The following is a 144,179-nucleotide window of genomic DNA, read 5'->3' as shown; positions in this document are numbered from 1 at the left end:
GCACCAGTGCTGATATTATGACTGTCGGATGTGATTTCGCCCATTCTGACTAGCTGTTGTCTATCTGTCAGAAAGCTGGTGATCCATTGACTGACAGAGCTAGGAACAGAGAGCTGGGTCAGTTTGTACTCAAGCAGTGATGGGACGATGGTGTTAAAGGCAGAACTGAAGTCCACAAACAGAATCCTTGCATAGTTCCCTGGTTTGTCCAGATGTTGTAGGGTATAATGCAGTCCCATGTTGACTGCATCATCCACAGACCGGTTTGCTCTATAGGCGAACTGCAGGGGGTCCAGCAGGGGTCCAGTGATGTCCTTCAGATATGCTAGCACCAGTCTTTCGAATGACTTCATGGCCACAGATGTTAAGGCCACAGGTCTATTGTCATTGAGTCCTGTGATCTTTGGCTTCTTCGGGATTGGGATGATAGTAGAGCGCTTAAAGCAGGATGGAACTTTGGGAGGTTCCAGTGATCTATTGAAGATATGTGAGAAAATGTGAGCCAGCTGGTCAGCGCAGGTTCTCAGACAGGCTGGTGAGACACCATCTGGCCCTGGTGCTTTCCTTCTTTTCTGTTTAATGAAGATCTGACGCACATCATCCTCACTGATCTGAAGTGCAGGGGGGGAGAGGAAGATGGCTGGAGGTGTTGATGGCTGTGTAGGGAGATGGTCCGGGCTGTGTTGATGTGGTATTGATGGCCGTGTAGGGAGATGGTCCGGGCTGTGTTGATGTGGTGTTGATGGCTGTGTAGGGAGATGGTCCGGGCGGGTGTGAGGTGTCTGGTCATAGGTGGCAAATCTACAGAAGAACATATTCAGCTCGTTTGCAATATGTTTATTGCTGTCGATATTGGGGGACGGTGTCTTGTAATTAGTGAAACCTTTTAAGCCTCTCCACTCGGATGCAGGGTCGTTAGCTGAAAACTGGTTTTGCAGCTTTTTGGTATAGCTTTTCTTAGCCACACCAATCTCCTTTGTCAATGTGTTCCTGGCCTGATTGTACAAGATCCTGTCACCACTCCTGTAAGCATCCTCTTTGGCCTGATGAAGCTGTCTGAGTTTTGGTGTGAACCATGGTTTATCATTGTTAAATGACAAGTAGGTTCTGGTAGGGATGCATAACTCCTCAAAGAAACTGATGTATGATGTTACAGTCTTTGTGAGCTTGTCCAGATCTGTGGCTGCAGCTTCAAAAACATTCCAGTCAGTGCATTCAAAACAGGCTTGTAAGACCTGCACTGTGTCGTTGGTCCATCTCTTGACAGTCCTTAATACTGGCTTAGTAGTTTTAATTTTTTGCCTGTAAGTTGGTATAAGATGAACCAGGCAGTGATCGGAGAGTCCTAGAGCTGCTCTGGCGACGGAGCGATATGCATCCTTTATTGTGGTGTAGCAATGGTCCAAAATGTTATTGCCTCTGGTGGGGCCTGTAATGTGCTGTTTGAATTTAGGCAGCTCATGTGTGAGTTTTGCCTGATTTAAGTCCCCAAGTATGATAAAAACAAAGTCCGGGTGTTGTTGTTCTGTCTCTGTGATCAGATCAGCCAGCTGTTGCAGCTCAGTACTCACGTGTGCTTGCGGTGGAATGTAAACATAGACGAGAATGAACGAGGAAAGTTCTCTTGGCGAATAAAAAGGCATACAGTTAATGAAAAGCACTTCCACATCAGGACAGCACATCTTCTTTAACACAGTTACATCTGTACACCACCTTCTGTTGATGTAAAAGCATGTCCCACCACCGCGCGTTTTGCCCGTTGACTCCTTATCGCGATCTGCTCTGTACAGCTGAAAGTCCGGTCGGTTTAATGCGCTGTCCGGAATGGCTTCGTTTAGCCAGGTTTCCATGAAACACAGGACAGCAGATTTGTTAAAGTTCTTGTTTTTGCATGTAAGCAGAAGTAGTTCGTCCATTTTGTTTGGAAGAGAGCGGAGATTCGCCAGATGGATGCTGGGCGGCGCCGTTCTGAAGCCTTAGCCTGTCTTAGCCTGACGAGTGCACCGGCTTGCTTCCCACGCTTGCGCGTCTTGTAGCGTTTCCACAGTGCTGCCGCTCCGCCGACAACAATGTTATGCAAAACGCCACAAAAATCAAAATCCAGTTCTTGATTAGTTGGTGTGAGCTGTTCACCAGCTCATCCCTGGTGTAACTGATCATGTTTGATAAACATAAAACAGGACAGACTAACAAAAACAGTGCAAACACTGGAGAGCTCCACACCGAGGCGGCCATCCGCAGCGCCATCTTGATGAGATGATTCCCACCACCTGCAGCTTATGTTAGTCTTTTTAAATTATTCCCGAGGTTTCCGTAATCCTAGACCAGGCCGTATCCTGAGCAGCTGCTGTGGTGGTTATGGAGGAGTGGAGAGCATAAGACTGATCCTTGTAAGACCCCAGTGACAGTCGAGTCCTTGCATTGATCTTGAAGGGACAGCATGTACACCAGCCGGTGACCTCTCCCAACTGCAGCTTCTCCACGATGGACGTCCAGTACTCTCCTGCCTCCGGCACCTAGACTGCAGCTCTGCACAATACGTTTGTCTATAGTAGAAATGGTCATGTCCAACTGAGCCTTGTGTCTTTCAAGGTTTTTTAATTCTTCACTTTCGCCAACTGGTGAAGTTGAACTCTCCGCAGTGATTATTAAACCACACTGAACTGAACTTCAACACTGAAAACTGAACTGACACTGTTTCATTTTACTATAATCTTCTGTGTGAAGCTGCCTTGACACAATCTACATTGTAAAAGCACTATAGAAAAAGATTAATTGAATTGAAAAATACTCTCGAAAAAGTTGCGTTCCCCATCAGGAGGGGAAGTTCAATGCTATGTGGAAAATTTCCACTATGGGGAAATCTATGAAAAATGACACAACGATAGAATCTTACCACGTCTCTAGTGAGAGGTTATGCCAAACTACAGCGTGAGCGCACCTGCATCACTAGAGGTGCAGTCCTTCAACATGTCCCCTCGCTCTTATTTACCTCACTTACCTGAAAAGTTTTATAGGTTTAGATATATTTTTGGGGAATTGTAAAAATACACCTAGATAAGTTTTAAGAATTTAAAATACGACAGTAAGTTGGGAAAGTGTGCTGTCCCGACAGAGGGGCTGCGGAGGCCATCTGCTGCCCAAGTGGGGAGACCTGGTGGCAAAAAGGCATATGGACTAGCCCTGAAAGGGAGTGTACCTATATGAGGGGAAAACATGAGCCCGTCTAAGTGGTGGGACTACATCATAGCTGAGTGAGCATATGGGTTCCCTGTGGGGATTACGCATAGCAGGTACCTATACCCAGAACACAGTGCTGACCAGCAGGCATGCCAACAACATAATGGGACAATATCTGACTCCTCCACTGAGTCAGGTGCTGTGGGTCTCGGAGGAACTTTACAGGGTTCGCCAAGTGGGGAATTCGTATAACAAAGCGGAAAAGCGCTCTTATCTCAGTGTTAGAGAGAAAGGCGCAGCAAACATTTTACAACACCTAACGGAATTTCCTCATGCACCGGTGAGGAAATCGGCTCCACTCGAAGATTAAAAAATCTCGCAAATGTATTGGGTGTCGCCCAGCCCACAGCTCTACAATATTTGTTAGAGAGGCGCCGTGTGCTAACACCCAAGAAGGTGCGTGCTCCCAGTGCTCCAGCTTGAGATACACTGCCAACAGCTCCAGGCAATTAACATGCCAATGGAATTAGTTTTCTACCACAGACCCACAGCTGCATGCCTACAACACACGGCCCCCCAGCAAAACTGGAAGCATCCCTTAAAATGATTGCATGCCTGGACACTTGTTCTTGAGGCACGCAGGCCTGTAGAAATGCAGGGTTCTTCCAGAGGCTGAGGGCGCGGCGACACATAAAGAGTGACAGTCCCCCGGTGCATGCCCGCGTGCCATGCGCGTCTTGGGACCCGATCGTGAAGCCAATGCTAAATCTGTCTTATCTGGAGCACCCGAGCAGCGAAACAGCGGCTGCGGATGCCATATGCTCCAGGAGCCTCTGAATAATATCAGTGGGACCAGAGTTTTTCTGTCGAACTTTCTCAGACAGGTCAGCATCAGCTGGGTGCGTTCTCAGGGAAGGCACGCCGTCATGGTGATGAGTCTAGCTCCAACCCGAGAAAAAAGATGCTCTGCACGGGGCAAGCTTGCTCTTTTCTCGGTTGACCTGAAGCACCCTGTCTCTGTGCGTAATAAAGACAGAGAGAGCCCGAAGGGTAGGACTTGTACTGCCAGCCTCGACCTTTGAACGCAAACAGCAGAAACTGACGGTGGCATGGAAGTATGTAGACATGAAGTGTCCCTCAGGTCTATTGCTGCAAACCAATTCCGAGGACGAATGCACCGGAGGATGTGCTTCTGCTTAAGCATTCTGAACAGCAGCTTTTCAGGGCAGAGGTTCAAAATGCGCAGATCTAGGATTGGTCATAGCCCACCGCTCTTTTTTGGGTACGATGAAGTATGGTCTGTAAAACCTGCTCGTCTTCTCAGCTGGAGAAACCGGCTCAATTACATCCTTCGCCAGGAGGACAGCAATACTCTCTCGCAAAACAGGGGTGGATGCGATGGGCTGGCCCATACTAACCAGGCTGGCAAAGCCCTTGCAAGTGGCATCATTTACATGATCGCTAAGGTACCAGCGGAGGGGCAGCACAGAGTGGGAGGGCTTAACCGGGGAGCGCTGGGGCCAGCGAAATAGCAGAAGGCGATATATTCATTGTCACCTGGCACCCAGGCTCCGGAGGAGGGGCTGGGAGTGTGAAAGAAGGGAAACCGTTCTCTCACACCCTGTGAGCCACTGGCGAAGTGCACAGATCTTGCGAGCTGGAAGGTATAGCGTCCTGGGTGAATTCAACGACAGTGTCACCGAACAGGCAAGCCTGAGGTATGGGTGTTTTAAGAAAGAGACCTTTGTCAACATCTCACATATTAGCCAGCTTTAGCCACAGGTGGAGTTCCTGGACCACTAATGTGACCATCGTCCTACCCAGGCCACACGCAGCTGACTCTGCTGGTGGTACGCAGAGCATAGTCGGTTGCGGTGCGGAGCTCATACCACAAGCCTGGGTTGGAACCACCCTTGTGCAGCTGGGCCAGCGCCTGTGTTGGTAGTGCTAGTTGGTGGCTATAGCATGTAAGACAGAAGCAGCCTGGCCCGTGGCTGTGTGGGCTCTGGCTCCAAGAGAGGCAGATAACCTACATGCCTTGGACGGGAGACAAGGCTGACTCCGCCAGGAAGAGGCACCACACAGACCCGCAATGACACACTCAATCTGGGGAATCGACTCGTACCCCCTGGCTGCTCCACCATCAAGGGTGGTGAGGGCGGAGGTGCACACAGATTGGGCAGAGAAAGGTGCCCTCCAAGACTGGGTGAGCTTACTGTGGACTTCCGGGAAGAGGGAAATGGGAGGCTTAGAAGGTCTTGCCTCTTTTACATCTTCCACATAACACCCATCTAGTCGGTCCGGCCGAGGGGCTGGGGGATAAACCATCTCCAGACCCATGTCCGAGGCAACGCGGGAAAGCACGATTATCATGTCTGCTTCTAGATCTAACGCCGCGCTCACCGGCCCGGAGGGAGGGACATTTGATCCTCTGTGTCATCGAGTGAGAGGGCGACCATCCGAGGACGGAGTGCTTCTCTCAGTCGAAGCTTGGATGGAGCACGTAGAGAAGCGAGAGGTCGGCAAGCCTGAGGGCGGTTGATTTACTCCCACTGTGACCCTTAGATCTGCCCGAGTGCCAACCGTGGACTGGGAGACAACTGGGTTGGGTTGCCCTTTTGCAAGAGCGAGCCACGTTTTTATCTGCGCAACAGACATGCCACAGCAGTGGTGGCATGCCCAGCCCATGAGCACCACATCAACATGCTGGACCCCCAGACATGAAATGCTTTGCTCGTGCCCATCATCTGGGGACAGGAATCCAATGCGTCCAGAAACGCACGGTCGGAGTGGAGGGACCAGAGCCAAAGAATGCCAGGCAAGAGAGAATCCCAGCTCGACCATCTGCCACCGCATATGGCACACTCTGGACCGGGAGAAGCAGCCTGCTTTCTCTCTCTCTGTGAAGATTCACTTGGAGAAAATGCTCAAAGACTCTATCAGAAGCTTAGTGAAAGGCTCTGAAAGCGAAAAGGATGTCTTGGCATTGCACAAGCTGCGTCTTTATGGAACAGCTGATTGTAATAGACGAACCTTGAACCTTTGACCATGATGTTAGTTTTGTCATTGGGCTAATAGATGGACTTTTACAGCTAGTTATGGGGAATAGGGAAGTCCCAGAGTAAAATGAGAAAATATGATACACTGGTGTTTTGGAATATGGAAAAACTGCCTTTACGCTGTTTTCATCTGTTTTTATATATTTGTTTCTTTTTTATTTATACTTGTCTCTTTTATTCCTGTTCATGTAAAGCACTTTGAATTGCCACTGTGTATGAAATGTGCTATATAAATAAACTTGCCTTGCCTTGCCTAGTTAGACCAGGGAGCTGTAAAAGGTTTGGAGCAGATTTTGGTTTGTGATGCGGTGAAAGCACCTAAAACACTTAAAAGTAGTTCACAGAAGGTAATATCTAAGCATTAGTCAGTGCAAGAATGTGCATGGAGAAGTAGTTCACCCAAAAAATAAACCTTTTGCTAAACTTCTTGTAGTTAACTTTCATGTTGTTCCAAACCTGTATCAAAAAAAGTAACTATTTTTCGAGGGAACTAATCATATGAGAGTGAGGACAGGAAACCAATATCAATATGAATATTATATGCATCTAGACACTTAGTTAATAACTGATTTGTGCTTCCTAAAACAAAGTAGGTCATCTTGACATAAACCAATCAAAATGAAGTGCTTTCACTGTAATCAAATTATTTGCTGTATTTACAGCTCTGCTCATAAGTTTACTCCAACTGCAGCCAAGGCAATATGACAGATATATTAACAAAATAAACACAATCGCAAAAACTGGCTTTTCAGCATTATCTTATATAATTAATTTCACATATCAGATGTTTAAATATACTCAAGCCAAAAAGTGAACTTATAATATGACAATTTTCAAATGTTTACATGTCCCTAAATCTTAAAACCATGTGCCATTGGATTAATCTCAACTCTTTCTGTTGTTTATGAAGTGTTGTTTATGTAGTCCTTTGTTTATGTCAAGCTGTTAAATTGCTATTTTAAAAAATAAATACAATTTTAAAATCCTCCATCTTACACCTTTACAACAGTAAATCCTTTTTTTTTAAACGGGACAACTAAGAAACTTATAGACAACTACAAAATGTAAAAACGTTAACTGGTGCTCCAAAGGCAACACAATGTACACAAGAGGACCTCTCCAGTACCCCAACAGAGCACTGCATTGTGCTTAAAAAGCCACGGTTGCCCTAGAATGAGGTCCGCGGTGAACCCCTACAAGACCAGCAAATTGATCTATTCCTCATGAAATAGACACACTCATAGCTGGACTGAATCCACAACATAGTTGATATGATGATGTCTGATGATGGATTGTACATGATAGCTGTTCTTGGAGGACTGGGTCTTATAGTGGAGCTGGCAACAGAGGACGGCGGATATGAAACTGCTGCCTGAACCAGAGTCAAGAAGTGCGACCACTGAAAGAGAGATGTTGGGTGCAGTAAGCGTCACAACAATGGGGGTAGCATAGGGGGAAAGGAGGGGGTAACATTTTCTTGCATAGCTTGAATTGCACTCAACGATGGATATGTTGAACGTATGGGGCATGCAACTCTGAAATGCACCGCTCTTCGACAATATAACAACAGACCCCGATTCAGCCAACAGAGCTGCTCTGTATCTCTCTGCCTTCCTTGGTCTAGGATCATGGGCTCAGGACCTAGGTCTAGAGTGGCTGTGGAAACAGGCTGATGGAGGAGTATAGGCTGGTTGTGAATCTCTCTGCTACAGGCTTCCATATGCGCTGAACACCGAATGGATAACTGGATAAAGTTTTCCAGACCACATGTATATTCCAAGCTGATAACTGCATTCTTAGGCGGGGTTCCAACCTCTTGACGGTAGGGGGGCATAAGCGCACTTTTAACCCAAAGGCTGGCTGCTGTGAGGGTACGAATTTTTAATGAATATTCTTGTACAGACATCGTACCTTGTTTTAGATGATATAACAGCCAAAAACCGCCTTGAAATGTTCGGTAAACTGCTTGATGGATTGTGTTATCAGACCTCTTTGAGCCCATTTGAGCCCAAGTTTTCTGCCCATCGCAGCGCCTTTCCTGAAAGCAGAGAGATTATAAACATGATCTTGGAAGCATCAGTTGGATATAATAGAGGTTGCATTACAAACACAAGTGAACACTGAAGAATAAACCTGTTGCACTCCTCTGCCAGGCCTGAGTAGGGCGCCAGGCAAGTCATGGGATTAGCATTGACCTGCATCAAAGAAGACACTGGAAATGTGGATGTGTTGGATTGTCAGTGGTTTAGGTGCACGAAGCACCCGTTTCAATGAATCCACAAGTGCTTGGAATGGGTCTCCACTGTTCATTTTCGGTGATGGTCTGGCCTTCAGTCACAGAAGGAGGACGTAGATAAGAACTGAGAGAGTAAGTAAACAGTTTATTGGTAATGATGTGATAAACAGATAAAATGTCAACAGGTAAAGTTTTTTATCTTGCAGAAGGAGATCAGTGGAGTCGTAATAGAGTGAACTGGCAACTGATGTATAACTCATAGGAACTGGAATAGAATGACCGTTATTGTCCTTCTCGACGCGACAAGGCCGGACACTGAGTGAGGGAACATGCAGGTATTTATGGGTGACTAGTGATAAACGGGATGGCATGCAGGCATGCTTGGTGATTAGAATTCGGGTGACGGTGATCTTGCTGATTGCAGTGACTAAAGCTGCGGTCACACTGGGCTTTTGTCCCCATAGACATCCATTCATACGCACGCAAATGCATCAGACCGATCATGCGTTAAGTTTCGCAGTTCGCTGTGGTGCAAAGGTCAAGCTTGGTGAACTCTGACCTGCGAAATCGCATCACTTGACTGCGTGAGACCAATCGAGGATCAAAACATGACCTCTCTGGACAGAAATTGAAAACATGGAGCAATCGCTCGCTTTTTTTATGTCTAATCATCTTGTTAATCCCGCCCCTTTTCGCAGCACCGTACGACAGAATTTCGCACACACAAAGCCCAGTGTGACCGCAGTGTAGGGATGGGGTAAATCATGTGATTGAGAATCTGGCCTGGTTGTGACAGCGATTGACAAAAACTAGAATAAATAAATAAACTAAACTTAAAGCATTAGAGATAAGTTAACATAAAATATAATTTATTCATTCATAACTCATTCTGTTTGAGTTCTGCTTAATATTATCAATTACCACAATGGTTTCATTTAGCCAAAGTAACTTTTTAAAAAATTAGTTTAACTAAATTTCATTTAGTAATTTTCACTGTTTTTACAGGTTTTACAGTGCAGTGTACAAGGAAAAACTTGTAGGTTCTGCCTGGGATATCATGTGTTTAATTACAGGTGAGGATAGTAGGAAAAGAAACAAAATTTGTTTAAATGAATTCACATCAGATACAGTTTGTAACAAAATTTTATTTAAGATTTTATAGTCAGGATTTTAGACATGCGGTAGAAAAATGAATACAGACTAAACAGAGGTAAATATGTAAGTTTGACACAAAGTGGTTGAACTAGGTATTGCACTCCTGGTTCAAAAAACATTTTCACTCTACCCCTCCTTTGAGGACTCCACGCAAGCACAAGTTGCCAGATTGATGACATCAACAGGAACGTTCCTGACTATTGAGCCTAAAGGCTGATTTAAACCGTGACTGAATTAATAAAATATGCAGTTTTCCACCAAGGCAACCCAGGGTACTGAAATACAAATGGGTAAACTGGTATTGGGCTGGTTAAAGAGACTCAAGACAGAAGTTTCGGCACGGAACGCACATTTTCAAAGCAGAATATCTCACTTTAGCATTGTTTTTCAGATAAACAAGTGTGTTCACTTAGCATGTGTTTTTTAAATATATGCAAAAATACAATGGTATTTTAATTAGAGGTGTGAACCAACACTGATCTCACGGTTTGGTTGCGATTTATCATGCCATCGATTTTGTTTAATTCGATATCTCGGAGCATCACGAGGCATTGACGTTGCTTTCCATACACAGTTTTATGTTTTCTTCACAGCACAGCAATTCTTGTATTAAAATGTATAAATATATTTATATACTATTTGTAATAAAATAAAATATGTAATTTTGTCATTTAATACAAACAGTCAGATATGTAAACTGTACTTTTAAATACTCAAGTACATGCACAGAACAACATAAGCATTCATACCAAATAAACAAATATAAATATCCCGCTCGCTTTCTGAGTCACGTCTAGTGAGTTCTTTCTTACATTATGATTGGTCTTGTGCTCAACAGAAAGGGGTGTGATTGGCTCTAACGCTCTGGCGCTGTTCACTGATGAGTGAGACTGATAAACAACGGCGGCGATCACAGCTGATCCATTATAGACACGGAGGAGAAAACTCGCTCTGCAGACATGCACTTGTGTCTGTATAAAGAAGTAACGCTGTAATAGCCAAAAGGAGAAGAAAAGTCAGGCCAGCAGGTCAAAGGGCCACAGTGAAAGAGAGAAATGGAGTTTACTTTCATTTTCTCAATCGCAGTAGAATAGGGGCTTCTGCTGTAAGTGTCAGCGAAAGACTGTCCAGCAAACACACACGCAGTAAAAATTGTGCAGAGTTTCTGCGTTTTTAAGTAGTTGGAGTGTTGTAAATACTCACACTCGCCTCCCTCACCATAGTAAGCTATAGCGACATAACGCATATGAGATAAATGATGTCAGTACATAATAACCTGTTATGATTATTGGAGATTGCTTAAGGAATGTGCTGATCAATTAGGATAGATATTTCATGAGATTTTTGTTTTATCCTTTCAATAACAAAAGGTACCTGTACTGTGGAAGCAGTCTACAATTAATCCTGTGCCAAAAAAAAGGCACAGAAGTTGGAGGATTTTAGACATGTGGCACTTACATCTTTAGTTATGAAATGTTTTGAAAAGTTAGTTAGGAGGGAAATTATGCAAAAGACTCACAGTACCCTAAATCCCTTTCATTTTGTGCAGAAATTTAGAAGATTAAATGTAGATAAGTCTCTGATGTGCATGTTTTACAGTTCATGCATTCAGTCACTGTTATGTTTTTTGGTTTAGTTCAAGTGTGAAAAATAAGAGTTGTTTGGAGAGAATTGTGAACCTATGGCTGAGTTATACCATAGACAAGCAACCAAATTGCCTTCAGGTAAACACTTAAAAAACCTAAGTAACTGACTTGGTATCATTTAAAACCTGATTCTGGATTTTTATTAGTAGTATTCTAAATGTACCTATTTTTTGTAAACCATTGTGACAGGATTATTTTGTATAATGACTCTTGGATAAAGGAAATGTAAAACATTGAATAAATAAATATAAAGAATAAAAATAATGACAAATGTAAAACAAGACTGTCCCCTTGTCAGAACACATCAGATATGTACAGAGATGTATAGTAACGAAGTAGAACTATTTCACTACTGTACTTAAGTCCTAAAAGGCAGTATCTGTACTCTACTGGAGTATTGTTTTTTTCTCCTACTCCCACTTTCACTTAAAGGGCACATAGGTTACCCCTTTTTTCATATTTAATATAAGTCTTTTGTGTCCCCAGAATGTGTCTGTAAAGTTTCAGCTCAAAACACGCATCAGATTATTTATTATAGCTGTTTGAAGTGTCTATATTATAGCTGGAAAAAAGGTTTTGCTGTTTTTATGTACTGGCCCTTTAAGGCTAGTCCTCCCCGCTCACCGTTCCCGCGTGCATGTCAGCAATTGCCGCCCTCGGCTGCCTCAGAAAGCAGATCTCACATAACGTGTGTGAGAAATACTATAGTAAGAACTTTAACAATCAGTATTTGATGCATTTTTTTTTGTGGATTTGCAACAATGAGTCACACACAATGTCATTACAAAGTTCACGCACACATACAGCAAGGACACAAACACATAGCACAGACACATACACACACACACACACACACAAACGTAGCGCAGACATACACGCACACACATAGCTCAGACACGCAGACACACACACACAAACACACACACACAGAGAGAGAGAGAGAGACAGCGTGTTAAGGTTTGCACTCGTTTTGCACGCATATGTGACATGACACTGGTAATATCCACTGCTGTATGGATATCTCTTATATTAATGTACAAAATAAGCCTGATTTAACGTCCACAAACTGGGATTGAAGCGTCTTCCTTTATAATTGTTCTGACACACGGCTGTGCTGATTAAGTGAATCTGAAGTGAATCGCTGTAGTTCATTACACACATGCTCTGTTTTAAAACATTTTAAACTTGTGAAACTCACTCTTGATCACATTTGATGATGACTGATGAACCTAGCGAACTGAACACACCTTTTATTCCCAGTTGCTTTGTGCTAGTCCTCTCTTGATGATATGATTATACACGTGACTACTGGACATGTTAATATAAGCAGCTGTCAATCAATATTGGTGGGCGGGGGGACCGCTCTCCTACGTAAAGTTGCGGTCGATCTGAAAACCGCTCCAATTGGTCCACCGTTTTTTATGTTGTTAAATTTGAAAAAAAAAAAAAGGACTGCGTGTGTTTATTTCACCCCAATATGACAGTTTATACATATACTTACACACATTTCTGTCCAAACAGCTTGAAAAGTAGATTTTTCACCATAGGTGCCCTTTAAGTACATATTTTCGATGAGTTTAATACTTTTACTTTTACTACTTTAGATTTTTTATGAGCTGCATCGTTACTAGGGGTGTCAAAATGATCGATATCGGTTCAGTAATAGATCATAACCGGTTATTACACACTGACATCATTTATTTCCAATGCGCAATGTCGCAATACTATGGCGAAGGACGGAGGTGCGAGGGCGAGTGAAGGCGGCACAGCACACGAGCCACTATTTCACTATTATGGAGAAATGTTTTAAGACTCCATCTCTGCCTCTCTCACTTTGGACATTTGACCCGCTGGCCTGTTTGTTAGGTAACTTTTTACTCTCCTCTTGGCTGTTAAAGCGATACTTGTGGATCCAGACACGAGCATGTCTGAGGTGCAAGTTTTCTCCTCTGTGTCTATTATGGATCACCTGTGATAACCGCGTATTATACACAGATAGACTGTAACCGCGGCTGTTCTTCCCGCCATCAGTGAACAGCGCTTTCATTTCTAAAGTCAATAGCAGCCCTTTCTGTTGAGAAGGTGAAGACAATAACCAATCAAAGAGGTGTAAGACCTCGCCTGTCAGCGCTCAAAAAGCAGGCGGGATAATATTTACATTAGTTTATTTGCTATAAATGCTCATGGTGTCTCTGTGCATGAGTTTTGTTTGATACAGTCAGAAAGATTGTTTTTTTTGAGCAGGTCAAATTAAGAGTACAGTTCATATATCTTACTGCTGTATTAAAGGACAAAATTGTGTTACAAATAACCCTTTAACTGTCACACTGTCACGGATTGGCCAGGCTCTTCCACCAACATCACGCACCGAGCACCTTCACCTGAGTATTAACCACGCACAGCTGCACCCAATCACTCCCATTCACTATATAAGTACACACCTCACTTCACTCATTGTCCGGTCTCGTTCCTACGAAGCGGACTCTGAGTGAACCACTTCCTAGGTTTCACTCCCCTACGATTTCAGCAATTATACTTAACTTTACTCTGTTTCCTTCTAGTCTGTCCAGTACTCCCGGTGTCCTGTCAGCGTTGTGTGTCTCGTCAGTCTGTCTTCCCCGCAAGTCCTCTGGTGTGTGCATTCGGTCATCCTTCAGTGTTTGTCATCCCACCTGACAAAGAGGATCATCAGTTCCACTAAACTCCGTTCATCGCTCCATCAATATTCATTGATACTCTACTGTTGGAATAAACATTGTTTATACTCACTCCCCTTGTTTGTCCGTCTGCTTCCGTAACAGAAGACCGGACCTTCAACTACCAACAGCATGAGCACTCACGATCCCCTTCAGGAGTTGGTGGATTCATTGAAGAGAGTGCTACTACCATCTGCTCCACTTCCCGAAGCACCACCAGCACCGAGCACTTCTTCACCGTCCACCCACTCATCCAGTCCCATGGCTCGACCAGCGCCCTACTCTGGCGGGGCGGAGGAGTGCAATGGATTTCTCCTACAATGTTCTCTGGTATTCACTATGCAACCCGAGTTATACCCTACAGATCGGTCCAAAATCGCATTCATCATCTCCCTTCTCTCTGGGTCGGCTCTTCGGTGGGCTGAAACCATCTGGCAACAGTCTGGGCCGGGTAACAAATTCCATTCAGTCATTCACCCAATATTTCAGGAGGTTTTTGGTCGCGCGGATGCCGAAAGTAGCAGCTGGAGAACAGTTATACCATCTCAAACAGGGAGCCATGTCCACTCAGGATTATGCTCTCAGGTTCCGAACTCTGGCTGCTGCTAGCGGGTGGAATGAGCGATCTCTCCTCACAACCTACCGGCTCGGACTAGAGCCCAGCCTCCGGTTACAGCTGGCCGCCCTCGACGACACGATGGGATTGGAGAAGTTCATCCAACACTCTCTGCGCTGTTCCGATCGTCTGAGGGTCTACCAGCATGATCCTCCACCGGTATCACAAGCACTCCTCCGTTCGCCAGAGCCAGCCGTCCCTCCAGAACCAGAGCCCATGATCATAGAATCTGGTAGACTCACAATCACCGAGCGACAGAGGAGGCTGACCCGGGGTCTGTGCATGTACTGTGGTGCCAAAGGACATGTCAGGCTGGACTGTCCCATCCGTCCAACACGCTCTGTGGTGAGTTTGTTCAGTTCTCCCATTGAAAAAATGCATCCTCTCACCACTAATGTCCAGTTAACTACCCCTTCTGTCTCAGTTTCAGTCACAGCCCTCATCGACTCCGGGTCAGCAGGAAATTTCATCTCGCACGTCCTCTGTCGCCGACTACAGCTTAACACCGAAGCCTCGACGCACGTCTACCAGATTCAGCCCATAACCAACGATATCCATTCTCAGGCACGTATCCATCGAAAATGTGAACCCGTCAATCTCCAAGTAGGACTGCTCCACAAAGAGGAGATTCAATTTCTGGTTCTGGAGGGTGCATCGATGGATATCATCTTAGGGCGCCCGTGGCTGGTGAAGCACGATCCCATCCTCTCTTGGGGCACAGGAGAGATTAAGAGATGGGGAGAAGAATGCAGATCCAGCTTGTTTCCCGATCTACCCTTACAAATTCAAAGACCCCTTACCGTCTACGGTCACGTCTGTCGAAAGTCCTGTCGAGAAATATCCATTCAGATCCCGAAGATCTACTCCTCATACGAGGATGTATTTTGCCCCAAGAGAGCTTCCCAGCTACCTCCACATCGGCCATGGGACTGCGCCATAGACCTGCTTCCAGACGCTCCTATGCCCAGAGGTAGGATCTACCCGTTGTCCCTTCCGGAGACCAAGGCAATGGAGGAGTACATCCATGAGGCTCTGAGTCAGGGGTATATCCGTCCATCCACGTCACCTGCTGCCTCAAGTTTCTTCTTCGTGGCTAAGAAGGATGGAGGGCTGCGGCCATGTATCGATTACAGAACCCTAAATCAAGGTACAGTCAAGTTCCGGTATCCCCTTCCTCTCGTCCCTGCGGCCCTGGAACAACTCAGATCCGCCAAAATTTTCACCAAGTTGGACCTCCGCAGCGCCTATAACCTGGTGAGAATACGTGAGGGGGACGAGTGGAAGACTGGGTTTGTGACCCCTACTGGACACTACGAGTACCTGGTCATGCCCTATGGTCTGGTTAACGCCCCCTCCGTATTCCAAAACTTCATCCACGAAGTTCTCCGGGAGTTCCTTCATCTCTTCGTCATTGTATACATAGATGATATCCTGATTTACTCCCGGAGTGAGGCCGAACATCGCCACCACGTTGCGGAGGTCCTGAAACCCTCAGGAAACACCGCCTGTACCTCAAGGCTGAAAAATGCTCCTTCCATTCACCATCTGTTCAGTTCTTGGGGTACATCATCGATCAAAGAGGGGTCCGTATGGACGAGGGGAAGGTCACTTCCGTCATCTCCTGGCCCGAACCAAAGACCATAAAGGAACTCCAACGTTTCCTAGGATTTGCTAATTTCTACCGACGTTTCATCCAGAATTACAGTCTCATCACCGCTCCGCTCACCAACCTGTTGAAAAATAAACCCAAAGCACTACCCTGGCCTCCCGAAGCCGCCGCAGCCTTCCAAAACCTAAAAGAATCCTTCACTCAAGCCCCACTGCTGACTCATCCTGATCCTGACTTGCCGTTTGTGGTCGAAGTGGATGCATCGACCACCGGAGTGGGAGCCATCCTGTCCCAGTACCACGGTACTCCTTCATTACTCCATCCATGTGCCTATTTCTCCCGGAAGCTCAGCCCGGCGGAAAGGAACTATGACATCGGAAATCGAGAACTTCTGGCCATCAAGCTCGCCCTGGAGGAGTGGCGACACTGGTTGGAGGGGGCCAAACATTCGTTCCAGGTGATCACAGATCATAAAAATCTCCAATACCTAAAAGATGCTAAAAGACTCTGTCCTCGTCAAGCCCGTTGGTCATTGTTCTTCTCCAGATTTCAGTTCTCTATCTCATATCGACCAGGTTCAAAGAACATCAGAGCAGACGCACTTTCCAGAATTCACGACCAGCATGAAATTATTGAGACACCGGCCAAGATCCTTCCCGATCAGATCACTATCTGTCCCATCCAATGGTCCGCTCCTACAGTAAACGCCACTCCAGAATCCAGAACTCCGCCGGGCTGTCCCCCCCAATCGACGCTTCATCCCTGAAAACCAACGGGTAGATCTCATTCATTCCAGCCATACATCTCTGGGCACAGGACATCCTGGGGCCAACAACACCCTCTCGCTGCTATCCCAACGCTTTTGGTGGCCGAACATGGCGAGGGATGTGAGAAGATACGTCCAAGGCTGCAGAGAATGCGCTATGGCGAAGAGTCCTCGCCATCTACCTGCTGGTAAACTCCATCCCTTGCCCATCCCAAACCGCCCCTGGTCACACCTAGGAGTTGACTTCATGACAGACCTCCCATTGTCTGAAGGTAACACCTGCATTCTAGTCATCATAGATCGATTCTCTAAATTCTGTCGTTTGATTCCTTTGAAAGGTATACCCACAGCCCTAGAGACCGCCGAAAACCTGTTCAACCAGTCTTTCGAAATTTTGGGTTACCAGAAGATATAGTCTCGGATCGAGGACCCCAATTCATCTCCAGACTATGGAGAGCATTCTTCAGACTCCTAGGTGTGACCGTAAGCCTCTCGTCTGGCTATCCCCCCCAAACCAACGGCCAGACAGAGAGGAAAATTCAGGAAGTGGGCGGTTCCTCCGGACCTTCTGTCACGGTCACCAAAACTCCTGGAGCCAGTTTCTGGGCTGGGCGGAATACACCCCAGAATTCCCTGCGGCAACCTACCACCGGACTCACGCCATTCCAGTGCATCCTAGGGTTCCAACCTCCACTCTTCCCCTGGGATGGCGCACCATCTGATGTCCCCGCAGTGGATTACTGGTTCCGGGGAGAGCGAGAGAGTCTGGGACGATGCTCATCACCATCTCCAGAGGGCAGTACGCAGAACAAAGGAGGTATCTGATAAGAGGAGGATTCCAGGCCCCCATCTATACTCCAGGACAAAAGGTCTGGCTCTCCACCAGAGATATCCGGTTGCGACTGCCCCTCCCGAAAATTAAGTCCCAGATTTGTTGGTCCCTTCACCATTCTGGAACAGGTCAACCCCGTCACATACAAATTACAGTTACCACCACAGTACAGAATCCACCCCACATTCCACGTGTCCCTTCTAAAACCCTTTTCACGATCCTCTGATTCCCTCCACAGAGCCTGGCCATGAAGAGGAACCTCCTCCCCCCCTGATGTTAGAAGAAGGGGCCATCTACCAAGTCAAGGACATCCTACCGGTCCCGGCGGTCGTGGTGGTCAGCTTGAATACCTCGTCGACTGGGAAGGATACGGTCCAGAAGAGAGGTCATGGGTCTCCAGATCCGATATACTAGATCCCGCACTTATGGAAGAGTTCCACTCCAATCACCCAGAATTTCCAGCACCTCGAGGACGAGGTAGACCACCACGACGTCGGAGGTTCAGGCCCTCAGGAGCGGGCCCTGGGGAGGGGGGTAATGTCACGGATTGGCCAGGCTCTTCCACCAACATCACGCACCGAGCACCTTCACCTGAGTATTAACCACGCACAGCTGCACCCAATCACTCCCATTCACTATATAAGCACACACCTCACTTCACTCATTGTCCGGTCTCGTTCCTACGAAGCGGACTCTGAGTGAACCACTTCCTAGGTTTCACTCCCCTACGATTTCAGCAATTATACTTAACTTTACTCTGTTTCCTTCTAGTCTGTCCAGTACTCCCGGTGTCCTGTCAGCGTTGTGTGTCTCGTCAGTCTGTCTTCCCCGCAAGTCCTCTGGTGTGTGCATTCGGTCATCCTTCAGTGTTTGTCATCCCACCTGACAAAGAGGATCATCAGTTCCACTAAACTCCGTTCATCGCTCCATCAATATTCATTGATACTCTACTGTTGGAATAAACATTGTTTATACTCACTCCCCTTGTTTGTCCGTCTGCTTCCGTAACACACACCAAGAAAAATCCAATAGAATTTTTTTATTGCATTTCTTAACTCCTAATGTCCCTAGTTAACACAATCAATGCATTTTTTCCCAACACATCCCATAATTTCTAAAATATCAGCCTCTACCAAATGGTTGAGATGTTGGTTTATGGTAAAGTAGGAAAATGAATAAATATACTATAAAAAAAAAAAAAAAAATATGAAGTGTAAGACCAATCTAATTAAAAACATAATCAAAATGAAACATTTTGAATACTAAATCATAGCCGTAAGCCATAAAATATTTCAGATTTTCATTTAACACAATAATATACATGTTTTCTTGTTTTTTACAATAAAATCATAATCAAGTGAATTAGTGCAACAGGATTTAGTTTGCTTGTTAAAGTTTAGTTTCACGAGTGCTTCCAGAAGATGGAACTCCTGTTTATTGTGGTATTAACCAATCAATCAAACTTCAAAAACTCCCAAAGTGTGAGTGTGTGTTTGTGTATGTGTGTGTATGCGTGTGTGTGTGTGTGTGTGTGTGTGTGTAAGAGAGAGTGAGAGTGTATGAGTGTGTAAAAGTGTATTTATATGTGTGTGCATGTGCCCATGTATATGTATGACAACATCGGTATTACACAGATATTACGAGGAGATGGTGAATTATGTGGACATTATGTATGACATTCAATCATACTAAAAATCTTTTTATTTTCAGAATATAAAACTACACATAATTTCCTGTAAGGGTTGGGTTTAGAGATAGGATTTGGGGTTAGAGCAATCGAAAGTACAGTTTGTACAGTATAAAAACAATTGTAACCTATGTTATGTCCCCACAATTCACAAAAATGTGTGTGTGTGTGTGTGTATGTGTGTGCGTGCGTGCGTGTATGTGTGAGAGAGAGAGGGAGAGAGAGAGAGTATGTATGTGAGTAAACATGCTGAATTATCTCATCAGTGAAGGGATTTTCTGGTAAAAGGGCCTGACGATGTCTTTTGTACCATAGAAACTACTGACATCCATCAAATATCTACAAACAACAAACAAACAAACAATCAAATATCAATTCCTTACAATTGTGCTAATGCTGGTACACAAGTATTTGCCATTTAAGAGGTAATCATCTTTGAAAGTTGTGATTTCCACACATAAGCTCTAAAAATTCATCATATTTACTCCAAAAATATCCTAAAAGTGTCGAAAAATATATATACTTAAGAAATTTTGCAACTGAATCGATAGCATGATAATCATAACCGAACCAAACCGTGAGACCAGTGTAAATTCACACCCTACTCATTACAATATAGACATTTTACTTGGCTGCTGCATGGAGGGGCGCCATAGCGACCAGCTCTTCCGGCAGAATGTTAGAACTTCCGTTTACAGCGTTACAACCGGTAATTTGCACTCCGAAAATGGGTTTCAATAGCGTTTTGAGGGATTATGGAGTGTTTTTTGTGACACAACTTGAAAGGTGTGTGTTAAAGCTGTTATAATCTGTCAGATCTGTGGTTCAAGCGCGAGAGAAAAACAGCATTGTAGCATGTTTCTTTTTGTTGGAAAACTACATGCTTAAAAAGAAGACTTCATCGGTTTGTTAAAGGAAGGATCAGCAAAGACTGTCAGAACATGGATCAGTTGCATCATGAATCAGTTTCTACACCCCATTTATGCAAACTAATGTGTTTAGTTGTGTTTTGTTACTTGTAACCGCGTGTACTGTATCAGGTTAACTCTTTATTTCTCATATCAAGTGTAAAACCACGTTGAAAACGCGACGCGTGCCGCTTTGTTTACGGATCGCCAGCTATTCCTACACACATGCAACGGTCAAGTTTCAAAATATTTCAGCTCAGGTTCAAGGGAGGTGTCTAAATTGCACCCAGCAAGCTGAACTGGCGCTCTAGTCTAGGTGAACGGTGAGGGTAATGTGTGTGTGTGTGTGTGTGTGTGTTGCGCAGGGCCGGTTCAGCAAGCTGAACTGCCGCTCTAGGTTAAGTACGATCACGCCGCCCTCAACCCAAAAGTGAAAACGAAAGTGACCCGTTAGCAAGATATAACTGAGGACACGGGTGGTGAGGGAGGTGTCGCGGACGTCTCCCTCTCTATTGGTGTTGTGTCTTCTAAGGGGAGGAGGAGGTGTTTGTATGTGTGTGTGTGTGTCTGGTGTGAAAGAGCAGGTAGACTGTGACGGGCTCCTCGCCAGTTCTTGGAGTTTTTGCTCAATAAAAATAGTTTGTCGTCTGTTTTTTAAGTCCATCATCTGTATTTACATTCACCCACTGGCAGCCAAAATCCACACCTTACACTATAAAGCGTGTATGCACTGTGACTACTTTTATATTGTTGATTAGCTGCTGGGCATTTCACTCTGTCTCGTGCTGAAGGCTGTCAGTTTCGACCAATCACAACAGGCTGTCATCGGTCCAATCAGTGCAGATTAGCTTCGCGCTGAGGACGGGTTCGCTGAACGATTCATATGGGAGTCGCTGGGATAATTAGGTAAAAATAAATGCAGATTATAAGACCATGAAAGTGTTTTTGACCTTGCATGCATAATAGAACTGTTGTTGGAGACCCTTAAAACCTAATATGACCCTATTTCATGTATAATATGGGCTCTTTAATAACTACATTACACAATACTTGTACTTTTACTTTCAGTACTTGAGAAGTAAATTTTGAAATAAACTACTTGCAATTCTTAAGTACATAAATGTTGAATACTTTAGTACTTCCACTTAAGTATGGTGCTTAAAGAGCACTTCTACTTCTACTCAAGTCACTTTTTGATAGAGTACTTGTACCTTTACTTAAGTCTGGGTATCTAGCACTTTATACATCTCTGGGTATGTAGGTGTGATACAAATGCATAAATGAGAAAAGATGCAAGTGGTTTCTTAGTTTGTGTTGTTAGAAAAGGCAGCACATTTTTTGATGTATTTGCTTTGTGAGGTTTTGCAACATGTAATGTTGTCAAATTGATAAGGATCTTTCTTAATTTGCTGGAGTTTTTTTATTGCATGTAATTGCATGTGTTTTTTTAAATGCAGCACGTTAAGCTCGCTTGGCCACTATTCTCTCACTTATGACTTTGTTTATATTCTTCATTTTTTAAAAGATGATATTAATATTACTAATTACTCTCAAATTTTTCTTTAAGTCCTAAGAATGTGTTTGCTAGACAATATCCTTTTTTAAGAAAAAAGCGTCTGTTACTAAATTGAAAATGTTGCTTTTAGAGCAGTATTTTTTTATTATGTTTTATTATTGTAACCAAGGAAGTGACACTGACAACAGGGGTGTGGATCCAATGCAGGTTTAATAGCAAGGTCAGGAAAGCAGTGGTTAATACAGGGGCAAACAGATGTATAAGGGCAATCCAGTCATAGTCAAAATAACAGGCAGATGGTCACAAGGCAGGCAGCAAACAGGATTAAACAAATAAACAAGGCGAGGATCAAAAACGCGGAAAAACAAGACAAAGGAAACTGCATTGTAGTGTCAATAAAACAGTAGACAATACTCGGCGACTAAACTAAGTGTGTGTGCTGCTTAAACAGTGTGTAATCAGTCCTTGACAATCCTCCGGTGGTGTGTGTGCAATCAGTCAGGATAAGGAACGTGTGTGAGCCGAGTGCATGTATGGAGTTGTAATTCATGAAGGGCGGTTTGTAGTCCGTACGTGATTGTGCATGTTTTCAACAATCTATTGTGTTTTAGATCGCTGGTGATCGTGACAGTTATATTGACTGTTGTTGTTATGTTGTTAAAAGAGATAGTAAATAGGATAGGCAGCAATTGCTCCTGGCACTTTTAGAATAGGTCAATGGCAATCAGCTTTGGACTGTTTCTGACTGGTTGACTGTGCGATTTGGTACTTCTCTCTCACGTCCGTCGTCTTTGGTGATCAGTGGTATTTCTAGTGTGTTCTCTGCTGGAAACCCAGCCCTTCTTTCCATCAAAGAGACGTATGCCTTCATACCAACCTTGAGGGGGTAATACAAAATTTAAATCCAATTTAGTGTTAAAGACTTGAGCCCACAATATTTAAGTGATTGCTTTTTGTACCTTCATTGGTTTTGCGCAGCACATTGATGACCTCAGATACCTCCAAGCTAAGCTCATCTGCCTGTTTAGCTACATACCGATTGACAACTGTACTTGAGGACAATCTGATTGATACAACGCAGCACACATACACACAATGTTAATTATAAAGCATGATGTCTGTAAAAGCAGGCTCTTATTCAGCTTTTATTCAGAAGGCATATTGTAGAACTTTATAGGCACAGTCAAGTCATATCTCAGTTTTTATTTTGGAAGATATTTCCTGATTATTAATCTACAACAATAGTGTTACAATTACAAGCTCACCCAATCTTCATAAATCTTCTCCTCCCAAAGGTTTCATTAATTGATGGGAAAGCAGCAATCCACCTATGCATGTCTGACCTGGGAAAATGTGTATTAAAAGAAATCAATTAAAATTGATTGTATTTTAAATAATATATAATGATGTCATATTACAGACATAGCTGACATTTCAATTATTGGTATGAATAAAACCCACTGCACTACATGCATCTTACTCTGTATTAGCCTTGAGCAAGTGTTCACAGGTGCTACCCCGATGGTTTTCCAGGAGAGGTCAAACAGAAACAATGATCCATGTGTGGACCAAGACTGTTTACTGTGGACTGTACTTGAACCAGAGACCTATGAGCATAATCGATCACCATAAAGCGGTCTGGGACAACCACTGAGAGATCGAGGCACAAAAGTCCACAACATGAGGCCAGAGATATAAATATCTCTTACAATAAGTTAGGAAAGTTTTGTTTGTTAATATGGGCTGTTTATATTTTTAAGGATAAATCTTCTAACCTTTTCCTAGTGTGAGAATGAGAAGGTCATTAAAAAGAACATGTATACAGGGGAACATTTGTTTCGTATACTGAAGAGAGACCCCTCTTTTACTCAGTTCTTGTAGTTCTCCGTGTTTTTCTAGGCAACGTGTTTTAGAGACAATTGGAATGACCTGTAGAAATATAATAAAAAAAAACAGATATAACATGTTTGAAAGTGCTGCAATTTGACAAAAATAGATATTTTGTTTGCAAATTAAATAATACATGTCTCCCTCATACGCTGTAACATTGTATAAAATAAAAAGATTAGTCTGTGATATCATGTTGTAAAACTCCTTGGTGGAATCTTTTTGTCATTTTCACTAATGCAAGACTAAATTTACAGACCTTAACTTTGTCAAACTCCAGTTTGTTTGAGGTGTTTATCAGCTCCTCCATCTGTTTCATCTGTCCCACCTGCTGGTTTGCCTGTGTGATAAGCTACAAACAAAAATGCTGACAATGAGAGACATAATCAGATTTAAACATGTTTCTTAAGGGCAGTGGCGGCTGGTCAATAGAGGGCGCTGGGGCACCGCCCCCCTTCAAGTTAGCCCCCTTTAATATGTTAATATTTATTATCACAAATATTACCAAAATAAATTAATTTAATGATAACATTCTACAGTTTGTCATACTAACATTTATTGAAAATAAAAATAAAAATGTATGAATAATATTTTTTCATATGTGTGCGGGGCGCCGGACTAATGAGTGTCTATGTAGGTACACGAACTTTTGCAATGCATGTGATATGACAATAAGCTCTAACCTGGCCTGTTTTAAATTGTCCTTGGGGTGCAGCATACTGCGCCCCGAACCCACCCATTTTTGTTGTTTAGAACGAATCATATTTGTTTTTATATGATTGGCCTTATGTGATTGGACAATTCTCACTTGAACCTTTCACTTAGTAGCAGCTCCTTAGTTAACTGACGACTATCAATCAAAGTGGAAGCAAGTGCAATTTCTCGAGATGAAGGAAAATTACATTGTGTCTTTGCAAAGATATCCGTTTACAAGAGGTTTGGATGAAGAAAAAAAAGAATCAGGGAGCTTGGACCACATCGACCTTCCTTGCAAATTCATCAGCAGTCAAGTGATCGCGGGCGCGTGTACACTCTGGGCTTTTTTAGCACTTGTTATGACAAAGGGAGTTGGCTGGCAGCCGTGGCAGGTGTGATGTAAGTCATGCCTTTTACTGTTTTTTTTGTTTCTGTTTCAAAGTCCTGGCACCGAAATGTTGTAGACACATGTTTATTTTCCTCATTTAAAGTACAAAACATGTTTACAGATTGATATTTTTCTGATCTTATAACTATGTGGTCAGTAGTTTTAGAAAATATAAACAGATGTTCCAATATAATGTTAATATAAACTTTTTATGTGAATTTATGTTTTGAGTTTTTATTGCAAATGTCACATCCATAACGCTGGAAATGCTCAATAATACTTTGAGGAGTAATAATATTGTAGTCACCAAAAACATTTTGCCACAGATGGTAAATGAAACAATACAGTTTAATTTGTTGCAAGCACACTGGCTTGTTTAGATGATACAATGACCAGATCTCTTTTCAAATCTCTTTCAGATCTCTTTTCAGATCTCTTTTCAAGTCTTTACGTGTCTCATTTTAGAAGCATTATATAAAAATAGTTGATAGGAATTTTGAAGCTAATTGTTGTTGATTTATAAGCTGGGAATATTGGGCTGTATAAAACCATGATAAATGTAAATGCATTTTTATGACGAGGTGATCTTTTTAAACATATCCAGTCTTTAAACTATTATCTTAAAGATTTATTATTCTTCTGTTCCCGCTTGTGGGGGTTGACATGTTTACTAAGAATGAACGTGTTTATGAAGTTTTGAGAAAGTATGAATTTAAACACTACAACTGGTCTGCCTTTATAACTCAACCTGGTCATTTTAAATGTAGCAGTTGAAATAGACACTGTCATAATTACATCATTTTTGTGTTTATCCTTTAGGTCTGTGATACCATACTGACTCGTTTGTGCCACATTGCTGCAGGCAGACAGGTTTGAGCAGTATACAGTAGCATTTCCAGAAGATGCACATAGCAGGACTCTGAAAGCCTATCCAGTGCTCGATGGAAGTAAGCTAAAGACAGAGCTTAGTCTCATCTACTTCAAGGATGAGTTCAGAGCCTATTGTGGTGCTTTGGACCTACTCCAGCTGTTTATGGAGAACAATCTTGAGGAAGTCTTTTCAGAGACTGTAACTCTCCTAAAGATTCTTGTAACTATGCCTATGACCACAGCAGAAGCTGAGAGGTGCTTCTCAACCTCAAAAAGAATAAAACTTCTCTGAGAAACAGCATGACCCAAGTGAGACTGAATGCATTGGCCATGCTGTCAATAGAGAAGAGACTGGTTACTGAGATCACTGTCAGGGTTCTGCCACTCTGGTCTTGTTAATTCTTGTTTTGTGGCAGAGTCCAGACACTAGCTCTGTTTTGTCCTGTCCTGTTAGTGCTCGGCTCGAGTTTTCTTGGGTCGAGTACTTGTTTTGTCATTGTCTGGGTGCGCGTCGTTATAGGTGCACGCGGACCGTGCACACTCCCGCTTGATGCGGTCGCGCGGGGTCTCGCATCCGCGCTCTTGTACTCGTGTTTGTGTTGTTTCGTCAGCATTGCACTGTTTCATTCTCACCGTCTCCATCTAGTTGGTTTCAGTTTTGGTTGGCGCTAAGATGAAACTGCGCGTTGCATTTATGTGAGCGCACGGTAGGGTTTTCACTTATTGTGTGCTCGGGTCTTGCGTCTGTTGTCAAAGCATGTGGCTCTGTGTTGTCATTCGCGTGTGCTTTTGCTGTGTGCTTCAGTGTTGTGTTTTGTCTTGTCATAAGAACACACGGTTAATGAGTTCTCTCATTGACCTGCATTTCTAGTCTTGTTTTAGGTGGGCCCTGCTTGGTGTTGTCTCTTTGTGTCAGGTGCTCTCCCATCTATCATCCAGTCCCACCCTCCTTGTTAACCCATTATTAGTTAATTATGTTCATCTGTTTGTGTATTAATTTACCCCTGCTTATATTCTCCTCATGTTAGCTGTCCTGTGCTAGTTCGTCGTTGATATTTCCCTGTCTTGTTTGTGTGCCTAGCCTACCTTGTCCACCAACCCAGTCAAGTTTGTTTTTTGCCTTATTATTCATGTTTTCCCCCCTCGGGGTAGTTTGTTTTGCTGTTTTTGCCTTTTTATTTTTGTATTATTATAATAAATATTACTTTACCCCGCTCTTGGGTCCTCGCCCCTTTTTCCCCTCATCGAACCGTGACAATCACTGACTTCAACCAAAAGGTTGAGAAATTTGCAAGCCAGAAAGAAAAGACAGCAAAATGTATTTTCAAGTAGTGCTACTGGCCAGTGATTGGGCAACATGTTTATTGATTATCTTGTCTTGATTAGTTCATTACTGATAATAAACCCAAACTGAACCAAAATTCACTGTTTTGTGATGCATTTATTGTATGCTTTAGTCATATTTTTGTTTTTTGATACATCACCTGATAAATGGCTTTTACACTTGCGTTACCAACAGTGAGATTTTTTTTTTCCCCCACATTTTTTTAGCACCAACCACCTCTGCTTAAGGTGCTTCTCAGTATCCTTCCTTATTCCCTAGCTCCTCCATTCTCCGACACAGAAACCATTTAAGCTCAGCCATCTTGTAGGATATCTCAATCCTCCAATTGCATCATAAGGAAGTGAGAATCAATGAGAGAGGGGGATTCTTGAAGAGACATAAGTGAGGATACACAGGTTGATCTGTGGCGTAAGTGTTTCGGTGACTAAATGTGCCGCATGTGTAAATTTTCCTCCTTCACATCTGCACAAATAATCACTACAGTTAAAAAAAATCAAATACACAATAAGGTATATATTAAGTATAAAGTTATTGGAAATGTGGTTTGTTTAGGTTCCTTTCATGTGGATGTAATACTTTTTCAATGCAAATAAAAAGCAGTTAATAATGGAGTAATTCATTATTAATATTCAGTAAAATAATACAGACAAACGTGGTAATTTGTGGAGGTTGAAACTATCACAATGTAAATGGTTATCTGTATATTTAATTATTTAAAAATGAGTCTTTTACAGTATTTATTAAAAGAAGTGAAGTGACACTAAAGGAAACCAGAATATATTATTTCACTTGATTTAAATTCCTTGCATCCTTCACTCGAATCCTGAAAGGGTGGAGCTAAGATGCAAGGAAAGAAACCAAGGTGAGGTAACGAGGATGCACAAATAAGAACTAAGAAGCACCCTTGGTGTCTCATTTAATAAGCTATACTTTAAATTCACACATTGTAAAGATATTTTTAATATAATTAAAACAAATATGGATACAAAAAAACACCTTTTAACCTTGTAAGAGTGAAAGAATCGAAAGTACTATGGCCGAGAGAGCTTAACGCGCTGCAATTTAAGAAAGCACATGCAATTACAAAAAACACCTGCAAATTAAGAAGCGATCTTCACCAATTTGACAGCACACGTTGCAAATTCTCACAACACAAACAATTTAAGAAACACACAGCAATTGGTCACAACACAAACATTAATAAAAACAAACAGCAACGAGTCCACACAGTCATAAAATTCATTCATTGTTTTTCTCTTGGATTAGTCCCTTATTTATCAAGGGTCGCCACAGTGGAATGAACCACCGACTAGTCCAGCATATGTTTACGCAGCGGATACCCTTCCAGCCGCAACCCATTCACACACTCACACACCTTGGCCATTTTAGTAAATTAAATTCCCCTATAGTGCATGTGTTTGGACTGTGGGGGAAACAGGAGCCCCCAGAGGAAACCCACGTCAACACCGGAAGAACATGCAACTCTACACAGAAACACTCCTGGCCCCAGTCGGGACTCGAACCAGTGACCTTCTTGCTGTGAGGCAACAATACTAAGCACTGAGCCATGGTGCCACCTAAGTTAAAAAAAATTTTTTTTAAACAAAATTAATAAAATGATAACAACAATAATGAATAAAATAAAATTTAATTAACAATTAAACTGTTAAATTAATATTTAAAACTTTTGATACATTTTTACAAAATGCCTTTTTGCATTTTTTTGTTAGCTTGCTTCAAATTAAAATGAAAATAGGAGAATATATTTAGAACTTTTATTATTTTACAAGACTGACACATTTGACATTATTCTCAAGCCACTTTCTCACATTTCTTCTGTTTAAATTACGCTTACAATACCGAGGCAAAAATTTATTTTAATTAACATTAATTCCAGAGAACTCTGTTATCAGCCCCAGTGAATGAAACCATATGCATGCCAACTGACCCAGATCTGCACAGAACAAAAAGGTTCAGCAAAGAGAGACCATTCGTCTTTCCTCTTGTCTTAACAGGGAATTAACAGTCAGAAGAAATTTGTTCCAAATAAACAAAGAGTGAATAAATAGCGGGGGCGATTGGCTGCGAAATAAACCCAGCGGGAATGAGACTGAAAAAAACAGTCCAGTGCAGATTTCTAGTGCTGATGATCTGGGTCCGCCTGGTATGGATAGCCTAAAGCAGGGGTTCTTAATGTCTATATAAAGGTCCAAATCTGAATTTTATTAAGGTCAAAGGTATGAAACAATTGATATTACATAACTTGTTTTTAATAAACATCCATAAGATGTATCACAGGCAGCACAGTGGATAGCACAATCGCCTCACAGCAAGAAGGTCACTGATTCGAGCTGGCTGTGGCAAAATAAACACATACTTATCTGTTCATTCAACTTTGAACTGTCTATTCTCTTCATCAAGTTTTCTTTTCCGTGAGGCCGACATCTTCATCCATTCAAATGATCGCTTTGCTGCAGTGTGTTAAAGCAGGCGTGCGCGTGCGATTATCCAGCTTGATCATGATTAGGCCCGGCCCAAACCAATTTGAATTCTGGTGAATTCCACTGCTAGTGTACATATACTCATACGAAACTTATTAGCTTTGACTTAGACATTCTTTTATTTAAATAAAGCAATTGTACATTCAAAATACTTAGAAAGAAATTTTTGCAACTGTGGGACACATCGATAAAATACGCAGCGCTCATGCATTGTGAAACCTGCATAATGGCCTTTCATGTTGAAATGTCAGCACAGTGAGTTTTGCAAGTGGACAAAACAAAAATTAAAACAATATGAGGATGATCTTATTTTATCTAAACATGCTATGAAGCAGAAAGGAGGGATGAGTCAGGGAGGTAAGATTAGGCCTAAAACAGTTCATGATTCAGGTCTAAAAAGACAACAGATAATTATCATTCATTCATTCATTTTCTTTTCGACTTAGTCCCTTTGTTTAATCAGGGGCTGATTGAATGAACCGCCAACTTATCCAACATACCTGGCAATAAAGCTCTTTCTGATTCTAAAGCTCTTTCTGATTCATATTTTACACAGCGGATGTCTTTCCAGCTGCAACCCCATACTGGGAAACAGCCATACACACTCATACACTGCGGACAATTTAATTAATCAATTCCCCTATAGCGCATGTCTTTGGAAATCGGAGCTCCCAGAAGAAACCCACGCCAACACAGGGACAACATGCAATCTCCACATAGAAACACCAACTGACCCAGCCGTGGCTCGAACCAGTGACTTTCTTGCTGTGAGGCGACTTTGCTACCCTGCAGCCCACAGATAATTCTATAAAACATTTTTTTTGTATCTTATGGAATTGTCAAATTAAATTAATATTCTTGCAAAAGACTTCTTAAATGAACTTAGTACTGTATATCACTCCAGCTGTGTCTTTGTGTTCCAGTTACATTTAGGACAAATTTCTGTTATATATTTAGAATATTAATTGTATAATAATAATAATAATTTTATTTATTTAAAATAAATATAAATATTTTAATATATTTTATAAAAAAATATTATAAACAAATAGAGGGTGGGGGGCTTTTGAGGATAGGTCATGGTCCTGGTCCTCAGTTCAAAAGACAGTGATGACATCAGAGTAAAACTATGCATAGTTCTGAATAATTTCTAAATGAAACTATGAGATGATTAATTATGATATACTCATATTCTTGCACTCTGTCATTGACTACATATAAATAGACTATTTTCAAATCTGAAATTTGTCATTATCAGATTCTCTCTTGCATAATCAAAATGTAGGGCAGATATACTGCCACTCACAATCAGTAAATGGTTATTCTTACACAGTAGACTCACATTATGGACACAATATTCAAAATATTACCTGAATATTGATATGTACACAAACCTTATTCTATCTTTAAAAAGATTATAATATTGCTTGAATTTGTGGACTTAGTCCAGTGATGATCCATTCTGAATATTGACTGGATTTAAATATAACTACATTAAATCCATTTGTGCTTATTTTGACTTAATAAGCTACTACAAGCAAGATCATTATTTTTCACATTTTTGCTATTACATCATTTAATTACTGTAATTGTACACTCTCTTTATACTTTCCTACCACATAAAAATCAGGGTTTTAAATTTGGTCTTTAGAAGCTGATCTGGGATGAGTTTATTATAAGGAACGCGTCCGTCAGACAGCAAGCAGGCTACACTGATTCAGAAGTTGTGACGATCGACACACAGCTTTAACGAAAAGAAAGTGAATGCAGAAATTTTTATATACATATTAACGTGCTTTCAAGCCAAAATAAAGCAAAAAAAATCTCTTAAACAGCTCTTGCAGTTCTATCACTTTTGAGATTGGCTGTGCTGACGGTACTTTCACTTTGCATAGAAAGATTAAACATAAGGGGAAGTATTGGAAAATGAAACGGGATGATAGCGGGATGTCATTACAGGAAAACTTTGACTATTGTGAAGTCTGGATTTGAGAAGCGCTGACCTAAATCTATCAATGAAAGCAACTTTCTCCGGCTCAGAGCCAAAGCGCAAAACTTTGAATCTGGCAGTTATTTGCGGATATATTGACACCAATATAAACAGCAAAACAATATCTGCAGTATGTATGAACATCGTCCCTATGATATGAATATACAATTCAAGTAAATAAGCTCTTACCTTTCTTTGTTTTCTTTCAACTCGTCGGTAGAAGACAAATTATGGCTGATTTTGAAGACATTATTGTCCTATATCTAGCCACGCATTGTGTGATATGGCTATTTCTGGTTTGTGTTTAAGGTAAAGACCAGCTGGCAATTTTTATAGTTTCATACTGTTTTTTATTAATTTTTAATCTGTTTATTTGTGTGGTGAATTATGTGGACTCGACTGAACTCGTGATATTTTCAGAGTCCAAAATGTCCAAGTCCGAGTAAAAGTTTATTCAAGTCCGTGACAAGTCCGAGTCCAATCAAAACTGGACTCGAGTCCGAGTCCAAGTTCCAGTACTCCAACACTAGCATTAGATGCTGAATACATTTTAAAGCTGTGAAATAAATTAAATACACTTTAGTTAGTTAGTAGCTTTTATTGTCATTAATAAAATGGTTAATTAATAAAATAATAAATGACGCATAAATGGTCTGTGAACGTTGCGTTCATTAGATTTTTGATTTCAAACTAAATTTTTTTAATGAGGAAACAGCCGTTTTTTGTTTTTTTAATTTGCCTAATAAGGCAACCAAATTTGAGCTCGTGAACTCGCTCTCAAAATAATAGTCCTCTTGTCCTTTGCGGATCAGCACCCAGGTATTTAATTATTATTTTAACTAAAATTATAACTAAACTAAATTAGCAGCATTATTAGACATTTATTATTACAATTTATCATTAAAATAACATTATAGTTCGCCACCAGAACTTGCTGCTATGCACAAAAGATTTCTGAGCAGCACCTGGTTTGCATTATAATATTATTATTATTATTTACTTACCTTTTTTATTGTTTCGTTTGTTTATTTTTATAGTTAGCATGGCCAGAATCATATATATATGAGTGAATTTGATTAATGTTAGCTCCACATCTAACTATCAGGCACCTGTAGAATTTATGCGTTCGAGTTAAATATATACAAATAAAATGGACCGGGTGCGTTTTAAAATGAATGACTGTGAATGAAAAACTGGTGAGCCGTCTGACAAAAAAGTGTCCTTCTGAATCTTTCTCTTATGTCGAAGACACTACTGACTATGCTTACATGGACATCTGTAATCTAGTTATTGCCTTAATAGACAGTAATATAATTAAGGCGTTTACATGAAGCAGACGGAGGCGGATGTCCCTGGTGGACAGCCACACCCTGTGTTGTGTTGTGGTGGTTATGGCACAGACCGAGCAACCCTGGACAAACTAGATGACGTCCCTGGTCATATTGGGCCACCAATACATTTGTTAATGGAGCGAGAGGGTTCACCTGCTGCCTGGGTGTCCTGAGCCGAGGGAGGTGTGCGCACTATCTAGGAGAGCGATACGGCATCTGGTGGGTACATAAATGCGGCCAGGAGGAAGTTCAGGGGGGTGCTGGTTCCTCAACAGTAGCCACTCGAATCTCCTCTTTAGACTGCCATAGGATAGGGGCAAGGAAGACAGAGGAAGGTCGAAAAGGTTCAGGGGTATCTGTAGTGGGTTCTGGTAAGTACATCTGGGAGAGGGTGTTAGCTTTAACGTTCTTATGGCCAGGTTGGTAGGTTATATGAAAGTTGAATCAGGCAAAAAACAGGGTCCAGCGAACTTGGTGAGCATTCAGATGTTTGGCGTTGTGGAGGTACTGAAGTTTCTTGTGATCAGTTATGACAGTAAAGGGATGTTGAGTTCCTTTAAGCCAGTGACACCATTCCTCTAGGGCCAGCTTGATGGCCAGAAGCTCATGGTCTCTGATGCCGTAGTTTTGCTCGGCTGGTGATTGTTTCTGTAAATAGTACGCACACAAATGGAGAGTTCAGGATTCACCAGACCACTGAAAAAGGATGGCTTCAACTCTGGCATCAGCCACGTTGACTTCGAGGAAGGGCTGCGTGTGATCTAGATGACGGAGGACAGGAGCGGTAGTAAACACAGTCTTGAGGTTTTCAAAGGCCCGGTGTACTTCGGGTGTCCATGTGAGCGAACGCCGTTCACCTTTCAAAAGGGTGGTTAATAGAGCTGAAAGAATACTATAATTTTTGATAAAGCGTTGATAAAAGTTGGCGAATCCCTGAAACTTTTTCAACTCCTTCAGGGTTTTGGGTTTGTCCCACTGCGAGACAGCGTCCACTTTACCCTTCTCCATGCTGACCCACTCAGCGGAGATTACGTACCCGAGGAAAGAGATCGAAGGTTGGTGGAATTCACATTTTTCGCCTCTGAGACGTTGGAGGACTTTCTGGACATGGGATTGATGTTCAGCTAGATCACTGGACTAGATTAGAATGTCATTAAATATACACTAACAAAATGATGGAGGAAGTCTCTGAAGATCTCATTCATAAAACTTTGGAATATAGAAGGACTGTTAGCAAGGCCTGGTACTCATAGTGCCCGGAGGGAGTGATGAAAGCAGTTTTCCACTCGCCCCTTCCCGGATACGGATCAGATTGTATGCGCTTCAGAGGTCAAGCTTGGAGAAGACGCGGGCCTCACGGAGCTCTTCCAATCCAGCTGGAACCAGGAGCAAAGAGTAGGCGAACTTTACTGTGGCTGCGTTTAAGACCCTGTAATCTATACAGGGCCTCAGTCCTCCATCCTTCTTGGAGACAATGAAGAAGCTGGACGTGGCAGGGGAGGTAGATGGTCTGATGAACCCTTGACTAAGTGCCTCGTTGATATACTCTTCCATCGCCTCGTGACTAGGATGGGATAGGGGATATATTCTTCGATGCGGTAGTTTGGCGTTAGGCAGCAGGTCGATACTACAGTCCCAGGGTCGATGTGGGGGTAGCTGGGTGGCTCATTACTTGCAGAAAACACTGAGGTAGGGGTGTAGATGGATGGAATGAAGATGGGGATGAGCGAGGAGAGTTTATATGGTGGTGGAGTGAACAGAAAGGGGTTGTCGTAGCGGAGTGTGAACAGCAGGGAGAGTGATGTGACCATTTGTGGTACAGCTTGAGCTCCATCCACGGATTTCTCCTGTGCTCCAGTTTATATCGGGTTGATGTTCTGCGAGCCACAGCCTGCCCAGAATCACATCAACGTTGGCTCGGGGGAGAATGAGTAAGGTGAGTTTGTCACGATGATGATATGGGGATTAAAAGATGACTTCTCTAGTGCGCCGGGAGATTGCCATCGCCCAATGGTGAATCCTAGATGGTTGTAATCTTGTACAGGGTTTCATTACACACTGTAGGAATATGATGTTGGGCGATGAGGTTAGAAGGGAGGAAGTTTCCAGCCACTCCGGAGTCCACCAAGACATGTATGGGTATAATACGAGATTTAATGATTAACTGAGCTTGCATGAGTGGTATATGGGACACAGATAGAGTGAGAGTGACTTTATTCACCATTGGGCGAGGTGGACGAACTGGGCAGGCCGAGATGAGGTGGTTGGATTCACCGCAGTAAAGGCACATATGGTTGTGGATGCATCATAGTCAATCGGAGGACTCAAGACGGTAAGCATCCATGATCATCGGATCTTCCGGGTGTGGTGGTGGTGATGGAGAAGGGACAGGCAGAGAGGTGCTGTGACACACTGATGGCTTTTTTTGAGAAAAGTCTCTAGGTTGGCATTGTCATCATAGATTACCATACATTTACGAATCTGTAGTTTTAAATCGTTCCGGTAAGCGGCGAGAAGGGCCACCTGATTCCAGACGCTGCTAGCCGCGAGTGCCCAGAACTGCAGTGTGAACTTGTGAATCTTAGAGTTACTTTGTTTTAGGTTTATCAGTTCGTCATGCACAGATAGCGGTGTGAGTGGTACAGCGAACACCTCTTTAAAGTGATTCAGGAAAGGTAGGTAGCCATCACAGGACTGCTTGAATTCCAGAGCGCATCTGCCCACTGTAAAGCTTGTCCTGTAAGAAGGCAGTCGAAAGCAATTTGGAAATCTCATTGGGAAACTGGTTAGCATTAGCCTCTATGTAGAGGGCACATTGCAGCAGAAAGCCATTGCAGGTAGTAGGATCGACTGAGTAGCTCATGGGGCGAGCTAAAAGCATGCTGGTGATGACCACTGGAGTTGTAGCAGCGTTCATGGGAGCGGAAGGCAGTGTTTGACACATGAAATGTACCATTCCAGCGAACGGGTCTGATGAGCTTCTGGTTAACGCTGAGCTAGCTTCCATAGCTGCGTTTGTTTATCTTCTGGGCTGGAATCCTATCACAGTCACACAAGGAAGACAAGGGTGATTTATCACTTTTCATAAATTTTTTCAAAACAATGTGGAAAGTGCAGTAGGATACTCAGGCAGGTGATATTCTTGGTTGGGGAGCAGACGTGTAACCAGTTCACAGTGTAAACAAGGATCTTCATGCAATCACCAGAGTATAAAGTCACTTCCCTGAATCATTGCTTGTGCATCCACAGGTTTAGAAGAAACATCCTTTGGAGAAGGGAAACATCCACGGAAGCAAGCCAGGAAGAAGGTAAGATGAACCATCTGACATCGATTCCAGCCACTGATTGACTGGAATCGAGGAGGCTTCATATGGAACTTGATTATTGGTGAGTCTGATCAAAATTCAGGCGAGAGTGCTCGGGCGTGATGAGAGGTGGATGGTGAATGAGAGCAATGATTGAAGGTGAGGGAACGAGCTGGTGAGGGAGAATGGTGATTGGTGCAGCAGGAATAAGCCGGGGATGTGACAAAAAAAATATATATATATAAATAAAAAAAAAAAAAAAAAAAAAAAATATATATATATATATATATATATATATATATATATATATATATATATATATATATATATATATATATATATATATATATATATATATATATATATATATATATATATATATATATATATAGCTATTAGCCTATTGTTATTATTATTTTTATTTATTTTATATTTTATTGCCACACCAAAGTAGTCCTATCTTATAATATATAGATTATATCATATATTTTTTTTATTATTTTGTTGTTGTTGTTGTTGTTGATGTTATTATTACTAAGCATTATTACAGCTAGGCTACATTATCAAATTATTATTTCATTTTCTATTACTTGATTAATTTGATCAGGATATATATACAATAGGATTGGTGGTTCATTTCAGGGCCGAACCAAAAGAAGTTTAAGTGCAATAGGCCTATACAATAAGGCAAGCCGCAATGCCTATTTCTCATGCATTCTCTCTCACACAACAAGCCTTCCTTTGGAGACTTTCTAAAACACTGGATTAATGTCGAGTACACTGTAAAAAAATATCCGTAATTTAACAGTTTTCCATATTTCATGATTCATGTTTTTATTATGCATGCTTTTGAATCGCATTATGAGATCTCAATCTTTCTTCTGACAACTTGTTCCAGTAAGTTGAAAAAAGTGAGTTTAATAAACATTTTTAATAGTTTAAAAGTGATATATTGTCTGGGTTGGTGTTGTATATTATGCTGCAAAAACCTTATAATAAGCTGCCAGTATTTTCTGTTATTTTACAGATTCATTCATCTATAGCCTATATTATTTCTTATACATTATATTATTTCAAATGACTAAAATGTCAATAAAAAGTTACTTTGTTTAACTGTAGAATTGAATTTTCAACATCAAAAGTCAACAGAGCAGAGATTAAGGTCCCATAATGCAATTCACAACCGCAAATAAACGGAAAACCCAAATCCGGAAACTGTTAATTAACAGATACTTTTTACAGTGTAGCCTGTTGCCAGGAAGTTATAAGAGTGCAATACACAGGCTTGGTCCTATAGTCGGTTTTACAAGGTCTTTTAATATAAATAATTTTTTATTTTTTTTTGCAAATCCAAGCAGCAGCTGCAGGAGTGACAAGAATGATGCGAAATGACCGGTGTCAGATCCAACAGCGCAAGAGAACGACGATGTTTAATTTCTTAGTTTAAAATAAAAGTTGGTCTATATTATGTCAATTTCCACAAAATCCCTTGATCGATTTTCATTTAAATTAACGATCAATTATAGGTTAGGCTGATCATTTATTTGTCTAGTTTTACTAGGACTGTTAAACACTCCCTCGACTGAACTCGCCACAAGTGAGAAATGAAAGCACATCAGACAAAAAGGCAGATGCTCAAGACATAAACTGTAAAATAATGACTTTAAAATGTAAATATGTGACAGATGTTTGTGATCATAGGCCTATAATTAAATCCCTATTTTCCATGAAGCGAAATTCATCCACCAGCACAGTTGTATATAGCAGACCGGCACAAACAAAAATATAGACTTGATATAGGCTTTTCTTGTTAGAAAGATTATCTTTTTGGAAAAAAAAATTGTTTAGTATAATTTGTATAATTAAGATATCCTATTTTTTTTATTTGGTCAGTTAACTTCAAAACAAGAATAGCATTTGAGGTGAAGTGCTTCAAAACTAGGTCCACTATAGCCTATAGGCCTGGCTTCAGTGCCAAAACACCAAATGCTTTGTTAAATAAAATAATATAAATACAATTGAAATGAAATATTCACAGTTTCAGAGTAGCCTATTTTAAACTGTATTCACTATTATTGTCAAAATCATCCATTGTGCCAGTCAGTTTCAATTTAATTCCTTTAATCAAGTGATTTGAATAAGCCAGGCCTTACAAACTCTTTGCAGCACTGAACGTAAGTTTGAAGGATGAAAGAAATCATAGTTATATTTTTTAATTAAAAAGAAAAAAAAAACAATTATACAGTGATATACAAAAACCATAGACTGTAAAATATATGGATGTAGCATGCGTGACGTCACCCATAGGTTTCTGAAGAGCGCAAAAGAAGCTACAAGTAGGCGCGGCCAACCGTCGCCATTTTGTTCGCGCGTCATCGCACCCACGGCGGGATACCAAACAAGGGCAAAGAGGCGGAGAGTGGGCGGAGCTACAGACACCTGCTGGCACTTTGCTTAGACCTGGCAGACAGACTTTACTTTGGGAGAAACGCTTAATACTTTATTACCTGCGACTCGTTTGTGTTCTGACCACATGTGCTTGGCTGTACACTATATCAATAAAGTGTTTAGACTTTCAAAAACACTGTAATAATACATTGAGCCACTAAACATTGCTCTTATGACGTTTTTCTACAGGAAGAAAACGCGAATTACTTCCAAACACTTCAGATATAGTCTGTGTTAGTAAATGCAGGACTATTGATGAACTCCAGCATAACACTGTATGATAACGCTTCAGATGACTGTTCTAGAGCCTACAGCTAATCAATCTGTCACATTCTGGAGTGCTTTACAGCTCTAAAGAACATTATAAATGATAAATGATCTTAAATAAAACACACACATTTATAGAGATGGTATACAAGTATATAACTTTACTCACATGGGAAACGGAGGCCACGTGAACGGTTTGTGAGTACAATTAAGTGCACACAGCATCCCATATCATCTGATAATTGTAAGAAATAAGTCCAAAAGGCAGCTGACTGTGTAAAGCCACATAAAACAACACAAAAATACGATGAATATGCCGAGATCAGTGGCTAATCTGCCGGATTCAGCTGAGGTGAAGTGACGGCGACCAGCGAGACCTAGCTGTCACTCAAGTGGCCACGCCCTTAATTATGCAAACTTAATATAACCTAATATAAAGGAAATGGATGAGTTATAAAAAAATTCACCCCCCTCACAGTTGTCATGGAGGGTAATAATAGCTATATGAACCAAAATCGTTCTTTGTACCAGGCTGTAAACACCTTTTTTTCTGTTGTAAAGTTGGCCATTCTAACAATGGGCTAAATTGCAACTTGCTCTATTATGGAGCCAGGACTAGCGGAATTTTGATGAATTGCAGTTTTAGTTACTTCCGGAGGTTGCCGCTTGACAAAAACATATGCCATAGTGTACATACAAAACAATTAAAAATCTTATAATCCTATAAGTCGTCTTTGCTTTTTTAATTAACAATGTTCTCCAAAATTGAGAAAGTAGATGAAGTTTACATAACCAATGATTGGTCTTATCCACCCAACCCACCCGATTAAATAAAATTTTTTTACTTTATTAGTGCTTCCCAAATACTCCCATGTAGGCTATGTTACTCTAGCGCATTCACTAAGTAAACTGCTGAGCTTTACAGTAAATTTATTCTTAATGTAGCGCAAATAATATATATTTTTAAATTGTTGTTTTGAAATAGATTTTTTTTTATTGAAAAAAGCCAGAGAGAATAGTAAAAATATATTTGTACTATTTAATTTTGTAATGTCCAAATAAAACACGAAAACAGTGTTCGGAAATCAGCCATATGGCCAAGTGAAGTGTGTCATTAATATTTGGCTTAAATTTAAGTTTATATGTGTATTTATATATATTCATTCATTTTCTTTTTCGGCTTAGTCCCTTTATTAATCTGGGGTCGCCACAGCGGAATGAACCGTCAACTTATCCAGCCTATGTTTTACGCAGCGGATGCCCTTCCAGCCACAACCCATCTCTGGGAAACATCCATACACACTCATTCACACTCATACACTACGGACAATTTAGCCTACCCAATTCACCTGTACCGCATGTCTTTGGACTGTGGGGGAAACCAGAGCACCCGGAGGAAACCCACGCGAACGCAGGGAGAACATGCAAACTCCACACAGAAACGTCAACTGACCTAGCCGAGGCTTGAACCAGCGACCTTCTTGCTGTGAGGAGACAGCACTACCCACTGCGCCACTGCATCTGTGTAACGATACATGTATTCGTATTGAACCGTTCAGTACGAGACTTTTGGTTCAGTACACATTACAAATCGAATGATTCAGACATCCCAAATGACATGCTGCCTTCCCCGCCCACCTCCCAACAGTACTCCAGTCAGGCACACGCTGTACAAGCTCACAAAATGGCTAGTAACGTTAATGAAATCCTCCTATAGACCTTTTTCTTGGCAGCTTCATGGAGGGCGCCATAGCGACCAGCGTCTTCAGGTAGAATGTTTAGAACTTGCTGGCTGATTTGCTGTTCATTCTAATCACGAGCCGTTTACTGTATGTTTCATTTAGTGTATTGTATTTACCACGGTTTGTGTTTTTCTGTCATTTCAAAATGTCAATTTATTTCACTTTGTGACATTAAAATAGTGTGTCAGTGGGACAGTACATTAGGCTACGTGTGTGTGTGTCAAACATTTTTGGTGAATTACATTTGTTTGGGTTGGTTATATATTTGAAAGAAAGAGAAACTGTTGACTTTAGCGATGACGAGGCTTCATTTAAACAGCAGAAGATGCCGTTTGACGACGAGAATAAAATGCCTCACAGCAGTTGTTTTCCATCCTATTAGATCACATTTATTACCTATTATCACCTATTAGACATGGCGCTGATCGACAACAGTTTTAGTTCAAAGATGATAAAAGCAGGTAAAACAGATTAAAACTATCGTTTCAAAGCTGTCCAAATGTGTTTATACACATAGGTTGCCGACTGTAAGTCGCAGAGCATAATATGTAAGAAAAAGATCTATAACCAACAGCGGGTCTGGTGTTTGGGAGCACTTTGGTTTCCCTGTAAGTTGAGGTTGATGGCAAGAGAGTGGTGGAAAAAAACAATGACATCTGCTATGACAGTAAGGTTTTTTAGCGGTAATATTTGAGCATGACAACTCATTTACACTGACATCATGGAATCAGTAACTGGAATTAGACGAAAACTGGAAACACGCGCACTACATGCGACTATCCCCACAGCATTCAGATAGGCAATGCCTACAGATTCGAACAGGGCAAAACAAATCACAGAGGCGATCGGCGACCTTAATCTGTAGTGGAAATTTCAGGTTTTAAGAAAATGTTAAATGTAATAGAGCCCTGTTACATTATCCCTTCATAAACCCATTTCAATCAGATAATTCCTGCTTTCAGATCCACTAAAATGGCAGGTGATAGTCAAATCAAGCAGATCTGTGCTGTCTGAAGAAAATGTGCACACTCATCTTTCTGAAAATAAAAAAATTACTTAAAAAAATGGATTGAAACTGAGTTCCATATCAAAAACTAAATTGTTCTTTTCTTTTTATTTGTTTAACTACTACAATATTACATTTATTTTTTTATAAGCAGCTTTTTGGTTTTGAGTATAAAGAAGGATTTGTTTAATTTGCTGCCAACCAGAAACCCTAGAAGTATAGCTCTATCACTGTTTAAAGTAAAATAAATATAAAAAAATCATACTTTTATTATGTTAGTTTTAATACATAAAAAAATTTAAAACAGAGAAATCTAGCATTTTTCTTTTCTTGCTGTATTGAAAACATACCGAACCATGACACCACTGTGTTGTATTAAACCGAACCGTGATTTTTTGTGAACCGTTACACCCCTAATATATATATATATATATATATATATATATATATATATATATATATACATATAGAGAGAGAGAGAGAGAGAGAGAGAGAGAGGCAAAAACTACAGAATAAAGGTACTTTGATATAACCTTGGAAACAATCATGCAAACTAGGGGCTGCTCAGAAATGGCTTTTTCTTTTGCTCAGCATCAGGTGCACAGCCGCAATAAGTTTGGCAGTGAACTATGATGTTATTTTAATGACATATGTCTAATTACACTGCTAATTTACATTTTTATTTAATTTATGCATACACAATGAATGTGTCAGGCATATGTTCTAGTGTGTGTGGTTCAAATGATAGAATAGGTCAATTTGGTTGATCCACAGAGGACTAGAGGAGAATTATTTTCAGAGCGAAGTCACATGCTCAGATTTGGTTGCCCAATCAGAGAAAAATGGTAGTTTCAGCACCACCTACATGCGTATAATGAATTTTAAAGTCATTTATCCGTTTTCCTACCCTAAACCAAAAAAAAAAAAACGAAAACGAAAAATGTCCGTTTCCTTTTTTTTTTTTACGTTTCGTTTAAAATCAAATATTGGATGAACGCAACAAACACAGACCATAAATAAATGAAATTTTGTTACACATATAAAATTGTATAAAATGGGATTTAAAAAATTAATTATGGAAATAAAAAATATTTGCACTCTTAAGATCAAGATAAGGTCAAATCTGAGCATATGCTAACTTCATAAGAGCCCTCATTGTTCTGCTCTGAATGTTACCGGGGCGTTGCGAGACATAAAGCTCTACTGGGCCATGCCCATTCTGATGGCTAATAACTAAGGCTGCATTTACACTGCACTGATCAAGTGACTCAATTCCGATTTTTCTAATGCATTTATGCATGTTAACAAGAGTGAGAGAGTGCAATGTCCGCCATGTAACCAATATAAACTAATATAAATCTAGTGCATATCACGTGCATAAATCACACCATGGACATTACATTAACATGCCTAAAGGTTTAAAAGAAGCCTATATATCAAAAGAAGATGGCCAAATGAGAACCTTTCTGTCATAAACTATAGTAAAACAGCTTGTCAAAAGCTGCGAACAGATTACATATAGGAAAAGAGAAAAGAGCACTCTTTAATTATCAGCTGTCAGTTAGCACCCGCTCTTTTTTTCCTGGTCATTGCGCCTTTGCCATGTGCTGTGTAAATGCAGGCGATTGGATACGAGTCACTTTTAAAAGATGATGTAAGCAGGTCATCAAAAAAATTGGATAGTCACAAAATCGGAATTGACCATCAAGATCTGCAGTGTAAATGCGGCCTTAGTTTATTAACTCTTACCTCCCTGACTCATCTCTACTTTATGCTTCATAAAAATAAAAAACAGGAAAAAATCTGGAGCCATGCTTAGTCAAAATAAGATCATCATATTATTATTTACACTTTAGTTTTGTCGCCTTGCAAAACTTGCTATGTGCTATGCCGGTTTTACAATATAGGAGCGGTATGAGAGCAAAGCATATTTTTCTGGCCTGCATGTTTACCAGATTCACACCTGGAGCTAGAAGTGCTTGTGTATGTTTTTTTTCGCGTATGCGTCAGTTTGTTTCAGATTAAACTACACTGCTTTCACCAGTGATAGTTTGGTTGTACATAGAGAATAACCTTTTTTATTCTGGGATTATTACTCTTAATTAATACACTTGCATATAAAGTAAATTGTAACCCAAAGCTTTTACTGGTGCACAGCCAATTTTTACTGGGGCACATGTTCAACTTCATTTCCATGTTAATCAAACCACTCTGTCACCATTCTTGCTGTGTGTATTAGTGTATTATCATCCTGATACACAGCACCGCCTTCAGGGTACAATGATTTATCTATTGGCTGCAAATGGTCATTCAGATTGGTTCAGTAGTCCTTGGCAGTGATGCGCTCATCTAGCACAAGTATTGGGCCTAGGGAATGCCATGATGATATTGCAAATGATATTGCAGCCCAAAAATCACTGATCCACCCCAGTCGTCCACTCTAGGCATGCAACAGTCTGAGAGGCACACTTCTTTGGGACTTCTCCACATTGTAACTCTCCCGGATTTTGGAAAGACAGTGAAGGTGGACTCATCAGAGAAAAATTTATATTTAAAGGATAAAAAACCCTCAAGTACCTTTTTTGAGATTTTAACAGATTTGTGTTTGTTAAGCATCAATTAAGACAATAATAGCACCTGTCAGCTATAATTGTGGGGAAAACTGGATAATTATGAGCTTTTGTCAGCTAATTTCAGCTTCCGGGTTTAAAATAATTTTAGGGGCTGGATGAAAATCTGTGACATACCGCAAATCTACTAGTGAAGTAATGACGCGTCAGTTTCTCATTATTATTCATAGCTGAGTTTTCTTATCCTATGAGAAGACCATCCTTCTTAATTATTTAAGACTGCACGTGCCTTCCGAAGGCAAGACAGACCTGCCAAGCTGTGAGACAATATGATGATGATTGGGTGAGACCACATCCACGGACTCCACATACAGATATGGCTACTGAGAACGTGCGAGCATTTTAAAGAGAAATCGCACACCTCCGCAGTAAAGAGCGTGAATCCACAACATGGTCTAACACAAGAAATACATGGCCAGCGGGAGGCAGTTATATAACATGGTGAGCATACTGAACTGATACGGTATACTGAGCACGTGAGCTACCTGTAAACGGTGTGAAAACGGCATTCTTTAGGTAGCTGTGTGTGTTATCTTATACTATATAGTTTAACTGTTTAAAATGCCGATTTTGGAGTGTCTATTTCGGCGAAGTGCAAATAGCGCAACTCTTTGGAATAAGCTAGCCGAGTGCTTCTCGCCATCTGCCCAGTTTGATCAACAGAGACAAGAAAAGCAAAGAGCACTACTGACAACAGAGTAAGTAGCGTAGCTCGTAAATCGCATGACAACGCGATTTGAGGCCTTTGATCATGAACTCGGTTCGCATCTGGTGAACATGTTTTTTATTTTTTCCCACTACATAACAGATTGGACATACATTTATTTTTAATAGAAAGGAAATATTTTTGTTGAAAATTTAAAATAAAGTATATAAAATGAGATATAAAGTCACAAGAATGAAGTGACCAAATAACAGCCTCAAAAACAAAGACGTCTTTAAAATTACACTTTATTACAATATATATTGAATATAAATATATTATATTAATTATATAATATATATTATATAATATTACATTACATGTAAAAATTAAAGGAAAAATTCTGGACCTTTTGGCCATGAGGGGTAGTTCCTTCGAAGCCCTACGAATCTGCCATTATATATCTTTGAAAACAGGTGATAGGTTAAGGCAAAGGGGTCATAAGAGCATGAGAGAGGACTTGGGGATGCATTGAGAACCATCTGTGTCAGAAAGGCATGAAATGTATACAACACATGTTGAAACTGTCATGTATATTTGAAAAGACACATACTGTATGGGAGAGAAGAGTCCAGTTTAGATGTTTGAAACATAGATACTAGTCATGATTACTGAATGTGAACTGTATGTGGAAAAACGGTGATTATAGTAGATCTGTACATTATAAGGGCCAACAAGAAGAGGGGTCTTTAAATAGGGGTCGTGAAGGAGTAGGAGCTGGGAGAGGCCTGTTGAACCAGTAAACAGCTGTGAAAACACAAAGGTGGGAGGAAGCAAGGATAAAGGGGATAGCAAATTTGAGGGACATTGGATTGGTCCTGGAGTGAGACTAGAGATGGGTCTGCTCCAGGCTGTCTCTGCTTTTTTGGGAAATATTCCAATAAAGTATATTCTTCTGATATTCATAACCCCAGTCTGAGCTTGATTCATTAAGAGAAAAGCCAGAAACCACAACAGCTCATAAACAAAAACGAAGTTAAATGAATGAGGAGGCATGTGGAAAAAACAAAATCTAAATGAAGTCATTTTAGCATGCCGCAACCCATGCCAAAGTCAAATTTATGCATATAAATTATATGTTCCCAACAACAAAATTGTGACTAGTGAAAATGGCGAGTTGCTTGTAATGGTGGAAAACTACTAACCACATTGGCTGGTGATCAAAAAAGGTAATGTCAAGCCCTGGTAATATGTATTTAGGAGTCATGGCTTAAACCAAATCTGCAGTTTAATATAACTGGTTATACTTCTGTCAGGAGAGACAGGAAGGCAACACAAGGTGGAGGACTAGTAACATTTATAGAAGAAGGAGTAACATAAAGAATACTTTCAGATGTAACAGAATTGGAATGGGTTGGTATAATATGATATATTATAAAGAAGGATCTTTGGTGAGGCATAATATATATAATCCATGTAATAAAATTTCAAAAGAAATGCAAATCAGAGATCTATCTCCATAAAAAATGGTTGTATGAAAAAGCAGACTGGGAATCCTTTAATAATCATTGTGAGAGGAATGTAGATATGGTACTGTAAATGAGAAAACGGTAGATTTTTTTTATGAATCATTAACTAGAATTAAATAGAATAAAACAGAAGGAGAAAATTATGAAAAATACAGAAGAGATTTGTTAGAAAGAAATTCAGAAGTAATGAACAAGAAAAGCGATAGTGACTGCTATCTAGATTTGGAGTTTTCAGCTAAAGCAATTTAAATTGCTTTACAAAATTTTGTTAATACAACACCAGGACAAGATAACTTCAGCTATATATTGTTAAAGCATCAGATTAATAACAGTAATACTCAGGTTATATATTAAAATATGGAGGGAGGGAATAATTCCAAAAGCATGGAAACAGGCAATAGTTATACCAACAGTTAAACCTTGTAAAGATCCACAATTACCATGTAGTTATCGTCCAATAGCATTAACATCAAATTTGTGTAAATTAATGGAAAAAAATGCTAGTAAAACGATTGTCTTATGAATTAGAAAAAAAGGGAACATATATATACAGCAAGTATCAATGTGTGTTTAGGAATGGAAGATCAACTATGGATGCTCTAATAAAAGTAAGTAATTAGGGCCAGACAGAATCTGTGGACGTTTTTTGCTATTTCTGCGGAGAATTTTGCTAAAAATCTGTGGATTTCTGCTGAATTACTTTGGGAGTGTCATAACTAAAACCTTAATATATGAAATAAAAAATAATATCTTTTTAACTTTTATTAAAAAAAAATTTTAACACACAAATGGCCAGAGCAGCCACCTGAATCCCACGAATGGCCAGAGCCGCCACCTGTGTCCCACGAATTGCCTGAACCCTTATCTGAGTCCCATGGATGGCTACCAGAGCTGTGTGACTTCTCAGTGTCTCCTGAATCAAAGCCTCCTGACCCACTGGGGTTAACTGAACTGCCAGTGCCCCTTGAACCTGAGCCTCCAGACCTACTGCGGTCTAAACTACTATCTAAACTGCCAGTGTACCCTGAACCTAGGGCTCCTGACCCACTGGGGTTATCTGAACTGCCAGTACTTCCTGAATTCGAACCTCTTGACTAGGTGTGTCAAAATTAATTGTTTCTTTAATGCACCACGATGCAGACACGGACGATTCGGTAGCAGCTCAGTAATAGATCATAACCGTTTATTATGTAGTGACGTCATTTATCTCATATGCGCTATGTCACAGGTAGCTTACTATGGCGAGGGAGTCGAGCGCGAGTAATTAAAACACTGTAATTACATAAAAACACAGAAACTTTCCACAATTCACTGTGTGTGTGTTTGCTGGACAGTCTTTCACTGACATACAGCATGCAGAAGCTGTCTCACTGCGATTGAGAAAATGAAAGTAAACTTCATTTCTCTCTCTCTCACTGTGGCCCGTTTGACCTAATAGCATGACATTTTCTCTCCTCTCAGCTGTTATAGCGATACTTGTTGATCCAGACACGAGTGCATGTCTGCAGAGCAAGTTTTCTCCTCCGTGTCTATCATGGATCAACTGTGATTGCCGCTACCGTTTATCAGTGTCACTCATCGGTGAATAGCGTTAGAGCCAATTGCAGCCCTTTCTCTTGAGCCCGTGACCAATTATAGGCTCATAAAGCAAGCAGGATATTTATATTTGTTTATTTGCTGTAAATGCTCATGTTGTTCTATGCATGTACTTGGGTATTTAAAGATACAGTTCTGACTGTTTGTAATAAAGGACAAAATTGTATTACAAATAATATATAAATATAAACATATTTATACATTTTTCTTGTGCTGTGAAGTAAAATATAATTGTGTATGTAAAGCATCGTCAATGCACTATTATGCACCGAGATATCGAATTGAAACAAATCAATGGCATGATAATCATAACCGAACCATGAGACCAGTGTAGGTTCACAACTCCTGACCCACTGGGGTTATCTGACCTGTCAATACCTGCAGAACCAAAGCTCCATGCTCCAGGCCCTTTGCAGCTTTATGCTGTAGGCCCTCCTCAGCTCCATGCTCCAGGCCCTCCGCAGCTCCACGCTCCAGGCCCTCTGCAGCTCCACACTCTAGGCTCTTCGCAGCTACACACTCCAGGCCCTCGGCAGCTACACGCTCCAGGCCCTCTGCAACTCCATGCTCTAGGTCCTCCGCAGCTCTACGCTCTAAGCACACCTCCGCTGCATAGTCCTGGCATTCCGTCCCTCCGCTCCACCTCCCTCCTGGCCTGTATTTCAAGCGTCTGGAAGTCGCACTTAGAGGGGGGCTCTGTCACAATCACCAGCGATCTAGTCTATACAGATCGCTGGAGAACTACAAATCTCCCACCAAAAGAACTACAAATTCTGTCATGCAGCACACACTCACACCTGTTTCTGTTTCACCATTTTTTTTTTTTTTTTTTTATCATTCAGTCTACCTGCAGCACATATGTAGCTGTTCATTCACATAGATGCCGGCAAAAGCTTAAAAGTTTGCTCTGGCTGTTCTGCCGACAATGCCTTTATGGCATCACCAGTGAGGGTGTTAAAATTCACTACGTTGATGGGCCATAAATGGACCATTGCAGCATATTAGCAAATTACTTACATGCCCACATAAAAACATGCTTTCTAGTGGGAAAAAAAGTTGCACATTCATTTAATTTAATTCATTTATTTCAGGGGATCTCAACCTCACAGTACTAGTTAGTTACTTTTGAAAATAAATCAGATTTTCATTATGGCCCTTTTAAATATACAATTATTTAAATGGTTTAATTGCTTAAATCAGTATGGTCAATTTTTTACTTTCATGAAAATTAATCTTTTTCAATAGCACTGGCAAAACGACCACATACTTTTAAGGGCATAAGACACTTTTTTTTCCATTTTTAAACAATACTTTCAAGCTTTGAAAGGTTTAATTAAAGTGTATGATGCAAAGATTTAAATTTGGCGTTTTATTTACAAATTTCACACAATTTATCTTATTTGCTCATTGTTGTCTATACAATATTTTATTTTACGCTTAATCTTAAACTGAAATAATTTCACAAAAAAGACAACTACACTGTCAGTAATAAAATAATAAAACAAATGACAAATTTAAAATATGACAACACTACATTTCTCAAAGCAGTGTTTTAAGAGCCTTGTTGTTGCTTTTTTTTTTTTTTTTTTTGATAAATATAACAACAGATTGTTTGACCTGTAATGCCAGTACAATTTAGGGATGCTTAAGACAGATCAGGATACAGCTATTGTGTATAAATCACACAAATACCTCATCCAGAAACATTTCTAGCATAATTCTTTTATCGTAAAGCAATAAAAAAGTTCCACCTTTGCTAAAAGTTCTGGCAAGCTAAGTGTCACTTTACAATACAGCCAAATAAGTCCGTTAGCATTGTCATTGGTCATGCATCAATCTAATTCTAAATACTTGATAGTTTTTGACTAAATTTAGTCAAGGAGCAAAGATAAATAATTTCTACTTCTAAGAGATCACGATTGTATACAGTCTGAGCACACGCGATAATGAGAGGCAGGCCCAGATTAAGAATTCAGAGGCCCCTGGGCACAATGTCTTGTAGGCCCCCTACCAGGCCGCACCTTTATAGTTGAATTAAAAAAATAAGATTAATATAATATTTTTTAAATAAAATTAATCTATAATGTATTGCCCACATTTTTATATATTTCTATTCTACAAAGATTTAACTTATTTTTAAAGCATTTAAAGCACACTTTGAAAAAAAAATACTAATAAAACGAGTGAAAGTTTATGGATTTTAATTTACTTGTTCAAGTTCAATGAAGCAGTACTAAAAATATTTATTAAAGGGTATTTTTAATGTATAACTTCTACAAACGTATATGCATATGCATATGATTTGGATATAACACCTCTCCAATCCAACACCTCTCCAATATCAAAATCTGATATGTAGTAGGGGAAAAAAGAAAAACGTGTCTATTAGACGCTGGATTCGAAACCGGTTCATAATCGATCACGTCAAAACATGTTGCCAAGCACTTTACGAGCTACACCACTGTCACACAGAGGCGTCCTTAGGGTAGGTGTGAAACAAGACAAAATAAATGATGGCTCAGCCGACATAGCACTGTGGTGCAAAGGTGCGTTTATTTACAGTGCAAATGTATCCAATCCAAAAATCCCAAAAATAGAGTAGACAAAAATAAATATATATATATATATATATATATATATATATATATATATATATATATATATATATATATATACAAAAATAAACAAACAAAACAAAATATGAAGACAATAAAGTAACAAAATAATTCTATACAAAATATTCGCTATCCAGACTCAAAACTTTCCAACCAACCATTCGCCACTACTCACACCTCAAATCTCCTACAACTCCCACATAAAACATATTCTTCCCTGGGTGCCCGACCACTCTGCGCCTGCGCAGCGCACCACTGTGCATAAAATGCTGCGCATGACCTTTTTGGCCCCTTTTGTCTCCCGTAGACGCTATTGCGCAACCAGGAAGACAAACGCAAGGAGACAAACAAACACAAACAAACACACAGGTAAGACAAATGTATGCAATGTTGTGTATGGCGTGTCAGATTATGTAAGGATTAATATTATTATTAGTATATGATGCCAGAGTGCACACAGTAGATCGGCTGATGGAGTTGAAGGTAGGTTATGTGTGTGTGTGTGTGTGTGAATACATGGGTGCGCAGCTCTGCCGCAGGCCAGTGACAAACTCCACCTTGTTTCAAAGTCCACCTTGTCATCGTCTTCTACTTTGGGTGTCTCCCCCTTGCAGGCCAATATACCTTCCTTCATTTCAGGTCCTTGCTCCCGCCATTCCTTCAAAAGATTGATGTGGTAGGTTTGATTTTTCTTCCCCTTGTTTGGATGAAACACCTCATATGTAACAGGACCCTTCTTCCTAGTGATCTCATAGGGACCCTGCCACTTCGCCAATAGCTTGTTTTGGGAGGATGGTAATGGTAACAGCACTTTCTGTCCTGGTTGGTATTCTCTTCGTCGAGACAATTTGTTGTACCACAGCTTCTGGTTCTTCTGGGCTTCCTCCAGATTTTCCTGAGCTGGCTCTCGGTACTTCTCATGTCGGTATCGCATCTGTAACACAAACTTTACAATGTTAGTTTCTCCTTCGGCTGTAGTGCTTGAGGCTTCTCAACTCCTCTTCACCAGATCCAGGGGACCTTGCACCTGCCATCCGTACAGGAGTTCAAAAGGCGAAAAGCCTGTGGACGCCTGTGGTACTCCGCGGTATGCATATAGCAGGAATGGAAGCCACTTGTCCCAGTCTTTGCCGTTGTCGCTTACAAATTTCCTCAACATCCTTTTGAGGGTTTGAATAAATCTCTCTACCAATCCATCGATTTGTGGATGGTAGGGACTTGTGTGGATGGAATGGATGCCCAGCTGTTTGTGTAGTAACTGCATCAGTCTTGATGTGAAATTAGTGCCCTGATCAGTGATGATCTCTTGCGGGAATCCAACTCTGGAAAACAGTTGTGTTAATGCAGTGATTACCTTAGCAGTTGTGATGCTGTGTAGAGGGAATGCTTCCGGGTATCGTGTAGCATAATCACAGATGACTAATATATACTGGTTGCCTGTACTGCTTCTTTTCAGCGGCCCAACAATGTCCATGACGATCCGGTTGAATGGAGTTTCTATGACAGGTAATGGATGCAATGAAGCTCGCGCTGACCTGCGAACAGAGCTGGTTTTCTGGCAAACAATACATGTGGAGCAATATGTGTGTACATCAGTATACATGGAAGGCCAATAGAATCGTGTACTGATGCGTTGGTAGGTTTTCTGGTGTGGTAAATGTCCAGACCATGGAATGTACATGGAACTATATTCTTTGAATAAAACTATTGAGCTATAAAGGGAAAAAACGCAGAAGAAATTTGCCATTATATTAATTTTAGCACAGCTGCCAGTCATTTTCACATTAGTTTTTCAGTTATTATTATTATTATTATTATTATTATTAAGCTATACAATTGACAAAACGCAGAACCCTTAAAAAAATTTGCTTTCATTTTGACATAGCTAAAGCACACGTTTAAAGTTATGTAAAAAAAACATCCCATTCTACAGTTAGGACACTTAAAAATGCCTTTAGCGTTTGAAGATGATCGACCTGCGAAATTATGTTTACAGTGTTATAAAAGAAAAAGGTAGGCTATTTAGTGCGTGTGGATTTACCGTAGACAGGCTTTCTGTTTGGCTAATGCCTAAAAATGTAACTAAGTAACACATTAATTTTAGCAACTATTTTAAAATGGCATTTAAAATTTAAATTCATTTTTTTAATTTAATTTAACATTTAAATATAATTTAATTTAATTTAAAACATTTATTTTTTCCTCGCTGATTTTGGTTGGGTAATAAAGCGTGATGACTCAGATATGATCTAGTTTAGCTTGCATGTGTGGGCATATTTTTACCTAAAACTTGAAACATTTATAATATTTAAAATAAAACGGAAAGAAATAAGGAGACTAACATAATTTAAACCACTTATTTGGTGCTTAAACCACCTTCAGAAAGTTTTGCCAGCTGTGGTAGAGCGCAACGGAGGCTCCACTGGAATGTAGCAGATGTGTTAAAACTTGGTATTATTTATTAATATGTTATTAATGTGTTTTTGTGTTCCTCGTCTTGTACGTCGCCGTGTTATTGTGCGTCAACGTCACGTTTATCTGTCCTTAAGCGCGCATATAGTCGAACATTTCTGCTCGACATCGGTAGAAACAAACTTCACAAGTTAAACTCCGCGGACACTGATGAGCTGCAAGATCTCGGCTTGCTCCGGATGCCTACCCATCCTCCGACCCCCACCTCACCACCTCGCCCACAATGGAGGCGCTTCAAGCGGCGCGAGAGGAAGCAGAAGAGGGGTAAGCGCGGGGGTATCCGAACAAGGCTAGCGGCTAACCCCCACAAACCCGCTATCCCCTCCATCATTCTAGCGAACGTACGCTCGCTAGACAACAAACTGGACTACATCCGTCTACTTCGTTCATCACATAGGACTGTAAAGGACTGTTGTGCTTTTGTGTTTACGGAAACTGCACATTTGTGAGCAGCAGACAGCCCACCCCGATGCTTTTCTCATCGTGGCAGGGGACTTAAACCACGCAGACCTAAAGAGTGTGTTTACAAAAATACAACAAGACTTTCCAACACGGGGCAATAACACACTGGACTTTGTTTACACCACACAGAGAGGAGCTTACAAAGCCTTCCCCCTCCCCCACCTTGGTGGACCATTTAATTGTCATGCTAATGCCTGCTTACAGACCGATCGTTAAAGTCACCAAACCGGTTTGCAAGGAGATACAAGTGTGGCCAGAAGGTTCTTCAGAGGCTTTACAAGACTGCTTCAATACCACAGACTGGGATATGTTCAAACAGGCTGCCACTCAAAAGAGCAAGAGCACCAGCCCCAATCATGTACACCTTCTACAGAGGCACTATTGAGAGCATCCTGACCAGCTGCATCACTGTGTGGTTTGGAACCTGCAATGCATCCTGCAGGAAAACACTTCAACGCATAGTGAGAACAGCTGAGAAGATCGTTGGTGTCTCTCTTCCCTCCCTTCAGGACATTTACAGCACACGTCTTACCCGTAAAGCCCTCTGCATAACAGCAGATGCCACCCACCCAATGCACAACTTCTTCAGTCTGCTGCCATCACACACACACACACACACACACACACACACACACACACACACACACACACACACACACACACACATATTAATTTATATATATTTGGTTGACAATAAATAAATAAAAGAAATAATTAATGAATGAATTCTACAGTCTGCTTGTGCCTCTATGTTTGTTAGTTACTGGAGACATCCAGTAAGACACAGTCAAATATTCAGTCCAAATGCACTGGAGAGACCTGAAACATGTTAATTTTTCCTTATTGGCTATATGACATTTAGATGTTGCATATTATTCTGTGGTCTTAAGGAAAGTGTTAAGTATTTCAGCACATAAGAGCAAATATAGCTTATAGCCCATTTCGTTGCGCTTGGCAGCTTTTCACTAATAAAGCTCTTCATGTAAATTTAATTTTTCAATTTTAGCACGTCATATAAAAACATCGCCCTTGCGCCCTCATTTATGATATCCTGCCGCCGGGCCTGCTATAGCGAAACTTTATTGTTTGAGAAGAAACAAAAACGGAAACTGTGCATGAAAACCTGGCTGGGAAGACGGCGATAACATGAATTTTCTGTTCTTCAACGAGAAAAAAAATCGCAGACACGACACAATGACGGCGTTAATTATACAACGCAGTGTTTACGATCATATTAACAACTAACATTAATATCAATAACTCCTCTGGCTTTAGACTTTACCTTTTAGAGCTTGTTCTTGTCGGCGCAATATAAGTTTATTGCATGTATAGCTACGAATCAGATTATGAAGAATGATTAAGAGCATGCTTTTCCTTTATTTCATCCTTTCCGTAAGGTGTTTTATTTATTTATTTATTTATTTATTTATTTATTTATTTATAATTTTTTAAATAATGATGACAATATTCACTGTCTAAGCATTCCTCGGTATACTACCAACAAATTACGCCCCTGTACCCAAGTAGCCTATCTAAGTTAATTTACATTTCATGTAAAAAATAAGAAATCAAAAAAGACCAAAGTATTATGCTAAATATCCGTACAAACGAACATGTTTGTTGTTTAACTTTTGTTGATAAAACAACACAATACAGCCTATAATAATGTAGGCTAGTTAAATAGAAATAACTTTAACTGCTTGAAACAGTAAACGTTACATTTTAGAAACTTCACAAATACTAATCAATAATAATATAAATAGTAACGAAGAACAAAAATATTAGCCTAGGCTTGTAACAACATAAGTCAGATGTTGAAAAAAAAACTGCGTCTCTCCGCCTTTTGTTTTCTATTCATATTTTAAATTCTTTGCCAGAAAAACTAACATGTTGACTTTGTTCGGTTTAAGCGGAGACTTATTTGAGATTACAATGTTTCCAGCAGCACTGAGACGGTGTGCCTGTAGCGCATGCAGATACTTTTTCGCAACCGTGGCAAAGAGGGTATCTTGCTCCGCCGCCTGCATTTCTTGGAAACCAGCTCTACATCGCGGAGCGGCGCGTTCTCAACTACCAAATATGCTGCTCCATTTCTCATCAACGTCTACTATTTATCAGTTTCTCTTTTGTATTTGGCCATTTTTGAAAAGGCCTCTCTGCCATACCTGGCTGGACTAGCTGGGCATTTGCGTTCAGTAGATGACACCGGAGCTGGCTCCGCATTTCATGGGCTGGGTGACATGACCGCAGCTCTGGAGGTTCGACGTGTTTGTCATTTTAACACTTATTTTTCTAAACAAGCCCAACAAATAGCTTCATCCTAATTATTGATTCGCCTTTCTCGTTCGCCACGAATCCAAAATGATTCCAGATTGGCGATGTAATAAGTTTTCCAGCGAGGTTCATGGCTGAACTTGAACTTGCTGTATCACGTCTAAGTTAACGTTATATTCATAAATGTATAGGCTACTTGGCAACAAAACAGAAAACGTGTGTTCTAGAGTGATTGTCATCACGGTGACCGTCACAGCCCTTACATATGACATTGTATACATGTTTTATAAGCTATAAAATGAAAGCCTCAGTTTGGTGCGGAGTTATCATTATACAAAAATCAAGAAAATCTTTGGATTTGTTTGATTCGTAGATTGTAGGCTATTTTAAAAGCTGATATTATATAAGAACTATTAATAACTGTAATTTTCAAAAAAATAAAATAAAAAATCATCAACAGCCTGCTTTTTTAAGTTTATAAAGTGGCTCAAGACAGCTTCTTTGGCAAAATGCGTCTGTAGAAACGTGTGTTTGCATGTGTTACCATCCAAAGAGTTAACAAATATTTGTTGTACATTTAGGGGCCGATCGCAAAGCGCACGCCTTTACGTTCCAAAAACACCGCGCTGCCTTTTATGGTTGACAAAAAAAAGAAGCCCTGCACTCTTTTGTATGTCACTAGAAAACGACTGAATCAGCTGGTGTGCGTGAGTCGAGTTGCTGTCGATGTTATAATTGTAATTTTAATAATATTGTGATATTTAAGATCTATAAATACAACTCTGGATAACTTGAAACAGTGACCACAAGTACTCTCCTCCATCTTTAAAAGTTTTCCATACTCACATTGACAACCCAAAGCCCGCTGTCACCAACAGAAGTAACACGCTTTTCCGCTCGAGCACACAGCACACAACGGCAAAACTTGAAGCCGCTGAGCGAGCATAAGCAGAGCGTAAAACACTGGCTGCAGTCAGTAAACCATTTAACAGATGCCCCGTATGCAGCCAAACTTGTATAAAGCATATTTTAATCGTTTAACTGATACCATTCATCGGTTACAAACGCGCCCTTTCGGTTATTGCTTAATCGGTTATTTTGAGCATCCCCAACTAAACCGCATGTGCAAGCCCTGGTAAGATCATGTTTATTACTAAGAAAACTAAATCAAAATTATATTTTAATTGAACACATCTGATCACATAAGGTACGCACAGAAAAGTCTGTTTAGTGTTGTGGAAAGGCAAAGCTGAATATCTGTGGTTAAACTGCCACCCAGCGGTCAAAAGCTGCTGGCGCACCAAGTACCGCTGTCGCCGCGGTATGAATGGCGCCAAAAGGAACACATTGAAGTAGTAACATCTGTAGATGTAATATGAGTGATCTGCAACATGTAGGCACAACAAGACATTTGACACCATCAGACAACAAATATAGTACATAATTTTTTATCACATATTTCTCTACCTCCAGCGTCTCAATTTGTTTTTCCCCCTCACACACTTTGGCAAACAAATGTTTCAATGTTACATCTTCAGCTTGTAACTGTGCAATATTTTTCCATGGGATGTCCCATTCAGTCACCATCAACCCTTCAGTTGACACATTAACAATGGGTGAACCCAATTGTTTCTCTACACGGCGCTGTCGCCTCAACATTCTAGGTTTGCCCCCCTCCCCTTGGATCAAACTGTCATCCATGTTAGGTAAGGGTTCTAAACCCGCTTTGATTTGTGAACGTGTTACCACAGGACAGGACATTTCAGCAGTCACATTGTTATAATCCCCAGCATGATTCAGCAGTTCTTTCAACACAGGTAGGTCCCATCCCAAAACCATACCCACAGGTATTGCATCCACCACCCCCATTTCAGCTACTATCTCTCTTTAGTTACGTTGTCTCTGTCCATCAAACGATGATGGGCGTGAATCGCTCAACTAGTTAATTCCAACGAGGTGCGCTATTTGCACTTAGCCTGTATAGACACCAAAATCTGCAAACCTGGGCCTGTGCCCATAATGCCCACTGGTTAATCCCGTCCTGATAAGAGGACTTGCAGTTCAATTGAAAAAGCCTTTTTAAGAGCTCGCATATCCAGTTTTTGCTGATAATGTACATGACTATTGAAAAGAAAGCACTCTCAACATTTGCAGAAATGAATAATTATGCAATACATACATTCCTGCGCTGACATTCATACTCTATTACACAAGGCTTCAGAAAAGTGACAGGTCAGAGGTGAGTAAATTCGCCGTCTGGGAAGAGAGCGAAAAGTGTGCGCAGATCGTCGAAATGGCAGGAAGTATGTCCGTGGTTTAATTGCTCTTGCTAATAACATAGACATCGCTATAGTGAAAACATCCGAAAAGCATTATTCCAACAAAAAATTAGTTTTTAAGTTATTTTCTGCCACTGTAACACAGAAAGGCCTTTGTCCCGCCCCTTATGTTTCACGCAAAACTAGACAAGGTCGACTGTGATTGGTCACTTTTCATGTCAGTCAAATCACCGCTTTCGAATCCCGGTATATTTTATATACTACATAAAAAATGTTAAAATATATTATATATTTTTGATGAAATAATGACTGTTTTGGTCTATTTTAGCAGCGAAAATAGATCAGATGAATCCGAACAAAGATCACAAATTTGCTTATTAATTTTTTCAATTTTTTTTTACTCCCATCCTGAAGCCTACCTACCCCCTCCCCCTATAGTAAGCATGCAATTTCTGCTTTTTTCTTTAAAAATATATAAAATTAATGCACATCAGTAACTCACCAGTAACTTTTTTTATTTTATGTCCCTGTGAGCAAACAGGGACACATTGTAAATAATTGGAAATTTGACTACTGCAGTAATCAAAACCTTGGGAACAACTGTGGTCAGAACCAAAGTTCACAAGGCTGTGTTTTCTAGAACTCTCAAGCAGTGGACTTCTACATTCTGCTGAACCGTATCACAGCTCATTACAATAATAATAATAATAATAATAATAATAATAATAATAATAACAATAATAATAATAATAATAATAATAACAATAATTATAATAATAGAAATAACAATAATAATAATAATAAAACTCTAATAATATTGAATATAATAAATTATATTAATAATAATAGAGTAGACTACTGTGTGATTGTGCAGTGTCCAACTATATTTTTTTTATTAATCTAATCTAATAAATTAACCTTAACTGAAAAACTAATGTCAAAATTTTATTTAATAAAATTATAAATTCATTTAACGGCAAATCTCTTTTGGGTCTTTTCCCCTTAGAGGTCAAAAGAGTTGTATTTAAAGAATTAGTTAACCAAAACATAAAATTACTAGCCTTCATGTCATCCACCAATTGAGTTCACCCCTGTGTCAGTTTAGAGTGTGCTGACATCGTGTGCACCTTATCATGCAGATTTATTGGAAATGGTGTGCTATGACTTTTATAAGGGGTCGGGGTTATAAGCCCCCCAAAAGTCCTGTTGACTTAACATTGAGTCGAACTTTGTCTCATTGTGTGAATTTCATAGAAATGTGGGATTTACGACATCTGGAGAGGTTAGTAGTCTAAGGGTGCACTTACACTATGTTATCCGAACCGTGCCCAGGTGAGTTTCCCGGTTCGTTTGACAAGTGTGAGTTCTCTGAATTGGGTCCAGGAGCGGTTCAGTTAGCTGACCCTGGCCCGGTTGGAAAAGGTTGGACTTTGGCACGGTACGCTTGCAGTGTAAGTGCAAAGCGTGCCTGAGCCCAAAACTGAAGGTGCTTAAGAGACTGTTTCATATGGATTTAATAAATTAAATTTTAAAATAACGCGAACTGTCGTACTTTATTAAAGATGCAAACTTCTCGCTGCAGCATGACTTTTATGATATTTTATGAGCGTCAAAAGTTGTGGAACTGTACACCAAAACATTTGATTATGTGTAACTGCATCCCAAACGACTAAAATGAAATAACTAAAGAAATCTCCACTGTGCTAAGCGAGAGTGCTTCTCTTACTGTTGAACTGAACAGTTGCATCATTGACGACAAAAGCGTGCTCAGGCTCGGAAGGTAAAGAAAGTGTGAGTGCAGGCTGAGAAGGGAGGGGGGACAACTGTGCTTCAGTACAGTTCAAGGTAACTGTGCCTAGTTAGAGTACACCCTAAGTAAGAATCTACCCCAGAAGAGGTTAGTGTCATGTATGTTAAGTGCTAATATTGTGAAGTGCAGTAGGGGGAGTTACTGAGTTACTAGAGAAGTTGTTCTGATAATCAGAAGAGTAAAGTAGTTGAAGAAACATATAACATGTGTGAGTCTCTTTATCTTCACATGACATGGTGTCAAAAGCTGTTAAATTAGAACAGCGTGAACCCTGCCTTAGCAAATAGGAAAAAAAATGGCAAAGTTTAACCCCCCGGAGCGATTTCCTTTCGAAAAACCATCGGAATGGCCAGAATGGAAGCAGCGGTTTTGCCGTTTCAGAACCGCAACAAAACTAAACAAAGATGATGGTCCCGTTCAGGTCAGTTCTCTTGTCTACGCTATGGGAAGCGAGGCGGAAAAAATACTGGCTTCTTTCAGTTTTGAAAGTGAGGAGGATAGAGACAAATATGATGTAGTACTAGCCAAGTTTGAGGAGTATTTTATCCCAAAAAGGAATATTATACATGAGCGGGCATGTTTTTATCAGAGAAACCAACAATCGGGGGAGAAAGCGGAGACGTATATTCGCTCGCTTTACGAACTTGCCGCAAATTGTGAGTTCGGTGACAGAAGAGATGAGCACATTCGCGACCGATTAGTAGTAGGGATTAGAGACAAAAGTCTTTCCCAGAAGTTACAACTGATGTCTACGTTGACGCTAACAGAGGCAATACAACATGTAAGACAGTCAGAAGACATCGCAATGCAAGTGGATCTACAATCGCGTGAAATGCGGAGTGAGCTTATTCAACAAGTCACATACGGAATACCCAGAGGGAGGGGGAGACACACTCACACACACAGAGCGAGAGGTGCAGCAGCACAGAGCAGCACAGACAACTACAGAAACACACGGAGCTGCAGTAGATGTGGTAAGAGACCACATATAAAAGACGAAATTTGCCCTGCAACAAAAAGTACATGCAACAAATGTAACAAAAAAGGACAATGGCAGAGGGTGTGTAAAACAAAAGCAGTAAGAGAAATAACTGAAGAAATGGAGAGCTCGTTGTTTCTGGGGGCTGTTAATGAAGACACAAATGAGGAAAATTGGACAGTTGAAATAAAAATCGGTCAGACAGTTAGTGTTGTACTCCTCAGGCACTACAATGTCCCTAAATCTGCCATAAACTAAACATTGCCCACTGAAATACATTCATCCTATTTACTACAATTTCTGTTTTCATCCTATTGCCGTCCAATGAGAGAGGATGCTGGAGCAATCTGGCTGCCGCTTCTCCACCAGATTCTATGGATTATGCAAACTTTTTGGCGTTTATTTTTTTAAGTGTGGCTAGTATGTGACTATGCTATTTTTTACTTTATTTTATCTTGGTTTTTATCGGAGCACACGGCAATACCTGCTTTAGTCACCTGGATTTTATCATGATCACCTACTCTGCAATGGAACTTTACCAGAATTAACATACCTTGCTTCCTGCTACTGATGTGTTGAGCACGCTGCACTCGCTACAACTCTTGCGCTGCCCAAAATATTTCCACCGGGGCTCTCGACGGAATTTACAGGTATGCCCTTCTGGTCCTATCAACACGATTTGGTCTCTTAGGCATGTGGATCGCCATCGATCTCCATCTCAGGGCTGTCCTCCAAATCTTGCTCATCTTCAAAAGTCCTCAGCTTGAAATGGAGTTCACCTTACACCAGTCAGGTTTGCTCATTTGAATGCTCGTTCTATTAACAACAAAGCTGCTTCCATCTGTGATCTTATTGTGGACAATAAACTTGACTTTTTTCTACCTCTGTGAAACGTCGTATCAGAAAAATGACTTCCTTAACTTAAAAATGTGTGCCCTGCCTCGCTACACATATTTAGAGCAGCCACGCTCCTCAAGGAGAGGTAGTGGCTTGGATGTTATTTTTAGATCTTATTTGGCCGTATCAGAAGTTGCACTGCCTTCCTTTCCATCCTTTAAATTTTTTGCATTTAAATTGACTGGTCTATCTTCAGTCCTGATTTTAAACTTTTACGGTCCTGTTTCTGGTTTTTCCACTTTTAATACCGTTGTATTCTTGATCGCTTTCCAACTACTGTCTTGAAGAACTATCTGTTTCTCTTCCCCACACTGAAAAGCCTAATGTTGTCTTTACTTAAATAATTAAGTAAAGTTGACTAAACATAACTTAAAATTTAGCATTTTGGTCCTATCACTTAAAAATTAGCTAACTTATTAAAGTTAATTTAACTTATGTACCATGAAAATGCATAAACTTAAAATTTCAAGTGTAGTGAGCTCAAAATCATAATCAATCCTTTGAAAAAATAGGTAATTTTCACAAATGTAGTCTTCACTGCAAAATTCTAATATGTGCAACTTTTTAAGTACAAAGTCTTTTTTAAATCAGAAAACAAATGGCTTCAGGTATAATTATTCATCATAATGTGAATAAATGGCTACTTATTTTTTGTTTAAAATTTATTTAAACATTTTTATAGTGGTCAGACACCTGAAATGTATAATAGGTGAGTAGGTGAATGAAGAAGAGATTCAGTTGTGGTAGAGGGAAGCATGTGCTGCGTCCCAATTCGCATACTTATACTACACCCTAAAAGTATGTACTTTTTTGTAAAGGAAAAGTACACACTTTTGAGTGTGTAACAGAAGAGTATGCAAGCTTTTGGGGCATAGTACTTCCTCATTAACAGATTGTTGTGTTGCTTAGCTACGAGCCCTGTCAATCATCCACACATCATCCATATTTCTTTCATATTTAATTCCCTACCTTATTGGAGAAGCAGCAGTAGCAGGGTAATCTCCCATTCCCGAGTCTTTCATGCAGAGAAATCTCCTCAGGTGTTTGGATAATTCTGCATTCAGACATTAATGTCCAAACACGTCTTTATATATATTTCTGAGTCCACCTTGGGTCTACGTTGGCTCTGCCAAGCAGACACATTTGGTTACAAAACTCATCCAAGGGAGCCACAAATACCCACAATGAGGTTCATCTACCAAGTCTTAGCCAGTCAGTATGACCCACTAGGGTACATAATCCCCTACACAACACGAGCTAAAGTATTGGTTCAAAGGCTATGGGATAAAAAACATGGGTGGGATGATCCATTGCTGCCAACAGAACTTGTGCAAGCCTGGAAAGAATGGGAGAAGGAACAGCAGCACCTGAACAACATTGCCATACCACGGTGCTACACCAGCACAGAGTTAGATTCTGAGTCCTGCTTAAGAGACATCCACATATTCTGTGATGCTTCAAATCATGCATATTGTTCAGTAGCATATTTGAGAACACAGAGTCTTCAAGGCCAAGTGGAGGTTGCATTTGTCACAGCCAGATCACGAGTGGCACCAAAACGACAGCTATCTGTACCCAGGCTGGAACTTTGTTCAGCACTTAGTGGAGCTCAACTTGCAAAAGTTCTAGAAAGGGAACTGACACTGAACATTCGCAAGGTTAATTTATGGAGTGACTCAAAGACAGTCTTGTCCTGGATCCAGTCTGATTCGTGCAGATATAAAGTGTTTGTGGGTACACGAATCGCAGAGATCCAGGAGCTGACTGAACCCCAGGCATGGCATTACGTGAAGTCTGAAAACAATCCAGCAGATGATATAACCCACGGAAAAAACCCTTCAGCAGCTCTCAGTTCCCAGTCAGTGGCAGCAGGGACCTCAATTTCTGTGGCAAGACTCAAGTACCTGGCCTCAAGATACAAAGAAATCAGTCCTGGACATTACTGATGAGGAGAGAAAGGTAACCTTTTGTAGCCTGACCACGATAGACTACTCCGATATAATGCAAGAATTCTCGCAGTACCACAGCTTTGATCAGTTGGTGGAACATGAAGCACAAGAGCAGTTAAAGCAAACTAATCCAACCCGAGAAGCATGTGCCCAAGACTATGCAGCTGCTGAGAATTCAGTCATGAAGCGGGCACAAGCCATGTGCTTTCCAGCTGAACTTAATGCATTAAAGTGTAACAAACCCTTAAATTCAAACAGTAGTTTAATAGCCCTAGCCCCTGAGCTTGACCAGTCTACTGGACTTATAAGAGTCGGTGGTCGTCTGAGACATAGTGAACTGCTTAAGCCAGATACAGTCCACCCAATTGTACTTGACCCCAAACACCCGCTCAGTCAACTTCTGATTCAGTATTATGATGAAAAACTCCATCATCCTGGCCCAGAAAGAGTGTTTGCAGAGCTGCGTAGAAAATACTGGATTATTAGTGGTAGAGAAGCTGTACGACGACACCAACATCAATGCCAGGAATGCAAAAAATGGCGTGAAAAGCCCAAAGTACCACAAATGGCTGATCTACCATCAGCTAGACTTCATCTCTTCCGCCCAGCCTTTTATTCAACTGGTGTTGACTGTTTTGGGCCCTTCACAATTAAAATAGGGCGTCGCAATGAAAAGCGATGGGGTGTCATATTCAAATGTATGACTACTAGAGCAGTCTACATTGACTTACTCAGCAAAATGGATGCAGATTCTTTCCTTATGGGCCTTCGTAGATTCATTTCACGCAGAGGAACTCCACATGAACTCTATTCTGACCAGGGAACAAATTTCAAAGGAGGAGAAAGCGAAATATCTGAAGCATTTGACGCACTGTTACCTACCTTGCAAGGTCAGCTTTCCAAACAGAAAATTCAATTCAAATTTAATCCCCCAGGAGCCCCTCACTTTGGTGGACTGTGGGAGAGAGAAATCCGATCTGTGAAGTCTGCTCTCCATGTCACACTTGGAGTCCAGCACGTAACTGAGGAAGTGCTGAGTACTGAACTTGCAGAGATTGAGGGGATATTAAACTCCAAACCCCTGGGCTATGTATCATCGGATGTGGCAGATGTGGATCCCATCACTCCAAACAGTCTTATACTGGGGCGGCCAGACCCTAGTTTTGCCCCAGGTTGTATACCCTGAGTCTGAACTACTTAGCAGAAAATGCTGGAGACACAGCCAGGTATTAGCAGACCACTTTTGGGCCCACTTCATAAAGAGGTACTTGCCTGAACTGCAAACCCGCAGTAAATGGAGGAGTGAGAGTGGGAATGATCTAAAGACTGGGACAATAGTGATGATAGTGGACCACCAATTGCCTCGTGCCTTGTGGCCAGTGGGAAAGGTCTCAGCCACAGTGCCAGAAGCGGATGGAAAAATACGAACTGCGGAGGTTCAGGTTCAAGGTCGGAAATACATTCGACCAGTCAGTAAGCTGATTTGTTTACCACCACTACCTGATGATGAGGACAATGACTTCTAAACCTTTTCTAGTTTAAAATTTACTACGCAAATTGGGGCGGCTGTTGAAAAGGTTTAGGGATTAATAGTAGTTTAGGATTAATTGACAGCTATACCTTAGTCCCGCCCCCAGAGACTGACGCAACTTGCAGTTTCGCTTTAGCGCTACGGAGGACTCGTGAGAGGGCCCGTGAGAGGTATTCTAGTCGCCAGATGTCTCACGGCCAAGCTTATAAGTGTGCGTAACTTTTAAAGTAAGTTTACTTCCAAGTTCCAACATAAATGTTCATGAACCTGCCATGCTTGCATTGTTGTTTAGAGTTTGCACTCGCCAGTCGGACATGTCATATGTCACATTGCACGTGCATTGAGCTAATGCTAGCAAAGGAATGTTTATCATTCGTGCACGAGGCGCCGACGCACGTTGTATTAACGAGTTGTTGATAACTAAGTATCAAATATGTTTGAATGTTATACCATATATACAGTATCTGCATTGTGTAGTGCTATTTAAACAATGTCAGTGAAATTTGCAGTTATTGTGGGCTGAAGCCACATGCTTTATTGGGTGCAGTAATTATGTAAACATTTATTTAGCAACATATTCTGTTCTAATATTTCATCTGTAATTTGATGTTCATTTATCATGTCATTGTAAACTGATTATTTATATCCTTTGTGTTTATTGTAGAAACCACACACACATATGTGCATATTTAAATTAACCAATTAAATACCTCTGACTGGACTCCTGGATTATGTGCATTCTTACCGATGCCCCGTAATGATCCCAATTAAGTCTGAACTAGTGAATACAGTTCAAACCCTATCAAACAAATACATTTATAGAGATGGTATACAAGTATATAACTTTACTCACATGGGAAACGAGGCCACATGAATGGTTTGTGAGCACAATTTAGTGCACACAGCATCCCATATCATCTGATAATTGTAAGAAATAAGTCCAAAAGGCAGCAGACTGTGTAAAGCCACATAAAACAAAACAAAAATACGATGAATATGCCGAGATCAGTGGCTAATCTGCTGGATTCAGCTGAGGTGAAGTGATGGCGACCAGCGAGACCTAGCTGTTACTCAAGTGGCCACGCCCTTAATTATGCAAACTTACTATAACCCAATATAAAGGAAATGGATGAGTTATAAAAAAAATTCCCCCCCCCTCACAGTTGTCATGGAGGGTAATAATAGCTATATGACCCAAAATCGTTCTTTGTACCAGGCTGTAAACACCTTTTTTCTGCTGTAATGTTGGCCATTCTAACAGTGGGCTCAATTAAAATTTGCTCTATTATGGAGCCAGGACTAGCGGAATTTTGATGAATTGCAGTTTCAGCTACTTCCGTATTGGCTTCCCGAGGGAGAGCGGGAGGTTGCCGCTTGGTTAAGACAAATAAAACCCAAATTATAATTAATTTATTTTTACTACATGATATTTAATTATTTAAATAATAGTTTAAAAAAGTTATCTTGAAGAGTGAAAATTAAAATATTATATTTTAACGGAAAGAAAAGTGTAATGTTTGGCCAAATAGCGGGCGCTTAGTATGACGTCACTCAGACGAGACGCATAGCAAGAGAGACAGAGAGAGGAGACACTTTGCTGATCACAGGTGTCACAAAGGAGATTAAAAGTGCGATGATTGATGACTTTCAAGCGGATGACTGTGGATTGTGAACACTGGTAGAATTCCATGCAGTTAGCATTTCTGTGTTGAGATCACCCGGTCAAGTTTTTATTTTGGAGTTAAAATTGCTGTGATCCTGCGATGGCGAGCCACCCAGACCTGTAGGCAGAAACCAAGTGAGATTCTGCTCTACATCACTGTGATATGTGCCTTAATTGCTGTTACCAGCGGAGTACATCAATTGTGGGGTATTTCTCATCATTTACCCCACCACTGAGTTGTTAACTCAACTGCTATGCCTTATTGAACATTAAATCACAGAGAGTTGCACTACTACACCACCAAAAGACTGTACATTTGTGGGATTCATCGTTCGAACTTCAAGGATCTTCCGTTACACACACACACACGTTCACTTATGGACTGAGAACTGTATAAACACGTAGGACCATTGTGAGCTTTCTACATTGTTTCTACAAGTGTTAGTTTATTTCTTTTTTGTTTTACATCCCGATTGTTGCAACTATTGTTTTGTTTTTTTGGGTACCAAAATTTAACTAAATAAGAATACAAATTTAAACTTCCAAAGAGGAATATAAATATAGGAAAACAGAATTTAAATACATAGTAGTTTACAAATATAGAATTTAATTAGTTAATAGTTTACAAATAGAATTTAAATACTTAATAGTATAAAAATAGAATTTAAATACATTGTAGTTAACACTAAATTTATATACATAAGTTAAAATCGAATATAAATATTATTATACATATAAAACTATTAGTACAGTGAATAGATACAATTTAAATAGATAAATTAAAACTACAAAAAAATTCTAAAAGGGGAACAAAGAGAAAAAGCCTTTTCTTGTTTTGTTTATACAATTTATCTATTTATTTGGTTGTTTTTACATTTCATGTTTCATTTATTTAAAACTTTTTGAAAGTAAAAACTTTCCGTTGGTTAAAAGTCATTCTCCTGGTCTGCCTGGTTCTTGTGTTGATGTGTTTGCTTCATTTTGCTCTCCCGTAGCGAACCTGGTGATCTGGCCTGTTGTTGTGTATTTTACTATTTAAACTAATACACAGAGAAATATTGTATCCATTGCACCCTGAGTGGGTATCGGCTACATATGTCTCCTATATATTTTTATTTAATGGGGAAACTAGCTTTCCATACCACACAGATCAAATGTGGATCATCATGTCCAAACCCGGCTAACTTCCGAAAAGGGCGAGTAACCAATAGCGTTAGAGATAACAAGTAAACCAAGTCCCGCCCCAGGACTGACAAAAATTCAAAAAGTTTCGGGGAAGCAGAGAGAAGAATCAGCGAGCGAGCGGAGAGAAATGATCACGCGTGCTGTAGGCATGACCTCGAGTGCACAGATGATGTGCATGCGCGAGGCCTGTTTCCTCACGGTGGATCAGTTCGACGCGCACGTGAGCTGTAGTTTCCTCGCGTGTAGGCCTGTAATCTGCTTGCGGTTCACTTTTCCTCGTATGTAAACATCACTGCTGCGCTCGATTAATTTTGGCATTGATTAATACTCTATAACCCATTACCTAATTACTCTAGACCAGTTGTCTCAAACTTAGTTTACTTGGGTGAGGCTGGGCCGCATCAGGTTTTCCACAAGAAATTAATTATATTATTATTTTTAATTTGTTTATTTATTTTTTTTTTTATTTTTTGGAAAAAAAAACTAACAAAAATTAAGAGATTTGAGAAGATTTGGATTTTTAAACACAAAATAGGATGAAAAAATAAACAAATTAAAAAATTAATAAGAAAATAAATAATTAGATTTACTGTTATCCTCTGTGCTGTTGTTACAGGAAAAAGAAGCAACACTGTGGTCCGGGTTATAGGGAACTCTTATTACAGATGGACAGGTGTCGATGTGTGACCGCAGACGGCTACATTAGGCTGCATTGAGTTCCTTACTTTTCTTTTATTCCGTCGCGTACACATTACTTTGATTTCTTTTCTGCTCACTGCACGTGAAACAATAACCACCAACCAATGAGAGTGATTGTAAACACAAGAAAGATGATTAGTTGAAAATATTGTTCAGGACCAATAGTTAAACTTGAATTTTGCTAGCGCATGACTACCGTCATGCGTGCGCACGCACACAATCCACACAGCATTCTCTGCACTCATTTTTTCTCTCTCTCTCATACACACACAATGCATGCTTTCACTGTGCACAAGGTAATGCCTAATCAATTAAAATAAATACCATAAAGAAAAATACAAATATCTGACATTTCCCAGAACAGGATCTGGCAAGATCCTGCTGAAATTAAGCACTGATTTCTATACACTTATACATTTATAATGTCCCGCTGGGCAGCAACGTAAAAACTTTTTTTTAAGTGTTGAAGCGCGCTGGGATGAATGTCAGCGTGTGCCCAATAGAAACGAGGCAGCCAGCAGGCACGAAGGAAAACACTCCATGGCAACGCTGCTGCAACTTTCACACACTAAGATGAAAAATGTTTCTCTGCCTGAGTCAAGGCCAGCCGATGTCCTGCCCCAGAGAGCCATATACCCCACCGTGATTGGTGGGCTCGTTCAGCTCCGCACAGCACTGTAAAGTGCTACACATATCAAACTCGCTGGCCGCACTAACATTAAACTTTTAAATTAAGATGGGGGCCACAAACTATCGTCTCGGGCTGTGAGTTTGAGACCCCTGCTCTAGACTGTTAACACTCTTTAGCAATGTTTTTAATGTATGATTTATGGTTATCTTATTGTTATATTTTACTATTTATTGTTTTTACTGTTTTATTGTTTTTTGCAGTGCTTACAGTCATACAGGCATGTGGGTGGGCTCATTTGACTCAGGCAACCAATAAGTATCTCAATATTGTAATGAAGCACTCAAGCCATGCTTCCAAAACCATTTAACACTCCTAAAAACTGATCCCATAAACTGCCATTTTAATAGGCCTAGATGTTTATCTTTGCACAGGAGTCTCATAAAGACATGTAGTCATGTAGAAGTAGGGGTGGGCTCATTTGACTCACACAACCAATAAGAGTCTCAATATGGTAATGAAGCTCTCAAGTCTTGCCCCCAAAACCGTTTATCACTCCTATTAACTGATTTCATAGACTGCCATTAAAATAGGCCCAGATGCATAGTTTTGCATATGAGTCTCATAAAGATATGAGAGTGGGCTTATTTGACTCAGGCAACCAATCAACATTTCAAAATAATAATGAAGCTCTCAAGCCATGCCCCAAAACCATTTAAACACCCCTCATAACTGATTCCATAGACTGCCATTGCAATAGGCCTAGTTGCATATCTTTCCATAGCAGTGTCATACAGACATGGGGGTGAGCTCATTTGAATCAGGCAACCAATAACCATCTCAATATGATAATGAAGCTCTTAAGACACGCCCTAATCATTTAAACATCCTTACTAACTAATTCCATAGACTGCCATTATAATAGACCTTGATGCGTATCTTTTGCATAGCAGTGCCATGCAGACATGGGAGTGGGCTCATTTGAATCAGGCAACCAATATGCATCTCAATATGATAATGAAGATGAAATTTTAAGAATGTGGTCAATGCTTAGAGTATGGATGGAAATTATGCTTAAAAAAGTTGCAGACAAATAGCATGAATATATATTCGGAAGCAAGTCAACAATGATTGAAAATAGTTCACTGTGCAATGCTAAGACCAGGAACATATAATGGCAGTATAGTGTACAATTTGGCATCAGCATCTTTACTTAAGAAATGAAATTGAATAATAATTTCAGTTCTTCAAAACAGGATGAGGAGTGTTCAGATCATAATCAGTCTCAGTGCTGTAGGTGGAAATGCAGAGGAACTTTAGAAATAAAAAACACCTAAAGATGGTGTACTGGTGTTTTTAAGAGGGTAAACAGACTTTTCCAGTTAAAGAAATGAAGCTTTTAGAGCTAGTTCTAGGAAGACCTAATGTCACATCACTCATCACGATCAGTTCCAACCAATAGCTATGAGACACAAGGAATATATAAGCAGTTTATTGATTTGCTTGCTTGCTCTATCATCCTCCCAACCACATTGCAAACAATATATATAAGTTGAATTTAAGCAAACAAATAAGGTTGAACATTACTAAATGTAATTTGTTTGTTCAAATTCAGCCCATATAAATTGTTTACAACCACTTACCTTAAAAAAATGTAGTAAATCCAATGAATATTTTTTTGCAGTGTACAATGCTTTATTGGCTGTTTCAAATGCTGGTAGTGAATCTGAAAGTGCACTGTATAGTTAATAAAGATGAAGGATGTATCTTCAAGATCTTTTGTTTGAGTCTATATTTAATTTGCATCCATATAATTGTATTTTGAATTAGATTCACTTTTTCCTAAAGTAAAATATATTGTGTGAGATACAATGATGTGACATGATGTGACATCATCTATTCAGAAATTGAAAGATGCTTAATTTGACAGTAAATAAGTTGTGTATCACATAAAATCAAGATGATTGAACACTAGATAAGTCACTTGGCAAAATCTTTTCATTCAATGTCGCATGCTGGTTGAATGATCTTCCCATTCCCACTCGGACTGCGGATGCACTACTATCCTTCAAACGACAACTAAAAACCCATCTCTTCCAAGAACACCTGAACCCCAGTGATTAAAACCAAAACCACCTTATAGAAGCACTTTCTCTCTCTCACTCTCTAAAAAAAAATCCTACTTTAGCACTAAATTCTCTGAGCACAAACAAGTTACTTTGTATAACTAGCACTTCTTGTGTGTATAGCCTCGTCTTGTTAAATCAATGTTGTAAGTCCCTTTGGACACAAGCGTCTGCTAAATGTAAATGTAATTTTTTCATTTTACCTTAGACACTGAGGTCAGGGCCTTGGAAGCTGTCTCCTCCTCTTTCGTGCCTTTTGCAGTCCGCTTTTGGATACTCTACAAAAGGCTGAAATTAATCCAAGAACTACTATCTAATTATAATTTGGTAAAAATTAGAAGAACAAGTTTTGTTTTGTTTTTTAAGAAAAATTGTGTCTCACCTGTATGAGGATTTTGATGCGTGTGATTCGCTGGAAGGGCAAAAGCATGAAGGATGTGAAAGGCAAACGTTTACAGAGTGAAGATAATTCCAGGCGTCTCATCACAACTGCAAAATCTGTATTACTCTCCCTGCCACCACAGACACATACAGAACAATGCATTAAATAATAATTATTATTATTAAAAAAACTTTTGGATCATGGTGCTCCAAAAGCAAGATTGTTCTTAAAATGTGTTTTATACATTCATAAGCTTTTATTACAGTTACAATTAAATAAGAGGTCTGAATGGTTCACATTGCAAGCTTTATTTTCTGAGTGTAATGTATAAATGTCTCACATCAATGTGCTGTAGGTCTTCTCTTGGTACTGCTGATTTCGGACATAATCAATGTAGACTGAGAAATGATTTTCTGAGTGTTCATAGATTATGTCAGACACATCAGATATCACCACACTCTCATCCACTCTCTTCAGAAGATCCCTTATAAACCTGAGGAGAATAGATATGTTCAGTCATTACCTTGGAGTTCCTGACATAGGGCTCACTCGACCAACACCACTATTAGGACAAATACTTTTTGTAACAGGGTATATGCAGGAATCCTAAAGTTAATTTCAATACCTTTTTAAGACATTTTAAAGACGTTCTCAGAATATTTTAAGCAGTTGCTAAAAAACAGTTAAATAAATCAATGTAGCACAACTGTGCAACAGAACTTAGATAAGCTCGGAAGAAACAAATCTTCAAAGAATAAATTACATGGTTGTTTTCAGCGACAGGTTTCAGCCACTGTTTAAACTTGTCTTTCTCCAACCAGGAGTATGCAAACTTGCATTATCCCATTTGTCTACCCTGTCTGTTTTACTCTATGGCAGGGCTATTAAATTAGTTTGTCATGGGGGCCAGTTCATGAAAAGCATCCCAAATGAGGGGCCGGAGTGATATGACTTGCAATATGAGTGATGACACAACAGCATATTAGAGCCCAGATGTTGTATTTTTGTTTCTTTAGTCACCCACATAGTACCCACATTGTTAATATATTGTATTTTGAAATTACGGCCCAATCCCAATTCTACCCCTTAGCCCTTCCCCTTACCCCTACCCCTCGTTTTGCACATTCCCGTGAAGGGGTAGTGGTGTCCCAATTCTCTTTAGATTGAAGGCGTAAGGCTAAGGGGAAGGGGTGAATACCCCTTCAAACAATGATTTTTCAGGACCACACTCGAAACCAAGGGGTAAGAACATTTCCTAGAATACACCAGCCACAATGGCAGATAGTTACACCCGGAAGTAAGGAGATCCACAAATTAGTATTTTTTGTCATTATTTCGAATTTTTACAACAAACAAACACATATTGCATACGTGTTTTACTGTCATGCTTAAAAAAAAAATGCTAAAATAAAAAATGCTAAATTTCGCGATCTATAATCCATAATCATAAATCCTGTACAGCAGTCCCACAACATTCTGACACTCGATGACACTGGAATACCCTGTCAGAAAAGTCTAGTGGCTGGGAATAGGCTTTTTAAAGTGTCTGCTATAATGTTAATGTTGTTTTTGATGTGTTTACATATATGAAAATGACCACTGTGTTAAATGCACCGTAATACGATCTTATTGTCATACTAGATCATTATGATAATATAATATATGCCTTCAATGATTTCCTGAAGTTAAATACAAAAAAATAAAGCAGCTGGATTACTACAGCAGTCGCGATCGTCTGATCTCATATGAAGCAAGAGATTGCGATGACATGATGACGTGTGCAGATGCTGTAGTACTGTAGCCCTTCCCCTTCACACTCAGTTTTAAGGGCCAAGGGGTAGGGGGAAGTGGTAGGGGTGCAAAATAAATTTGGGATAGGGCCCACATAATATCAGTGCATTGTTGAATGAGGCTTTTTTTTTTTTTACAAATATTCAAATGTTGTATTTCAAAGCACAACAAAAGCAGTGCATTGCTTAAGTAGGCTTCTTCTACACTGTAAAAAATGCCAGGTTCCACACAATTCATTCATGTTGTCCCAACACAAGTTGATTAAGTTAACTTAACACTTTAACAAATTTATGTGAATTGAACATAAACAAATTAAGTTGTCCCAATGAAATCCCAAGAATTGTGTTGATTCAGATAATTTTAAATAAGTAGTTTGAACAAGCCAAATAAATTTGTTTTTTGAGTGTACATTCAAACACATTCATATGTTATGTTTTGAACTGCAAAACAATTATGGCTGCAACATTTATAGATTTTGGGTGTGTGATTATAGTCTGAATAATAATTAAGGTTTCACATTTATCACGTCTAATGTAAATTTAAGCTTTATGGTAGGTAAGTAATTAAATGAGCTGTTATTATCTGCGTTCACACATACATAATCATTTTAATAATTTGTAATAATTCCTCCAACATATCTTTTGTTTTCATTGCACTGAAAGCCACGCACAACTCACGTCTGAAAGGCACGAGCGCATCGCTACGCGGAAAAGATGCGATATGTGAATAGCCCGCTGCTATAGTTAATCCAGTTTCCTTGCGTATTAGCCTTGGTGTAGCTATAAGCTCAGAACTTTAAATTAGCGCACAGATAGCAAAACTTTGTTTAGTTGCAGTAGTTTTAGTCCGTGCAACAGAAATAGAAAGGCTTTTAAGTATTCAAATGTTTTCGGCTGCTCGTGCCATTAGCTTAATGTCAGGTGACTCACGCTCTCGTGCTGTTTTGATCAGACACACATCACTTCATAACTATAGCGGTCACCCGCTATATAGCTATATAGCGGGCACCCGGCCCTGACCAATCGAGGAAAATAAATATATTTTGGAGTCAAACACTTTGGACAACGCTTATATACAATTTAAGACTTCGTAAAAACGGGATTAAAACTTTTTAATACCTTTTAACGACCTTAATTTTCTCATCATTTATTTATTAACTTTCAATACTTTTTAAGACCCCGCGGACACCCTGTATAAAATCTGATGAGACATCTCTATAGTGGTAAAACATAAAATATAATACAATTTTTAAGATAATATTTTTGTTACTATAAAAAGTTATTAATTATAACATTAAAAGGGCAGCTAAAAACTATTTCTTCTATGGGCACATGACTAAACCTTTAAAAAATGAAATTACTTCTCACCCCTTCCTATTCCCCCCCAACCCTTCTAATTCTAATTCTAAAAATATAATTCTAACAACATAAGAATGTCTGGAAGAGGTACCATTAATGCATCATGGATGTTCATGTGACATTCGTGAAATATTATGGGTATATCAGATATTCAGTCTGTAAGTTTTGTGAATTCATACAAATCATTAGGCTGTGAGGAGATATTGAGTTGGGTATTATTTACAGCATATAGTAGTAGCATATACAATGTGAAAAGTAAGGGATTAAGAACTGAGCCTTGTGGTACCCCAAACCTTTTTGATGAAGCCAGGACAGGAGATACCAGTGATTATAATGCACTCGCTGGTGCATTGAGATGTCAGCGGAAGATGACAGCTACTGTTTGAGAGATAATGCAAAAAGCTCTAGTGACCTACTACTACTGACCTACTCCTGTTCTTGTCACATGCATTTCCTGCCACATGATTAGTCTCTCTCTCTCTCTCTCTTTCTCTCTCTCTCTCTCTCTCTCTCTCTCTCTCTCTCTCTCTCAGCAACGAGGGCTTTACATGTCATAAATGTAGAGAAATGGTCAGACTTACAGAGTAGATCTCAGAGTTAGAGACACACATCCAAACTTTAACTGAGGATAGTAAGAGTGCTAGGTCTCTAGACAAGGTTTGGATGTGACTAGCCTAGCATGCCATGCACATTGTTTGGCTCCGGTTGTTGCGTCTTCGCAGAGAGACGGCTGGGTTACTGTGAGAGCATCTAGAAATGGTAGAAAACATTGTATGTCCGTTCCAACATCAAACAGGTTTAGACCCTCAGTGATATACCCACTGAGAAACCTAATGAAAGAGCCCTAGTAACTGGCGACTCCATAGTATGGAACATGCAAATAGGGACGCCAGCCACCATAGTCAAATGTCTGCCGGGAGCCACATCATGTCAAATTTAAAAGTGCTGGCTAAATCTAAACGCAAGTTCATTAAGATCATTATCTACCTCTTTGTTAATGATGTTTGGCTGCGTCATTCGGAGATCACTAAAAGTAATGTTAAAGAGGTGTGTGATCTTGCAAAGACGATGTCAGACACCGTAATATGTCCACTGCCCGCTTTTGTGGTGATGAGTTTTACAGCCGACTCTCATCACTCAATGGCTGAATGTCAAAGTGGTGCTTAGTGAATAACATAGGACTAGAAGACAACTGGCCAAGTTTTTTGGGTAGACCTGACCTGTGGAAGAGAGATGGTCTTCATCCCACCCGGGCATGGGGCAGCTCTCCTCTCTGGTAATCTGGCATATGGTCTTAGTGTTGTGGTAACCAATCAACAGTCTACTAGCCTCCACAGTTTACCTTACTTAGATAATCTGCAGCACATAGAGCCACCTAGATATAATAGCATAGAGCTGTGTCTGTTCCCAGGGCCTCCTCAACAGCATAATCATACCTTAGACATAATATTATCACATGGTATTGATATTGATAATGTTGAAGTTGTGCAGCAGAGAGATGGCATTTCAGATGACTCTTGTTTATTGTACATTGATAGGTCTACAAAATCAACTTCTATTTATAAATATGGTAGAACAATCACCGCTAGCACTAAAGATCACTTGTCAGTAACCTACATGCTCTTTCTAATTTCCATAGCATTCCAGGCAGCATAGAAGTGCTTGACACTGAAAAAAACTATTGATGCTCTCCTTTCTAGCACTTTAGACATAGTTGCTCCGTTACACCTAAAAAAGATTGAGAAAAAAAATCTGACGTCATGGCACAATAAGCACAAAAGTTGACAATAGACGAAATCAAAACTAGAGGTTTTTCGTCTGACCTGGAAAGAAACTATACTTAACTTTAGAAAAGCTTTAAAGTCTGCCAGATCTGCTTATTTTTAAGCACCATCAATTTGCCTCCTACAGCATCATCCCAATTAGAGCACTGTAGCCCATTAATAATTAAACTTAAAACTTTTGCAGTAGTAGGTGAGGAAGAACTGTTTAAACTGATAAATTCATCCAAATCAACAATGCCTATGCTAGATCCTATTCTGACCAAATTATTAAAATAATTGTCTTCAGAAGTTTCTGAACCTGTTCTTAACATTTTGAATCCATCCCTACTTTTAGGATATGTTCCTAAAACTAGCTGTCTTTAAGCCTCTTATTACAAAACCACAGCTTTATCCCAGAGAATTAGTAAATTATACACCCATTTTAAACCTGCATTTTCTATCAAAGTGTAGGAACTCAGCCATATTCTAAGCGGAGTTAAACCCAGCAGTCATGGAAGCCTCATTGCGCCCCCCTTCGTCTCCTTCTTAATTAAGTATCGCCCAGAGCTTAATTCCAATATACACTCTCCTTACACCTTTATAAGACAAAGGACGGGTTGTAACCATGGGTTAATAAGTAATGGCCCATTGGGAAAATCTGGCCATTTGGCCCCTCACATGACTACATTAATTAACTTGCACCCAAAAGAAGAAAGACACATGTGTGTCTCTTCAGGCGCGTGATCCTCCTCCTCCCCTCTTGCTGTCGCAGGGAGAGAACATCCTATTGTTTCGGTACAAAAAGCCTGCACGATTTTTGGACATTTCACGTTTAAAAGTGTGTTTGCTTTAATGTTTTATTGCTAATAGTTGTGTATGTTTTACTACGTATGTAAGCAAGTATATTCACTATAAGGGTGCATGTAAATGAAACGTAGCGTGTGTAACGCATGTAATTAACTGTATTTGATAAAGGCCGTGATGTTTGATGTCAAACTAAAGCTATAAGGCTTAAGAGAACATTGGTTTAAATTATAAAACTGTATCTGCAAATAGTAGTTACTTACAGAGCTTTATTGAGTTTTGATAACAGTAAGTGAAGTTTTATTCCACGGGTCTCCCCCTCCCTGTCGGAGACAACAAGGAAAAAGAGGGAGGGTAGTCTCGCGCAGTAGCCACAGAGTGGGCTGGTCTAAACTCTGGCCACTATAAAACTTCAACGAGGTGAAAGTTCAACGGCTTTCGCTGGCTTCACGAGGGGTTTCTACGCACAAACTTTACGTTGCACGCTTCCTGTCTTTTCAACACGCCTGCCAGACATCACTCTTGGAAAAACTAAACGTGTAAAGCCTGCGTCTGTCTGCCGTTACATCACGACGGCAACGAGAACCCGTTCACAGGAGCTCAAGCTGCTGCTGTGTACGTTCGCGACTCGCATGAACTCAGTCTGACCCTGTTCTGCTCGTATAACCGATTTCCTGTGAACACTCGGACGCAGCCCCATCCAGCAGTAGGGTCTGTCATTCAACTTCTCAGAACTCTTACTTCCTAAGTCTCGTAATTCTGCCGGAGCAGGGACTGGAGGAATTCCCATTCAACAAACTTCCCGCGTGCTGACGTCAAACTTCGTCTCCGAGACAGGGAGTCCCACGCTCCAGGAGACGAAGAAAAACGCTCTCCAACAAAGGACATCCCAGCCACGTCAATGTGCTGCAACCAATCAGCTTTGCCAGTGTTTCCCTCAACCAGCTGACGAGTGTAAATGGTCATCAAAACACAAGTACCACAAACAACTTTCACTCCTTGGTGAAGCTGGTTTTAAATTTAAGCAGTAAACCTTAGTCAGATTCTCTGCTTGGTGGTTTTCTCAGGTTGCAATGCTAAGAACTTAGCAAGTGCGAGACGTTTGAGACTCTTTGTTGTTCATCCTCAGTCATTCACTCATTCCAGAATTGCATGTGTGTGTATCTGTATGTTTGTCTGTGTTACGTAGTGTACTGTGTGTGTAGCTTAATAAACTTGTGTTTCATTTTAAGATCCTTGTCGGAGTTGTATGTGTTTCAAAGTTACTGCCTCAGCTATATGGTCTTGCTACCTCGCTTGTTTAAATACTGAAATCCTGTTTTATATTATTATTGTTGGCCACGTAATAATATAACATAGATTTACTAAAGCTAAAATCACGCTGCTTACTTCTATTAGGGTGGACCAATAGATGACGTAAGTGTACGTGTTAACCTGTTTCTGACTGTGAGTCAGTCATTTGAATCTTCTGATTCGAACCCCAGAGAATTAATTTGAATTAATTCAAATTTATGAGCTAATTCTTAGAGTACCGGACATATTACATGGTCCAGGCACTACTAAAGATACTAGAAAAAGTCATATCTATTCAACTATCTTCCTTCAGTACTTGGTCCCTTACTTTTCACACTATATATGCTACTGCTAGGCGTTATCTTCAAAAAATATGGGGTTAGCCACTGTTATGCTGATGATGCACAATTTTATATCTCCTCTCAACCTGGTAATTTGTATGAATTTACAAAAATAACGGGTTGTATAGCTTATATAAAAAAATGGATGACTAATAACTTCTTATTACTAAATTCAGATAAAACTGAGGTCTTGCTTATTGGACCCAAAAACCTCAACACAGAAACCTAGAACACTGTCTAACCCTTGATTGATTCTCAGTTCAGTCCTCATCTTCAGTCAATAATTTGGGGGTGATTTTGATAGCAACCTGTCATTTGAAGGCCAGATTTTAAGCATCTGTAAAGCTGCATTATTTCATCTTAAAAATGTTGCCATACTTCGAGATATGCAATGAATGACTAATGCGAAAAAGCTTATTCATGCTTTCCTGACCTCTCGGTTAGACTTATGTAATGCGTTACTAGGCAGTTGCCCTCTTGCCCTAATTAACAAACTTCAGCTAGTTTAAATTTCGGCCGCTAGAGTGCTATACTGCTCCTTTAACAGACATTTAACTGACTATAAGAAATTCAATTAAATTCAATTCACCTTTATTTGTATAGCGCTTATACAATGTAGATTGTGTCAAAGCAGCTTCACATAAAAGGTCATAGTAAATAGGAACAGTGTAGTTCAGTTTGTAGTGTTTAAGTTCACTTCAGTTTAGCACAGTTCAGTGTGGTTTAATAATCACTACTGAGAGTTCAAATACTGAAGAGCAAATCCAACGATGCGCAGCTCTATAGATCCTGAACCATGCAAGCTAGTGGCGACAGCGTAGAGGGAAAAAAACTTCACTAAATAGCGAAAGTGAAGAAAAAAAACCTTGAGAGAAACCAGGCTCAGTTGGGCACGACCATTTTAATTTCTCCGCTGGCCAAACGTCTTGTGCAAAGCTGCAGTCTCAGTGGCGGAGGCTGGAAGCTGGCCTCAGCGAAGACTCGTCTGTCTCTGGAGCGTCACAGGAATCAGTCTCATGTTCTCCACTCCTCCATGACCACCACAGTAGCTGCTCAGGATACGGCCTGGTCCAGGATATGGAAACCTTGGGATCATCTCGTCGTCATCGTTAAAACTTTGCAGGTACATGTCAATTTACACTAACCATAATCCTAACCCCAACCTAACAGTCTACTTAATCTATTGACAATTAGTTGGCATGTAGATGCAATGTAACTTAAATTCAACGAGCAGACCATCAAAATAAAATGTGACCAAGAAATATAATCATATTACTCCCGTTCTTTCATCATTACATTGGCTCCTAATTAAATATCGTATAAATTTAAAAATATTATTGACTACCTACAAAGTCCTGAACGACTTAGCTCCCCAGTATTTGAGGGAACTCCTGGTGTATTATAGCCCCTCACGTTCACTGCGCTCAATTAATTCTGAACAATTGATTATTTCCAGAATATCAAAATCAACTGTAGGCGGTAGATCTTTCTCATGTCTGGCACCAAACCTCTGGAACAGCCTTTCTAGCACAGTTCGAGAAGCAGACATACTCAGTTAGTTTAATCTAGTTTAAACTAGATTAAAGACACATCTCTTTGCATTAGCATACACATAAAACACAAAATGCTTTTGAAATCCAAATCCTCTAAATGATTGTTAGTCTGCATTATTTATGGCAACCGGAGCTGGAAACACTTCCTAAAAGACATTATAATTTGAACCTTATTGCTCTTTTGTAAGACTGTTTTTATTATTTCTGAGGTTTCCATAATCCTGGACCAGGTCATATCCTGAGCAGCTGCTGTAGTGGTCATGGAGGAGTGGGGAGCATGAGACTGATTCCTGTAAGATCCCAGTGAGACGAGTCTTTCACATTGATCCTGAAGGGCCAGTCTGTACAACGGCCAGTGACCTCTTCCACCTGCAGCTTCTCCACGATGGATGTCCAGCATTCTTTAGCCTCCGGCGCCTAGACTGCAGCTCTGCACAAAAAGTTTGGCTAGAGGAGAAATGGTTGTGACCAACTGAGCCTGGTTTCTCTCAAGGTTTTTTCCTTCACTTTCGTCAATTGGTGAAGTTTGATCCTCGCCACTGGCTTGCATGGTTTGGGTCTTGTGGGGCTGCACATTGATGGATTTGCACTTCAGTGTTTGGACTGTCAGCGTGGTGCTTATCAAAAATCCAAGCCTAAATTTGGTGGCTTTTATTTCTAAATTTGTAGAGTAATCATTTTGCAAGACCTGTAAGGGTATTCTGCACAGGTAAAGTTTTATAGCAATTTAAAGTCCTTTGTTTTCTTTGTAACTCACTTACAACTTTTGATCACCTGATGGAGAGGGTACTGAAGGGCATTCTATGAAATCCATGTCTAATGTTTCGTCTGGCAAATGGAAAATCATTCCATTCTGCAACCTTGGCCTTGAGAATGTCGCTGAAGAGAATCGGGTCAGCAGGAATAAAGTTACATCCTGAGAAGTGTTGGTTTTTGAGCAGAGAAGTGACATTATAAGGTCCTTTAATTGGTAATTGGTGGTGAGGGAACAAGCACATAAGTTGCCCATGGATGTGATGAAGTAGCTGCTTACTTTAACAAGCAAGGCTGGGAAAAGATATTGTGTTACACTAAAAGATGTCCTTCTTCACGCATTTCAGGTATTGTTTTTGTAATCAGTATTTCACTCTACAGTCCAGCCATGCTTTATCACAGTAGCTAATGACTTTAAGGAGTGAGTTTGTGTCAGTGACAGGGGAGAGCAGATTAATTTCATCTTTATTTCTACAGTGCTTTTTACAGTGTAGATTGTGTCAAAAAATCATAAAAAGCCACGACAATATTTTAGATAGTAAATTGTGCTCCCTGTGGATATGCAAGAAGCATTGTGTGGCATGGTAGGGCCCGGTCCCTTTGGAGTGATGAAAACTCTTCATTGTTTACAGTGGACTTCTACTGTGGACAGATGGGGCATGATGTGAAACATATCTGCCAGCGTCACAATCTGCGTACAGCCCAAATGGACAAACATTTGATTTTGGACACACATCTGCCACTGGTCCTAACAGTCTGAATATGCTAAATAGGTCTAGGACCATTTGGATTCTATTGATGCACATGACATTTGATGAGTGTAGGGATTTAGCAAAAGAGAGTTTATAACCTGTGTGCCAAGGGATGTCACTTCAGGGTTGATGAGCTAGTTTGAGTTTAGAGTCCAGTTAGGAATACAGGGAGAAAGCCCAAGATAGACAGCCACTGGGTGGGGCCAATAACAATACTGGAGAAGCTGGGGTATACACAGAGTTGGGCAAGTTACTTCCAAAATGTAATATGTTATATATTACTAGTTACTGTCATTTTATTGTAATTAATTACATTAAATTACATTATTGTTAGTTACATTTGTCTCTGAAATGTAATGTTACACTACTTTTCTACTACTTTTAGGTTACTTTCACCAAAAAAAAAAAAAAAAAAAACAGAAATATGACCACAATTCCAAAAATTTTGTGTTTAATTGTAATAAAATATTTGTTCCCACAAGAAGTCTGACAATATTACATATTTTGTTTTAAATATTAAAATAAAATAAAACATAAAAGGTTAAAATGTTATAATCTAAAATCATTATACTGAACCTTTTTCAGCAGGAGATACACTTTTAATTTGTTTTTATGTCACTAGAAAGCAGGCGCCATGTTAAAAGAAATATTTTACCCGAGTTCTTACTCACTGTTTTTTGTCTTTCAAATGTTTTCAAACTAAATGGCAGAATTGTCAGTTTTAGGTGATCTATCCCTTGAGGCTGTCATGTCAACGATACACAATGCACAATACGGCATATTCATCAATAAAATTACCATTTCTAAGGAACATTATCAGACTTTATTTCAGGTTTATTTTTCTGTAATTTGTGTAGATTTAACAATCATTCATGACTGGATTCGCAAAGTAGTAGATTGCAGTGCACATGTGTGTCTAACAAACAGAAACATATTTTGTTACATGAATAATTATGATGAAAAACAGATTGGATACACTTTTATACTTAATATTCTAACTGTTTCACATACTGATTATTTATTTTTTCAGTGACAGCAAATGGCATATTATTTCTATAAGAGTACAGATATGGCTTAGTCTGTTTAATAATAACTATATAATGTTGGCTTACATATTATTGCAGGGTTGGATGGATTTTGCTAATAAGCTTTCTAAAATCCGACAATACATTAAACTCCAGCAAAAGTACATTTATCCACAGATTGTTTTTCTCTGGTGTGTGTAGTGTGAATGTCTCGCGCTGTTGTTACATTCTTGAAAATAACATTATTTAGTGCATGTTTTAAAATGTTTGGCAACCTGGGTTACTGAGACTGCAGCAAGTAATATTGCCTCAAAAATAATTAGTAGTGAATTATACTGAGTTACTGCAAAAAAGTAATATACTACAGAAATCACATTATTGTTTATGAATATGTAACCTTATATTAAATTCATTATTTTTATTTATATTTTGTTAATTAATATTTAAATGTAAAAATGTTATTAAATCTACTTAGAAAGATGTGTTAGTTGAGAAGGTTATTTTTGGGCTCTGGCTCCTTTAATGGGGCCAACAAGAGAGTGATGGGAAAAAGGGAAATGGAAAAAAGTTGCAATGCTGTTGTAATGCTGTTGTCGATGCTCCAGATTAAAGGAAAAAGAAATGAATGATCAGTAAACCATATTTATTATTTATGATACCCACGTTGAAGAGGCTGTTGTGTAAACAGCAAAAAATAAGGGTTACAAATACACATTAGCGGTTATTAGGGTTATGGTTCAGTATGGGTACAGAACAACAGGAGTAAGCAACAAATCTCCAGCACTTTTTTTTTTCTTTTGATCAGGCAGTGTTTTTTGCAAGCAGCTACAAAAACTGAAGAGCTTCTTGTAATGCAAAAGTACAAAATGAATAATGAAAATATAAAACTTTATATTTAAAAAAACTGTATTAAACTTTCAAAGATTAAGCTCAGCCCTTTCCTAAAACAATAGTAAAACAATGCTAGCAGTGTGTCTATCATAACAGAGGGTACAGGGACAATAACTTATCAGTATTATGTGTGTGTAGAGAAGGCACTTACTCACAGACTGACTTACATGCTCACAAGATGAGAGAGTATACTGTGTGGGTGTGTATGTATATATATATATATATATATATATATATAAGAATTTGCAGTAATGCTATCTTGATGGTCTATTTGAGTATTAGTAGACTGTCTACTTAATATCTCTTAATACTGCTCCTTCAACAGACATTTAATTGACTATAAGAAACTTAGCAAGTACATGTCAATTTACACTAACCCTACCTACACTAACCCTACCAACCTAAAAGTCTACTTATCATCTAATGAGAATTAGTTGGCATGTAGATGCAATGTAACTTACATTCAACAAACGGACCATCAAAATAAAATGTGACCAAATTTCCATTTGAACTGACATCAGAGTAAAAAGGTGAAAAGTGAAGTTTCCATGTATTTCATCTATAATCCTAATGCATTTATCTTTTAATCTACTCACCTCTCGCTAACTTCATAGACCTGCAGGAGGTTGGAGAACAGGACTTTCCTATCATGAATGACCAGAGTTTCATTGAGTTCCCGTGACCCTAGGAAATGATCCTTTAGAACCCGCAGGGAGCGCAGGTAGGAGGCTTCAGAGGTGAGCACTTCAAACATGCTCTAAAAACAAATTTAAAGATTAAATGTATGTAATAACTAAAGTTGAACTTTGCAACAAAAATGTGAAGTTACTTCTTGTAAGGGAAAACTTCTCTCACTTCTTGTCTCTGTTTTTCAGTGCGAGTGAGCTTGTGCAACATTCCACTTTCCTTCACCACTGGTAAGTCCTGCCAGAGTGTAATTTCTTCAGGACCTCTTTTTGATTGGGTGCCAACCACTGCCAGGCTTCCAGGACCTCCAAGGCCCAGGGTTTCACTAACACTTCTCCTGTTGCAATCAGGACTATCAGTTTGGATCTGACTGGCTTCTTTCGAGAGCTTAGCCTGGTAGATTTGATATAGAGGTTCTGGGGATAACAAAATGTATTTGAGAATGTTTGGTCATTTATTAAACCTAATGTACATTAAACATAAGCATCAGGAGTGTAACGATCTTCAAACCACAATTTGTTATTTCTGACTAATCTGCTCTATCAAATTTTTGTCATTTATAAATTTTAGTTTACCCAGATCAGCTGACAGCACTAAACAGAAACATGTAAAGATGGTGTATAATATATATAAGTTAAAAAAAAATGTTGAAGGCAAGTTAATAAAATTATTAAGTTTAATTATTGCTATTATTAACTCAAAAGTTAATCAATCAAATCATTGTTCAGTTTTGGCTATTGTTCAGTATTGATATTGACAATGTACCCACTAATGCAGAAGGATGAGACAGGGAAAGATGTTGATGAGGCTTTTGCAAGCAGAACTTTGCACAAAGCTGAAAAGCCATACTCAACACCCGAGAAGGAGTGTTTGGGAGTGATTTGGGCTTTGGAACATTTTAGACCTTACATTGAAGGCCTTCACATAACCGTTTATACAGACCACAACAGCCTTTGGTGGTTGATGAATCGTTCAAATCCATCTGGACAACTGGCGAGATTACAGATGAGATTACAGATGTTCTTTCATGCAACGCACTGCAACATAGTGCTGGGCCCATTGACATTCTTCCGAAGCACACAGTGATAGGAGGTTTGGATCTACGCAGTCTCTCCTCAGTCATGATAACTGACAAAGAGCAATTGAAAATATTACAAAGAGATATCCCAGTGATCAGTAATCTCATTCAAAAAGTTGAAGGAGGTGGCTCAGATGAGGAACATGTTGTTAAAAACAGTATGCTCTTTTTTTATGATCCCAAAGTATCCTGCAGGTTGCATCCTTTGAAGCAGCTTTTGTTTGTCCTGACGGTTCTTCGGTCCACTGTGCTCAAATACTATCATTACCATCCTATTGCTGGCCATCTCTGGAACAAAAACTCTTTCCAGGCTAAAGCAGGGGTACTTTTGATGAAAAAAATGGCAACGGATACAAAACAATACGGCTTTTCATGTCCCGTGTGCCAATTAACCAGATTACTGATGTCCATGTAAACAGTCAGTGACTACATTTACATGGACATCAGTAATAAAATTATTTGCCTTAATCTGAAAAAGACAGTAATAGGATTAAGGTGTTTACATGAGTTGCTTTTTGAATGTTTCTTTCAAAATACCGTTTTACATGTTATAGCACATAGATAGATTAACGTCATTGCGTCACCATGCTATCCACGTTTTCTCTGGGGTTTCATGTAATTTCAGGTGTTTCATTTTTAATTTTTCAATTTAACTGCAGTTTGGCACTTTCACCTTCATTCAGGAACATTTTATTCATGCCCTTGTGACAAATATTGCATGCAAGTATGAACAGCTGGAATTTTAATGGGATTTGATACCGTGCGCCATATGTGAAAAAAACTGTCTGTGGTCCTACTTACTCGATAGGTGCAGAAAGTAGTGTCAAACAGCTATCTGTATAGCCCTATGCTGTCGCAAAATGTGGCAAAAAATCCTACACCACAGTAATAGTTTGATTACATGAGTTTTACATGTCTGTACTGCACTTCAATAATGCTAAAATAGGCATACCCCACATCTTAATTTGATTTCTGTTTAGTTCGATTATGACTTTAGCCTGATTAAGGTAATCAAAAATCGCTGTTTACATGGTAGACTCTTAATCAGAGTATTGTTTTAATTGTATTAAAATTGGATTATAGGTGTCCATGTAAACATACTCAATGAGTGTTGTGTTTTGCATTTGCGAAACGTATTTCTTGAATATGTATTTTTATTTATTGCACGTGAATTGTTTTTATTAATATATATAAATATTTTGTGCACATAAATTGGTTTTTATGCATGTGAATTTGGCTATGCATGTGTATATCATGTCTTTTGCGTGAATTAATTTAGAGACTTATCAGACTCCATATTATGGGTGTTTCCCAGTGCTAGGTTGCAGGTGGAAGGGCATCCACCACATAAAACAGGTGTCAAACTGATTTCCTATAAGGCCACAGATCTGCACAGATTAGTTCCAACCCTAAGTAAATACAGCTCATCAAACTGATTGCTTTAGGCTTGTTGGATACCTACACATAGGTGTGTTGAAGCAGGGCTGGAACTAAACTCTGCAGGGCTGCAGAACATATGTAAAACATATGCCAGAGTAATTGGCAGTTAATTTCTTGTGGCGACCCCTGATAAATCAGGGACTAAGCCGAAGGATTGTGAGTGAATGACTTTTCTGTACCACTGCAATTTGGAATATGGTTTTTGGGTACATTATGATTAGGATTAAGTTAGAATTAAAATGATTGCTGCTTAACATTTTAAAATCCATAATCGCTGCAAGAAAGATCAGATAAAATGTGTTTTGTTCACATTGTTTAATGTGCATTTTGAAATGGAAATGCCTATATATAGCTAGTTTATATTTCAAGAAAGTTTATACATTCGTTTGAGATGGTTTTGACTTTGTGGTGCAAAAGAGATAATGGTATTACAAATAATGTTAGCTCGAACGGTGTCTGCTAAATAAATTCTGACATAGAAAACATGAAACCAATATGACTAATTGATTGTTTCCATAGACGGAGGGTGAACAAACTCCAGTGTAAGGCTAATATATGCGCTGTCCTTTAATGTCCTTTAATCCTTGACCAGCAAATCAAATAGTCCACTGGCCAGCACTTTTGGTTTCGTTTTCAGAGCAGCTGCTAACTCCAGTAATAAACAGCGCTCATTAGTGCAACGTGCGGGGTTGGACAGTTTCATTTTTGTGGGGTGGGGGACTTTAAATTTGATTGACAAACTTACAATAGCTAAAGTGTTTCGTTAATCATCAACATTAAATTGCATTCATATTGCACCTTACACCCGTTACATGTTTTAAATGCATTTTTTTTCTTTGCTGCTATCTTCATGGTCTCTGGCCAGGGGGAGGCTAGGCTGCTAACTCCAGTAATAAACAGCGCTCATCAGTGCAACGTACAGGGTTGGACAGTTTTATTTTTGTGGGGTGGAGGACTTTAAATTTGATTGACAAACTTACAATAGCTAAAGTGTTGCGTTAATCATTAACATTAAATTACATTCATATTAAGCCTTACACCCGTTCCATGTTTTCAATGCATTTTTTTTTCTTTGCTGCTATCTTCGTGGTCTCTGGCCAGGGGGAGGCTAAGCCTTCCCCAGCCTTACACACGCTCCGCCTATGATTGTTTCCACAAATGCTGTCTTTCTTTTACAATAGCCTACCACTGTTAGCCACTCAAAAAACTAGATAAAACACACATATTTTCACAAACACTGAAAAGATAATGGTGAAATTAGAATGGAAACCCTAGCTTTAGACAAGTAGGCATTTTAATAAATCCCAACAGCAGCCGCTTTATATATATATATATACATACAGTTGAAATCAGAATTTTAGCCCCCCTGAATTATTAGCCCTCCTGTTCATTTTTTTCCCCAATTTCTTTTTAAAGGAGAGATTTTTTTCAAGACATTTCCAATCATAATAGTTTTAATAACTCGTTTCTAATAACTGATTTATTTTATCTTTGCCATGATGACAGTAAATAATATTTTAATAGATATTTTTCAAGACACTTCTATACAGCTTATAGTGACAAGCTTAACTAGGCTAATTAGGTTAACTAGGCAGGTTAGGGTAATTAGGCAAGTTATTGTATAACGATGGTTTGTTTTGACAGTTGAAAAAAAATAGCTTAATGCATGAAAATCATCAAATTCGCTTAAAAATTAGAAACTGCTTTATTCTAGCCATATAAGACTTTGCCAAGAAGAAAAAATATTATCAGACATACGGTGAAAATCTCCTTGCTCTGTTAAACATCATTTGGGAAATATCTAAAAAAGAAAAAATTAATTCAAAGGGGGGCTAATAATTCTGACTTTAACTGTATATACACACCTCTGACATATATAATATTGCATGCTTGGTTAAGAAAGTCACCGCTCACCACTGAAAGAATCTCACCATAGTCACTGTTTGGCTCCCAGTCACTGGAGATCCTCCGTGGGCTTCCTGTATTGTCAGACAGCCTGTATGAAAGCCACAATTATTACACCTGATATCACATTCCTAGATTTAACAGATTGTAATGGCCTGAGTGTTTGCCCCTTTAACAATACTGTTCAGAGTTTCCCCTGCAATCTATTGCACTTTCTTTCTTAGTAAAGAAAAAAAAACACACACACAGACTTTCTGCAAGTGATGTGTGACAAGTATGTCTTCTAAAGCAATAGGTCACAAGGTAAGATTTTATTTTTAAGACAAAAAAAGTGAATTTTTGATAAAAAATTATTTTATTTTTTATTAAACTTTTTGGCCAGAAGTCAGAACAGATAGCAAACGCAAATGACCTTGATGTAGTAACCAGCAGTATGGATGCCATCTTTACTAGCACTTTAAATACTGTGGCACCCATCAAACTAAAAAAGACTAGAGAGAATAAAACTACACCATGGTATAATAGTCATACCCGCGCTCTCAAAACAGCAACCCGTGCCCTGGAACGTAAATGGAAAAAAACTAATTTAGAAGTCTTTAGAATTGCATACAAAGACAGTATGTCCAGCTATAGGAGGGCTTTAAATCTGCCAGGGCTGAGCACCTCCGCAAACTGATAGAAAATAATCAAAACAATCCTAGATTCTTATTTAACACCATCGCTAAATTAACAAATAATCGGTCATCTTTGAAACAAAACGTTCCACCGCAAATTAGTAGTGATGACTTCATGAATTTTTTCAGTGATAAAATAGAAGGCTTTAGACAGAAAATAGGAGATATTAAACTTTCTGCACCGCCTTATACTTCAGATCCAGTAAACACGCCTCTGAATCTAAATAACCTACAGTGCTTTAAAATCATAGAACAGGAAGAGCTAGACAAAATTATAAATAGCTCTAAATCAGCTACGTGTATATTGGACCCAATTCCAACAAAGTTACTGAAAGAATTGCTACCTGTTATAGGAGAACCTCTTCTTAACATTATCAACTCTTCTTTATCTTTAGGCCATGTTCCAAATCCCTACAAGTTAGCTGTTATTAAACCTATTATTAAGAAACCACAACTGGAACCCAGCAACTTAGCTAATTATAGGCCTATTTCAAACCTTCCATTTATATCTAAAATACTAGAAAAAGTTGTTTCTGCTCAATTATGCTCCTTTCTGCAGACCAACAATGTTTTTGAAGTGTTTCAGTCAGGTTTCAGAGCTCATCACAGTACAGAAACTGCATTAGTGAAAATAACCAACGATTTACTCTTAGCTGCTGACCAAGGGTGCATCTCGCTATTAGTTCTACTCGATCTTAGTGCGGCATTTGACACCATTGACCATGGTATCCTTATTAATCGCTTAAAGTCTACAGGTGTCCAAGGACAGGCCCTACAATGGTTTAAGTCATACTTATCTGACCGTTACCAGTTTGTAAATATAAATGGACAGCCTTCACAAATCAGCCCAGTAAAATACGGGGTGCCTCAAGGATCAGTTTTAGGCCCTTTACTGTTTACAATATACATGCTACCCCTGGGAGACATTATTAGAAGACATGGGATCAGCTTTCACTGCTATGCAGATGATACTCAATTATATATTTCAACTAAACCTGACGAGACGTCTAATCTGTCCAAGCTAACTGAGTGTATTAAAGATGTTAAAGACTGGATGACCAACAATTATCTTCTCTTAAACTCAGACAAAACAGAATTATTACTTATTGGGCCTAAATCCTGTACACAGCAGATCTCACAACTCGATCTACAATTAGAGGGATACAAAGTTAGCGTTAGTTCTACTATAAAAGATCTGGGTGTCATATTAGACAGCAATTTAACTTTTAAAAATCATATTTCCCATGTCACAAAAACTGCTTTCTTTCATCTGAGAAATATAGCTAAGTTACGAAGTATGCTATCCATCTCAGATGCAGAAAAGCTAGTCCATGCTTTTATGACTTCTAGGCTGGACTACTGTAATGCTCTGTTTGCTGGCTGCCCAGCATCCTCTATTAACAAACTTCAATTAGTACAAAATGCAGCTGCCAGAGTTCTAACCAGGTCTAGAAAATTTGATCACATCACCCCAATGTTATCCTCCTTACACTGGCTGCCTGTTAAGTTTCGTATTGAATTTAAAATATTGCTTCTTACATATAAAGCTCTAAATAATCTAGCTCCTGCTTATCTAACCAATCTTCTGTCTCGCTACAATCCAACTCGCTCTTTAAGATCTCAAAACTCAGGACTTCTGGTAGTACCTAGAATAGCAAAGTCGAGTAAAGGAGGTCGAGCCTTCTCATTTATAGCTCCTAAACTCTGGAATAGCCTTCCTGATAACGTCCGAGGCTCAGACACACTCTCCCAATTCAAAACTAGATTAAAGACCTATCTGTTCAGTAAAGCATACACTTAGTGCACCACTTAGGGGGCTTCCACACAGGTTATGCATCTTGCTGATATACACTGTGAACATCAGCTACGCTAATTACTTTCTTTATTCTCCATTTCCACCTGGGGATACTCTTCCCGAGGCCCTCAGACTATGCAGAGTCACTGATTCGATCCAAGACCAACGACGAGATGATCCCAAGGTTTCCATATCCTGGACCAGGCCGAATCCTGAGCAGCTACTGCGATGGTCATGGAAGAGTGGAGAACATGAGACTGTTTCCTATGACGCTCCAGAGACAGACGAGTCTTCGCTGAGGCCAGCTTCCAGCCTCCGCCACTGAGACTGCAGCTCTGCACAAGACGTTTGGCCAGCGGAGAAATTAAAATGGTCGTGCCCAACTGAGCCTGGTTTCTCTCAAGGTTTTTTTTCTTCACTTCCGCCTTTAGTGAAGTTTTTTTTCCCTCTCCGCTGTCGCCACTGGCTTGCATGGTTCAGGATCTGTAGAGCTGCGCATCGTTGGATTTGCTCTTCAATATTTGGACTCTCAGTAGTGATTATTAAACCACACTGAACTGAGCTAAACTGAACTGAACTTAAACACTACAAACTTAACTACACTGTTCCTATTTACTGTGACCTTTTATGTGAAGCTGCTTTGACACAATCTACATTGTATAAGCGCTATACAAATAAAGGTGAATTGAATTGAATTGAGATAGGCAGTATATGTATTGAAAATGTGTATTAAATTACTTTTGAGTATTTTGTAATTAGTATTTTCCTGGACCACAATAAAAGTAATCAGATGTATTTTAATTAAATACTTTGAAAAAGTGTATATTGTATTTAAAATACTTTTTCAAACACATATTTTTGTTCTCAACACAAGAACTTGGATTACTAAGCTTAATAGGACTACAAAATATAGTTTTCGCTAGATGTAAGTAGATTAAGTTGAGACGTTGAATCAGATCTGGGGGAAAAGGACATGATACCCTATATTTGTTGAAAACATACTGCATTGGGTAATTTGCTTTATGTTATGAAATGGAAGAATATAGCAACCTGTGCTGCTCTAAAACATGAGAACATCTCTATTTTTCATAGTTGTCGGCAAAAGAGCTTAAGGTATCCTCTTGCTTGTTTTTGACACAATAAACTCAAAGAAACTAAAAGTATCAATAATCGTCAAATGCACAACTGCAAAGCGATACATCATGCCAGTTTCAGGAGAGTAGCACCAAGCATCTCAGACTGGATGTTGTACCGGAGATTATATGAAGTTTAGGGTTAGTGTTTGAATGAATTAGGTATCTAGTGGCATGGCAAGTTAAATGATACACTTAAACTTCTGGTTTTGGTCTGCTGGACTGAAGCTACTGTACTGAAACTGCTGTACATATAGCACTGTGATTTTGCATTTGGGCATATCTTGCTCTGGCAGGGATGCATTATTCAATAAGCGATCAGTCCGTTATTCTGTTCTTTTCAACCATACTACAATAAATACAGTTAATTATGTTTCAGGTGAACATAAACAGTTAGGAAGTTAGAACAGTAAAGAGCATAAAGAAAAAACTAATTTGCAGATGTTTGATACACATATGATAAATATAAGCAAGGAAAGCCATGAAAATAATTTTGTATTGCTCATTTTTCATTTACAAAAAAAAAAAAAAAAAAAAAATCACAAAAAATTCTGCCTTTCATAGAAACAAAATTAATTAAAATTAGTAAGAAAACAAATTAATAAGTCAATGTTTTTCTCCAATACTGTACATGTTGGTCAAAACAGTGGCACAATTTTATTCAGTAATTTTTCAACTTACATTTGCACAGAATTCAGCTCCAAATCTTCTCATATGTTACCTGATGAAGTTGGAAGACTCCTGATAAGTGTTTACATTTTTTCTTACAGAATCTTAGATTTTATGGTTTCTCAGTCAATGTTGGTGCTCTTTCCTCTTCATTTCACCTACTTATTTTCAATAAGTTAGGGTATGGGGATGATCATGACAGAACCATACTTTTGTGACACATAGTGATGCATTTTTGTGTAGATTTTTATAATATTTGTTTTGAATCATTGTCATTACGGAAGATCCAGCCATGGCCCTTTGCAAGGCCCCTAGTATTTGCTGTAAATATTAATAGCATGATAGAATAGAATGATTTGATAGCATGACAGAATCTTCCATGCTGTGCTTTTTTAGAGCCCCTATTATGCATTATAAAAGGTCACATTTTTGGTTTGATGGGGTCTCCAACAACAGCCTGATGTGCATGCAAGGTCAAAAAAACATTTTTGTTGTGTAATGCTGCATTCAAAACAGACGGAGATGAAGCAGCAAACGCGAGTGATTTACATGTAAAATCAATTCAAATATGCGAACAGACATCCTGGGCGCAATATGCACGAATTAGGCAGCGTGCATTATGCAATACGTGCAAATGAAGACGAGCTGAGCATTTTGCATGTTTAATGTGCTAATCAGGAGCTTTCTCTTGTAGGGGCGTGATTATAACATAGCGCCTGTTGTTGGTGTCCTGGGGGAAATTCTCCTGCCGACACCTAACAACTCTTCATCAAACTGGGTTAGGCTCAAAAGCTCTAAAGCACCGCTGAAAGCTTCCATCAACCAGGTATAGTTTCTGCAGGAGTTTATGAACTCACAGAGCTGTGTGCACCTCTGATTGGATCTAGTACACTCAGACATGGCTCCAAACAAATCAACGCTGTTTATCAGCCATTCTAAAGCACATAAACACAGCTATTCTCTCAATAAAATCCATGTTAGCCATTTAGCAATGAAGCTAGAGTTACTGAATCCGTGTCTATTATGAAGTGAATTTGTTGTGTAAATTAAACGGATTTGATGCGAGAATGAAGCGCATCTGGTGTGAACACAGCATTATAAAATGCATTTATTTTTTACCAATTGATCCCAACAACTCTAATGATTTGTTCTGCGATTATTTTTTCCAAACACCTCCTTTGCGTGCTGCTAATCTGTGGTAAATGGTCCAATGACCCAGTCTGTTGTGACTGGTCAACTGTGTTCAGCGTGAGGTAGAAAGAAATGACCAACAAGCAGCCAACCATGGTGCAGAGTACATTATATGTGTGAGCCCAATGCAGGAATGCATTTAAGTAAGTGCAGTTAAACACCATCATATTGCTCTATTCTTAACTGGTAATCGTATTAACTATATAACCGCACAGTGGTATTAATAGATGCAACTATTTTAAAAATTACTGTTAAAATCTTTATAAGAACAGCTGATTGTGGCCATAGCAACGGCAATTGCTAGGGGATCTCAAGAAACGCATTTGAATTGGTAAAGGAAGCGGCACACATTGTGTTTTCCATAAAGATTCGATATGTGAATAGCCCCATAAAGATCTAACCAGAGAAATACAGTACAAGCTCTGTGGAGTAATTACAAGTTACAACACACAATTAAAGGTATATTTTGCAAGATAAATAGAAGGAGTCCATTTTTTGAGACTAATAATTTTAAACATGGTGCACTTTCAAACTCAAACCTCAGTTGGATGTTTTCATTCACTTAGAGCTGTCACACACTGCATGAAAGTTAATTAAAAAAAACTTAAGGGCTGTTTAACTATCTACCTACTGTAAAGAAAATAAAGAAAATTCTAGAAAACATTACAGATTGAGCAGTACCCTTAACTGCCGACACATGCGATACACTTTTATTCATTTGTGCAATAAAGCCATCGAGTCTGTTTTCTTTTTCTTTCTTTTTGTCTGACCATACAGTATAACAATATTGTTTGAAGATATAGTATGAAAATGGGACTAAATATTGTGGTGAAGTTAAATTATTTTATTCTTTTTCTTTCTTTCTTTCTTTCTTTCTTTCTTTCTTTCTTTCTTTCTTTCTTTCTTTCTTTCTTTCTCTTGTGTCTTTGTTTGTTTAAGGATTTCTGACCCCAAAACTCATATATGGAAACTCTTTACGGCAGATCTATAACTAACCCTAATTTGGCTGTATCTTATTTATATCAGTGGTCTAATGGTGGAAAATGACTTTTCAGTTTATCTACTTTGTTGAAGAATAATGTTTTGTGTTCCTCGCACATACTCCTGTGAAGTAGAAATCCATTGATAGACTTTTGTGTTTGGACTCACCCTTGTGTGCCATAGATTGTGAAAATATATTAAACTATTCCATATGAAATATGGTATTTCACTCGTAAGAATTTTTAGAGGTGCTGAAAATTTTGGCCAGAGTGTATTGGAGAAATGGTGTATTTATTTTGATATAATATGGTTTGTGATTTGTAATGGAATAATTTTTTGTGCATTTTTGTTCATATCTGGCAGTGAAAAAAAAAAACATTTCAGGTATTTATTTAAACTCTAAACATAGTTCTAGATCTAGTTGAAGTAGATAAAGATGAATATATTAAAAACAAAGAAAGAACTGGGATAGGGAGTCATAAGACCAAAGATACATGACAATAAACAACACAATTATCATATTTCAGTAACAGGTAGTCAATTTCTGTGTCACTTCCCATTTGGAACAATCCCTAACAATTGTGCATTAACAAAACAGCAACTATCAATACAATTTCATAATGAATTATCACACAATCTCAAAAAACATTTAGTGCTTTGCTTACAAAAAATTTAAAATGCTGTACAAGCAATAAATAAATAAATTATACAGTCAACTACATCCAACTGCAGGAAAAAATATACTTTGTAAAACTCTATGAAAAATTACAGCATAATCACTCAAGTTTTTAAAAACAACTCATTGACATTGTATACTTACTCTTCTTTGTCTACGGACTCCCAACCTTCTGCATTTTCATAACTCTCAGCTGGAAAACAAATATGAACTTTTCAGAAAACTAGACAAATGTCTAATTTACTCTTAATAAAGTATCTCAAAGCAGATATTTGCTCTGATTTTGGGAAGTATTATTTCCATATGTTCTCAGATGAACATTGGTGTTGGCTAAAATGTTATGCTTAGCAAAAAAAAAAATGTTTGTTGAATATTAAATTTATGAACAAACTTTCGAATGAAATGGATTTCTGTGCTGCACTTCAGTAAAAGGCAATATTTGTGAATTTTTCTTTGCTCACCTGTTGAACTCGGCAATCTTCTGGTCTTACAGGGGCTGATGTTTCTAATTGGTAGATAGCCTCCTCTAAGAGAGATCACACAGGCCAGTGATGGCTGAGAAGACCATTTTTCTGTTTTTTGTTTGCTTGTGGGGTGCAGAGGAGGCCGAGGAAGAGGTCGAGGGGGCACAGCTGGTGTGGTAAGTATATTGTCTTTTGATGGCAAAATATCTAAGTATACATTGGCGTCGGTGTGCTGAAGCTGTGCATATTGTTTGATATTTTGATACTTGGAGGACTGATAAGTCCTTGGAGGTAGAGGGGGTTTTGTGTGGTTTTGAACTGGCTCATCAGCATATAAAAATCTCTTTGATGCAAATTTTTGAGGGCTGTGGTGATATAGAAAGCTTTGGCAATTTATGCATGGCGGTAATGCTTGGGGTTTTGAATGGTGAGAGGTTTCATTCTCCAGCTTTCCAACTTCATTATTGGTTAGATGTAAAACACCCTCCTTTTTTTGAAGTTCAGTTTTCTGTCTTCCACTGTTTTGATGTCTATTACTCTTTTCACTAACTGTATCCAGGTAATTGTTCTCTTCCTGTAGAGGTACCCAGACCAGTTTCATACCAGGCCTTTGAAGGTGGCAAACGCAATGGCAGTGTTTCTCTTCTGACATAGTAGGTGGTGCTGTTGAGTCTTGATATTTTTCTGAGTTACCACTTACAGAGTTATTCACTTCACTGCCATCAGGAGCTAAGGGAAAGAATAGTGGCGTGCTTTATTAATTTTATGTCACAAGTCCAGACAAAACCTGCACTTTTTTCCACATTTTTTACTTATCTTTATGTTAGTAAAATAGTAATAGTAAAGTGTAATAAACAGAACTAAGAACTATACTCATTTTTATTCAGAATATGATCAAGTTAACAAAAATAATAATTGAGCATAACAGTAGATGTGTGACATTTGGGAATAACTGGTCAAATTTAACCAAAATGTATCTTGCATTTGAAAGATATTCATGCTCCTACCAGCCAGTAATGCTGTGAACAAAACATATTTATCATTTTGCAAATTTAGCTGCATTTTTACTGTTTTTTTAACTGATTTACAAACTAATAGATATGTGGTCTTTTTTATTTATTTTGGTTTAATATGTTTCAAAATATTTCAATGCCTATTTCAACAATTAGAATAATAAATAAATTATGATTACTCTAAACCTACAGCATGTATTATAAATTAATAACAGCTCTTTCATTTTGGGGAGGTCACAATAGCTGGGAACCAGCATCAGCTTTTCAGTTGTTTCATATGTTTAGACATATGCACTATAAAGCATAATCATGTTTGATACAGATTTCAGAAATTTCACTATACCTGAACGACCTGCATCCACTGCCAGTTGATGATTTATTTCATCTGCCATCAGTTTTTCCTCTAATTCTCTAAGTTCACTTTTCGTAACTGAGGATAAATCCAATGCCATGTCATCTGTTGAAGTAGGACATGGCACTCTAGCTTCAACTCCCAAATGCTTTTCATCTTGGCTTATATCTTTAGAATATCTTCTGTCTTTCCTCGTGTAGTTTAATGCCATTTGATTGTCCATTCCTGGTTCAAAGTTATGCAAAGCCTGAGCCACTCTGCTAGAAGAAGCAAATAGGCTTGTCTTGTGTAAAGTTTTAAGGTTTGGTTTTGGTGGGAGGATGGGTTTCTGTGGAATTTCAGGTTTTCCACTGGATATTTTATGAATTGACTTATCCATCATTTGTTGCTCTAAAAAAAGATTCACACATGCAGAAACACACTTATACACTTATTTTAAAATGCGTAATGCAACAACTATTGCAACAGAATGAAACAAAAGACAAAAAGAAGTTTATTTACCTTTTACTGAGCATTCAGGGTTGCCAAACTGTGAAATCCTACGCTGTGACCAAACCTATTCTGAATGCTGTTAATAATGTCACTTATAGTGGTTACTTCTCTTTTTAGATTTTGTCCTCTGGTCTTTCTCATGGCTAAGACGGAAGTAGATGACCATACCAAATGCACTGTTGTTCCTTACATAAAGTGATTTATTAGATGCGGGGCATAGGTTCCATTCAATTCTACATAATCATGTATTGATTTATATGTTAAATAGTATATAGTTTATAATTGTTTAGATTTGAAAAGGTAGTTCCTACTTTTTTGCTTACGTAAAGTACCCATAAAAAGTATTTGCTTCAGCTTTTAAGAACTGAAAACTCCCAGTTCAACATTTTAGTAAAGCAGCTCATCCCAGACTGACCATAAAGACCAAAAAGAGAAGACTCTATTTTCCTACATAAAAATATTTTATTGTTATTGACAAGATTATAAGATGATTTCTAACAACCAAATGTATCATAAACTCCAAAAATGCTATGTGTTTACAAACAGTGAACAGATGACCTTTGTAAATATCTTAAAAAATATATATTTAACTACACAAGTAAACAAGGATCTCACTTCCTCTATGACATCTAAGCTGATGTGTTAGTTTTCAGTTCCTTTATTTTAAATGTACTTGGTTTAATTCCTGTTTAAATAGCTATCAACCTCCACAACCAAACTTTATCTCATGTAACTTTTAATATATAAACATGTATTACAGTATCAGTAATGTTGCCTTACATACTATATAAAAATATAGAATTTTACAGAATGTTAAAATACCTGTGTGATTTGCTTACTGCTTAGTAATAGATTTAAGAAGCTCAAACAAGTGTTTCAAAACATACATATGGAGACCTTCTGAGTTAGATAATTGTTCTCTGTTACACATACTTTACATGAATATGTAATTCATTGCTTTGTTGTTCATCATGAATTATTTCCTGTGCACACATCACTTTCTTGTATGCTTTGTGTTTTGCTCCTTTCTTCTTTACAGTAGCACACATCCCCCTCCTTTCGCTTCCACAAAGTTGGGATCTAGATCATTCGGGAGTTTTCCATTTTGTCCCCAGATGTTAAGTTCTCCGAACACACCTGTCTCAATCATCTCCTCCTGCCATGGAATTGGTACATTCCCAGTTGCAAACTCACTGTAGAATTCGTCATCTTTGTTGTCAATCACTACACCTTTCACAGTGCTGAATGCACCCACATCATCAATGTCCTTGGCATATACCATTTTGGGATCAGGGACAAAAGGTGGAGGAAGCATACCTATGTAAAAAATAAGAAAAAAATATTTTTTAAGATGCCAATAATTTCTTCAAACTGTTAAATGTGTTTGATTTCAAGTGTTCTGAGACATTCGTTTAAGTCTAGAAAGGTACTAAAAACATCCTCAAAACAGCTCATGTGACTTCAGTGCTCACAATCAGAATAGTTTCAAAAAGTACACATATAGTAGAAACAAAAGGATACTTGTATCTTGATAATATGTAATCTGCTTTGAGGCTGTTTTTGCTACCTTTCTGGTCTGAAACATTGTTCCCCTTCACAAGGGAACTTCTACGTGTGTCTGTATAAACAGACTTTGGGAGTGCTTTAGACGACCAATCACTTCTGAAGATAAGAAAACGCGCCAATGAAACGCCAATTGAATTGGCGGAGCTTAGCTCCACAGCTGAAACTGATGAGCCAATTAGGGCTATATCAGTCGGCTGCTGGAGCTAGCTCATCAGAATTGTTGCTTCAGACCCGATCTGAGACTGATGAACCCTTCTGCTGAGCTGACTTCCAACGCTGAAGGAAGCATTCGAGCTGGGTTTCCCGTCCCCTTGGCATTTCGCTGGTGATCTAAAAGAGCAGTTTCTACAAAGTGCAGAATTCCCTAAGAGAGCACATGGTCATGTAGCGCGTCTTTTTAAAGATGTCGTTTTGACCGTGCGTTTCTGCATGCGGTGGTTTCCTTGCCCCGGATGACAGGCACGAGTACTGCGTCACATGCTTGGGGGTCCAACATGTTGATGCGGTGTTCGCGGACAGTTCTTGCCCGCATTGCGATGGCTTGACTGTTGCACAACTGAGGTCGCGGCGAGCTCTTTTATTAGGGCAAGTCACCCCTGCTGCTCCCTGCCAAGCGGTTAGCACTTGGGCAGGCATGAGGGTTACAGTGGGGGCTATTCCGTCGCCTTCGGGCCTGCGGACCCCTCGCCCCTCATCAGTGCGCTCTGTCTTTGCTTCGAGTGCGAGCGCTGGTTTAGCTACAAAGTTGAACTCTAGCTTGGCTCTATAAGGTTCATTCTGTGAGCCAATCAGCATTTTTAATGCACGCACGAGGACCATTCAGGATCAGCTTTCTTTGTCATTTCACCGGACTGCTCCATTGACAGCAGGAAACGACAGAAAGACAAAATCACACAAAATCAGAATCGACTAAATAATGCCACACCACACAAAATTGAGAAGTGTACAAATTTGATGATTTAGAAGCATTTCTTGACATTGAGATTCATTTATTCATTTATTTTCTTTTTGACTTAGTCCCTTTATTAATCTGGGGTTGCCACAGCGGAATAAACCGCCAACTTATCCGGCATATGTTTTATGCAGCGGACACCCTTCCAGCTGCAACCCATCACTGGGAAACACCCATACATACTTAATCACACACATACACTACGGCCAATTTTAGCTTATCCAATTCACCTGTACCACATGTCTTTGGACTTGTGGGGGAAACCAGAGCACCCGGAGAAAACCCACACGAACATGGGGAGAACATGAAAACTCCATATAGTAATGCCAACTGACCCAGCCAAGGCTCGAACAAGTGACCTTCTTGCTGTGAGGTTATCGTGCTACCCACTGCATCGCCGACATTGAGATGAAATATTAAATTTTACATTATTAAAAAAGAAATGAATATTTTAAAATGTATATATTAAATGTGAAAAATAATTATTTGTTTACATATAGTCAGTGAAACACTTTTCAGTGTTTATTAAACTTATTTGGTCATCGTCTGTTTCTTTTAAAATCTTTAAATTTAATATTAAGCCTTGAAGGGCAAATACTTTTTTTATTTTTGGTGGGCATATAATTCAATAAATATAATTCAATAATTCATATAACGCATAACATTTAAGAAATATTAACATATTAATTAGATAAAATTAACATCTGCACTGAAAAAAAATATTTAGCAATAATTTGAAAAGAAAACATATTCATCCTAAAACATGAAATAAATGTTACAGAAAGCAAAAATGTAACTTTTTCAAGCATCAACAAATTGTTACAACACCAACTTATATATATTTTTATTGTATTTCTTTATAAGTAATGCTTCAATGAACGATCTGCCAGATAGAACCTTATTATTCCAAGTGGAAAATTACTTTTCAGAATTAGAAAGTTCTATCTGTATTTACCGTGGTTATTTTACTCCAATTTGCAAGATGTAAGAGAACTTTGATAATTCACATTTAGAGAACCCTAAGGGTCTCTGTCATGTTAATGTATGAAAAAGAACTGTTACACACATGTTGTTTGGTATATAGAATGCAAAAACTTTAAAGCTCAATATCTCAAAATCATTTAGAATGCAGATAGAACCTTATAATTCTAAGGTGAAGAAATAACATGGTACTTTTTCCGAAGTGGTTTGCAATGCATTTTCTTCCCTGACTATAACTCTGATGAGCCATACCAGCTTCTAATCTCCCCCAGTTGAGTTCTTTGAAGAAAGACTGATTCTTCAGCTCAGCACACTCATTGTTTTTGAAGCCAAGTCTCTTCTCTGGATCTTTCTCCATGAGTCCTTCACAGAGGTCTTTGAGCTCCTGACTGAAAGTTGGGGGGTATGAGACAGGGTCATTCAGAATGCGGCGAGTCACTTCATTGTTGTCCACCTTTGAAACAGCAAACAAGCAGAGGTAAAGATGAGTAAGTTTGCCTTAAATTGCTCTTATTTAAAATGATTTACCTTTGTCAATACAATACAATACAATATCAGTGTGAAGACCCCTTAACAGAAAGCTAAAGTATTTGCCTTAATATGCAAACCTGCTCTCCGCGACACCTGAACGGTCCCTTGGCAGCAACCATCTCATACAGTGTGACCCCAAGCGTGAAGTAGTCTACAGTGTAGTCGTACTCTTTCTTCTGTAGAAGTTCTGGAGCCATGAAACCTAATAAGACATACAGCATGTTCTGCTTATTTTTATGCACGTCAAACTTTGCTTATCACTTTATACAATACAGACTATATTAAAGCAGCTTTAAATAAGCAGTCAAAATAATAGAATTAATTATTAGTGTCCGTGAAAATTCTAAGTAAATAGCATTTTGCAATACAGGCAAATAAATAAATAACACAATAACAACTAACAAATAACAAATAAATGATGAATACATTTTGCTTTGTTTTTCACTTGATTATTTTTCAAGAACATGAATAATGAGTGGTTTGTATGAAAAGTGTTTTAATTAACAGCTCAAACGAAACAGCTAATTTAATCCTAATATAAATGATTTATTTGCACAAGGTACAGAAAGTGTGAAATAAGATTTCAAACGAGTGAAAAAATGACTAGTAATATGCAGGTTCTTAGACCTAAACAAATATTATGAATTATTAATTAAATTAATCCTAAATGTTTCCTATGTAACAAGTCAGATTGTTTGAGTTTTGTTTGGGGTTTTTGCTGTTCTTTTTCTTTTCTATAGTATAGGCTACCAGCTCAAGATGCACCTATTCTTAATTGGGTGACTGGGTATTTTGAAATCTGCCCTTGCATAAACCCAGGTAGCTTTTTGTTGGGATTGCTCCATTTATTATTTAGGGACTGATCTCTGGTGGTGCAGAGGCCCTATAGGAATTGCTCCTTTTATTATTATTACTATTATTATTATTGTTATTATGAAACTGTTTTTCTGATATTTTAAATATTGTTTGCATGCAACAGGTGAATCTTTGAAATTTTTTACTTGTATTTTGAGGCACCTAAATTGCTCAGAATGTCACGAAATTACACACACACACACCCCGAGGCAAAAGATCATACATGGGTGGGGTTGGGGGGGGGGGGGGCGCTCTAGCACCACCCTTTGTCTAAAATATTGGGGTAATTTCAACTACAGTAACTAGTCACAAAACTCATGTAAACTTGTAATTCCCACCAAATAATGTCAGCATGATACAAAAACATTTGGTATTTCAAAATTGTCAAAATATTTGAGAGGGGTCCAGATGCAGACTTGTTGCAGTTGCAATCAGAGTTGCATCCAATGCTTTTTAATGCACTCACCTAACCCCAACCCTAACCCTACCCTTCACAGTGACGTCGCTACCTCCATTGAGTGAATTATTCATCTTTGAAATATGCAATCTCAGTTTGCATCATCAGAGCTGCATCCAGATATCTAGAGATATTTTGGATATCTTGAAAGGTTTCACCCATAGTATGGGATTAAAAAAAGAGGAAAGATTACAGAGTAAGGTTGCGATACTTAGGTTCTCTACAAGATGGGGTCATAGGATAAGAAATCTTTTCAAAAATCAGTGTTAAAACAGTTGTCCTGATTTGTGTTTTTTTATTGTACTATAGTAATACATCATAGTATAGTACAGTATTTAAAAATGGTTTAATCATATTTCTATTCATCAAAGTTTAATGTATCACAGCTTCCACAAAAAAATAAAAAAATACATCATTTAAAAACTAACCATTAATAATGATTGAAACTAAAAACAGAGCATCATAATACAGAAGCAAATTATAATATTAAAGTTATTTTTAAAGGATTATGGAAAAGATAAGACTGGATTCATGATGCTGAAAATTTAAATTTTAAATAGTTTAAATAGTTTAATATTGTTATTCAAATTTGTAGTATTATCACATTTATTTGTTTATAATATAGTCATGTCAGTCATGTTATAATATATTCATTATCTTAAATTACCAAATTATTTTGGATATATTCAAACTAATTTTATGAGAACAACTTTTTTTTAGATTAAGTACCTCAGACAAACACAGAGCAATCAGATACTGTAGTGCATTTTGTAGTGCAATTGTGTCCATAAATAAAACTTGTATCAAAGCTACAGTTTGTCAGTGGTGGATCCTCAGAGCATGGTTGAATGATTTTTTGCTAAGCAACGACACACTCTATGTGAGTGCAAGCCCAAAAGCATGTTTAAATTGGTTGAAAAGTGGTGCAACTTTCATTTTCCATGCAATTTTAGAAAGTAAGGCCTTTGTTTCACACAGAATTTATTTTCACATCTTTCTTGAACTACTCAAAATGTATCTTGTGACCGCTCATTTACAGCACAAGGCAAATCAATGCTGCTTGCATTTTTCAATACCGAACCTTTTCAATACTGTGGACTTTTCAATACTTTTCAATACTTTCCAAAGTGTGGACTTTGGGGGTTTTGGGGGTAAAGAAAGAGGCAAAATAGCTTGTAAACTTTGCTCTGCCTCTTTTCCTGCTTTGTGCTTTCCTGCTCTGCTCCTCTCCTGATCTGAAGTCTATCTTCTCTGGCTCTACTGCTCTCAGGCTTTTTTTGAGGCCTACTTACTCTCTTTGGCTCTCCCTTCCACTGTCTCTCCTTCTACATCTCGTAACTTTATTTTTACATTTAAAGCTGGTTACAATTATTATCATATGTTTTCATCATTTCATATTTTATCATTTTAGACAGTTATTTGTAATTAATTTAGTTGTAACCATAGAAAGTTATTGTCATTAAATCATTTCATTATTAAGTATTTGTGAATTACTGTTGATTTAACATCAACACTTAATTGCTCCATATTGCAATACAATACAATCACATAATAGCAATGCTCTCCCACATTTTTAGCTATTAATGCTGCCCTTATTTCCGTTTTTGGTATAAGATTGCAGAAGGATGGTTTGACTAGAATGTACAGTTTTTTTATCATCATACTGATTACTTTTTAGTCATTCGGCAAAACTACAGTTCGAACCGCTGTGGTTAAAACCCATTCTTAAAATACTATTAAATTATTCCTTAGAATACTATACTATATGATGTGCTATACTATAGAATATTATAACAAATAGCATCTTAAATAATTTGATAAAGTTCATTTGCATGCAAACATTTAATTTAGCACAGTTGCAAAGTGCTGAAACAGTTTGAAAAAACACCTGTAAAGTGCTTGAAAAGTCCTTAAATTTGACTTTGGAAAAGATATAAGAACCCTGCACATCACAACGTGTAGTTACATTTTTTGAGAGGTGCGCATCAGCCACGGCAAGGGGCATGCCACTGCTCGAAGGCTGCACCAGACCATACGCATGCACTCGACACAATAAAACATTTTTAGATGCACATTGTGCTAATACTTTAAAAAAACACTCACAAAGAACCAAGAAAACCCTACCAATTACAACTTCCCTATATTAGCAATGCTCTGGTGTTTGTTGGTCCGATGCCGATTTGACATGCTGAATTAGTCCAACACAATCCAACATGAATGCGACAAGGGGCAACATGTGGAACACACTAAACTAATTAGCCAGACCGGCCCTTAGAGTATAAGAACTGAAAGTTTTCTGACCTGGAGTCCCTGCATATCCCTGTGTTTTGTCTTTTCCTGGTGGTAATTCAACAGCCAAACCCAGATCAGACAGACGCACATGTCCTAAAGCAAAGGAAAAAAAAAACATTCCGTAAGGATAGAGTAAGATATGAGAAATTATCAGTTAGTAAATTTGCATCACTGTGTTTCTCACCTGCATCATCCAGGAGTACATTCTCTGGCTTGAGGTCTCTATACACAATCCTGTGCTGGTGCAAATGCTCAAGCCCACAAATTATCTGAGCTGTGTAATAACAAGCTCTAATTTCATTAAAGCCTGGATTCTTCTCATCCACATTATACATATGGAATCTATAGCACAGAGAAAGAGTAAATGGTGGAGTTAAAGAATTTGGACAAACATAAGTAGCGAGCATTAGTACATCTGTAAAATTGTGTTTTTATATATAAAAATACATTACAACATCTCAATATATACTCTCCATGTTAATCACAGGATAGTGAATTCAAGACTAGATTGTTATAATGCATACTGGTGTTTCTTCTTGTTGTTTTTGATTTAATCAATTCTCTCTTTCATTCATTCAAAGGTGCATACCCTTTCCTTCTGTCATGAAGTGTGAAGAGAATGGATCTTGTTTCTTACAAAATTGCTATTTATGGTTTAATAACTGTCAATCCTAATAAATTTCATAATTTCATTGATTAATGTGTCCAAAAATCGGATCGTCATCACCCTGGTCTTTGACCATTGTTCAATCCACAGTACTCCTCCAGCAGGTGTGCTGAGCCCAGCCGGGTACTGTAGGAAATAAACTAGTCACCAAGTATTTGTGAGCCCCAACCCTAGGCTTGGTTCAAAGGTGAGGCCCTGATTGCACCATTCCAGGCAACATCACAGACCTTAATTTTCTTGTACTCATAAGGGGTTTCTGAACCGATCTTAGGTTTGTTTACACTAATACGTTTTAGTTTTAAAATGCATAAATTTTGCTACGGTTACGTCTTTGGCCCACACTACCTCGAAGTATTCGAGCTCCAAAAACATCGTTTTGGTAATGCTGAAGAGACAGTTTTCATTTTAAAATGCTGCTGCTCCGTGTCAGTGTGGATGGGGGAAAACTGAGACGTCTGAAAACAAAGTTGTGGCTGTTAACATTCGCAAACATCTCATTGGGTTTTTTTCTTAATATTAAGTACACAAAGTCTTGCATCCTTTCCTTGTAAGTTCAGACTTCGCAAGTTTGATATTGGCAACACTGATATTTTGTCCATCTTTTATATATGATGCTACTTATATGATGTTAAATTTATATAAGCATGTGACTTAATGTGAATTATTTAATTCCTAAGACTTTTTATTATTCTTTAAGATATTCTTTTTTTTTTTACCAGATTCTGATATAACAGACATACCAGTTTCTGAAGTTTTTGACACATCTGTGTAAATTTGAAGAATAAAACACCTTTTCTACAATTTTTTTTTTTTTTTACAAATGATTTTAAATTAATTTGATTGCTTATTTACTTATTTTCTCATCTAACGTCAATTCAACTTCTGGTTATTCTATTAACCAATGTGCTATCTGTGGTCTCATAATTATAGGTGCAAACTGCTTTAAAGTGTCATGAACCCCCTTTCAGTAGGGTATTTTACAGATTTGGAAAAAGCTAGGCAAGGGGGTGTTTTTAGTTCTGTTGAGGTGGGCGTATCAAGTGTAGTAAAAGGAAAGGAATTGCATAAAAATTTAAGTTTTATTTAAAGACAGCTAATTTGCCCACATGCAGTGCAAGCACACACACACACACACAAACAAACCATAAGAGCAATGGTGTGCTGCCTCTCAGAATCCCCTGGATCACACAGTGATCGAACGCATGACAGTGCAGATCCACTGCTTTAAATAATAAACACATTAACTAAACCAAAAAAACTGTCAAAAAATGGTACGACGCACCCTCAGAGCTTTGTCACCCAAGAGGAACTCAGAATAGAGCCACTGCGCCTACACATTGCGAGAAGCCAGTTGAAGTAGCTTTTTTTTTCTAGATTGCTTTTGAAAACACTATCGGTTGGGTTTAGGGAAGGGGCTGGATGGGTCAGTTGGTCTGTCTGATTGGCTGCAATGCATATTGTGGCCCCTGGTTGATTTATGCAAGAAGAGAACATGCAAATGGCAAAGGTTACAGGTTACTCTGATAGTGTTCAGCTCTTTTGCATTGTAGTTCTGGCATAACCCATTTTCCTCTTCACAATACCCCATACATTTTTTAATGGGATTAAGGCCAGTCGAGTGTGCTGGTGAAATATGGCCCGTTTCTACTGAGTGGTATGGTACTGTATAGTTCGGTACGCTTTTACGGCTGTTTCCACTGTCAAAAGGTACCAAAAAGTGAACCGTACCATACAACTTTTTGGGTACCCTTTCGGTAGGGTGCCTAGCACAACAAAAGGGTACCAAAAGTTGGAGCCAGACACGCAGCTGAACGCTATTGGTTTACAGAGATAAATCACTAGCTCATTGTCATGATTACCAGCGATCTCTAACCACCAGAGGTCGCTCGTAAGCACTCACTTTCACATGGACTACATCTTATAGACTACATATTCAGCCATGCCACACACACACACCTGCTCCAAGTCTCCACTGATTGGACTCCCACAGCTGATGCTGCTTCTGGACTGATTTCCACACTACTTAAGCAGCACACGCAGTCATTCACATTGCCGAGTCTTGTTTTCTGTATAGTGACAATTCAACGCGGTTTTCCTTGTTTTGTTTTCCCGTGTTTTGACCTCGCCTTGTTTATCCAGTTCTCCATGTCTGCCGCCTGCCTTCCGACCTCTCGCCTGTTATAGTGACTACGATTCTGGATTGCCTTTATACATCTGTTTGTACCTGTGTTGACCTTTGCTTACCTGACTACCGAATAAACCTGCACTTGGATCCTAACTTCAGTTGTCTCTGTCACTCCCTGTGTTACACTCATGCACAAGCTAGGAGAATGAAACAAAGAAAACCCTATTTTTAAATAAAGAGCCGAGCTATTACACCATAATAATATATACATATAATAACGAGCCATGGTTGACCTGAGCTTAAACAAACCTTGTCATTGTCTTGATAAACAGATATTTACAGATAACATCTATATTTGAAAATAACAAACTTCTTGAGCTGATGATAATAACAACATGCATGTGATTATTGAAGTGCTTCTGAAATCTGATCCTTTCAGAATCCGACAACGTGAGAGTAAATTGAGTAGCCAGAAAAAACAAAGGAGCAAATGATTGTTTCAGCAACCTAAAACATGAACAACCTGCCATGTTTAACTATTATCATCACCTTTTGGACTATTATGAACTGGGAATGATGGATTTACTTTCTAACAAGAGGTCACATGTGCTGGTGAAGATTAAATATACAGATAAAAGGTTTGCATTGACTGTGGGTTATATGTTGCATGTTGTTTTTGAACCCAAATATGGACTAAATGTATGTTGTGTGTAGTTTTTCTGTAATTGGTAACACCCGAGACTGTTCGCCCAATCATTGATCTGCAGTTATAATCAAATATTTATACACAGGTATTTGTGTGTATAAAGCATCTGTTTTGTGAGAAGTGCTTCTTATATGATACATTATATGTACAACTTTACTTTGACATTTCCTTGACATCAACTGAAACTTTCCCCTTTACCATTGGTACCCTTTTGGCAGTGGAAATACAAACATGATAAAGGTAACCCGTACTGACCCATAGTCCTGTTGGAAAATGAAATCTGCATCTCCATAAAGCTGGTCAGTAGCAGTGCTCTAAGATGTCCTAGTATAGAGCTGCATTGACCTAACCATTACTGACTGTGGAAACTTTTCTCTGGACCTCAAGCAACATAGATTGTGTGCCTCTCCTCTCTTCCTTTAAACTCAGGGACCCTGATTTCCAAAAGAAAAGCAAAGTTTACTTTCATCATAGACCATAACTTTAGACCACATCCGCAGCAGTCTAGTCTTTAACCCAGGCCAGACGCTTCTGACGCTGTCTGTTGTTCAAGAGTGACTTGCCACAAGAAATGCGACACCTGAAACCCATGTCTTGCGTACATCTCTGTGTAGTGGTTCTTGACTGACTCCACTAACGCCAGCTGCAGTACACTCTTTATAAATCTCTCCTATATTTTTAAATGTCTTTTGTTTCACAATTCTCTAATAGGTGTGATTACCCCTATTGCTTGTACACTTTTCTACCACATCTTTTCTTTCCCTTTGCCTCTATTAATATGCTTGGACAAAGATCTATGTGAACAGCCAGCCTCTTTTGTAATGACCTATTGTGTCTTTCCCGCTTTGTACAAGGTTTCAACGGTCATCTTTGGAATCAGCCGTCTTTCCCATGATTGTGTAGCCTACGGAACTAGACTGACAGACAATTAAAAGGCCTTTGCAGGTGTTTTGAGTTAATTGGCCAATTTGATTGTGGCACCAGGTGTCTTGATTACTAAACCTTTTCACATATTCAAATTTTCTAAGGTAATGAATTTAATGTTTTCATTTGTTGTCATCAAAATCATCAATATTAAAAGAAATAAACACTTGATATTAAATCGCAATGAGATTTCTCATCAAGGTAAAACTTTTTCTTGTGAGTTGTAATGTTATGATGAAGCGTGAGGGTGAAATTAGCATGAAAGATTAGAGGCAGGATTGGATTTGAACCACACACCAAGTGCTTTGCACACACCTGGGAACCCAGGCTGCCTCTGTGTTGCACGTCACTCATTTGTTTGTGACATAACCGTTTTTTTTTTTTTCGTCCAACAGAGGCTCCAACTGCATCCACACACATTAACCACGCTTCATAACCATGCGATAGAATAGCACTTTTGATATGCTGAAAGTCACACACACACACACACACACACACACTGTTAACTCCTCGAGACTCATCAAATCATCATCACAAAACACGCATTTATGCTGTCTGTGAAAAAACATAAGTTCTCTTTTCATTCAGCAAATTATATTAAATTACATTAAAACAACTCTCTCCTATCAGTCCTTACTTCATGTCGCATCCAGTACCTAAATGTTGCTGAATGAAAGAGAAACTGCTGAAAAATTAGCTAGTTTCCAGTCAAACCAGTCAGTAGAGTTTATAGCTAAATATTTTGCGGTGTTTGCAGGAAAATAGAAATAAAATACCATTCATTTCAATAAAAAAAACCCTAAATTGTTTTTCAGTTTGTGATTTTTTTTTTCAGTTGCATAAAAATGTATTTTCCATTCATATATTAGCAAATATTTTGCTAATATTTAAAATAATATATCAAAGACAAGGGGTGGCGCAGTGGGTAGCACAATCGCCTCTTTGCAAGAAGGTCGCTGGTTCAAGCACCGGCTGGGTCAGTTGGCGTTTCTGTGTGGAGTTTGCATGTTCTCCCCGTATTTGCGGGGGTTTCTTCCAGGTGCTCCGTAGGGCTGGGCTATACTGCAAATTTTGTTATCGATCCGATACCAATTAAATACAGGGCCAGTATCGCCGATATCGAGACGGATACTGATGCTTTTACTTTAAAAAGCAGGCACTTAAACCTAAATGTACTTTTCTGTAGGGAAGAACAGTGTGTGATCATTTATGAGTTGAATGGTCTCAAAGCAGCTATAATCAAATGTATTTGTTAAAACCTAGGACAAATTTTAAACACTTTTAAGCCAAATAAAAACATTTGTATTATTGTAATGATTTGGATTTGCAAACACAAACTTATTACTAGAGACCGATGAATTTAACTTTAACTTTCTTCAGTCTGGGGTTTTTGTTCAGAAACAATAATATAATTATAACAAAACCATTTCTCTTTAAGCACTTCTTCAATGTCTTTAAACAAATAAATATAAAACAAATATGCATTTCAAATACATTTTTAATAAACAAAGACCACAAAATTATTACTAGCTTACAAATGTTTTAAAACTTTTTTCAGTTTTTGTTCACTGTTTTGTTCAAAATAACAAAATAAAGTGTTCTGCTTTCATTAGACACTAAACATTGCTTTATTCTTAAACAAAGTGCAAACAGTTGCTTGTATATAATGAGGGATATTCTGACATTTTCATATTTTTAGTTTATGGTGTACAGTGGTGGCCAGAATTGTTAAAACACCTGTTTTATCACCAGCTAAAAAAAATTTAAGTGTTTTTAAATGTTTTTTTTTATTATTATTTCCTACTAACACACTACCTAAAAGCTACCTTTCTTGCCATTTTGGCCACCACTGTATATTTTTAAATTCCAAAATAATTCATATAAATATCAGGTATATATGCTGACTATATAGGCTTTATTTAATCAGCCTGATAATGAAAGTAACAAGTTCAACTATGATCAAGTCGTTTTTTGTTTTTTTGTTTTTTTTGTTTTTTTTCAAATTGACATTCACTAATACTGAATGTCCAATACAACTCAAATATTAACTTCACCACTGTAGCTAGCTACCTTGATATTCATTGCCTCTCCGAAACAATTCGGCCAGTGACCTCTGTCTCAGGGCTAGCACTGCTGGGGCTCTGTCTGGATGATTTGCCTCCTCTTCTCTCCTGTTTTATGCAGCTTGGCATTTTCTTTTTTCTGTTGTTTTCTTGTGTTTGTGTAGACTTGTAGTGTTGCCACAGTATCGAAAAGACTTTCTACAAGCATCGCAGTTTGCAATATTTTCGTTTACTGCAGTAAAATAACTCCAAATAGCGCTCCTTTTTTTTCCGTCATCTCAGAACAGCCAAAAGTGCTTGCTCTTTGGCGCTGCTGAGTCACGCGATGAAAGGACAACTAATAACAGCAGAGCAAGAAGGAGCAACTGTGCATATGAGATATAAAAGGAGCGGGCTGTTTAGAGGCGTGTCCGCTCTTTTAGGAAACAGGGGCAATTTACCTTAGCGTAAATTAGATGAAATTTAAATAAAAGTATCGATCTCGGGAGGCTACTATCGATTCGATATCAATACCAACGTTGGTATCGATACTATCCATATTAGGATCGATCCGCCCCCCCAACTATCCCCCACCCCGCCTTATGCTACGGTTTACCCCACAGTCAAAAGACATGTGATACAGCTGAATTGGGTAAGCTAAATTGTCCGTAGTGTATGTGTGTGAATAAGTGTGTGGATGTTTCCCAGTAATAGGTTGCAGTTGGAAGGACATCCGCTGCGTAAAACATTTGCTGGATAAGTTGGGGGTTCATTCCACTGTGGGAATCCCAGATTAATAAAGGGACTAAGCCAAAAAGAAAATGAATGAATGAATACACAAAGATAGGGAGGTGGAGAAAGACAGTGAAATCCTAAACAGCAGCTGAAATCTCTCAATAGTTATTCAGCAACCCACTGCCCTTTGTCATTTTAATTTAGTATTTGCTGCTTCAGTCCAACATCTACATTACCAGAATGATGAAAATGAAACCAGGGTGGACATTTCAGCAAGGCAATGACCCAAAACACATTCAAGGAAACTCTCAAATGGTGTCAGAGAAAGAAAATGAAGCTGTAGAATGGCCCAGCCTATCACCTGACTTGAATCCTATAGAGAATACATTCATTTTCCATATTAGAGGTCTTTAACGGTCAGAATCTTTAAGTTGCCATCACCATACATTTCAATAGTTCAGTATTTTCTCCTTGTGTCATTATGCATAAGCTAGAGTCACCACAGCCGCACGGTGTCGGTAAATGCGCGTGTAGGTACGTGTGTGTACTGAAAACTTTGTAACGGCATTTCTGTGACTCATTGTTTCAGAAAAGCATGAATTAACTCCGCCAAAATTACAAAAAAATTAAACTTTTTTGGTGTTTTTTTATTGATGATCTTTATTTCAGCTTCACCTGTGTCTGTTTCTGTCACTGATGGCACTGCTTTTGTCACATTTATGGCACAGACTACAAAAACAGCTACACTGTCCTCAGACTCTAAAATGGTTATATTCTGCATTGTATAATAAATAATCTGATGGGTATTTTGAACTGAAACTTTATGGGCACATTCTGGAGACATTAAAGACTTATCTTTCATCTTGTATAAGGGGAAAATAGGAGCCCTTTAGGAAAGTGTTCAATTGGCATGCTGTCAGCAGGAAGGTCCTCCTGAGCTGTTGCCCAGGAATTCTCTGCAGACCAAGTGTAACCACACCAGACCAGGATCTCCACATTCAGCATCTTAACCGACAAGATCCTCTTAGACCAGCCACCTGAACAGCTACTGCTACAATCGTTTTGTGTAACCACTGAATTTCTGCACAAACAGCTCAGGGACCTGACTGCAGTTTGTAGTCCCTTGTGTGGGAATTAAATTCAAATTGGAGAGATGTTGACAAAGTTTTTTACTGTACAGGGCAGATGGCAAATGGCATGTATGATGTGTTGGTGAGGGGTTTGCTGTTGTCAATGATGTGAATCGGGTGGGCCATGATGTCAGTGCTATTATGGTATGGGTAGGCGTGTGTTATGGACAATGTACACAGCTGCATGTTATTGATAGCGTTTTGAATGGATTCATCCACAAACATCACCACATGTTCATAATGCATGATCCCATGTTGCAAGGATCTGTCCACAATTCCTGAAAGCTGAAAACATCCCAGTTATTGCATGGCCAGCATTATCTCTGGACATGAACATATTTCGTATGTTCTGGATTGTCACACATGATAGACAGAGTGTTCCAGTTCCTGCCAGTATCTAAAAACTTTTATAATGTATATAATATATGTGTTTATATGTATGTAATGTAAAGATGTCTAAAACTCTCCATAATATCAGACCCGGCAGTACAATGGTGCAGTGGGTAGCACAATCGCCTCACAGCAAAAGGGTCGCTGCTTCGAGCCCTGGCTGGGTCAGTTGGCATTTCAGAGTGGAGTTTGCATGTTCTCCCCGTGTTCGCGTGGGTTTCCTCTGGGTGCTCTGGTTTCCCCCACAAGTCCAAAAACATGTAGTATAGGTGAATTGGGTGAGCTAAATTGTCTGTAGTGTATGTGTGAATGAGTGTGTATGGATGTTTCCCAGTGATGGGTTGCAGCTGGAAGGGCATCAACTGTGTAAGACATATGCTGGAAGTTTTCAATATGGTGTATCCTGTGGATTTATATTCATGTTTGGTATCATTTTAAATGTCTTTGTGTGATTGCAATTTCCCTTGTATCTGTTGATCTGGGTTTGGGCTTTGATAAGATCTCTGCCAGATGTTCCAGTTCAGCAAAAATGGTCTTCATATCAACTCATGACCAGACAAGGGTCTTTGTGAAGCTTTTATTGTATTGAATTTGTGATCATTTGTTGTAATTTGAAGGTTTAAGGGAAAGGTGCAAAAGTGTCTGATGGATCCAGTAGCCAGAATACCCCGTTGCAGCGTGTGAGTCTCTGAGCTCTGCATCAAGACTTATTTGCTGCGACATACTTCTACATGGTAAGGTATTAGGTATCTTTAACTCTTAGATTTTGCTTTGAGTAATTTATGTTGAGCATTTCTGAATTGGTTCATTTTGTTTAATTATGTAAATTAGCATGGGAAATCTTTACCTGACAAATAAAATGTCATATTTGGTATATTTTATGTTCTACTAAAATCATTTATATCTAGTAAATTGTTTAGGCTGATGTTTCTCCAACCTACAACCAGGATTGCTCATGCATTCAGGCTCAATGGATGGAGCATAGGCACATCATTAGAGACCTGTTGATTTCTAACAATCACTGACTTAGTGTGATATAATATAGTGGCTAAATCAAAAAAATTTTTATGCATTTCTTCGAATTTCTTTATGTATGAGCAAGCATGGGCCTAATGTTACTTGAAGGAAATTAGTTTACAGTTATATCTTCTATCTAAGAACCAGAACTGGCTAGGTTTTGTTAATAAGCTGATGTAACTGGCCAGCATACTGACTCTAAGACAGATTAAATGAAAAGAAAAGAAATGAAACAGAGATGTTTAAAATATAGTCAAATATCTAAAAATCATTTCTCAATTATGAATGTGATCAGTTCCTTATCAGGAACACATTTGAAATTTAATGATCACCTGAAATTGGAGTCAGATTAAATTTGGAGCTGGAAACAAATTAAAATAAATTCTGACAAATAAAATATTTTTTCAGATGTGCTAGAAAAGGCTTACATGCATTTAACCTTTACCCATGTTGTTAGTTTTGACATTGGGCTAATAGATGGACCATTACATAAATACAGATATTTCACACAAGCACACAGAATGCTGTAAGACATGACCAGCAGGTGGCAGTTCCCCTTCGGATGGGGAACTCCAATGCTATGTGGAAACTTCCACTATGGGGATTTCGTCAGAATCCAATCATCTGAAAGAGTATAAAAACGGGCCAATGAAATGCCAATGAGTTGGCAGCGTCAGCGTGCACAGCTGGCGTCAATGACAATCAGTCATGCTATAAAGACGCAGCCAGTGCCATGCTCGACATCCTTTCGATTTCAGAGCCTTTCAAGAAGCTTCTGAGAGAGTCTTTGAGGGTATCTCCAACCTGTGTCTACAGAGAGAGATCGAGAAGCAGCTTCTCCTGGTCCAGAGCGCGTATAACCAGTGGCAGATGGTCGAGCTGGGTATTTCTACCTTGCCTGGCGTCCTTTGGGTCCGGTCCTCCAAGAGCGGTTTGTATATAGGAAAAAAGCTTTCCTAAAAGAGCAACACGGTCGTGCAGCGCGTCTTTTTCAAGACGTCACTCCGACCGTGCGTTTCTGGATGCGGTGGTTTCCTATCCCCGGATGATGGGCACGAGCACAGCGTTTCATGTCTGGGGGTCCAGCATGTTAATGCGGTGCTCGCGGGCAGTGCATGCCATCACTGATGTCATGTCTGTTGCGCAGTTAAGATCGCGGCTCGCTCTTGCAAAAGAGCCACCCACCCCAGTTGTCCCCCGCACTGCGGTTGGCACTCGGGCAGATCTGAGGGTTTCAGTGAGAGTAAATCTGCCGCCCCCGGGCCGCAGACCTCTCGCTCCTCCACGCGCTCCATCCAAGCTTCAGGTGAGAAGAAGCGCTCCGTCCTTGGATGGTCGCTCTCACCTGATGACACCGGGGGTCAGATGTCCATCGCTGCATCGGAGGATGGGCTGTCATTGTCTGATAAGGGATGCGAGCCCGCTCGCTTCCTCCCTCCGGGGTGGAGAGCGCGGCGTTAGCATCTAAAAAGCAGACGTGATGGCCGTGCTTTCTCGGGCTGCTTCGGCCGTGGGTCTGGTGATGGTTTATCCCCCAGCCCCGCGGCTGGACCGACTAGATGGGTGTATGTGGAGGATATAAGGAGGCAAGACCTTCAAAGCCTCCCGTCCCCTTCTTCCCGGAAGTGCACAGTAAACTCACGCTGTCCTGAGGGCACTTTTTTCTGCCCGATCTGCGTGCGCTTCCATCCTCACCATCCTTGGAGGTTGGGCTGTCAAGGTCTGACGAGGATTCGAACCCGCTCGCTCCCTCCGGGACTTTGAGCGCGGCGTCGAATCCAGAAGCAGACTCTGCGGCTGTGCTTCCCCAGGCTGCTTCGAGGGCCGATTAGAGGGGTGTGATGTGGAGGATGAAGGCGAGACCTTCTAAGCCTCCCCAGGCGCTGGCCCGGCTGCGCGAGGATGGTTCTGACCCAGGATTGAGCATGCGCTCCGCACTGCAACCGACTATGCTCTTACAAAAAAAAAAAAAAAAAAGTCGGCTGTGTGTGCCCTGGGAAGGACGATGATCACATCCGTGATCCAGGAATGCCACCTCAGGCTAAACCTGGTGATGTGCGTGACGTTGACAAAGTTCGCTTTCTTAACTCACCCATATCCCAGGCTGGCCTGTTCGGCGACACTGGCAGTGAATTCGCCCAGGAATTCACGCCGGTAATAGAGCAGTCGGAGGCGATGGGCGAGGTCTCTATCGGCGGGATTGTATGACCGCTCCCCCCCCGCCGAGCCATCCACATCCGCTGCTTTTTCGCCGAGGACGCCCGCCCGCAGCTTTGCTTCGCCGCCCCGCCTGCGCCTCCGGCCACACGGCTGCGCCGAGCATCGCGCAGGCAACCAGCGTCCCCCGCCCAGGGCGCCGCTAAGTTCGGTAAAACGGACCGCGAAGCGTCCCTGAGGCGGGCCATCTGGGGAGGAGGGAATTTGCTCTTTTCCCGCTGGAGGGCGGGGCACGTTATTTAAGGGCGTAAAAAAAAAAAAAAAAAAAAAAAGGCCATCAAAATCCTCAGTGAAAGAGCACTTTTCCCCTCCTCCGGATGTGACAGCCCGAACACTGCCAGTCTGGGACGCTATGCCTTCCAGCTCGCAGGATCGGTGCATTTCGCCAATGGCTCATGGAGCGCGAGAGAACGGTCTCCTTTCTCTCCACTCCCAGCCCCTCTCCTGGAGTTTGAGTGCGAGACGAGAACCTCTCCTCTCCTGCTCTCCTGTGGGACCCCAGCGCTCCCCGGATGAGCCCACTCACTCCACGCTGCCCCGCCGCTGGCACGTCAGCGATCGTGCGGGTGGGACTATTTGCGGGGGCTCTGCCTGCCTGGTTAGCGCGGGCCAGCCCATCGCAATGGCTCATCCATACGACCAGACTCGGCTATGCGATTCAGTTCGTGAAACGGCCTCCCAGGTTCACGGGCGACCAGGGTCAGTCCTGCGTCCGCCCCTGTCTTGCGAGAGGAGATTGCTGTCCTCCTGGCGAAGGATGCAATCGAGCCGGCCCTCCAGCCGAGATGGAGCGCGGGTTTTACAACCCGCACTTCATCGTGCCCAAAAAAAAAAAAAAAAGCGGTGGGCTATGGCCAATCCTATATCTGCACATTTTAAACCGCTGCCTCCATTTAACCATTTTAAAACTGGCTGCGCTCCGGAATGCTTACGCAGATGCGCATCACGCGATGCGTTCGTCCTCAGGATTGGTTTGCAGCAATAGATCTGAAGGACGCGTATTTTCATATCTCCACACTTCCACGCCACCGGCAGTTTCTGCGGTTTGCGTTTGAAGGTCGAGCGTGGCAATACAAGGTCCTCCCCTTCGGGCTCTCTCTGTCTCCGCGAGCTTGGTGAAAACTCGGGCCCCTTCGGCTCGCCGGCATCCGCACGCTCAATTATTTCGATGACTAGCTGATTTTTAGCCCACTCTCGGGAGCAATTGATTATGCACAGAGACAAGGTGCTCCGGCACCTCCGCCCGTTGGGGTTTCAGGTCAACCGAGAAAAGAGCAAGCTCACCCCCGTGCAGAGCATCTCCTTTTTCGGGTTGGAGCAGGACTCGATCACTATGGAGGCGCGCCTCTCACGAGAGCGCGCCGAGGTAATGCTGAACTGTCTGAGAGAGTTCGACAGGAAAAAAAGTGGTCCCCCTGAAATTATTTCAGAGGCTCCTGGGGCATATGGCATCCGCAGCCGCGGCCACGCCGCTCGGATTGCTCCATATGAGACCACTACAGCATTGGCTTCACGATCGGGTCCCCAGACGCGCATGGCACGCGGGCACACACCGAGTGACTGTCACTGCGCTGTGTCACCGCACCCGCACCCCCTGGAAAGGACCCCTCCTTCCTACGGGCCAGTGTGCCCCTAGGTCAGGCGTCCAGGCAGGCTGTCGTTTCGGCAGATGCCTCCAGTATGGGGTGGGGGGGCCGTGTGTAGCGGGCATGCTGCTGCGGACCTGTGGAGGGGAACCCAGCTGCATTGCCATATCAACTGCCTAGAGCTGTTGGCAGTGTTTCTCGCTCTGCGCCGCTTTTTACCGGTGCTGAGGGGGCAACACGTGCTGGTCAGGACGGACAGCACGGCCGCGGTAGCGTATTCCATCCGGATGGGGGGTATACGCTCCCGCTGCATGTCTCAGCTCGCTCGCCGTCTGCTCCTCTGGAGTCATACGCGGCTGAAGTGGCTGCTTGCTATTCACACCCCGGATGGGCTCAACCGTGCGGCCAACAGGCTCTCACGGCAGCTCCTTCCCCGGGAGAATGGCGACTCCACCCCGAGTCATGCGTAAGTATGCACTCCCCCCAGTGAGCCTACTCGCGCAGTTTCTGTGCAAGGTCAGGGAGGACGAGGGGCAGGTCTTGCTAGTTGCGCCCCTGGCCCAACCGGACCTGGATATCAGAACTCTCCCTCCTCGCGACGCCCCCCCCTGGCGAGTCCCTTTGAGAGAGGACCTACTCTCTCAGGGACAGGGCACCATCTGGCACCCTCGCTTAGTTCTGTGGAACCTCCACGTGGGGTCCATAAGACGCGATGAGGAAGACTTAGGTAACCTACCGGTGGCGGTGGTTAATACCATCACTCAGGCTAGTGCACCCTCTACGAGGCATGCCTACGCCCTGGAGTGGAGTCTATTCACTGAGTGGTGCGCTTCTCGCCGAGAAGACCCCCGATCTTGCCAGATCAGTGTTGTGCTTTCTTTCCTTCAGGACAGGTGGAGCGAAGGCTGTCGCGCTCCACACTGAGGGTTTACGTGGCCACCATCTCTGCTCATCATGATGCGTGGATGGCGGCACCGTGGGGAGGCATAACCTCATCATCCAGCTCCTCAGAGGTGCTAGGCGGATGTTTCCACCCCGCCCCCCTCTCATACCCTCTTGAGATCTCGCGGTAGTGCTACGAGCCTACGTGGGGATCCCTTCGAACCACTCGACTCAGTATCCTTGAGATTTCTGTCCTTGAAGACAGCTCTGCTGGTCGTGTTGGCATCGGTTAAGAGGGTTAGGTACCTGGAGGCATCGTGCCTAGAACTCGTGCCCCCGGCTATGTGCCCAAGGTTCCTACCACGCCATTTAAGAATCAGGTAGTAAGCCTGCAAGCGCTGCCCGCGGAGGAGGCAGACCCAGCCCTTTCATTGTTGCGTCCTGTTCGCGCTTTGCGAATATATGTGGACCACACTCAGAGCCTTAGATCCTCTGACCAGCTCTTTGTCCATTACAGTGGTCGGCAGATGGGAAGTGCCGTATCTAAACAGAGGTTGGCCCACTGGATAGTGGATGCCATCTCCCTCGCCTTTGGGCCAGGGTGAGCCGTGTCCCCCGGGGGTGAGAGCACACTCCACTACGGAGCATCGCATCCTCCTGGGCGTTAGCACGCGGTGCCTCTCTGACAGACATTTGTAGAGCTACGGGTTGGGTGACACCCAATACATTTGCAAGGTTACAATCTGCGAGTGGAGCCGGTTTCCTCAAGGGTATTAGGCAACCCTTGGTGATTGAGGAAACGATTCGGTTGAGGTGTCGAAACACGCTTGCTGCGCCACTCTCCCTAACCCGGAGATACGTGCGCTTTTTCAGCTTTGTCAGTTTAGTTCCCCATTTCTTTGGCGAACCCTGCAGAGTTCCTCCGAGGCCCCCAGCACCTGACTCAGCGGAGGAGTCAGGTGTTGGCCCGTTACGTTGTCGGCATGCCCGCTGGTCAGCCCGCGTTCTGGGTATAGGTGCCTGCTATGTGTGATCCCTGCTGGCGATCCCATACGTTCACTCAGCCACGGTATATTCCCCCCTTCTAGGGCAGGCTCGTGTCTTCCCTCCCTGCTAACCATCCTTATGCAAGGACTCCCCATCTCTGGGCTAGTCCATAGGTTGTCACCAGGTCTCCCCTCTGGGTAACAGGTGAGCTCCGCAGCGTCCTCCCTATCGGGACTGAACGCTTTCCCAACGTACTGTCGTATCAAAACCTATTTTACTGGGTTATTGCGACTCCCCGAAAAACATAACTGTTTCTGAACAGGTAAGTGAGGGCCAGGGGACACGTTGGAAGACTGTGTCTCGGGGCATTGTAGGTGCGCTCGCTCTACTGCGTGGCACACCCTTCGCCAGGGACGCAGTAAGGTTCTTTCGTTGTGGCGTTTTCCATAGATTTCCCCATAGTGGAAGTTTCCACATAGCATTGGAGTTCCCCATCCGAAGGGGAATGCTACGGTTACTAAAGTAACCCTTCGTTCCCCGAGGGGGGGAACGGAAATGCTATGTTCCTTCGCCACAACGATTGTCCTTTAGCTGTTGAGCGTGAAAGTTTCTTCAGCTAGAAAAGGATGTCGAGCATGGCACTGGCTGCGTCTTTATAGCATGACTGATTGTCATTGACGCCAGCTGTGCACGCTGACGCTGCCAACTCGTTGGCATTTCATTGGCCCGTTTTTATACTCTTTCAGATGATTGGTTTCTGACGAAATCCCCATAGTGGAAGTTTCCACATAGCATTTCCGTTCCCCCCCTCGGGGAACGAAGGGTTACTTTAGTAACTGTAGCGTTCTTCTCTGCCATAATACTACTAAAGAGTAAGTTTCTCAGTTTTTTTGTAATTTGTGTTTGCAAAATCGGTAAAGAATGGTCACAAAAAGAGGGTGTTTTTTCCCACGTGCGTGCTTCTTGAAAGCTTGATTCAGTAAACACCGAATGCTCAGTGCAGGCTTTTATACTCTCTAGTCTGACGTCACTGCTTAATTATATTAGATTGATTTCACATGTGCTTCAAGACGTGTATAAAAGAGGTGTTTCCCTAGCATTCTGGTTAGACGCAGTGTTGAAGTTCCCTAAATGGGGAACTATAGTTTAATCAACATTGCATTGTTGCCCTCTAGTGACCTCTACATATCAATCATGACAGTTTTAAAGATCAAAACTGTTTTTTGTACTGATGTAAATTTTGATTACTTGATGGTTGCAGTGCAATGCCTCTTAAGGAGAAAATTAAGAAAAATAAGTAGAGGAAGCGACAGCAGGCAGCCAAGGGTAGCAGCTCACTTTCTTCATGGATCAGGCCAGTTTGTGGCAGAGAAGAAGAAAGGGAAGAAAATAGTAACTCAGATTTAGAAAGAGAAGTGATAGATGATTTGAAAGAATTTTCTGGTGAACAAGATCAAGGAGCTACTGCAGGAGTTGCGAGAAGGAGATGCAAGAGAGGAAAGCCAGTATAGAACGGCTAGTATAGATCAGGAAAATGTGGTGACTGGAGCCACTGCAGAAGAATTTCAGCAAGAAGAATCATGAGAAGAAAGCCAGTTTGCCATTCGCAACACGAATAGAGATGGTTATTACCTGCTCTTCACACACAAAGTAGGCCTACCTGAAACTTTAAATTAGAAAAGGCTTAATAATACATTGGACAGATCTTCAACGCACTGATTTCTTCCCTTTGTGCTGCTGTTTTGGAAGTGTCCACAAATACCGGAGAGCCGCGTGCTGTCTCAGCACTTCATTCATGCACCGGCTGCGCAGATGCGACATGCGCCGTTCTGTATAATTATTCTCACAATAAGTTTCTGTTCTCTGATCCTTCCGACTGAGTTTATTCTTCTGAGGGGAATACTTTAAGTGCTGCGAATAGTTTGTATGAGCCTGGCTCATTGTGGTCAAAGAAGTTGATTGAATTAATAAAAGTGAAACTGATGGGCGCATATGGATTGTCATTAACAGAAAATGATTATATTAGCCTAATATAAGCTACTCTGAAACTGTGAATATATCAATGTCATTTTATTTATATTAAAATTTTATTTAACAGACCTGTTTGTCAGTTTGTGTGCTGAAGCATATAAGCTGATCTTGTTTTGATCTTCACCTCAAATATTCCTGTTTATTTTGTAGATAACTGACCAACAAAAACATACATTAAAATAACCAACAAATTATACCAAACCAAATTAGTTTAATAATTTTTTAGACATGCTTTCAGTTTCTCCATCTCACCTGCGGTGAGTTTAAGTGAGGGAATGTTTATTAAGTAAAACTGGCCTTAGACAGTTTAGTTTAGTCTGCTTCAAACCTGCAAAAATATCAGGCTTTGCTAAAAGGGTCAAAGGTGGTAGCCGATTACAGATTTCAAGGAAAAATCGTAATATAAAAAAAAAAAAAGCTGGACCACAACAGATCAATGTCATAACGAATGCTCAAATAATGTAGTTTATAGCAAGCATCATGTTTTTAGATTGTGCCGTCTCTCATACAGTATACAATAAGTCTATAGATCTGTTATTTTGACTAAAGAAGATATATTATTTGAGTTTTATCACCACAACAGTAGAAACTGTATTATCTTAGGAAAAAAGAACGGCACCGTATTGAGATTGGAATTGAATCGTCGATACTTAGAATTTTGGTATCGGGATCGGATCAGTTCCAAAAAAATGGTATTGGTGCATGCCTAGTTCGGAAGTGCTAGTATAGATCAGGAAAATTTAGAGACTGGAGCCACTGCAGGTGTCACCATACCCTGTGTTCTCGCTCTCTCCTCCTGTTCTGTGTTACAGATTACCTTGAGTTACCTGCTTTTATTCACAGTCACGGATATCGACTGTAAAGATCAGGAAAATGTGATGGAGACTGGATCCACTGCAGTAGAATTACAGTCAGAAGAAGCAAGAGAAGAAAGCCAGCTTAGAAGTGCTGCAAATAAAGAGGATGTAATGCAAATCTAATGGTTTTAAATTGTCCTACGGATCCTGTCCACATGCAGATATCAAACTGTTGAAGAGTTCTACCGAGCCAAGGTGTATTTCACGTTCTTGGATACAATTACAGATGAACTCGGAAGAAGATTTAAAGTAGATGGGATGATGCCCACAGGAAAAATACTGCAGTCATTCCAAAGCCTGAAAGTTCATGACCACTGGGTGGGCACACCAACCACAGAGGCTGTCCAAGCAATACAAACACTGTAACTTTTATAGTGTTAAGGAGGAGCAGCAACTGAAGTCACGTGACAAAAAGGGTATGCTTTCAATTCTAAAAGTAACCAGTGGCCAGCACATTTTCCCTACACTAGTGGAAATGCTTAGAGTATATCCCACCCTATATGTATCAACTGCAACTGTGGAGAGATCCTTATCAAAAATGAGGTTAATTAAGAACCAACTTCAAAGTCTCTGCTCAGAGGAGAAACTCTCCAACCTTCTCCTTCTCCCAGCTTAGGCTGATTTAAGCTGTTTTTTTCAGTAAGCTGTGTTTCCCCCACACCACCAACCCAAACTAAGCGTGATTTCCACGACCATCACAACCCCCCATCCCCCCTCCCCTAATTGGTGTGATTTCAAGATGACTGTGCTGGAATCAGTCAGCTACATCTGGTTGAGGTTGGCGTGACAGTCCTTTGCCTAGAGCGGCAGTTCAGCTTGCTCCGGCCCTGAATACCTCCAAAACAAAATAACATCTAACAAATTAAAAATGATGAAATATTTGGTATATGGTAATATTTGTACAGTTACACATCTCGGACAAACAATCAATGGTGTGTATGTTGTCTTGTACATCAGTTGCACCAAGCTGCAATTGCTAGACAACAAGACAACCCAAGACAACAACTAGACCAGATGCTCTGTGTTTGAAGTTTTCTGTTTGATGTAAAATAATGCCATACATATTGTTTTGATGACATTCTAAAATTAAAATTAATTAATTAATTAATAAAAACCTGAATTCTGCTTATGTTAATGACATCTTCACACAAACATATAGATGTAATTAGCACCTGAGGTCTCCTCCATTCATGATGGTCATGACCAGGCAGAGGTCTGTTTTGGTCTGGAAAGCATAGGCCAATGTCACAATGAAACGACTGTGGACTTTAGCCAAGATGCGCTTCTCGATAATTGCACCCTATGAGAAATCAAGAAATGATAAGAAAAAAAACAGACAAGGAAAACAAGGTAAATAACAAATACTTTTAAAATGGAGGCCACATTTAATTATGCATGTTGATAAGTTCTTAAAAGTTGTTAAAATGATACTGGACAAAATTGTTTATTGGAAATGTACCATGAAGGCTAGAACACTTATTACATATATAATATCTATTTTAAACATTAAACATGTTTCATGCTTTATTTTATTATTCATCCAGGTTTCTTTATCACACTGACATGTTATTAATTAATAGTGCTGGCCAAAGAATTATTGCATCCAAAAAAAAAAGTTTTGACAGTGTACACTTGTTACAAATTATATGATTTTAGCCAAAACTCCATTTAGCAATACCACTACGCCTGGGAAGCACTTGCATTATTTATAAATAAAATTATATATTTGGAAAAATACTTTAAGTATTTTAAATACAAAATGAAATAAAGTTTTTAATTACTAACTAGGACTACCTACAAAATTATTATTTATATAAATATTATTAATAAATCACTAAGGAGACTGAAATTAATTTTCATGCAAGAAAGTGTAAACAGTTCCTGAACAAGACTATAAATGTTAACAAGAGGTTAATTCCATTTACTTCACTAATACCTTTAAAGGCAAGTAGATTATGCCCATTTTACGTCTCTTACTGAACTCTAGTTCATTGCTTTTCTCCTCTCTGCTTTGGCATTCAGAATGTTTTATGAAAATTCCAAATGACTACTATCATTTCTTGCTTTCTTTAACCCCTGAAAATATTTAGCTTCTTCCTTATCTTTCTGTCGTATTCTCAGTTGCACCTGAGCTGCTTTTTGGAGTATCAAGCAGAGCCTGCAAGCCTCTTTGCACTGAGCCAATACACTGCAATTAGAGCTGCTTAAAACCATGTTCTCAGATTAATCTAATCTCATGCCTTTATGTGTTGCTTTCCCCTTTTCCTAACTGCTATTTCGCTTACTATTGTGGAACTTTGGCATTGTTCCACTAGCACAATTTTGTGATTTGCATACTAATAGGGATTTGAGGTCTGCACATCTCTGGACAAGTCTGGACACTGGATTAATATCCTCCTAGGGCTTGAGTGTCCACATACATGGACAGCACATTTTATCTCTTTTAAGTGGCTAATTAAAATACTTTGAATGTTTTATATTTTGTTACAGACATACAGTGGAATCAAGCTACTGTTTTGCAGCATATGAAATGTCCCAAACCCTATTTTTAACTGTCCAAAATGGGGAAAAAAATTAGTTTTTACTCTCTGATAGTCAAAGCAAGTTCCAAAAAAAGTTATATATGCATCTTATATATGCATTAAAACATTTCAGAAAAAAAGTGTTTTATGTAAATTCGAACCACGAGTCCACATAAATGAAATCATTTTTCTCTAAAAGTACATCATATCAAGAGATGATACTTAGATACTTAGATATTCTAATTAAGATCCAATAAGCCTAAAAAGCAAAGAGAAATAAAAAAAAATGCATGTAAAAAAAACACCTTGGGCCTTAGTCGGATATCAAATGTGGTTTGCATGGGATACAAGTTTGTTTTGTTTTTTAATGCATGTATATGTTAACCTCTATCTCTTACATCATATCCTTTTCGTTTCTTCAACCTCTTCTTGTTCAGTTTCTTGTTTGCATACATCTTCCCTGTTGCCTTCATTTGACAAGCATGGACCTCACCAAATCCGCCTTTCCCAAGCACCCTAAAATCCATGAACCAGTCTTCAGCAACAGGCTGGCTCTCCAGCCATTTAAACTGTACATAACGTAGAAAGTACATACTGTCCTTGAAGCCAGTGAGTGCTTTAGCTTCAAGGTGGACAAGGAGCTGTTGTTCACTCTCTTTAAACAGATCTCCTCGAATGTTCTTGAAGTCCTCTTTCACCCTGCTCACAGCTTTGTCTCCCAGAAAGTCACAGAAGTTTTTGGAGGAAGACTCGTAGTATTTGTTGACTATTTTCTGTGCTTTCTGAGCCCGGTCATTTTCCTGGGCAACGATGTAATCTTCGATATCTTTCCACAAATCTACAGGATTCTTGTATGCTACTTCACTTTCAAGGTATTGATGAAAGAGACGCTTACCAATTGGTTGGCGTACGCACATACTGTCAAATGAAGTATCCACTGTAGTCTTCATTTGTTCACATTGTCTGATGTGTGGCAGGTTGAGCTTGTTACGGTATTTTTTGTCACGCATAGTTGCTGCAGCAGCACCATCTATGCTCCCACGTGCTGACACATAAGCAGAGTTGGCCACCACAGTCTCCAAACCTCCAATATCCATGTCTGACAAAGAGAAAAATAAATGTTGAAGGGATATCAGGGTTAAAAATTTTGTTTATACAGTATGCATGTCTATCTATCTGTCCTACCTGTCTGTGTTTACATGAGTATAAATCAAATTATTGGTATTACCTTTTACAACTGTTTATCAAAATATTTAGCATTAGTTTTTATCTCTTTTGTTTTGAGGTACTGCCTAAGGTGGCCTAAGGCTTTAGGCATCAATCACAAACAAACATTTCGAGTTTATATCCAGCAACTGCCCATAGACCTGTCAATATGACAAAGGCTTGTCACAAATGCTCATATTAATTCATTTTGACCTCTTCAGAAGGTATGCAAAAAAATTATTCCCTTTATGTAATGTAGCAGGTTGAAAGCAACAACATCATTGTCATGTTGTAGATAAGCAAAGAGAACTGCAATGTATGTAACCAAAGTGTAAATTTAGCTTATGTGAATATGACAATCTTGTTTGAAACATTTATGAATAAAGCACTCTATCCATCGCATGTGTTCAAGAAAAGCTATACATGGATAAAATATAGACAGTAGATATAAACAGTAATGTTGAATATAGACTTTGACTAATGTTTTTTAGACTTATTAAAATAACTTGAAATATTGTCTCATGGATCTCTGATCCATGCTCACAGGCAGTAGTGATAAATAATGGAAGTGTTGCCCAGAACAACCCTGATTCTTTCTCAACCAATTAATGCTTACCATTTATACTTCAAAGCTGTGAATGTGACCAGTTTAAATGTAAGCTACATTGTTTTGCTAAGATACTATGTCAGTCTCCCTCCATAACATGGTGTGCTTTTAATAACAGTGAGTGACCTGAGGAGAAGTTAACCCTCCTGCTGATTTAAGGGTAAAATATTACTCATGACCATTTTAAGTGATTTTATCGGGAACTTTAAGGACTTTTCTAAAACGACCCCAAAATTAGAAAAAAAAAAATACTTTCATATTTATGAAGACATGAACATGTATAGGGTACAGCAATTGTCTTAAAGGTCAATGTTGGCCTGTCAGTTATAAAACTATTGCACAAACGTGCACCCCCAACCCATTGATATCATTAGCCTATTATAATTGTGTCATGAATTTTACGACAGAATCATTAAGATTTTTCTTGATCTCAACTGCAGTGGTACAGATTGAATTTGTTGTTAAAATTCAATAAATATTAATGATGCTGTTTTAAAATTCTAGAGTACTGACACTTAAATAAGGCATTAATAAGACATTTTAATGACGGTCTGTTTTTTCAAAATATTTCTGACACAATTAAAATGGCCTCATGACAATAATGTTTATGACAGATTTATGACTTCTATGACTAATTTACTGACTTACTGATTTACATACAGAACTTTTGTTGTCTTAGTAATGCAGTAAAGTTGTAATAACAAAGACATCTCAAACAATGTATTTTTTGTATTTAAATTACAAAGCTGAGTGAATGGCACTTAATGACAGTTGTCGTAAGCATGCATAAAATCTAATTCATATTTATGACATATGTCATTATAAAGTTGTTATGGCTTAAGTGTTACCCATTTTGCTATTGACAGTAATTTTTCAAAAGATTTTTGGCTAAACACATGGGGATAAACTTGAGTATGGACAGTTAGGACATCTCACTTAGTTTTCAGTAAAAGATAACTGAAAATATGTCTGTACTTTGTATCTGATCTTTTTTCATATATATATATATATATATATATATATATATATATATATATATATATATATATATATATATATATATATATATATATTCCATAGTTTTAAACAATTAGAAATTGCATAGTTAAAATGACAACTTTTAATAAAAAAAGTCAAAAACATAATACACCTGTATATTTTCAATAGTTTGCATCTGTATAATTTGTGAAATGTCTCAACAAATATTAAGTAAGTTTCACCCTAGCCACACCACACCAGCATAATATATGCACAAAATAAAAAATAGTTTTCCATCTTATTACATAAATAATTCATCTTTAATCTCCCTACCTTTGTTTTTGTAACCCTCCCCTTTGTTGAATCCTTGTGACAAATAAAATCAATTGAGGTTTAAAAGCTCCCAGAATCAAATCCAAAGCATGGGTCCTCTTTCATTCAGCATTGTAAACTTGGATCGTGCACTGGTACAACCTCCCTCAAGATAATGTAATTCATTGGCTTGCCTCATTCTTTTTTTCCCTCCCTAGTTTCACTCTTGGTTTGATTGCAAATAAGAGAGAAGAGTGAGGGGGAGCTTATAGTCCATCTGAAATCCAAACCGATAGTTCATTAGGCTGTGTGGATTATGGTTCGTGGCTTAGAATGGAAGAGACTTGTCACAGTCTATTAGTGTAAGTCTCGGTGGGTCAAGTTATCAAAAGGTCACTGCACAAGCAACAAGCCCCTGATCAGGATGCATTAACTGCTGTTACTCCATCTTGTGTGACTTGGACTCTGTCAGAAATAAGGCATTCGAGATTAAAATGGCAGTAATGTGCATAGGGAAGTTTTTTTTTTTTTTTTTTTTTTTTTTTTTACATTACATTAGAACTTTAAACATTTTATTATTTTATCTATGAGCCATGTCTGTCCTAAATGAGCCCTGAAATAATAAATAAGCATTTGTAAAATTTGTTCAGAAAGCAAAATAACTGCTCCAAGCATTCATATGTGGTTTGAAATTCTATTCAAATCACATTTCTGGAAATAAATTTCAGCTTTGTCATTCTCTGTGTAACCTTTTCGAACTGCAATCTAATGGTTGGATGATTTTCTGAGATGTCAATAAGTTTGGCTGGCTCTTATAAGAAAATCACACAGTTGAATCAGAGTTATGAGCTGTTGATTTGCACTTTGTTTGTGCTCTCACAGCACCTGCACAAAAACAGAAAAACACACACACTACTTGGTTCACAGTGGTACAATGGTACGATGAAATCACAGAAAGATTAAAAAATGTCTGATATTCTAATCAGTGACAGACGAGTTCTTGCATTGATCCTAAAGGTACAGCCTGTACACCAGCAGGTGACCTTTCCCACCTGCAGCTTCTCTGCGATGGACATCCAGCCTCTGGGCCTAGACTGCAGCTCTGCACAAGACGTTTGGCCATAGGAGAAATCGTCGTGCCCAACTGAGCCTGGTTTCTCTCTAAGTTTTTTAATTATTCACTTTCGCCAATTGGTGAAGTTTTTCCCTGACCGCTGTTGCCACTGGCTTGCATGGTTCGGGATTTGTGGAGCGGCACATCGATGGATTTGCTCTTCAGTGTTTGAAATCTCAGCAGTGAATATTAAACCACAATGAACTGAACTAAACTGAACTTCAACACTGAAAACTGGACTGACACTGTTTCAATTTACTATAATCTTCTATGTGAAGCTGCTTTGACACAATCTACATTCTAAAAGCGCTATAGAAATAAGGATAATTGAATTGAATTAAGTCACATTGACATAATTCTCTATGTTTTCCCAGCTTAACATGTTTTGAGCTGTGTGGCAGAAAGTGGAATCAAACACAACACAAGACTGTGGATATTCATGCAAAAGCCAACCTGAGGCATCCTTTTCGCTTCAGATCCTTTCATGAAGTTTCTGAGAGAGTTGATTTGGGTTTTTCCAGCTGTTTCTACAGAGAGAGAGAGAACGAGAAAGCAGGCTGCTTCTTCTGGTCCCGAGTGTGTGATACGCGGCGTTCTTTGGGTCCAGTGCTCCAGAGTGGTTTGTATTGTTGCTAAGTTCTCTAAAAGAGCAACACGGTTGTGCAGCACGTCTTTTTCAAGATGTCGCTCCGACCGTGCATTTCTGGATGCGGTGGTAGCCTGTCGCCGAATGATGGGCACGAGAACTGCGTTGCATGCCTGGGAGTCCAGCATGTTAATGCAGTGCTCGCGGGCAGTGCATGCTGTCACTGTGATGGCATGTCTGTTGCGCAGCTAAGATCTCGGCTCGCTCTTGTAAAAGGGCGACCCAACCCAGTTGTCCACTGCGGCTGGCACTAAGGCAGGTCTAAGGATTCCAGTGGGAGTAAATCCGCCGTCCCCGGGCTCGCGAACCTCTTACTCCTCCAAGTGCTCCATCCAAGTTTCGAGTGAGAGAAGTGATCCATCTAACCAGATGGTCGCCCTTTCGCTTGATGACACCAAGGACCAGATGTCCACCACTGCATTGGAGGTTGGACTTTCACTGTCTGATGCGGATCCGTACCCGCTCCATCCCTCCGGGGTGGTAAAGTGCTGCGCCAGATCCAGAAGCGGACATGTTAGCTGTGCTTTCCCGGACCGACTAGATGGGTGTTACGTGCATGATACTATGAAGGCCAGACCTTCTAAGCCTCCCGTCCCCTTCTTCCCGAAAGTGCACAGTAGGCTCACGCAGTCTTGGAGGGCAACTTTTTTGCTTGATCTGCGTGCGCCTCCACCCTCACCACCCTTGATGGCAAAGCAGCCAGGGGGTATGAGACGATCCCACAGATCGAGCGTGCCATTGCGGTCAACCTTTGTCCGCGTGGTGCCTCTTCCTGGTGGGGTCAACCACTACTCCGTCCAAAGCGTGCATGTTATCTGCCTCCCTCGGAGTCAGAGCCTACACAGCTGCAGGCCAAGCTGCTTCCGCCCTAAATGCTATGGCCAGCTAACAGTTCTCTGAATAAATGCTGATCCATTGTCTGAGCTAATCTGAGATGGAATTACAAATCTGGGAATGACCTCTCTAGTCAAAAATTTTATCACAGTTCCAGCAGCTTGATCTGGGGATGGCACAGCTTCTACCCATCTGCTGAATCTGTCTATTACTACAAGCATGTATCTTTTGCCCTTTATCATGTCCACAAAATCTAGTACTAGATGTTTAAATGACCCTTCTAGTACTGGTATATGCCCTATGGGTGCTGATGTCCCTTTCCTGACATTATTTTGTGCACAAATTTCACATTCAGATAGATAATTATCTACTGTAGCCTGCAAATAGGGAGACCAAAAGCCTTGTTGTTTTATCTTCCTAGGAACCTCCCCCCTCCCGCAATGGTCAAAACCATGGGCATCTGTTATTAAAATTGTCAGAAGTGGTGTGGGAGCAATCATTAGTCCTTCATGGGATCTCCACAATCCATTTGTATCCCTAGTAGCCCCTCTATGCTGCCATGTCAATAACTCATAAGGTGTAGCTTGTCCCTGCATTCTTACTACATCATCTATTTGTGGATTTGGTTGGATTAGAACAGATGGGGCCATAATTGCTACTCTGCACCCAGAGGCTTGTTTGGCATATGAATCTGCTACATTGTTCCCTTTTATGATGTAATCTCCACCTTTTTTGTGTGCTTGGCATTTAATAATTGCAAGCTTTTTTGGATACATCATAGCTATGATCAAATCATTGATTTGGCCAGAATGCTGAATTGGAGTGCCGTCAGTTTTCTTAAATCCTCTCTGCTTCCAAATTGCTCCAAAGAGATGACAGACACCATGTGCATACGCTGAATCTGTTTAAATGTTCACTGTTTTATTTTCACCTAAAACACAGGCTTTAGTCAATGCTTTCTTTCAGCCATTTGTGCAGAGCATGGTTGATCACTATGCTGCACCACAATTGGGTTAAAATTTTCTCCGTCCTTTTGGACCACAGTATATCCAGCATGATATCCTAAATGATCTCTGAAGCAAGAACCATTAACAAAATAGTCAAGCTCTGCATTAAATATTGGAGCTGAATTGGAGCTGGATTCTAAATCTGGTCTTAATCTGGTAAAGGCTAAAGACTCAGCAACGCACTCATGAGGCATTCCTTCCCCGTCTAGAGGGGTTTACAGTACTACATCACTTTATGGTTATGTCTGGGTAAGTTAAAAGAGACAAATATGTCAAACTCCTGGCTTAAGTCAAAACAAATCTTCCCTGCTCCAATAATTCAGCTACTTTATGATGTGTATAAATAATTATTGGATACCCCATAGTTATTGCTGATGCTTTTTCATATGCAAAGTGAACTGCTGCCAGACCCTGCTGATAACATGGAGGATAGCCTTGAGCAACCATATCCACCTTGGTGCTGTAGTATGCTATTGCTTGCTTTTTCCGGCCATCACATGTACTCTGCATCAACACTGCAGATGCATATCTATCTTTCCTGTCAGCAACATATAAGTGAAAAGGCTTATCATAACTTGGCATGGTAAAAGCAGGAGCTGTTTGCAGTTCCCTTTTAAGTGACTCAAATGCTATCAAAGCATCAGTTGTCCATATAAGAGTCGCTCTTAAATTTTAGTGTCCTGCTTCCTTAATTAATGTTCGCAAAGGAGCAGTTTTTACAGCATAATTCTCTATCCAATCAGCGTTAAACCCTGTTATTTCCAAAAATGTGATCATCTGGCACACTGTTTGGGGTTGAGGTATATGTCTAATATGACACCCAGATCTTTTATAGTAGAGGTACGCTAACTTTGTATACCTCTAATTGCAGGTCGAGTTGCCCAATAAGTAATAATTCTGTTTTGTCTGAGTTTAAGAGAAGATAATTGTTGGTCATCCAGTCTTTAACATCTTTAATACACTCAGTTAGCTTGGACAGTTTAGACGTCTCGTCAGGTTTAGTTAAAATATATAATTGAGTATCATCTGCATAGCAGTGAAAGCTGATCCCATGTCTTCTAATAATGTCTCCCAGGGGTAGCATGTATATTGTAAACAGCAAAGGGCCTAAAACTGATCCTTGAGGCTCCCCGTATTTTACTGGGCTGACTGTGAAGGCTGTCCATTAATATTCACAAACTGGTAACGGTCAGCTAAGTATGACTTAAACCATTGTAGGGCCTGTCCCTGGACCCCTGTGGACTTTAAGCGATTAATGAGGATACCTTGGTCAATGGTGTCAAATGCCGCACTAAGATCGAGTAGAACTAATAGCGAGATGCACCCTTGGTCAGCAGCTAAGAGTAAATCGTTGGTTATTTTCACTAATGCAGTTTCTGTACTGTGATGAGCTCTGAAACCTGACTGAAACACTTCAAAAACATTGTTCGTCTGCAGAAAGGAACATAATTGAGCAGAAACAACTTTTTCTAGTATTTTAGACATAAATGGAAGATTTGAAATAGGCCTATAATTAGCTAAGTTGCTGGGGTCCAGTTGTGGTTTCTTAAAACAGGTTAAATAACAGCTAACTTGTAAGGATTTGAAAAATGGCCTAAAGATAAAGAAGAGTTGATAACGTTAAGAAGAGGTTCTCCTATAACAGGTAGCAAATCTTTCAGTAACTTTGTTGGAATTGGGTCCAATATACACGTAGCTGGTTTAGAACTATTTATAATTTTATCTAGCTCTTCCTGTTCTATGATTTTAAAGCACTGTAGGTTATTTATATTCAGTGGAATGTTTACTGGATCTGAAGTATAAGGCGGTGCAGAAAGTTTAATATCTCCTATTTTCTGTCTAAAGCCTTCTATTTTATCACTGAAAAAATTCATGAGGTCATCACTACTAATTTGCGGTGGAACATTTTGTTCCAAAGATGACCGATTATTTGTTAATTTAGCGATGGTGTTAAATAAGAATCTAGGATTGTTATGATTATTTTCTATCAGTTTGTGGAGGTGCTCAGCCCTGGCAGATTTTAAAGCCCTCCTATAGCTGGACATACTGACTTTGTACGCAATTCTAAAAACTTTTAAATTAGTTTTTTCCATTTACGTTCCAGGGCACGGGTTGCTGTTTTGAGAGCGTGGGTATGATTATTATATCATGGTGTAGTTTTATTCTCTCTAGCCTTTTTTAGTTTGATGGGTGCCACAGTAATTAGAGTGCTAGTAAAGATGGCATCCATACTGCTGGTTACTACATCAAGGTCATTTGCGTTTGCGGGTGCATTTCAAAGTAGAGAAAGATCAGGTAAGTTATTTATAAATTCATCTTTGGTGGATGGAACAATAGTTCCTAGGGCGATATATTGGAGCGGATCTGCTAATTTCAGGTAAACACAGCTTATATAGTAAGAGGTAGTGGTCTGTAATATCATCACTTTGTGGTATAATGTCTACATCAATGACCTCAATTCCATAAGACAGAATTAGATCTAGTGTATGCTTTAAGCGATGAGTTGGACCAATAACATTTTGCTTTATCCCTATTGAATGTAGTAAGTCCATAAACACGAGCCCTAATGTGTCGTTAGCGTCATCTGTGTGGATGTTAAAGTCTCCTACAATTAGTATTTTATCAGTTTTAACTAGTAAGTCAGAGATAAAATCAGAAAACTCTTTTAGAAAATTGACATAGGGTCCTGGGGGTCTATATATAGTGATTAGAGCGAGAGATATCATAGGTTTTTGCATGGTGTTCGGAAGCATAACATTAAGCACTAATACTTCAAAGGAGCTAAACATAAGTCAGTTTCTCTGATTAACATTAAGAATATCACTAAAGATTGATGCAACTCCACAACCACGACCAGTTTGACGAGCCTCGTGTTTATATAGGAATCCTGGAGGAGTTGCTTCATTTAAACTAATATAGTAATTTTGTTTCAGCCAGGCTTCAGTGAGACAGAGTGCATTAAGATTGTTATCTGTTATTATTTCATTTATGATAAGTGCTTTAGGTGCTAGTGACCTGATGTTTAGGAGACCAAGCTTTATGAAATTTGTATTTTCACTGTTTAGTGGTTTTTCTGGTTATATTCTTAATAGATTATTTCTGGAGCACACAGTACGTTTATTTCTTGATCTAATAATGCAAGGAACAGACACAGTCTCTATGGGGTTAGCTAGGTATGCATTACTGTTATTTATGTGGGAAGAATAGGAGTCTGTATGGCTAAATTGTGAATTTTGTGAACTTTTACTTACTAGTCAGGTAGAGCGAAGTATTCTGGAGATGTTGTCCGACAGGAGTTCAGCTCCAGCTCGACTGGGGTGCAGCCCATCAGCACGGAAAAGCCTAGGACGCTCCCAGAAAAGATGCCAGTTATTAGCAAAGAGCAATTTCTGTTCTTCACACCATGTTAATAGCCATTCATTCAGAGCAAAAAGTCTACTGAACCTTTCATTTCCTCAGCGGTAGGTAGGAAGCGGTCCAGAAACGATGATCTGCGTGGCGGGCGAGGTGCGTCTAACCGTCTCGATCAGGCTCCTGAAGTCTTTCTTCAAGATCTTCTTCTGCCGGAGCCAGGTGTCGTTTATCCCCACGTGGAGGACAATGGCACCGAGGCTCTCGGCAGCGCTCAGGATAGTAGGTATCTGTGCAGAAATATTCTTAACTCGGGCACCAGGGAAGCAGAAAGTGGTACTTTGTTACCTTTGGAGGAAGCGGAGCAGACGTGGCGCACGATTGAGTCGCCAATGATGGCCACATCGCGACCCGTCTCGCAGAGTGGAGCGAAGCGGTCCTCCGTGGGGATCTTGAACACCGGAGGAGGAGACGTTCTGCCCCGGGACCTGGTAAGCACCTTACGCGGCTGCACCCAGGGGTTGTGGTAGCCGAGTGTCGGCGTGAACGACGCCTAGGAGAGCCGCGCCCTCGGTGCGCTGGGCCTGGACAGAGAAACACGTGGGGTTAAGGAAGATGGTGTGCTGTGGTTGTATTGCACATTTACTTGACGAGCGAGTACGGGGTAAGAGCACAGCCCGGAGCCCGCTCGCTTCGTCTCGAGGGAGCGAATCTGGGACTCCACTGCTTCCAGCTCCAGCGCCTCCATCGATGCTTCTCCTGCACTCAAGGACAGACACGCAAGCGACATTGTACAAGGTGAAGAGCAAAGCCAGTAAGTGAGAAAATAAGTGAATGAAAGAGGTCGGTAGCATTAGCTGACCAGCGGTGCTAGCAGGCTAAAGCTACAAACACCAGGCGAATGCTCAAGAGACAGAACGTTTGAAAGTAGATTTGTTTGTATGAGTGTGTTAAGGGATTGTTCACCCTAAGTAGGAGAGATAAATATTTAGTGAATGAGGAGGTATTTTATGATAAAAATGTAAATTGCGAGTCTAAACTCCAAACACATGCAGCGAAGCTACCGTCTTGTGACAGCGACAGTGACATCACTCGAGCATGCGCACAAAGTTATACAATGAAAAAACTGTCTTCAAGTAGACTTCATCAATTTCTTGTCCGGATCTTTCCACTGGTTCTCCATTCTCTTCCATTCTTGAGGAACTGCAACTATTGTTTTGGCTTTGCATACCTGGCTCTAGTTTTTTTATAGAAAAACAGCTCTTCCCCCAAACTCTGCTAAAGTTCTTCTAGCCATCCATCTGTTCCTTGTACTTCAGCCCCTTGGATGTTTATGAGGATATCTCCTTTCATCTCTCCATATGACTCTTTTTCCTTCTTTTCCTCAATTTTCACATCTCCTTCTATGTAGACTTGTCCACTTATTGTTGGCATCTGTTTCTTCAACTGATTATAAGGTGTTATGGGGGCGGTGGAGCATAAGGAGGAGGGAATTCCATTTCCTCTTTCACTTTCTGCCTGATGTCAGTTTTTCCACTTTCCCCTTGAGAAGCCTTCTTTAATTGGCGTAAGATCTGTAAGTCTATCTGTTTTTTCTCTTTTCTTTTTTCTGACTGATCTTTGGGTTTGTGGTTTTTTATCAATGTATCAATATCTCTAAGATGAATTAAATCAAATGTTCCACCCACTGGCCACTTGGTAATTATTTATCTTGTCCTCTTCTCCCATTTCCTGGACATGTCTGCTATGATACCTTTGAGTAGAGGGAATTTGGAGGATATCACTTCTATTAGAGTCGCCATTTGTTCTGACATCAGGCCTTCAGCTGCCACAATCTGTAAGATCACAAGTTATTATCATGTTTTTTTTCCCACACTTTTATTCCCTTGCTTTTTGTGTATGGTTGAGCCTCATTTCAATTGATTCTTTTTCCCTAAGTACTTCAATATAGCCCTTGCACATTTTTCTTTCATTTTCTTTGATTCTGATTCATATTCATTATTATTTTGATATAGGTAAAATTCTTTCAGTCCTATAGCATAAATGGCACTACTTCATATCCAATTTTCACCCACACTGACCAATTGTATTTCCCACTTTTTGCACAAACTCGCATATTTTACTCTTGCATTCATGTATCCTTTCCAATATTGATATGCAAGAGATTCAGTAAATTGTGTTCTACATCCCTCATATACTGTCATACTAAGACCCACCTTATCCTCTGGAATATCTCCTACCCCCATTAATTTAGGAAGTTCTTTTTTCTCATGTACTCTTATCATTCTTCTCCCTCTTTTACCCCTCATCCTTTTTCTTTTTCCCATCTTTGTATGTTAATGATTACTTCCTGGCATCTTACACGGATTAGTCCTTCGTCCTGCCCTGTATAGCACCACTCTCACTTGTAGTTCTTTTAGTGTCATGTCATATTTACTTCTGTTCCTTTGCCTCCCCTCATTTACCACTCCAGGTAATTGTTCCCACAGTACCGATCTTACCAGACATGATAATCTCAACCTAGGCCTTTTCAGCACCCTGACTGTGTCATCTCCCTGGTTTTGCTCATTTGGTACTATTTTGGACTCAAAGGAATCTCTAAGTCAAACACTGAATTCGTCACTGTTCTTCTATCACGTCCATACCTTCTACAGGTTTCTTCTAAATAATTTCTTACTGTCTTTATTGTTATGTTTTTCAATATCTCCCTTCCAATCCACAGTAGGCCATCTTATCTCTGCTTTTTTCCAAATTAATCTGTCTAGTCAGGGCTTTTAGAATTTCTTCTTTTTTCTCATCAGTGAGTATTTGTTTTTTTCCCTGTTATATCTATATAAGTTGACTCATTGCAAAAATGTGTATATTTACCTTCTGATTCAATCAAAGCCTGAACTCTTCTTCTTTCTTCCTCTGTTTCAAATCTCCTTACTCTGAAATATCTTCATTCAGAATCCATCTATAAACTTTCAACACTCTTCCTTTTTCACTATCTTATCTCCAGATATTATATACACACTCACCTAAGTACAATATCCTATGTAATAGAATTTTCTACTGTCTTTATGGGCACGAGAGGTTGGGTTTCTCCACTTAAATCACAAAGATTACAATTTTTTGAATGCCCTAATAGTCTACAGACCCAACTTTTTGGTGGGTTTTTTGTTCTTTGCACTCTCTTTGTAATCTGTTTAAATATATCCATTTACTTCTCCACTGCATATCTATATTGCTTATTCAGTATTTATATTATATTAATCCTAATATTTTCACTTAAAGCTAGTGTGTTGTTTATTTGTTTTTCTGTTCTCAGATTAAGGTCAACTTGTCTCTTTATTTATTTACTTATTTATTTATTACACCTTTATCATATATCCAATTGTATTTTACCTTACTCTATTATTATTATTATTATTATCTTTATTATTATTATTTAAAAGACCTCACTATCATTAAACCAGACCCTATTAATTTCTAAATTGAATCATATTTCTACGAATTCATTTTATTTATTATTATCTTATATGTAAATATCTATATATCTAGTTTATAATCTATAATAGTGTTACTTTTTATCCGCTTTTTATCACAGACACACCACTAATCACAAACACTTAGCCACACTCTGTCCCTTAAATTCAGAGGGCTCCTTCTCTCATCCTTCATCCCTTTATTTACAGGGCTCATTCAGTCATTCATTCCTCTCAGTGCAACAAGAAAAGCGTCCGTCTCTGCCGGGTCCCACTTAAGAGACGGTCCAGGAGGGGTGCGCTCTACCTGTCCACTAATACGGAATTTATAGCCTCATTCACACAAGCATTCACACACACACACAACACTAAAAGCGGTAGCTACAGGGGTTTTCTTGCACTTTTCTATACTTTACTTTTGCTTTTAATCTCTTAACTGTTATCACCTATTCAGAATTCAATTGTTAAAATCTAAAATTACTCTATGCATATCTTATATGATATGCAAAGTCATTATTTCTTTCTTATTTTTTATTTATTTATTTTTTAGGTACAGTTTAAGTGTTTTTACCATCACAAGCAGGTACTGGTAGACAAAACAAACTTTCTATTGACAAATACTGTATTATTCATTTATTTATTCTTTTTCTTTCACTTAGTTTGTTTTGTCCCTTCAGTCCAGCACGTACTATTTTATTTATCTAATATTAAATTAATATTTCTCACTATATTTCAATCTCTTAACCACAATACTTTCTTTTTCCTCTCACAAAGCCTTAACAGCCTCACACTCTGGCACTCAGCGTTTTCAAACACAGTCTCCTTCTCATACTTCAAATTCACATTTCAAATCTCTCATCACATATATTCTCATTCACAAATCTCACAGCATATGCATTATTTAATTCTCTTTTCTAAAAATTTCCCCTTCCCTTTGGTCTAGACCACATGAAAACACAACATATAGACTAACACAGGTCAGTCCACTGAGATCCAGCCCTCCCTGTAGGTGCTTTTGGGATCAGATTAAAGGCCTCCTCCCTATTTCCCTGCCTCTAATGGGAGAGTCTTACTCAATCCACAGGCGAGTACAGAGACGCGGATCGCTCCTTTGCTCTAATCACACCCACAGCAAGCGATCATTTCCAGTGCTACCTCGCGCGCCTTGCTCCCGCCTCTCACGTAGCAATCCATGCATGTACCTCTCTTTCATATGCATATAATTTACAGCAAATTGTTAATGTATAATGCAAAGCTAATTGTTTAGTGCATAATATACAGCTATTTGTTAGTGCATGCACATTTCCCTGACAACCTGGAAGACCTCTTTTCTTATAAATAGTTCACTTCACTAACTTTTATTATATATATTTTTTTAATTAAATTTAGTCAATTTCAAGGTTCTTTTTTAGTGGTGAGGTATGTATAGACTAAAGATGAAGGTGTCTGGACCTCCTCCCAGCATTCTAATCAGAGCACCAAAAAATTATTTAAGCAAAATTTTGCTTACCTCTTATAGCTTTGTGCACTCTATTTTTTTTGGTCTCTGTGTAAGCGTCTGCCAGGATCGGCCCATCGACACCCTCCTCCTCAGTCAGCCTCAATCCAGCCCCACGTTTTGAAGGCGCCAAACTATGTTGTGGAGAGTTGTGCTGGATCTCAATGTATATCTTTTAAGTTTCAAAAAGGTCTTTGAAGTTCTCAAATTGAAGCAGTTTATTGTTACAGCAGAGTTGGTCGATCGATCTCTCTCCCTCCCAATGTCCAAAAACCCACAGTTTATATACAGTTTATTATCCATAGTTATCATGTGATATGATGTAACAGCACCCTATTCCCGGCTCTAATAGGATCCTAGCTTTTTAATAAATGGCTGTATGTTTTTTACATAACTTAAAGGTCACATAGCATGTGCTTACAATTATGTGTTTGCATATGATCGTGTTGTTTTCATACTTTCTAAATGATTCTCCTTATGCATGCCATTTTGGTGAGGGTTGTTTTTGTCTTGTTCAATATATACATTGTCTAAATGTATTGCATACGCTCTGTCTGAATGTTCTCACTTTGGCGCATGACCTGCTGTGTGCTTCAATTGTAAGGCCCTTAATTATAAGGCCCTGCATGTTTGTATGTCTCTTCTGCATCACTTGAATATAGGTATTTCTATAAGTTTTAACAGTGTATTTTAATAGTAATCTATGTTTTAATAGTGGCAGATTATATAGTGATTACATAATAAAAGTTTCACTATGTGCATCAGAAATTCTCCAATACTATGCTCTTTGGACCACTAAGTTGCACTGGGAAGAACAATGGCCACATCAGTGATCCAGGAGTGGCAATTCTGGCTAAACCTGGCAGATATGCGTGACTTTGACAAAGTTCGCTTTCTTACCTTGCTCAAATCGCAGGCTTGACGACACCGTCTGTGAGTGAACCCAGGAATTCGCGGCGTTGAAGGAGCAGTCGGATTCGATGAGGGCACCCGCCTGCAAGAGCTGCTCCACCGCCCCCACCTGCACCTCCAGCCAAGTGGCAGCATCGAGCAATTCACAGACAGGTAGCCCCCCCCGCCCCAGGGCACCGTTAAGTCCGGTAAATGGACCGCAAATCGTCCCTGAGACAAGCCATCCAGAGAGGAGGGAACTTGCTCTTTCCCCGGGGGTGGGCCGGACTCCACAACCAACAGCGTTTTTCATCGCTACCACAATTTCAATGAAAGAACGCTTTTTACCCTTCCCCGGATGTGACAGCCCAAACACTGCCAGTCTGGGATGCTATGCCTTCCAGCTTGAGCGATCGGTGCAATTCGCCAGTGGCTCGCGAGGTGTGGTAGGACGGTCTACCTTCCCTCACACTTCCAGCCCCTCCACCAGAGCCTGAGTGTGAGTTGAGAGTGAATCTCTCACCTCCTGCTCTTCCGTGGGACCCCAGCAATCCCCAGATCAGCTCTCTCACTCCACGCTGCCCCACCACTGGTGCGTCAGCAATCGTGCTGATGAAGCCATTAGCGAGGGCTCTGCCTGCCTGGTTAGCGCGGGCCAGCCCATCGCAGTGGCTCATTTGCACAATCAGACTCGGCTATGCGATTCAATTCGTATAACGGCCCCCCAACTTCACGGGTGTGTATTTCACCAGGGTCAGCCCTTTGTCTACCCCTGTCTTGCGAGAGGAGATTGCTGTCCTCGCGGCGAAGGATGCAATTGAGCCGGTCCCTCCAGCCGAGATGGAGAGCTGGTTTTACAGCTTTTTCTGCGCGTTTTGAACTGCTGTCTTCACAAGCTGCCATTGAGAATG

At 39.7% G+C, this 144,179-nt stretch overlaps 2 protein-coding genes across 2 annotated transcripts; both read right to left on the bottom strand.

Annotated features, from left to right (window-relative positions):
• Window positions 1-22,651: 22,651 nt before the first annotated feature.
• On the bottom strand, window positions 22,652-99,003 carry arhgef15a (Rho guanine nucleotide exchange factor (GEF) 15). Its single transcript, XM_056458459.1, is given in 19 exon segments — window positions 22,652-22,783; window positions 22,866-22,952; window positions 22,955-22,970; window positions 23,172-23,197; window positions 23,200-23,249; window positions 23,387-23,442; window positions 23,444-23,542; window positions 23,674-23,835; window positions 24,053-24,145; window positions 71,853-71,927; window positions 72,032-72,161; window positions 72,372-72,524; window positions 84,952-85,112; window positions 85,211-85,458; window positions 89,492-89,556; window positions 96,729-96,777; window positions 97,046-97,777; window positions 98,405-98,803; window positions 98,915-99,003. Coding segments are annotated over 18 exon segments (2,694 nt in total). The 5' UTR covers window positions 98,796-98,803; window positions 98,915-99,003; the 3' UTR covers window positions 22,652-22,682.
• A 935-nt stretch (window positions 99,004-99,938) lies between these two features.
• On the bottom strand, window positions 99,939-128,454 carry grk1b (G protein-coupled receptor kinase 1 b). Its single transcript, XM_056457035.1, has 7 exons — window positions 127,756-128,454; window positions 126,008-126,135; window positions 106,724-106,881; window positions 106,549-106,632; window positions 103,013-103,137; window positions 102,657-102,858; window positions 99,939-100,222 (listed from the first exon to the last, which is right to left on the bottom strand). Exons 1-7 carry the CDS (start codon window positions 128,452-128,454, stop codon window positions 99,939-99,941), a joined length of 1,680 nt encoding a protein of 559 aa, XP_056313010.1.
• Between the last annotated feature and the right edge of the window lie 15,725 nt (window positions 128,455-144,179).

Source organism: Danio aesculapii, chromosome 5 (assembly GCF_903798145.1).
Source record: "Danio aesculapii chromosome 5, fDanAes4.1, whole genome shotgun sequence".
Lineage (NCBI taxonomy): Eukaryota > Metazoa > Chordata > Actinopteri > Cypriniformes > Danionidae > Danio > Danio aesculapii.
The sequence above is the reverse complement of the archived record's forward strand: the minus strand, read 5'-3'. Positions and strand labels throughout refer to the sequence as shown.

What these genes read in the sequence shown, in the direction of transcription:
- grk1b (XM_056457035.1), bottom strand. Translation starts at nt 128,454, where the DNA reads ATGGATATTGGAGGTTTGGAGACTGTGGTGGCCAACTCTGCTTATGTG. An exon ending in ATGAATGGAGGAGACCTCAG is followed by an intron (nt 106,882 to 126,007) that starts GTGCTAATTACA and finishes TCTGTGCTATAG; the next exon opens with ATTCCATATGTATAATGTGG. An exon ending in GGGATATGCAGGGACTCCAG is followed by an intron (nt 103,138 to 106,548) that starts GTCAGAAAACTT and finishes ATGTCTTATTAG; the next exon opens with GTTTCATGGCTCCAGAACTT.